General features: G+C 55.9%; 1 protein-coding gene and 1 long non-coding RNA gene across 2 annotated transcripts; one reads left to right on the top strand and one right to left on the bottom strand.

Moving 5' to 3' along the window:
* Positions 1-22,452: 22,452 nt before the first annotated feature.
* Positions 22,453-40,973, bottom strand: LOC137447895 (uncharacterized). Its single transcript, XR_010988943.1, has 2 exons — positions 40,784-40,973; positions 22,453-22,955 (listed from the first exon to the last, which is right to left on the bottom strand). It is a non-coding gene; the product is annotated as an uncharacterized lncRNA (long non-coding RNA).
* Positions 40,974-47,272: 6,299 nt separating this feature from the next.
* MID2 (midline 2) lies at positions 47,273-121,512 on the top strand. The gene is made up of 10 exons (XM_068151867.1): positions 47,273-47,376; positions 66,960-67,681; positions 105,662-105,757; positions 107,598-107,705; positions 112,133-112,281; positions 112,733-112,860; positions 114,122-114,265; positions 117,801-117,962; positions 118,225-118,432; positions 120,865-121,512. The coding sequence occupies exons 2-10, from the start codon at positions 67,016-67,018 to the stop codon at positions 121,265-121,267; spliced, it is 2,064 nt and encodes a 687-aa protein (XP_068007968.1). The 5' UTR covers positions 47,273-47,376; positions 66,960-67,015; the 3' UTR covers positions 121,268-121,512.
* Positions 121,513-121,896: the final 384 nt, after the last annotated feature.

Genomic DNA, 121,896 nt, shown 5'->3' on the forward strand with positions numbered 1-121,896 from the left:
TCATGGTGAAACAAGCTCCAGTGCAACATTCAGGAGCTGTTGGCTCTTTCCCAGCTGGCAGATGGGCACAGGGCATTGCTGGGGTCGGGGAAGTGGTGGGCACACCAGGGCATGGGATATGTGTGCTGCCAGATCATCCCTGGATTGCCTGAAGTGAGCATGGGCCAGGGGGCAGCTGAGGTGGTGGGAACCATCCCAGCCTGGCAGCAGAAGTCAGGAGGGGAACAGAGATGCCACACAGCCCAAGCTTCTCCCAGGCACATACATGCCTGCACACAGGCACCCACTCGTGTCTGCTTCCCCTCCTCACCCTCTCCTCTCCGTGGGGCTCCTCTGTTCTCCAGTCAGTGTTGGCAGTCACGGCAAGTACCAGAGATGTCTCATTTTTGGTGGCATAGGAAAGAACAAACATTGTACAAGGCGTTTATGTCTTTCCCTTGGGACTTGCTCACTGTTTCCCCATGGCAAAACACTCCAGTCTGGCACATTCTGTGTTATAAGCAATGCTTTTGACTGTGAGTCCATGTTTCCAGCCCTTTTGGAGGCAAATTCCTTGTCTAGGTAGAAAGGTCCCAGCAGAAAGAGGCTTCTGTATGCCAAGAGCCAGCTTTGCAAGAGCAACAATGTGCCCTTGTGGCCCAGAGGGCAAATGGGATCCTGGGGTGCATTAAGAATGTGTCCAGCAGATCTGGGGAGGTTCTCCTCCCCCTCTACTCTGCCCTGCTGAGACCACACCTGGAGTATTGTGTCCTGTTTTAGGCTCCCCACTTCAAGAGGGACAGGGGTCTGCTGGAGGGGGTCCAATGGAGAGCTGCCAGGATGGTTGAGGGACAGGAGCACTGCCCTATGAGGAGAGGCTGAGAGCCCTGGGGCTGTTCAGTCTGGAGAAGAGAAGACTGAGAGGGGATTTAATCAGTGCTTACAAATATCTGAGGGCTGGGGGTCAGGAGGGAGGGGCCAGGCTCTGCTCAGCTGCACCCTGTGAGAGGACAAGGTGTAATGGATATCAACTCCAGCACAGGAGGTTCCACCTCAACATGAGGAGGAACTTCTTCACTGGGAGGGTCCCAGAGCTCTGGAACAGGCTGCCCAGAGAGGTTGTGGAGTCTCCTCCTCTGGAGACTTTCAAGACCCATCTGGATGTGTTCCTGTGTGACCTGTGCTGGATTCTGTGGTCCTGCTTTGGCGGGGGGGTTGGACTCGATGATCTCTGGAGGTCCCTTCCAGCCCCTAACATCCTGTGAGCCTGTGAACCCATGGGACAGACTGCTGTTTCTCCTCCTGTCTGCTGGCAGAGGATGAATCAGGTACACAGAGTCCAGCCTGACTTTGCTGTTCAGTGCAACATCTTGATGTAGATCAGGAGATGGCTGAAGACTTCATTTTACAGCCTTGACTTGACAGCACCTGCTCACCGACAGGGCAGCAGGTCCCAGCACTCAGACATGGATGGTGCAGACCCTACATGGATGATGCAGGCATGGAGTGTGTCTGGATATCCCCTTTGGTGTCTGTGGTTGTTGTGAGCTTGCTGTTTGGAGATCCATCCCTTGGGAGCATCAGGGGAGAAAATATCTAGCACACAGCTGAGGGAAGCAGACAGGTGTCCTGACCTTGGCTGCTGAGGACATGCCAGGTTGTGGCTTCCCTTCAAAGGGAAATCCTCTCAGAAAAGCCTCTGGGGCTGAAGGAAGGCACCACACTTGCTGCTCCTTGGCAAGGGCATGTGGGGGATGCCAGCACACCCACCCTGCCAGCTCCTGCTCCAGCTCTGAGCAGCAGTGGTGGCACTAGCCTGATGCTATTGCTTAGCAACTGCTGGTGCTGCAGAGACACCCTAGCTGGTGTCACCTCAGAGCCAATGCCCATGTCCCAGGCCTCTGGCAGGGCCCTCTGGGGTGCTGCTCAAGGGACAGGTGGATCCCCCTCCAGACTCACCTCTGAGGATTGAATAGAATAGAATAGAATTAACCAGGTTGGAAAAGACCTTTGAGATCATTGAGTCCAATCTATCACCCAGCACCATCTAATCAACTAAACCATGGCACCAAGCACCCCATCCAGTCTCCTCTTAAACACCTCCAGCGATGGTGACTCCACCACCTCCCTGGGCAGCACATTCCAATGGCCAATCTCTCTTTCTGTGAAGAACTTCTTCCTAATATCCAGTCTAAACCTCCCCTGGCACAGCTTGAGGCTGTGTCCTCTTGTTCTGGTGCTGCTTGCCTGGGAGAAGAGACCAACCCCCTCCTGGCTGCAACCTCCCTTCAGGTAGCTGTAGTTGTCCCATGGTGGGAGCATGGGGGCCTGTGGATATGCTATCTCTGGAGTGGCCCAAGAGCACATTGGGGTTCTCCTGACTCATCCTGGATGGGTACCAAGCAGGTCCTCATTCTCTGAGCCTCATCTGGAGAGGTTTTTTGGGGGTATTAACTTACTCAGGCAGCTTCCTCAGTGCATATCCTTCCTCTATGCTCCTGATGTCCCTCATCTTCCCTTTTCCTAACCAGGAGGGAGGTGCCAGTGCTGGTGCAAGTCTGATCAGGGCTGAGTGACTTCAGTCTGATGAAGAGGCCAAGTGCCAGGGTGATTGAGTGGGCACAAAGGTACCTGAGGTGATCCCTGCCTGCTCTACAGATCCAGGGCTGGGGGAGGGGGCACAGGCAGAAAAGCTGCCCAGAGCAACAGCCTTTGGGCCTGAGGAGGGGACAAGATGCAGAAGCCAATAGTCTCTGTTTCCAAAGCTCAGGAATTTTCTGCAGGGTGAGTTGTAGGTGACTGCACCCAGTGCCAGCTTCAGCAGACACCACCTCCTGCAGCAAGGAGAACCCTCCCCAGGGAGGCTCTGGAAGGGCTGCTTGGCCTCACTGGGACTGTGTGAGAGAAGAGGGCTCTGCATGCTCATGTGAGGGAGGTCATTGTTAGGAGGAAATTCTACACAGAGTGATTGCCCATCAGAATATGCTGCCCAGGGAGGTGGTGGAGTCACCATCCCTGGAGGTGTTTAGGAAGAGGCTGGATGGGGTGCTTGGTGCCATGGTTTAGTTGATTAGATGGTGTTGGGTGATAGGTTGGACTTGATGATCTTGAAGGTCTCTTCCAACCCAGTCTATCCTATCCTATCCTATCCTATCCTATCCTATCCTATCCTATCCTATCCTATCCTATCCTATCCTATCCTATCCTATCCTATCCTATCCTATCCTATCCTGCCCAGGGACCTGCCCAGGGACTTGCCCAGCACATGGCACAGCTGGGCAGCGACCTGTGTATCCCTGTCCCTTCCTGATGTCTCCCATGAAGGTGGAAGAGCCACTGGTGTCTGTAGTCACTGGTGGAGGAGATGTGGCACAGAAAGATATGAAAACAAATCATCCCTGCCAGGAAATTCCCTTCCCTGGGAGGCCCCTGCAGTGAGGGATCATTCCTTCCCTCCCCTTGTTAATTTATGGGAAATGTTATAACTAATCAGGATGACAGAGGTAGCACAGCCATGGATATAACTCCTAATTCTGCCTTTAAGCAGTGCTGGTGATGGGCACTGCCAGCAGCTGCCACACACTAACTCCCTACCCAGGACACTCACTTGGGTGGCCATGGGAGGTTAGGGCTTTATTAATGGGGAAGAAGTTGCATTGCTCTCAGCTGAGCATGCAAACTCATCTCATTGTGCTCAACACTTGTCCAATCACTGCCAAAATTGATGGACAAAGTCTTCTTCTTCCAAAGCTTTCCCTTGGCCAGAGGATGAAGATGGAGCCTGGCTAAACCATGGGCATCTCTGAAGTGAGCCAAGCCTGTGCTGGGTGCAGGGCATCAGAGACCTGTGGCTCCCCTGCCCGCACAAACATCCCTAGGTGATGAAAGTCCATGAGGACCTTTAGCACTGAGCTGAGGCTATCAGGATGGGGCAGGACGTCCTGGAGAGCACCCAGTCTAGCAGCAGCTTACAGAGAAGCTCAGGGAGAGCTGTCTGGAGCAGCTGGAGTGGTTCTGTGCCCCAGGAGGAGTGCTGGTCAGGAGAGACCTCCGAGTTCCACAGCTGGTGTCTCTGCAGCTGGGTGGCAGACGCCAAACAGTGAAGGTTCAGCTCTACCATGGGTTACTCGAAGCCTCGGAAGTGGGAGAAGATTTACCAGTGCCTCTGGGCAGCCCAGAGCAGGGCTGGCACCCCGGGGTGGCACTCAACGCTGGGCCATAGCGCTGGTCTCCATCACTGCAGCAGCCACTGGATGGCAGCAAGTCCCCGGTACTGAGCCACCACCAGTGCCACCAGCGGCGGGGAGCTGGGCCAGGCTGGGGGGCAGAGGCTTGGGGAGCCTGTGAGGAGCAGCCCTGGGTCGGGTGGGAAGTGGGGATGGAGGACTCCGGGGCTGGAAGATGCCCCGGGGCAGGACGGGTTTCCCTGGGGCACAGGGTGGCTGGAGCCAGAGCTCCCTTTGCTGAGCTGGGTGAGATCTTAAGGTGCAGGATGGCTCCTTAGGGAGCAGATAAAGGGGCAGAGAGAGAGGGGAGCTGTGAGGGCAGGTCTGCAGGGCATGGGGCTGATCCTGCTGCAGGCAGCCCAGCAGAACTGGAGGATCCCTATGAGTCTGGGTACAGCAGGAGGCTGCACGGATGCAAGTGGCAAAGACACCATAGAGCAAATGGTGCTCCTGTTTGGCCCATAAAGCATCCTCCTGAGCCGGTGGTGCTGAGCACTGTAGGCTAATGGCAACTTGCTGGCTGGGGTCCCTGTGGTGGCCACTTGCACAAACACAGAGGAGAGAAAACCCCTTAACCCAGAGAGTATTTCACGAGGTTCCACAGCAAATGGCTTCTGATCACAGAGGTGCCCCTTACACAGAAGAGTGTGCTTGCAGAGCTGGAAGCACCACGCCGTGACCTGATCTCAGCTCTCTGGGTTTCCTTCACTCCTCTCACCACTTCTGGACTTTGAAAGAGGAGAGCAGGTCTCAGCCCATCGGCTGCAGAGCTCCAGATGAACACAGAGCTCCTCTGGACATGTTTTCAGTGGGTGCAGGATGCTGCTGCTGCACAAGACAGCTGCAGCACAAGACAGAGGGCTTTGGCCTGAGCATATGCAAACATCTTTGCACCCAGTGAAATGTCCCTGGGCCACTCCTGAGGATGAGCACAGGAAGAGGGGCAAGGGCAGAGCAGGCTCCTGAGCACACACAGGCAGAGGGAGATTTGAAATCTCCAGCACTGGTAACTTACCCTGAGCCAGCAGAGAAAGAGGGGCTGGGATGCCACATAGGGCAATCAGAGCCAGGACTAGGAGGATCTAGGGCAGCACGAGGTGGATGGTTCTGCTGGGAGCCAGGACTACTGGTTTCCATGTTTCTGAGGTCACAAAACCAGCCCCAGGGCTATGCAGGGCAGAAAGCTCAGGAGAAGAAGCTGTCAGCCCTGGGAGCCTGACTCCAGGGCACCTTTGTGAGGAGCCTCACGATCCCACCAGGATTTCCCATCCTGCCTGGGTTCAGGTGAGTGCTTTGGTGGCATCCCCGGGGGATGTCTCTGAGCCTCAGACAGAAATCAGCAGGCTCCCATGAGTGGGATGTGAGTCTGAAGGGGCTGGGGAAGCCGGGAAGAACATCACCTTTGGCACCTCACTTGCAAACCAGGCACATGGGTGGCAGAGGGAAGGTGGGCAGGTGAGAGAACTGGCGTGGCCCAGCCTGGCTGCAGCTGTGCAGGATGCACAAGGGTCCCCAAAAGGTCTCCAAAAGGTCCCCCAAACGCTGATGAGGTAACTGAGGCACCACCAGTATTGTCACAGGAGTCGTAGTGTGAGGATTACAGTTCCAGTGCAAAACAAGCTGGGAGCAGCAGGCTGAGCTGGGAACAGGGCACTGCTCGCACTGCTCCCCAGCACTGGGGCAGAGATGAAGCAGAAGTTTGTTAGGGGTTGAACACAATTAAGGTAAATTAAGGGTTGCATAACGCGAGACGCGCAGTTACCAACGCCCTGTGGGGCTGCCTCCTGTGTGGCCTCTGTGAGCAAGAGCTGCTGGGACCACATCTGTGGGGGCAGGATGGGGAGAGGGGGGAGCACCCACACCGTGACCCACTGGGCTCCTGTTCCTGAGCGTGGCACCCCTTGCTCTGCTTCTCCCTCCTCCGGCAGCGTGGCTGGCCCTGCCCGCTCCGCAGGGAAGGAGCAGTCGCCAGCACGAGGCCAGGGAGCAAGGCAGGATGCTCTCCTGTCACAGCCTCATTATTCAGACTTGAGTTCCTCTTCCCTCTCCAGAAAAGAGCGAGTCAAGGAACAGCAGGACTCCAGCACCAGAGCTCTCCTGGGAGGAACATGAAAAGCAGCATCTTCAAGCATCCAGTTTATGTAACACAGCAGAGCCTCACGGTCGCCTCTGCTCTGGCTGGGCTCCCCAGGCAGACATCAAAGGGGCCTTGCCCCCACCCCCACCCCCAAGCCCAAATCTCTTCACCCAGTGTGGGGTTTTGTCTAAGGAGCCAAAGCCCAGGTGGCAGAAGGAGCCCCTTGGAAAGAAGTGGGGGGCCTTGGAGGGTGGTTTGTTGTCAACAGTGTGTGGCTAAGGAGATCAACCCTTGGTGTTTGGGAGCTGGCACAAGGAGCTCCCTTGCTTCTGTGCCACTCTGCCAGGGCTGCTGGCGTGATGTATGCTTGGACAGGGCAGTGCACCCTCAGGGTGCTACCAGCACCCACCTGGGCAGCGTTGGGAAGCTGGGAAGGGGTCCTTTCTTATCCCAAAGGGTTGCTTTCCTTGGGCACTGCTTTAGGAGACAAGTGAGCCAGTGGTGCTCAGCAAGACCTGGGAAGGGCAAACAGCCTGGTCCTGCTGAAAACAGCCCTGGATGCCTGCTGCAGCATGGAGCTGGCTCAGGAACTCACAAGGCTTCAGTTTAAAGAGAGAGGGACCTTGGCTCAGAACATGAGACCAAAGCAAAGCAGCTAGCACTGCTGTCACCCGCAGGAGCAAGGCCCTGCCCTGGGGGCTGCCAGGCCATAGTGATGGTGGCAGAGCTGGTGAGGTTTCAAGAGGTGACTTCCAAGAGGGAACCTCTGCTCTCTTGCTTCAGAGCTGCTGGATTTAAAAACCTGTTCATTCTCCAGTGGAAGGAAATCCTTTGGTGCCCCATCCCTCAGCACACCTGTGAGTGATGGGTGGTGGTGCCTGGGGAGAGCTGTGCCTGGCTGGGAATTGAAGGTGGTTTTTCTGCAGCATGTCCCTGTTGCTGTGTGCTCCCAGGATGCTGTCCTGAACTGACTGGTGATCTAGAGGCAGAAGTGGTGGAGAAGGGCAGAAGTCAGCTCTATAATCAGGAAGGGGTGTTGCTTGGATACACTGCTAAGCAACCTCAGGGCTCCTCAGGGATGGAAATAGCTTCTTTTCCTTCTTCAGTTCCTCCTCTTCATTAGCATCAAGCTTGAGCATGCTGCTGCCACGGATGTGGGGCTGGTGTCCAGCCCTGTGCCTCCACTTCATCCTCTCCAGCTCATCTCCAGCCATTGCTTAAAGTAGAGCTCTCAGGCTTTTAATTAAATCTCCATGAAACACCCATTTGAGATGCTTAATTTAAAGTGAGAGCTAATTAATTTTATGGGCCTTTGCCACGTCTGTTTTATTTCAGAATTGATGCCTGGGATGGGCTGTGACAGCAGGGAGTGAGGAGCCACTGACTCTGGGAGGCTGGCTAGGCAGGTGTGGCTGCTGCTGGCCATGTGCAAGGCTGGCAGATCACTTCACATCCTCACCAGGCTTGCTTACTTCTTCAGCAAGGTGTCATGTTCAGCTGGGGAGCAGAGGAAGGTGTTGGGTTGTGCCCCTCTCCTGGCTGGGCTGTGTCTTGGAAGGTGCTGGGTTGTGCCCCTCTCCTGGCTGGGCTGTGTCTTGGAAGGTGCTGGGTTGTGCTCCTGTCCTGGCTGGGCTGTGTCTTGGAAGGTGCTGGGTTGTGCCCCTCTCCTGGCTGGGCTGTGTCTTGGAAGGTGCTGGGTTGTGCTCCTGTCCTGGCTGGGCTGTGTCTTGGAAGGTGCTGGGTTGTGCTCCTGTCCTGGCTGGGCTGTGTCTTGGAAGGTGCTGGGTTGTGCTCCTGTCCTGGCTGGACTGTGTCTTGGAAGGTGCTGGGTTGTGCTCCTCTCCTGGCTGGGCTGTGTCTTGGAAGGTGCTGGGTTGTGCTCCTGTCCTGGCTGGGCTGTGTCTTGGAAGGTGCTGGGTTGTGCTCCTGTCCTGGCTGGGCTGTGTCTTGGAAGGTGCTGGGTTGTGCTCCTGTCCTGGCTGGCCTGTGTCTTGGTCCTGCAGCTGCTAAACCTGAGTCTAAGCACCACATGCTAGGAACAATCTCTGCTCCACAGACATGTCCCTGTTCTCAGGGTGGTCCCTGAGCATGGCATTGCCTCATCATGAGTTTGCCTCTCTTGCAAGGACCTTTTCCCCCACTTTGGAGCAGAATTAGGGCCAAAGCATTCCTGGCCTCCACAAGATCATAGTATCAGAGTATCAGTCTGGGTTGGAAGGGACCACAAGGATCATCTAGTTCCAAACCCCTGCCATGGGCAGGGACACCCCACACTAGATCAGGCAGGACAGAGCCTCATCCAGCATGCCCAGATGCCCAGCTTCACTGCAGAGACCTCCATGCCCATGGCAGTTTAGTATAGGGTTTTGTTGGCAGCATCTGCTCATCCTGGGGATGCCCAAACCAGTTTACTCCAGCCTTCCCATCCTCAGGGTGTTGATAATGCTGGTCCCAGACAGGAGAGCCCTAGTGTGGGAGCCAAATGCCACTCACTCCCCAGTCTACTGAGCCCTATGGCCATGGGACATGGGACAGTGGTGGCCCATAGCACAGCCCCTTGCTGCTTTCTGTGGGGATGCTGGGGGCACAGTGCAGGACTTGGAGAGCAAAGCTCTTCCCTGGAGCAGCCCAGGAGTGGGATGTGTCAGCCAGATTGTGGAAAGGGGAGATCTCCCTGCTGGAGTCATTGTCCTTGGGGCATGGGGGTGTCCATGTCTCCCCTCCAGGGGTGAAGGTCTGCAGGTGCTGGGGTCTAGCTGAAAGTCTGCAAGTGCTGGGGTCCAGCTGAGGCCCTGGGCACGGTGAGTCCATCCCTGCAGAGCACGGTGCTGATGTGCCTCCATCAGAGGGAAGCAGGATGGGCTTGTTTTCAAGGGCCTGGCAGACCTGCAGTCTCCTGCTTTACTGCTGACTGTAAAGGGCCGGGTATTAAACTGTGATTGAAAACATGAATCATCTCTCTAATTAAACAGAGTTGCTCTGTGCCAGGAAATCTGTCTCTTTGTCAAGATCTTTGTTTTTAAAGGGGAATAAATCTCAGGCAGGGCTAAAGATTGTCTCCTGCACCCTTTATCACGGAGCAGCAGTGATTTATCCTGTGCACTCTGGCACCAGGGAAGGAATACAATTAATAATAAATATTTATTTATAAGCCTGGAGGTGCCTAAACAGCTGCACAAGCAGCATTTGAATTCTGCACACTGAGCTTGCTTTGGCTCTGAGGAGGTCTTGCCACAGTCAGCCTTCGGCGCAGGGGTAGGGGATGAGGCCACTTTGGGGTCTCCCACCTCCCACCCCCCACCCCACTTTCCCTGGGGACTTTGCACTCCCCTACGATGCCAGCAAACACAGAGGCCACAGAGGAGCTGTGTGTGCTTCAGGCTGTGCACAACAAAACATCAATAGATGCAATTCACAGCTCTGCAGGGCACCGGTTCCTGCTGCCACCGCTTTGGGCAAGAGGTAGATGAATGTTTGTGTCCACAGCCGGAGCCACGGTGGGTCAGGGGTCCTCTGGATAGCAGAGGCTTCAGGAGGGGGAGGCAGGCGCCCCCATCCCTGTTTGTGGTGACCAGGAGCCATCTCACCTGCTCCCATGCTTCTGGGCAACAAGGGAGGGTTGGGGCTGGTGCTATCCTCGTCAGGTTGCTGTGGTGGCAACCTGCTGCGTGCAGAGCCTGGGCACATATGCACGATGGAAAATCCCTGCAAATGCCACTTGAAGATTTCCTCTCAGAGTGTTGGGAGGGATGGAGGAGCATGCCAGGATGCTAATGTCATCACAGCTGCTTGCTGGTGCTGTTCTTTGCCACATTGGCAGTGAGAGTTCAAAGCTGTGCTGGGTGTTCTGTTCCTGCCCTGGCTGGGGAGGAACTGAGTTCCTGCCCCCCACACTGAAGCTTTGCCTTGCTCAGGGCTCTGGCTGCCCTGCCCAGCTCCTGGGAGCAGCCTCATCCCTGATATTTGTGCCATTTCCTCCTAACCCCTAGCTGGTATTTACAGAGGGTTCCCAGGGGGTTACCTCACATCCACCAACCCTTGGGTCAACATTGACAGAGCCTGCAAGGAAGGAGTGGGCAGGACCTGGAAGCAGCACGATGTGTTCACGTAGAGATCTTCTGAGCTGCCATTAGCAGTATCTGAGTGCTGCAAGGAGGGGGGGGTGGAGCAGATCAGAGCAGTAGTCGCTGCAGCTGGAGCCAGATGTTAATGTTCCTAGCATGAGGGTGAAGAAAACCCAGCTCTGAACCTCCTGCCCCTCAGCCTGCTCTCTGAGCGGATTTATTTGTGTGCATGCCCTCAGAAGGGCTCAGCAGAGCAGTGCTCCAGCAATGGATGCAGCAACACCAGCAGAAACCCCCCCTGAAGATGGTTTGTACCCCTCTGAAGGTCTGTGCTGTTGCACAGCTACTGCAGGAGATGTCCCCAGCTCAGCTCTTCCTCCTGCAGGTGTAGCTGCAGGGTCCCTGTCTGGGCTTTCAGAGGGACTTCACTGCCTCACAACCTGGCCGTATCAGCCCGATGCTGGACAAGGGAGGGATGTGTAATCCACCAGGATTTGTGTTGTGACCCACTGTGCCTGGTGCCAGGGGACAAGGCTGGGCACAAGAAGGAGCATGGCCAGTAGTGGAGCACAGCTGGGGCTCCACAAACCATCCCAGCCATGCCCAGCCCACCAGGGTTCTACTGAGGGGACAAGGAGAGCTGAGTCAGGACCTGCAGCTGGGACCAGAGAGCTCCCCTGCCCTCCCCTGGGGCTGGGGTGGCTTTGGAGCCTTTCTTCCTACTGCTCCAGGAAGATTTCCTGGGCAGACACTGCTGTGAAACCCACCAGCTCCTCTGGGAGGTCTGGAGTGAGTGACAAGGAGCAAACAGCTTCATTGCCTTCACATCTCACCAACCCTCCAGAGCCTGGCGCCGGGCACGCAGGGAGAGAGAGCCAGGAAGCCAACCCCTGCGTGGGGACCCATGGCCTGCTCCTGCCAGGAGCAGGAAGTGATGGAACTGTGCCTGAGCTTCCCAAAGAAGCCTCCCAAAACCTCTTCCTTCCCTCCAGCTGAGCTTCCTCCCAGCCTCTGCCCACAGCCAATGCTGCTGAGCTGACAAACCACAGGATGTTTTCTTCCACTTTAAACAAGGGGGCTTCAAAGAAGATGGGCTTCAAAACCCACTTGAGAAGTGAAGAAAACCAGACAGGGATATCAGTGGCAGCATGAAATGGCTGGGGGAGGCTGAGAATGCTGCTGGGAAGGACTTTGAAAAGAGCAAACACTGGATTGCTCTGGCTGCTTTTTCAAGGCAGCTCCAGCCTGGCTGGGGGATGCTCTGGGTCAGCTGTAAAGCTCTGAACATCTGATCTTCTGCCCAGACTCCCCTGACAAGCTGGGGCAGCTATAAGAGAGGCTTCTAATAAACTGGTTTGAACAAATGTTTGCTCTCTGGGATACCCAGCACAGGCAGCACACCAGCCCCTGACCTGGCCTGAGCAGATTCAAGTGACGTGACCCTCACTTTTTGCTGGTCACATAACAAACAGAGAGACAGCTCCAGGTGTTGTATTCACACAGGGGTCACCTGCAGCCCTCTGATCTGGAGCTGCAGTGAGAAGTGAGATCTGAAACTGAGTGTGTCCCAGCATGCCAGGGACAGCTGCACAGGGCTGGGGGATATGTGTGGCACTGGGGGATGTGGCCTGGGTCTGGGGTCCCAGGGCCTGGCCATGCTGTCCTGAAGTGTGTTTTGAGGACCTCCACAGCTTCACACCCACTTATCCCCCTGCCTCCCCCAGCACCCCATCCCATCACTGCTCCCATTCCATCAGTCTGGGTGTGTTTGAAGCTGCTTTGCCAGGCTGGGCTGTCAGACTGCCGTGGTTTGAAGCAGAAGCTCCTGACACCCCATTAGTGCGTGGAGATAAGAGAAGCTTGCAGGAGCTATGTGAGCTGTGGAGTGCTGCTATGAGGAGCAGCTTCTGAGGGCAGCAGGGTGGGAATGCTCCAAGGAGAAGGCTCCCTGTGAGCCCCCCACCCCCCAACCCTGCTTGGGCATCCCAGAGAATGAGCTGAGTGCTGAGGGTGCAGAGGGGCTGGGGCATGTGAAGGAGCATCCAACATTCCCCAACACCTTCCTCTCTGCAGAAGCCACACTCTGGGTCCCACCTGCAGTGTGGGGCTGGTGGCATGGGGCAGGAAGTGGAGGGGGATTAGGGGCCAGCTCTGCTGTAGGATCAGCCCCACTTGGAGGCAAAGCTTTTCCTGCTGTGGCTCTGGGAATGTTTGCTGCTGCATTTCTGTGCTCCCGCCGTGCACCGCGGCCTCCCCCGGATGGAGCTCACAATTCTTGTCATGTTCCTTCTGCAAAGCAGCCTGGCTCTGGGAAAAGTGGGTCAGGGACAGGGTCTGGATGTGTGGGACCTCTACTCCTGGGTTGCAGCCCACAGCAGCCAGCCCAGCCCAGCCCAGCCCAGCATGCTCTGGCAGCCAGAGACAGCTCCCGGCTCCTCCCGGGGTGGGGGAGAGAAGAAGTGCTGCAAGTTTCAGATTAATTGCAAGTTCAATGACTGTGTGCATGAATATTTAATTACCCACATCTTCCATGAATATGCATGGTATGCAAATGCAGGAGGGAGCAGGCAGGGAGACGGAGCAGGCACAAACACAGGGGGAAGGCAGACAGTGGGAGGCAGAGAGGGAACTTTCGCAGCTCTGAAGTGCGGAGACCAGGAGGGTCCTTGCAGGACTGCATCTGCCAGGCTTCAGGCCCAGGGGAGTCCATCCCTCCATCCTGCTCTCAGCAAAGCCACCACTGGCCATGAGTCCACCATTCAGCCAGGCATGCTGCTGCTGCTTCTGTGCTGGGAGCAGAAGTAAAGCAGGAGAGTGGGGGCGATGCAAACCCCCACCCCGTGGGGAGGGTGCTCCAAGCTGCTGAGGTGTCTGCACCAGCACGGGGTTGGGGTGAAGGCTGCCGAGCTGTGAAGGTGCTGGAGGGGCACACAGACAACCAAGCTGGGGTGGGGCTGTGGTGGGACAGGTGTGGGGCAAGGCTCATCACTAATTGCTGCTGGGGCTGGTTATTGTGATTAGCACTGGCGGCCTGGCTGCCAGAGGCAGGCAGGGGCTGTTATAGATCTGTCAGCACAGCTCTTTTTATCACTTGTAATTACAGCATGAAATAGCTTTTTTAAAAGGAAAAAAAAATTCTCCTGGCATTAGGAAGAGCTATTAGGATGTGGGGACAGGGCTGCTGCTCTACTTAATGTTCTCATAAAGAACAGTCGGTGGCTCCTGGGGCACAGGGGCCACGGGAGGAAGCCAGGAAGCTGCCCATCAGCTGGGCTTTGCCTCCCACCAAGACCCATCACAGCCCACGCTGGGGTGTGCACAGCACTCCAGAGGGGTGGCCCCAGGCAGGCCAGGTTCTCAGCTCTGCACCATGGGTGATGCTCCTTCTCCTAAGCTTTCATGAGAGCAGCTCCAGATGGACAAAACAGCCTGCCTCAAAGGTTATGGGAGGGTGACAGTGGTGCAGACCAGCGTATCATCTCCTATGAGGACAGACTGAAAGAGTTGGGGTTATTCAGTCTGGAGAAGAGAAGGCTCTGAGGTGACCTTATTGTGGCCTTCCAGTATCTGAAGGGGGCCTACAGGAAGGCTGGGGAAGGACTTCCCAGGATCTCAGGTAGTGATAGGACTAGGGGGAATGGAATTTAGCTGGAGGTGGGGAGATTCAGGCTGGATGTGAGGAGGAAGTTCTTCACTGTGAGAGTGGTAGAGCCCTGGAATGGGTTGTCCAGGGAGGGGATTGAGGTCCCATCCCTGGAGGTGTTTAAGCCCAGGCTGGATGAGGCTCTGGCCAGCCTGATCTAGTGTGAGGTGTCCCTGCCCATGTCAGGGGGGTTGGAGCTAGATGATCCTTGTGGTCTCTTCCAACCCTGGCTGATACTGTGATTCTATGATCAGGTCAAACCACACAGAATGTGTACTCTGGATTCACCTGAGGAAGAAACAAATCTCTCACCTCAGGCTCTGCCCTGGCAGAAGATCACCAGCCTGGGCTTTGGTGTAAATGTGGTGGTTGAAGAGTCTGTCTCACTTCCAAGTCCTCTGAAGATGGGGCCAGACTGCTCTGGCTGCCCTCCCTCTGCAAGAGTGGTGAGCAGATGTTCTCCATTTGCCTTGTCTGTCACCCTGGTGTCTTGCAAACCTTGGTCTGGTTGTCCATCAGCCTTCTCTCCAATTGACAGAGCCCTGGCCTTCTCCTCTAGATCCTCACCATCTCCTTCTGGGGATGAGTGTCCAGAACCATGCACAGCTCTCTGTGCACACAGGCTAAGTGACAGCATCCCAGCTGCTCCCAGCTGCTCCCAGCTGCTCCCAGCACCCCCTCAGGTGATACTGGAGTCTGAGGCAGTGGTACTGCTGAGCACTGCTTTTAGAGGTAAGTCCAGAACAACACCTTTCCTTGGGGCTTTGGACATTGTGATGGGGGATCATTATTTGTGTCCAAAGGGGTTATCTCTGCACCCTGACAAGAGAGCAGTCAGATCTGGACAGGGCAGCTGGAGTCCCCAGCTGTCAGCTCCCACTCAAAAGGTGCCATTAGAAAAGGTCCCAGTTTCCCAGTTAGCTCTCCCCCATCAGCCCTGTCACTGCTGGGATTTCCCTGAGGCAGCCCCATCTGCCTTGCTCATGGACTGTGGTGGCTTGTCACCCTCCAGGCTTCCCAGAGGCTTACTGAGCTTTGCCTGTATTCACTGGACCCAGCTAGACCACATGTCCTTCTTGCTGCCTTCCCACGACCCCTGGTTTAACCCCTGCTCCCCAGGACTTCTCTGGCTCCAGCTGAGCTTTCCTCTATCTCCTGCCAAAAGAGTCCCCAGAATCTAAGCTGCTAAATCCCTTCTCCTTTGCTGGGGCTTCTCCCAGGCATGGGATGTATTTCAGGGAATGCCACCAGCTTCACCATCTGCTTCTCACTCCTGGGAGACCCCCAGAAGCCCTCAGCTCTGCAGTTCTGCCATGAGCCCAGCACAAGAGGAGAGCCAGAGAAGATCTGGCATCACAGAGGGTCCAGTCTGGATCATTCCTTGCCTGCTCTGCACCCTGTCCATCCAGCCATGGCCAACTTGGGACACCCCTGCCCAAGTGTCCCAGAGCCTGAGCACTCCTCAGGGCAGAAGATCAAGCCCTTGGGGGCACAAGCACCGCAGCATGGCTGGAGTTCAGAACCTTGCAAAAGCAGCTCAGCTGCCAGGAGTGCCCTTGTCAGGGCACAGTCAAAGGGGATCAGCAGGCTCTGAGCAGTGTTAACCAGGACAGGCCCTTTTTTAGGGACTGGAGGGTGTGAATTATTAATTCTCTGTCTGTCCTACTTTCTCAGCCTGAGAGAGGCAGTTTTACCCAGCGGTGGAGGATTCACTGCCTCTGAGTATCCCTGGCTTTACAGCCCAAAGCGATTCCAAACTCTCTCTCAAATGCCCAGGATGAGGCAGCGTGGGCTGGGGGTTGTCTTTGGTGTGGGGCAATTGGGTGTCATCACTTGGGACTGGCAGCATCATGTCCTGAAGGTTCCCATCCCACCTGGCTGCTGCTGATGGCCAGTGGCCCAGGGCTCTATGGGGCTGTGCTCTGCCGTGCTGGTACAAGGCTCCCAAAGAACAAACTCTGCCATAGACACTTGTTGGATGAGCCCACCTCTGCCTGGTGAGGCTGAAGAACACATAGCTGTGTGCTCCATGCTAGCATCCCTGTCCTTGGCATCCCAGTCCACCCTGGGAGGACAGTGAGTGATGGGAACCTGCCCAGGGCCTGAAGGTAGCAGACAGGACGGGGAGCATGTGCCACTCTGAGTCCAGCAGCCTTGCAGAGGGCAGTCCAAGGAAGAGGGCCTCCTGCATCTGCTTAGGAGTCTTTAACACCTCTGAAGTCATTCTTGGGGGGCAGGGAGAGGGCTCACCTGCTGGCAGCTGTGCTGCTTTCCCCACTCCAGTGTCTGAAGGCTCAGTGTAAAACATCAAAAGCTCTTGCTGTAAGCCAGCACTTGGTGTTCTCTCAGGCTGTCTTGGTTGGAGCTTACAAAGGAGCAAACATTCCTGCAGACCAGCCCTTGGCAGCTGGGTCTCCTGCCCCATGCTCCTGTTGGGCAGTGTCCTCTCAAGGGGAAGATTTCAGCCATATCAGCTCCTGGATCCACAAGAGACTCATCTGCAGCCATCCCCAGGGTGGCTGCCCTGCTGTGTGTGGCCAGCCCGTGGCTCCAGCATGCCTGCAGACCTACTGTGGCCCTTCACAGCATCCCTCAAGCCCTGTTGCAGGGGGTTCTGCTGGATCCCTGTCAAACAGGCTCCTGGGTTAGGTTTCAGCATCTCTGTTGCCTTTGTCAATGGGCAGTGCTGGTGTCAAAGGTGGTTCCTGGGTTCTCTCAGAGCTTTATTCTCCCAGCACTGCATGGCTCCCAGCATCAATCCTGCTGTCTGAGAAGTGTGCTCAGCACTTCTGAACCCACTGTCCCCAGCACCTGGCCCCAGGTCCCTCCTCCTGCTGATGCCATGTCACACAATTCCTAGAGAGCAGAGGGGGCTTTGAGGAAGGAAATGCCCTCCTCACAGTTCCTCAAAGAGCAGGAGCTGCTCCATAGCTGATGGGATTGTATCTGCTCCTGGTTTGAACCAGGCTCGAGATGCTGTCACCGAGGGGCAGAAATGAAGGGACACAGACATTTACCCACAGGGCAAGAGCAGCCACACCAGGTCTGAGTCCCACAGAGCCCCTAGTGCTGCAAAGCTCAGCTGCCAAAGGATGTGGTGCCACCTTCCCCCTAACCCCATGGAAATGCTTGTGTGGCCTTGCAAGGAGCCTCTGCCAGCAGATATTGGCATTAGAACTTGCTCTTCTGCTTTGCCTGCTTAGATTTAACCCAAACCTTGCCAGCTCTGGTTTGTGACATGGCTGCACACCCATCTCACATCACAGGGGAGCTGGGGAGGGGATGAGGCAGGAGATCACTTTTTTCTCTGTCAGTGATGATGCCCTAAAAAGAAATCTCTGGCCAGAAGCAGCAGGGCCTTGGGATTTGTTTTAGCATTCCAGCCTCACCCCAGGAAGGCTGGGAGGAAAGGCAAGGCGTTGCAGCTTCTCCTACTTTTGCAGATCCTGGGCTAATGAATAAATCAGTGGAGCTGAAGGCTTGCTTGCAAGTCACCACAGCAGATCTAAACCCAATTTAGCTACACCACAGCCCTGCCAAACAGAACCGACCCGAGATCATTGCAATGGGGTGAGGAGCTAACTTAACAAATGCCCTCGTGTCCGCTCACCTCCTGTGAGGGTCTGGCTCGGTGTTCACAGCTGATGCAGAAATCACCTCTCTGTGAATCACAGAGCAGGTCAAACAGAGCTTTCCTGGCTGGTGGAGCTCACCCATGAGCTCTGGATCACTGCACTGTGGGGATATGGATGCTGCAGGTCTCCCTCCTTGACTTGTTGCTCCCCAGTTGCCCCATCGGTGAGCTGGAGGAGAAGCAGCAGCATTTTCTGGGGTGATTTCAGCCTGCCAGAGTTTTAAATATCAATAGAACAAACCAGGCTCCCAGCAGGGAGGGCCTAGAGGGTATCATCTCAGCTGGAGGAGCACAAACCCACGGTCAAGGACTGCAGGACCTTCTGGAAACCCGTCCTGGGCCACTGTGTGTGGGGCAGAGCTGCTCCCCGCTCCGAGAAATCAGGCCTGGGAGGAAGGAGCAAGCAGCCTACACAGCCTGGGCGTGGGGAAAAAGGTCCTGCCAGGTCCGTGCAGGGGCTGCTGCATGAAAAGAGCACCTCTAGCCCTCAGCCATGCCACAAAGGTCTTTAAGACCTTTTATGCAGAGATACAGAGCTGGGCAGCTTGCCCTGCTGACAGGGCAGCAGCCTGGGGTGTCCTTGGCAGGACTGGTGCCATTGATGCCAGGGCAGCAATGTGGGTGAAGCTGGCTGCCCCCCCCCCGAGAATCTTCTGCAGGATAGGGGCTGAAGGTGTGAGGCTCCAAATGTATTTCTGGGTGCAGGCAGCAGCAGGGGTGCTTGGCAGCACAGATGGTCTCCTGCTGCTCTCTCAAAGCATATTCCTGTCACCAGAGCCACTGGCACTGATAGAATGGAAAGGTTTGGGCAGACTGCTGGTGGGAAGGTTGGGGATGTCGTGCCACACAGCCTCTGCTGCCCACATCTGCTCCCTGCATCCTCCAGCACTGTCTGCCCAACTTAGGAAGCAATAAGCAGCTGCAATTGCCAGGTGAAGGCCAGAGCAGAGGGCACAGGATGAAGCAAAGTCTCACACTGGCCTCTTGTAGGTTAAATCGCACCACGAGTCTTCAGCAAACCTCTGCCCTCGCTCAACATGATAGCCCTGGACCTCAATGGATGAAGCGTTGCCCTGGTTCACAGGGAGAGGAGCAGGCATCTTGATGAGGGCCAGTGAGTGTCTGTCTCTCCCTGCAGACACAGACAAGTGCCATCGTTTGCAGCTGGCACACCGGACTCCCTGGGTGACAAGGGACATGGTGGAAAGAGGGTGACAAACGCCCAGGACAAAGGCAGCCACAAACTGCCCTGCTAACAGAATTGTCCTCAGGGCTGCCTCCTGCCGAGAGCAGTGACAGACGTAGCCCTTTGCTCGGGGCTGGTGACTGAGGCCGGCCCTGGCTTGGCTCCCTCCCTCGGGCAGCTCCAGACTCAGGGCTGCCCATGGTCCCAGGGCAGGGCAGAGGACAGGGTCAGCCCAGCAGTGAGTCTTGGTCGCAGGCCTCATCTCCTGTGCCTGGGCTCAGCCTGCCCTTGCACTGAGTCAGCACTGAATGAGCCAGGCTAAGAAATGAGACAGCTCAGAAATAAAAATAATCCCTCTTGCTCTTTATAAAGGGATTTTCTGGGTTATTTCTTGGTTGGATTTCTTCCCTGCCCTGGTTCACAATGCTTGTCCCTGCAGCGGGGGGATGACGATCAAGGACAGAAGAACAAACTCCCCAAACTGTCCCTGAGGCCACAGGAAGCCTGTGCCAAGCCATGCCAGGAGGGACAGGGCACTGGCTGGTGACCAGCACGATTGTCCCCCGGCGGTTCCCAGTCCAGCATGTCCTTCAGCTAGCGTGGGAGCTCAGCGGGAAGGGACAGAGCAGAGCCAGCGCTGTGTCGCAGCAGATGGGCACAGTGCCGTGTCCCAGGCAATGGGCACAGCCCCGTGTCCTGCCAGAGGGCACAGTGCTGTGTCCCAGCTAGAGGGCACTGTGCTGTGTCCCATCCAACGGGCACAGCCTGGCCAGCACCGGGCCCTGGGGTGTTGGTATCTGAGCTACATGCAGACTACATCCAGAATTAACCAGGTTGGAAAACACCTTGGAGATCATCGAGTCCAACCTATCACCCAGCACCATCTGATCAACTAAACCATGGCACCAAGCACCCCATCCAGTCTCTTTTTAAACACTTCCAGGGATGGTGACTCCACCACCTCCCTGGGCAGCACATTCCAATGGCCAATCTCTCTTTCTGGGAAGAACTTCTTCCTAACATCCAGCCTAAACCTCCCCTGGTGCAGCTTGAGACTGTGTCCTCTTGTTCTGGTGCTGGCTGCCTGGGAGAAGAGACCACCAGCTGGCTGCAACCTCCCTTCAGGGAGTTGTAGAGAGCAATAAGATCTCCCCTGAGCCTCCTCTTCTCCAGGCTAAGCAACCCCAGCTCCCTCAGCCTCTCCTCACAGGGCTGTGTTCCAAACCCCTCCCCAGCTTTGTTGCCCTTCTCTGGACACCTTCCAGCAACTCAACATCTTCCCTAAACTGAGGGGCCCAGAACTGGACACAGGACTCAAGGTGTGGTCTAACCACTGCTGAGTACAGGGGCACAATGACCTCCCTGCCCCTGCTGACCACACTACTCCTGATCCAGGCCAGGATGCCATTGGCCTTCTTGGCCACCTAAGCACACTGCTGGCTCATGCTCAGCCTACTGTCAGCCAGTACCCCCTGTTTAAAGCCAGCCTGCAAATGGGGACATTCAGGTGTGCCCAGTCTGTTAATGGCAGCCCTTGGCTTGTGCTGGTCACCAGCTCAGCACCTCAGGGAGACTCTAGCCAAGTATTTTGTTCATTAAATGCTGTTGCATTTTCTGGGCTGAAATAACCCATGTGAAGTTTGATCCTCCATCAGCTTTTGCAGCTCCAAAGACTCAGTCAAAGCTGGTGAAGGTTCAGAGTCAGCATTGCTCCTTCCCTCCCCAGAACCAGCTCTGCCCAGAGTTAGTGCAGCAGGATGAGCCTGGGGCTGGACAAGGCTGACCTCAAGCAGTCAAATGGCAACAAGTTATGTTGTCAGCAGCACAAAATGTGCTGTTCAGCTGGGCATCAGCAGGGCTTGTTACCAGACAAGGGTCTGTCTCTGCCTGTGGGAGCTGAGCACAAGCCCTACGAGGAGAGGCTGAGGGAGCTAGGATTGTTTAGCCTGGAGAAGAGGAGGCTCAGGGGAGACCTTATTGCTCTCAACTACCTGAAGGGAGGTTGTAGCCAGGAGGGGGTTGATCTCTTCTCCCAGGCAACCAGCACCAGAACAAGAGGACACAGTCTCAAGCTGCACCAGGGGAGGTTTAGGCTGGAGGTTAGGAAGAAGGTCTTCATAGAAAGAGTGACTGGCCATTGGAATGTGCTGCCCAGGGAGGTGGTAGAGTCACCATCACTGGAGGTGTTCAAGAGGGGACTGGACGTGGCACTTGGTGCCATGGTATAGTAGTCATGAGGTCTTGGGTGACAGGTTGGACTTGATGATCTTTGAGGTCTTTTCCAACCTTGTTGATTCTATGATTCTATGTTTCCAAGCTTCAGAGGGACCTTGATCTCTAGCTGTGACAGTTCTCCCCCAGGAGGGGGTCCTCACCCTGGGAACCTCCTTCCCAGCCCTGAAGCTGGGAGATTTCTGGCATGTTTCCAATGTTTTTGTTTAGGTAGAGAACTGGAGGAGAGGGGTAGGTGTGAACAACTGGCCCCCTGGGAAATGTGATCTGGTGGTGACTTCAAAGGGGTCAGCAGAAACATCGCCATAAACAAACCAGAGTTCAACCCAAATATTTTTGCTTTTTTAACCCCAAGGTTTGGCAAAATGTTACAAAGCAGCTGCTGTGAAATACAAAACCTGAGCAGAGGAGGAAAGCTTTGCCATCAGCGGCTCTGCTCCTCTCTGGGGCCACAGGCACTAGAAGAAAGCTGAGTTTTTCTCTCCAGCTGCCTTTTGAATTGGAGCTCTGGTGTCCCCGAAGTGCAGCGGCTCTGCAGGCTGTTGACTATGCAGAGACACTGTGCCAGGAGCTGGTGCCAGGCTCTGTTGGTGCCTCCAGTGGAGACAAACACCCTCCTGCAGGGCCTCCCCTCACAGGCAGTGGGAAATGTTCCTTCTTCTCTACATCCTTCCCCCCACAGGAGCTCCCTGCTTGGGTGGATGCTGCTCTGGTTCCCAGGACAAGTTGCCAGCCCAGCTCCATGTTTAGTCATGGCAAGGGGAGCTCTCCTCGGGCTGAGAGCTCTCAGCTCTGGGCGGCATTACCTCCCCCTTCCTCCTGCTTGCAAATGTTCTTGTCTTTTCCCCTCCCCTGGGGCTGGCCTCCTGCCTGTCCCTGCTCCTGAGAAGGCTTCCAAGTACTTCACGTTTGCAGCCCACTGAGGAGGACTTCTCCCCAGTGCAATTTAAAATGAGATCTTTCTCCATGACAGCAGAGAGAGGAGATGCAGTCTTGGTCTGCCCTGGAGCTGATGCTGCTCAAGGCCTTCCCTGCAGCACCAAGAGAGCAGGAGGGAGTTGGGGGTGTTGGGGACCCCCTTGTCTCCCTGCACCCCTCTCCATTCACCACTGCTGGGAGGGGGAGGCCACAGATGGGCACTGCAGCTCTGCCTCCTGCCAGTCTTGGCACCGTCCCCTCCCCGGGCTCGTAAATCCAGGCCGCTTAGCGATGGGCAGGGACTCCTGGACTGCATCAATTAAAAACCTCACTGCATTTTAGTTAAGAGAATAAAACAACAGCAGTGATGGAAAGGTCCTTTAATGGCACCTCATGGCTGCAGCTCTTGCAGCCCCAAATGAAGCACGCTGTGTTTGAGTCAATTAGGCACCATAAACCTCCTCCCGTTTATCCCCTTCAGATGGTAATAAACTCACAAACTCAAACTCACTTTATTTGTAGCTCTCCCAACACCAAACTGCTGTTATTTATACATTTCTAAGCTGTTTCTAAACAGAGCAGATTTTTATTACTTTCTGGCCATGTGCCCAGAATGGGTAAAGTTGGGGGGGGGGGGAGAAGACAAGCCAGCAAAGGGGAATTTGTCTGATTTCTCTCCTCTGACTCCATAAGCTGTGAGGAGAGGAACAGGGGGTTAACCACTGTAGGGGTCACACCAAGCACCATGGGGGGTGCAGAAGTCCAGCAGCCATGCAGTCACAGAATCTCCCCCTTGCCCCATAGCTCCCTCGATGGTTCCTGCTTCCTGAGGATTCCTCCTGCTTCTGGAGGCTTCTTCCTGTTTTTGGAGGCTCCTTCCTGCTTTTGGAGACTCCTTCCTACTTCTGGAGGCTCCTTCCAGCTCCTGGAGGCTTCTTCCTGCTTCTGGAGGCTCCTTCCCAAAGCAGGTTTTCTCTGACCCCTCTGGGAGCTATGCTGTGGGAAGAGTGTTGGGGTCATGGTGGAGAGTGGAATCAATAAGGTTGGAAAAGACCTCAGAGATCATCAAGTCCAACTTATCACCCAACACATCATGACTAACTAAACCATGGCTTCAAGTGCCACTTCCAGCCCCTTTTGAACACCTCCAGGGATGCATGTTCAGCTCTCCTCTGCCTGAGCTTTCCTGCCTAGAGGGCAACTTATCTGCCTCCAGAAAAAAAATGCAGAAGTCAAACCCTGAGTCTGTGGACAGTCAAGGAGCTCAGGTGGGGCTGCAGGACCATTGAAGGCAGTAGTGAATTCATCTGGCCCTGGAGTGGAGCTGGTGATGCTCACAGAGGCTCCTGTGATAGAGACACGGGCAGAGGAAGCACCAAACCTGCTGGGCTGAGAGGCAAGGGGGCACAGGAGCCTTTTCACTGCCAGTGGGAGATAGCACAGTTGGATGGATGCACAGATGGGTGAAGCCTGGAATGAAACTTCCATGAACTCAGTGCTTTTGAACCCACCTGGTCACCAGGACCACGTGTTTCTGCCAGCAGATGAGCTCAGGGTTGGTATTTGCAGCCATGCCTGCGTGGCACAGACCTGGCAGTGGTGGTGCAGCTCCATGGTGTAGGACCTGGCATGGCTGCAGCACAGGAAAGGTTTTACCCAACTCAGGCTGATGCTCGCTGGGAAGGACATGCACAGCCAGCACCTTGAAGCGGTGGAGTGGTGAAGCTCCATCCATCTGTGGTGGCTTGAAATTTCCACACCCCTCCTCAACATTAAATTTGCTAGACCAGCTCAGCTGGAAGCAAATGAAAGCTGTATTTCCAAGCAAAGCTACAATCTACAATGGAATGCAATGAATAGGTACAAAATATACAGCATTGACAACATTTACAGGGATTTACAACTGATAAACAGCACAAGGACCCCCCTGGTCAAAGACTTAGGGGAAGCTACTAGCTTCTCCCTCCCTCCCCCTTGCCCTGCTGTACAAAATGGAGAAGAGAAAGGAGCAGAGGAGTTAGACTTAGCCAAAACAATGCAGCCAAGGTCAAGCAGAAGCAAGTTAGTCTCTCTCCTAGAGCAAAGAAGTGAGAAGAGAGAGAAAAATTGCTTTGGGACCAAAATCTTCTGGTAGATATCTCTCTGGTGGGATTGCTTAGAATGATCTTTATCTTCCTTTTGCTGCCCAAGAGTGACTTATTTATGCCCAAGAGTGATTTATTTCCTACTTTCTGTCCAAGATCTGTGAAAAAATTTTAAAGGCATAGCCTAGAACTACCACACAGTCATGCAGAAAGCACAGCCTGATGATGCCTTCTCCTCCTTCAGCCTCCAGCCTCTTGGCCCTGCTGTAACACAGCACACCAGGAGCAGCAGCCTGTTATCCATGGTCCATCGAGCCCAGAACCTCCAGGAGACTCAGCTGCCACTGGAGTGGGTGTTGAAGGTGTCACTGCCTGCAGCACATGTCACAGAGATGAGGAGATGCCACCGAGCAGCTGCCTGCTGGAAACGGCTCTCCTTGTTAGGAGCTCTGCGGAGAGCCACCAGCACTGTCACCTGCAGCTCTGCACCCCAGCCTGTGGCCTTCTGCCCTGACTGTCCCTCTCCTGATGCAGGGATGAGGAAGAAGATGATCTTCACAGCTCTGCTCCCTAGTCTGGGTGTAGATGAGTTAGAAAAGGAGAGGGGAAATGCCACCAAACCCTGCTCCTGAGCAATTGCTCTTGGGCTAACCTCGGAGCGGGTCAGTCATAAGGGCAGGTTTGGCACTGGACGTCCCAGCTGCTGAAGCACTGAGATCACACAGCGCAGGCATCTGGGGCATCTGGCTACCACGTCCTGTGAGGGGGTCAGGTTCCCTCCTGAGGTGGCCTGGGGAGGTCTGTGTCCCTCTGGGCACCACTCTGAGCAGATGGCATGGGGCAGGCAGGCTCAAAGGCTCACAGGCTGGTGTGGTGTGCAGGGACCTCGAGGTGGTATCCATGAGGACACCTGATGGTTCTCCATCTCGGCTGCTCCTCGGTTATTAACTTGTGGCTGAGCTGCAGAGGGACTCATGCTCAGCTCCCTAATTAACAAGAGGGGAGTTTTCTCAGCTAGTTAAGTCCTAGCTGTAATGAGCAGCTTCATGCTGGTGTTGCTGGCGTCTCACTCACCCCATGGAGTGCTGGCAGGTCCCCACAAGGCAGGGCTGGCATGTCCCCAAGGATCCTGCAGGTCCCCACAGACTTCCCAGTGCTTTCTTCTCCCTTCCCCTCTCTCCCCAATGCTCCTTCCTCTCCCTGCAGGTCTGGAGGCTGTGTGAGGCTCCCACCCTAGCTGAAGCTGCTGAGGGGCTGCTCATGCCAGGTACCCCCTGCCCTCTCTGGAGACTGTGCACCGTGGAGAGATGTTTGGGACATGAAGCACAGGCATGGTGGCACTAACATGGGGTTCAGGGCCCAGAGTTGAACAGAGAAGTAGAAACTAACTGGGCTGGCATCACTGAAATTAAAGAGAGAGAGAGAGAAGTTTCCACTTTTCTTCATGCAAAACTCAGCTCCAGCTGAACAACAGATCTCATGGGTGGAAAAGTGACAAGGGGGGGATGTCACCAGCATCCACCTGCATGCACATTTGTGGCTGCTTTGATTCTGATCAGCAGCAGCTTTTGCCCTCTTAGCAGAGTCTGCTGCACAGCTGGAGCCAGCACAGCCAGGCCGAGGGCAGCGTGGGGCCAGGCAGAGACACAGCTCCTCAGGGCTTGTGTCCCTCACTGGCACGGTGCCCAGCCCATGCAGCTTCTTTGCCAGAGCCTTCTCCTTCCACAGGCAGCAGCTCAGGGACTAATCCTGCTCTAAATGTCACAGATCTGCAGCAAGAGCTCCTGCTGATTTGTCTCCCTTGACTTTTTCCCTCTGGTGACGCTGGGTTGTGTGAAGTTTTGTTCAGAAGGAGCCATTCGAGTCACTCACTGTCACCACTGCCCACTGCAGACCTTGCAGCCCCAGCTGACCATGCCTCTGCTCTCACTCTGCTCTGTCCTTACCTCCTCCCTGCTGCCCAGGGCCCATAGAGACACCAGCCATGGTGTGACATGCCAAACACTTGCAGCACTCCATCATCCCCAGGAGGCTGCAGTGCCACCAGCACTGGGGCTGGCCAGCCTCTTCCCCTTCCCTCTCTTTGTCATTCATGCAGAGAATCACAGAATCACCAAGGTTGGAAGAGACCTCAAAGATCATCAAGTCCAACCCATCACCACAGACCCCATGACTAAACCATGGCACCAAGTGCCACATCCAACCTTTTTTTGAACACCTCCAGGGACAGGGACTCTACTACCTCCCTGGGCAGCACATTCCAAGGGCCAATTACTCTCTCTGTGAAGAACTTTCTCCTTACCTCCAGCCTAAACTTCCCCTGGAGCAGCTTGAGACTGTGTCCTCTTGTTCTGGTGCTGGTTGCTTTTTTTGTTTTGTCACATCTAACCTGCCTGCAGACACACTTAGTGCAGCTGTGTTGGAGCAAAGGGAGATGGGATGAGCCCACAATTCAGTCACACTACCCACAGCCCAGGTTCAAGTGAGAAATGACCCATTTCTCCCTCTTCCCACTCAGAAATCCTAGGTGGGATTTTTGCTCCTCACCACACTTTCAGTGCTTGAGAGCTCACATCTTGGTGTCTGTGTTGGCCTAAGTCAAACTTTGCCTTGCCAGCCCAGGGTTCCCACTGCTAGGAGGTAACAGGGACCCTCACACGGATCAGTGCAGCTAGGCAAAGCTGCCAGACACCCAGGGATGTCCCAGCCCTACCAACACATTCACTGAAGCACGATTGCAAAGCTCAGCAAGCATGATTGCCAAAGCAAATGTGTTGTTCACACTGTCTGGAGATGTTGGCTCGGTGACCAGATCCCACAAGGATTTTTTTTCCCAGGGCTGGGACAAGATCCTAGATGACCTTAGGATGATCTCTGGTGTGACTCAGAGCAGGCTTGGCCAAGTCCAGACAGCCATGCCCAGCTGAACTGTTGCTTTCACAGGATACAGTCCTTGAGGTCATGCTCCTGACTTTTACTTATGGGAAATCGAGGCAAGGAAGGGATCTAGGCTGGGAAGCAGATGATGAGGCCTTTGGAAGGCTCCCTGCCATGTTCCCTCTGGTTCCTGGTTCATGGCTCCTGGCTGTGTCTAGTGCTGGTAAGCACACAGGGGCAGCAGACTGGCATGGCAGGTCCCCCCTGTCCCTCCCCAGGGTGCCTTGTTCCCTGGAGACATGAGAAGCCAAGGACTTGAGATCTTTGGCCTCAGACCCTTAACCCACACCTGCCAGCCAGGATTCAGCAGCAGTGTCTGGTTTGGTCTGAGCTTCAGAGCAGAGCCAAGCTGAGGCACACGTCCTGGGATTGCCATGACCGGGAGCAGGTGACAGGGACCTGGGGTAGCTCACAGCAGTGTCCCCACAGACAGAGGCAACCTGAGCAGCCCAGCTCCTCCTGCACCTCAAGCAGGCACCTGGCAGTGCCAAGCAGAGAGCGTTTCATAACCCAGCAACAGAGGAGGAGATGCTGAGCTGGACACTACTGCAGACACATCTCTGATGATGCTTTCACTCCAAACTCTTTCAGCTTTGGAATGAGAGCTGTCAGGCTGTTAGTGCCTGGTGCAGAACAGAGTTGCCTGGAGACTCTGGGGCTGGAGGGAGATGATGTGCAAGTCAGAGGATGATTCCGTATGCATGTTCTTTTCTTTTGTCTCTTTTCCTAATTCCCCTGAGGCTTCTCAACTTATGAGTCTGTGCACTTGTGTGGCAGCTACGTTGAGCAGCTCTGTCATGTCAATAACCCATGTCAGGCAGCGTCCCTGGGAGCTCGTGACACAGGAGAGCGCAGAAGCTCATCCCAGCCTTCGGTCCCTCCTCCATCCACTTCCAGGGACATCTCATCAATAGAAGCTGACTTGAGCACATGGGATGGGAGCAGCAGGGACTGCTGGAGAGTGCAGAGAAAGCTCAGGGCAAGCTGGAGATCCAGGACTGAAATAATCTGGTAAAGGGCACCAGGCAAAGTAAGCAGAAGCAGCAAACAGGAGCCTGGGGAAGAAGCAGAGATGAGCTGGTTCCAGGACCTGGGAAGCCACATCTGGCGCCAGATCAGGTCCAAAGAAGTAAAAAGGGACCATAGCAGTGGTGGGCACCATGTGGAAAGGAAAGCCCAGCACAGCTGCTGGAAGCTGTCTTTCTTCTAGCCTTGGCAGCAAACCCCTGTCCAAGGTGAAGCACCACGCTGTGGGAGCCTGCCAGTGGCCCCCAGCACGTCATTGCTGAACAGGAGAGGTTCCAAAGCACCTCTCTGCTCTTCCAGGAGGAAGCTGCCTCCCCTCACCAGCTGCATTCTCCCCAGCAATTACCTGCTGAACACACTAGTGCTTGAATGAATTCTCCTCGTTAAGGAGCAAGGGCCTCAGTGCTGGGGGCCAGCAGAGCCCCTGCCCACCCACCACCTGCCTGGACACACAGCCTCTCAGCCTGCTGCTGGGATGGGCTTTGTCACCCAAGCCCTGACCCCATCTGATCTGCCTCAAAGGTGGGCTGCAGACCCCCCCACACACCAGAAACAGTCCTGAGGGAGGCTGCTTGTGTTTGTGCTGAAGAAGCACATTAGTGGCCCCCACGTTTGCCTTTGCCTCAGATGCCAATCCAGGATGGCTTTCTGAGGTGAGGAAACCTGCTGGGACAAACAAATTCACACCTCCTGAAGGACATCAGCTCACAGGGCTACCTGGGAGGGATGTTCTTCTCCCCAGCCCCACTGGTTTCTCTGACACCAGCTGCTGGCTGCAGACCCAGCCTGTGTGGATTAAGGGATTTGTAAGGAAACAGAAGAAAATATTCCAGGTGATCCTCACTATTCCCAAAACACAGATCAGCAGTGTGACTTTGACTCACAACTACCTCTGCCATTCTCCATTGCTGGATGGACCCAGGCTTGGCACCATAGCACCCACCTCTGCCTCCCACCCAGGCACCCATCTCCACAGAGTTCAAGGCCCTGCATCACTTTCACTTTGCTTGGCAGAGATTTGACTGAGCAGCTCCTTGAAGCCAAGGGCATTGCTGTGAGGGGCAGCTCAGGGGCACTGATGTTGACGTGGCCAGGCTGAGCCACCAGCCCCACACAGGCATCAAGCCTGCCCCACTTGCCTCGTGCACCTCTCCCGATGGTCAAAGCCTTCCTTTGAAGCCCAGAGCCTGCTTTTTTTTGCCAGAGACACAAGACACTTGGAAAAGCTCCTCCACAAAAGTAAACCCCCAGGTTTTCCTTTAATTTCCCTGTGCAAAACAAAAGCAGCTCCCCCACTCTATTTTTAGCCTCCCCCTAACAAGCTGCCTGAGCAGGCGAGAGGAGCAGCATGTTGATGAGAAGGTTCTTGTGCTCCCATCGCTCCTCAGACAAGTTGTGCTCAGCAAGGGTCACCAGCAGCCCGTGCCAAGGTCTCTCCCAGCTGGAGAGAAGGAGCAGAGCAATGCCCCAGGCAGCAGCGACAAGCAGCAGGGTTAGGAAGCTGTTGGGCTGCTCCTTGCTATGAGTGAGAAGTTCAAGCCTTCCCAAGAGGCTGGGGGTGAGACTGAGATCTGTTGGTCCTCAACAGCATCATCCTGCTGGGACAGAGCAGCCCAGCTGTGGCTGAGCTCACCGTGCTAGGGATTCCTGGATGTGTTTGGAGTCTCTGCTTCAAGTTGAGATTTGAGCTTTGTGTGCTGGGCAAAATCCCTGTTGTGGGAGCGAAGAACAGCCCCTGCTCGGGGAGGAGAAGCTCCGCAGGCACTTCCGGCCCAATGAAACCTCTCACAAGGCAATGACAGAGCTGAAGCATGGCTAGATGGCAGGGAAGGGCAGCACTTCAAGCTCCCTGAAACATTCTACAAAAGAAGGAATGAGCTTGACCTAGATACATGAAATAACGTGGTCCTGGCAAGCAGCTGTGGTGGGAGCAAGGATTTCACACTCATTACCAACCCAACTCACTCGCTGCCCGCAGATCCAGCAGCCTGGCTTCCACACGCAGGGGATGGAAAGGCTTCAGCTGGATCCTGATCCCCAGTCCTGGGCTGGCTCTGAATGGCAGCCCCCAGGAAAGCTGTGTGCCCCACCTGCTCTGCTCCAGGCTGCTGTGCCTGGAGCCACTGTGCTAGGAGCCACTGCCCTTACCCATCCTCCAGGGACTTCCCTTGGGGCAGGCTGGTCCATAGCTTGCTCTCCAAAGGCTGGAGGCCTTCAGGAATCTCATTTGTCCCCAGCATGCTCCAGCCACAGCAGATGGTGGTGGTCAGGGGAGTTTATGTCACACCAAGGTGCCCCAGCAGTGAAGTTACAGCACTGGTAAGGGTGTATGGCATCCTGCTGTCAGCCAGGACCAATGGTGACGTCGGAGCCTTCTTCTGGCCAGACCTGGCCACTGTGGCTGGTTTTGCCCTGTATGCATTTGTGTCCTGCCACATATGATGGGGATGCTGTACTCCAAAATAGGTGGCCCACAGGTCTCTACAGGTAGTCCATGCTGTGTGAGAGGCTGGGAGGCACTGATGGACTCCTTCCCTGGGGCTGCTGGTTGGCATCATTGCTTGTGTGTTCCCAGCATGGTGTGAGGCTGCTCCTGCTGCTTCCATCGCCCTGGGGCCATTCTTGGTTTTTCCCTCTAGAATGCTTGACTTCCTGAGCTGAAATGAGACTGCTCAGGCCTTCTCCTCATGCTGTGGAGCAGGGAACATAGAGAAAGGAACATGGACCAAGGATCATGGAGGTCTCTAATCCTCATACTGTGTGCAGAACATGCTGGGACTGGCAGAGCCTGTCTGGCAGGAGCTCGTTAGCAGGAGCAGCTCCTCTTTGGCACTCTGGGTTCCTTTTGGAGCTTGGGCACAGCCTCAGCTCCCCACCCAGGAGTGTGGGAATCACAACTGGCACTGCAAAGCCAGAGCAGGGTGCTGAACATGGGCAATCAGAGCCAGGGAAGCGAGAGGGAACTCAGGCCAACTTTAATTTGGGAAGCAAGGAATTTGTGAAAGAATCCCCACCCACAGCCCACAGGCATGTTGCAGCAGTGCTGGCCCAGGTTCCCTCCCACTGGGAATGCCAGCACAGGGGGTTGATCCCAGCCACACAGACTCATCCCATGGCAACGAGTGGGCACTGACCCTGATCCTGGGCTGCTTGTCCCCTGCCCTTCTCAGTGACCAAGAAGAAAGGTGGCAGCACCTGGTCTGTGTCAGAGTCAGGAACAGGTAGAAGGCAGAGGCAACGAAAGCCTGGCAATAGTTACAAGGAGGGAAAAAGCCAAGTCTGGGCTCTGTGAGGGGCTGGTGTTTGCTCTCTGCATAGAAGGAAAGTGCTCAAGAAAGTCAGTTTTATTTGGGCTCAGTGTCACTCAGGGCTTGTGCACTGTTGGGAAGCTCTGTAGTGCCACAGGCCCAGGAGGTTGTCCCCAGTTTTGGTCCCTCTAGGGCTGCTGGTTTGGTGAAGCCATAGACCTCTGCTGAACACACAACCAGCACAGCCACAGCCGGCTGCACTCGGACACCCAGCCCTCAAGGGCACGTTGCATTAATCTGAAGTGAAAAGGTTGAGGGCTTGGTGTGCTTGGCTTTGCCTGCTTTGATGGCTGCTTTTCACCCTGTCCTCTCCTGGCCTTGTGGGAACCTTATTAAGAGGCAGCCCTGTGCGTGCAGCACAAAGCACACCCCCTGATGCTCAAGGGAAATCATTTGTTGGAGGTAAAAATCTTGTTTCCCCTCTTCTGGTGAAGGGAGAAGTTCCTCCCAAAAGTGATGGAGTTTCCATTGCTCAGAGTGGGAGTATGCCATCCCTTCTGCCCCTGCCCAGCTCACACAGCAAGAGCTCAGCTATGGTCAGCCACAGCAGGAGCAGCTCTAACTCAGAGCCCATCAAAGGCAGTGAGAGTTTCTCCCCTGGCATCAAGGTGGCTTTCGATCAGGGCTGCACCAACCTGAGTCCTCTCCCTTGATTCCATCCCACAGCTGCTGTGCCCTTTCCCCCCAGCCCACAGACATGAGGACAGTCTGTTGATGTCTTCAGTGACTTTGAGTGCCAGAACCTCTCTTTGAGCTCTTTCTTCTCCATCACCTTCGCAGCGTGGCCCATCCCAGGCAGGGACACTGCGGCTGTCTGGTGTCTGCTGTGCCATTGATCAGTGTGGGAGCAGCAGGCACCCTGCAAGGGGAAGCAGGGGTTACAGCCTGGATGGCTGGTTTCAAGCAGAAGAGTTGAAAGCCTGCTAAACCTCAGCTGTCAGCAGTTCTGAGCTCCTGTACTGAGAACTCCAGTGCTGGGTGGATGAGGGAGCTGACAAGTTCTATCCGGGATCCAATGCTGCTCAGGGTGGCAGTGATGGCCTCAGGGCTGTTCCCACTGCCTGCCATCAGCAGAGTGTGAGGGGAGCCAGGACACCAGGAGCAAGGCTGGAAGAGAACAGCTTTCCTCTGCAAGAACCTTCTGGGAAACACTTTTCTCTCCGAAGGCAGGGTGCACCATTCCATCAGCTCTCCATCATTGATTGCCCAGGAAGAACTCAGCCAGAGCCACTTACAGCTTACCTGCCTGACAAATTCCACCTTCATTTGGAGCCATTTTAAACTTTTCACTACATGTTCCTCCAATATCAGCTGACATGTGCTAGCCTCGCTTTCTACTCAGTGCAGAGCCTGCAGCTCTGATGGGGTTGAGACCATGCCCAAGCCTCTGCTTGTGAGCATTGGCTCCCAAAATGAGGAGCAGATGCTGCTGCCTCCCTTCTTGCCCAGATCCTTTCCTGCAAACGCCTGCAAGATCTGGGCTGGGAAGGCAAGAGCCTCATGTGAGTGGCTGCAGCTTGGGCCAGCCACGCTGGAGGTGGAAAGCACAACCCTTTCATATCAAACAGAAAGATAGCTGGGGGGGCAAAATTGTGCCCATGGGAAATTTTCTGGGACCTGTGTGTCTAAAAGAGAAGTAAACAAGGTCTGGAGTTATGCTTCTGAGGTATCATTTGGGAATCCAAGCAGAGACAACGAGCTAACAGGAGTCGTAAAGGAGAAATATCTGCAGCCATTAAGAAGGGGCTGGAGCAATGCTGCCTCCTCAGCTCTCATCCCCATGGATGAGGGGTTTTACAAGGTACATAAACGTTATTGTCGCTGCTTTGCAGCAGGGGAATTGAAGTGTTTGCAAGTGACATGATTTGCTGAAAGTCACCAAGCAGCATCCAAGCCTCCTGCCCCCAGCCACAGGAGCTGTCTGCGGAGTGCACCCTGCCACGCTCACCCCCGGTGCGCAGGGTCGGCAGGTCCAGCTCCAAGTGCCTTAACCGATGGTTAGTCTGGTGCTAAAGCACGAGTGTGGGGGATGTGGCATGCCTGAATCCTGCTTTCCACCTCTGCCACAGGCTCCTCACACTCCCCTTTCTGCTGCCACATGGGGCAGGGGACAGGCAGCTGCTTCCCTGCATGGGGAAGAGCAGCAGGAGAGAAAAGCAGTGAGACGGCACCAGACCAAGTCCCTCCAGATTTCACTCATGATGGGAACCAGGGCATGTGCTTTGCCTGGGGTCAAAGGGACTAAAACACTCTGGGTGGGAAGCTCCTTCACCAGCTTCTTCTGCTCCTGAGCCCTGCAGCTGCTGCAGTGTTAAGGGCAAAGAGCACACTGGGTTTGCCTAATGCCAGCAGACATGTCTGCTCCAGGGACACTCCTCCCTGGGAAGAGAAGCCTGGCCCTTTACACAGCCTGGGGTATCTACTCGTGGTTGGAGGAAAGCAGTGCAGTTGTCCCCAGTAACCCTCTGAGGTGACACTCCTCTTTAAGAAGGAGGCAGATTTATTCTTTGAGCCTTTTCTGCAGGGACAAAGGCTAAACAGAAGGGACCTTTCTTCAGCAGAGAGGTCATGGAGAGGGGGATGCAGCCCTGATAACATCTTCCATGTCAAAGCACTAGAGGCCCCAGCCCCACCCCAATGCTGCTCTGCTGGCTCCCCGTTTGTGCTCAGCAGATAACGTGATTGCAGCCACCTCCTGCCCTGCCATGGAGGAGCCTGCCCCTGGCACTGCCACCACGTGTGCTCCTCCTGGGACCACACAGCCCTTAAGAACCAGGGATCCAGAAGCACGTGGATGGTTCTGAGAGCTGTAGCTGAACACTGGGAGGAAGGGAAGCCACAGCTCAGCTTTACAAGGCAATGCCCCGTGCCAAGAAAACCAAGGAGTGTTATTATTTAATCTCTCCCATGCTGCAAACCTGAAGGGGGTTGCATGAGGGCAGAAATAAAATGAAATATTCATTTAATTACAGACTGGAGGTCAGGCAGTGGTTTCTTCCAGGAGAGAGGAACTGGAAAGCAATAGGCAGTGGCAGTTCCGTGCCCACCACTTCAGGGCCATCTGAGATCCTACTGCAGACCAGCCTGGGATGACATGGGTGTGGGAGAGCTCAGTGGGGGCCAGGATCCACAGACTAGTTATTTTAGGAGTCAAATCAGTGAGAACAAACCCTGCTCATCCAGGCTTCTGGAGCCTGTATCTTCCCATCCCTCAGACCCACCAGGACACAGCACCAGAAGCTCTATCCCAGGCAGTGCTCCTGTCCAAGCATCCCTTCAGAGCCAGGGCATCTGCTCTCATCATGCTTTGCAAGCTTCACAGTGGAAACAAAATCTTCTGCCTTTGAGCTGTTGCCCTGCAGCTAACCCCAAGCCAGGGACCCCCAATTCAACAGCCCCAAAGGTGTTCTGAGAGTGCTGGCCTGAGGGAATGACAGCACCCTGGGTGTTCCCACAGTTGGCCAGAAGAAGAGCTGAACATTCCATGGAGGGCTGGAGATAGACTCCTGGCCCACGGGCTCTGGGGCCAGCACACAGCCAGCTCTGTGAGTGTCATGAGGAAGGTCATGGTGTGCAGCCTTCACAGAGCAGAAGTGGCTCTGGGGACTGCCAGCTCTCCATGCCCCTCGGGGGTTCAGCAAGGTCTTGCTCCCAGCATTACATCTTCTCTTTTCTTAAGCCCAGTCTGCACACGGGTGGCCTGGGCTCCTCTGGGGACACGGTGTGCCAGAGCTGCAGACAAAAAGCTCCTCAATGAACTTTTCAAAGTGAAAATGCTGCATTTGCAGAGCCAGACTGGCAATGATGAGGGCTTGAAGGAGCACTCCGGCGCGGGGAGCGGGAGGGCTCCCCAGTGCCCATGGTACAAAGGATTCCTGAGAGCTTCACCCCGGGGCACTCCTGTCTAATGAATGCACCCCGTGCACAGCCCCAGGACACCAACTTTCCTTGGGAAGGATCTGGGTTTTTTTCCTTCTTCTCTGCAACCACTCTTCCCCTCATTAGGAAACCATAACTACGGTTCTGAAAAACCAGGCTAGGCTCAATGTGTGGTGCTGGGAGGAACTGGAACAGGCAGAAAAGCTTTAAAGCTGAGGAGTGGGAAGAGCTCTTTGCAGGACCCAGGGAAGGTTTCAGTTCTTTCCAAAAGAGAAGAGAGAAAACCAGAGGCAGGGACAGACAGAAGAAGCGACACGTGTCTTTTACAGCTGCTAATGGAAGATTCCCCGAGGCGACCCATCAAGCTGGCAGCCCTCCTGTGTCACTTCTTGACAGGTTCCTCTCTTCCACGGAGCTGTCAGCCCAGACGTCTCTCTGCTTTGGCACTGGAGGGCTGACAGCCACCAGCGGGAGGAGACAGCAGGACAGAGCCCGGGCTCCAGCGAGACCCAGCACAGCCTAGCTCAGGGACCACGCACACCTCCTGCTGTTCCACCCTCCCCCAGCTCTGCACTCAGACAGGTAAACATCTTCTCTCTTTCGTGGTGGTGACTCTGACTTGGGTAATTGTTTGTGGTTAGGGATGGACTCAGCCAGCCTGAGGTCTGCCTGCCTTGGTGCTCCATGCAGCGCAGCCAACAGAGGCCAGGGGCAGCTGTGCTCCTGGGTTTGGTGTGTGGTGTTTGAGCTGGTGGGGCTTTGCCATCCTGGCACATCAGCCATGCCCCTGCATGGCCCAGCACAGGGATGCCCAGGGAGCGCTGACAGCTCCCCAGGCTGTGAGTGGGCTCGTCCCAGTGCTCCTTCTGCATCCCTTGGGAGGGTTGTGGTGGCCTGAAAGCGTGTTTGGATCAAAAGGCAACTGAAAAGCTTTCTGCAAAACTTGCAGGACCTCAGCCTGGAGCCTTCTGCATCATGGGACGTTGGTGTGGGGACAGACCTGGCTGTCTCACCTCACACCGTGGGTCCCAGCAGAGCAGTGAGCAGTGTACTGGGGACAGACGGGTCCAACAGCACCCAGCGTCCTAACGAGCAAATTAATTAGCAATCAGGGTCTATTGTTAATAGCCCTTTAGTCTCTGGTTCTACAGTGGGAGGTCCCATTGCTCCCAACAGTGTCTGCTGCAGGATGGTTTGTTTAAGCACTGGAAGTGAGGAGTAAAGACTTGTGGCTGCTGGTTCTGGGCACTGCCAACCCTGCCCAGGCAGCTGGGGAAGGTGCAAGTGTGAGTGCCTGCGGCTGCCACCTCCTGCAGCCTGTTGGTTCATGTTTAGAACCAGGGATCTGGATGAAAAGCTGAAAGTGAAATGCCTCAACTTTGTGCAGAGTGTCCAGAGGAGAGCTCCCCCTCCAAGGCAGCAGCCACTTGGCAACAGGGATGCTCAGTGAAAAATGGAAGATGTATCTAAAAAACACAGGAATAAAAGAGGCTGGTTGGGGTTCCTTTGCCAAACTGAGCCTGCCCTGAGCTCACATCACACACCTGGACTGGAAAACTCAGAACAAAGTTTGCTGTGGCTGGCCCTCAGCAAAGCAGGAGCAGAATTGCCTCTAAAGCCTCATCCACACCGTGCCCAAATTCCCCTTCTCTGCCTCTGCGTTCCCAGCAATGTGCTGGGACAACGCAGCAGAGTTTGGGGATGCACTGCAGGCTTTCCTGGGAAAACACACCTGAAAAATCCCAGTTGTGAGCCTTGTACTCATCTGGGACACTCAGCACCACGTGATCCACACAGCAAATCATCTGGATACGGAATAATTACAGCCTAGTGCTAATAAATGAGCAACAAGCTCATAATTATCTGCAGAAGTAATTTGATGAACGATTTAAAAACCCTACCACAAATCTCACTAAATTTGGAAGGGCTCAGAAGCTGTCTGCAGCCAGGGGCATGAGTCAGTGGAGAAGAGGAGCCCTGGCCCTTTGCTCATCACACAGAGCAGGGGGAAGTTGGCGCCAGTTTCCACCGGCAGGTGTTGGGGGTGGATTTTTCTCACACCCCACTGGGGCTCCAGAAAGTTTCAGTTCCCAGGTCCTGCAGAGCAGTGCCTGCCACTGTGTCCCAGGTGTGAATGCTGGCAGCAGGTCTGCTGTCTCCAGAGATGATTTTGCTTTCCATCTGTCCTGCTTCTACCGGGGCAGGCCCATGGGCTGTGGGCTGCAGGCTGTTAAGCAATTCGGAGCCACAGCAGCTGACCTGAGTTGGTGTCTCCCAGGTGTATCCTATCCCATAAACATCACCCTCGGTATAAAGGGGGAAGTTTGGCAAGGAGGGGGTTTCTTTGGCTCTTGCTTGAGCTCCTGCTGGTTCTATTCCTCTTCTGCTGCTGAGGACTGCCTTCCTGTTTGGTGTGAGTGCTGCATCTTCACTAGGCTGAGTAGAACTTTAAGTACTTTTGATTGGTGTTAGTTTGGCTCTGCCATTAACTGTGATTTGATGTCACCCTAAGGGCCTTCTTTCCCTGATGCCCCTTCTCTGCTGGACAGTGGTCACCAGATGAGAGACCAACTGCTCCAGTTGAGCCCCGGATACAAGCTGAGCCTAGACAACATTGTGGGGGGGGTGGGCGGGGGAAGGGACAAATACCCTGGGCTGTTTCTGCTCCTCTGTGGCTTCCCAAACTGATGCTTAGGCTTTGAAGAAGACAGGTCTTTGGAGCTGACTTGTCAAAGGGAAATGATGTTTGGGGCATACTTGAGACACTCTCCCAGTGATGTGCAGTGATGCTGGTGGTTGCCTGAGACCTGGAGCTACCAGTACTAGCCCTCCTGGTGTGGCCCAGTTGCCATCTCCATCACTTGTCTGTAATGTGTGCATGGGAGGGAGCCTCTGCTCGAGTGCAGGGCAAGACAAAGCCTGTGGAGGGGCTGGTGGTGGATGTTCCTGCCTGTGGGTGGTTTGGATGGCATCAATGAGATCCTCTTGGAGCAGGCTTGCTGTGTGCAGCTGCCTGATGCCCTGGCGAGGGCTGACAAGGAGCTGTGCCCATGTGCTGCACCTCTGCTCTCCAGCCAGGAGCTGCCAGAACCTCAGCTGGTTCACAGCTCCTGCTTATAGGGCAGGGCCAGGGGAGCCTCCCCTTCCAAGAAAGGGCTTGGCATGACCTGATCCCACCCTGAGATAGCAGGAGGCTGGAGTAGGGGGTAACAAGGGCTGTGGAGCCCTGCTCTGTGTGCCCATGCATGTCCCTGCCTCAGCACTGCTACCTTCAGAGGGGAGCTGCTGGTAGTGCAGATTCCGCCAGAGACCTGGATGGAGGCAGCGGAGGCCAGCTTCAGCCTCTCCTCTTCTACACACCTTGCAAGAGCTCATTGTGCAGGAAGAGGCTTGAAGGTTCTTCCACCCCATCCCTGCTGCCATCAGCACGGGACTGGTGTTTCTGCTTGCCCATGGCTCCTGTAGAGGTGACTCCTGTGCTCTGTCCCCACGTATGGCTAGGGGGGGAACACTGGAGATGAAGCACATGCTCCTCAGCTCAGCTGCTTCCATCTCTGTTGCACTCCACTGCCCTGTGCTGTGATTTGAGCTCCCTTCCAGCTGAGCTAGGGGAAATATTTTTTTCCAAGCTTGTGAAGCTCTGCAAGTGGCTGTAAAAGTGACAAACTCACCCCAGCCACTGCATCAACTGCCAGGGCTGAGGGCAGGAGCTCCCACGGCAGCTGCCTGCTGGTGGAGGCTGTTAGGCTCTGCTGTTGGGGGAGCATTGAAAATAAATTGGAAACAAAGATTTTATTGTCCTCCCCTTGCTCTGGTAAGCCACACGCTCGCGGAATGGGAACTCCTGGCTGGCTCACGGGTATCCAGGAGCATTCTGTCACTGACAGAAAGAAATCCCTGAACCAGAAGGGCTCTCCAATGGTCCTTGTAGGCTGTGATTTGTGACTGTTTACTCTCAGCAGCAGAGCAGGATCCATTTCATGGATGTGCCTCTTAAGGAGCACATTTCCCTTCTCCCTGGGAAGTGCAATTACAATAATAAGCTGCAGGAGAGCAAGACCAGCTTCTCAAACAGCAGGTCTTGTGAGCGGCACAGCTCCTCCATAAACCCTGGGACCTGACCAGCATGACAGTGGAAATGTCTCCTCCATCAAGCCAGCACCACCAGCTTCCCTCCTCTGGTGTTCTGTGGTCAGCAGAGCTCATGTCCAAGAATGACCCTGCAGGCAGTGACTGCCTCTATCCTCCCCATCATGGACTATGCCTGCAAGAGCTGGAGGCTGCCAGTCTGGCCTCAGTCCTCCACCCAGAAGAGCTGCTGCCACCAGAGCACCACAGCAGGAATTTGGTGCTGCCTCAGAGCCTTGGATGGCTGCACATTGGTTTAGTCTAGCAGGAGCCTCTTGGGGAAACAAGGAGATAAACCACCTCAATAACAATACTTCAGAGCTCTTAGTTGTGAAGTTTTTACCTTTTATCTCCATCCAAGTTGAAAATATTTTTGTTTTGCTGTCAGCTGAAGGGACCATCAGCCCTTCCCAGGGCTGGGTTTCAGATCTCTGATGCTGGAGATGCCACCACATCCCTCAGTGAATTGTGTGAGATGCTAACCACCCTCACAACAAGCTGTATGGGGTGTGCTTCTGGCTGAAACTTCCACCTCTGATCTCCTCTGGACCAGTGTTAGATGAAAGAGGCTTTCCCCATCCCATGTCAGCTCCCCACACAGGTTTTCATGGGCAGGACTGGAGTGACCCAAAGCCTCTGAGGCTTCAGAGTTTTGTGATGGCTGTGAAGCCTCTGTGTGGTTTCTGCTCTTGTCCAGGGTGCTCCTTTGCTCTCCAGCCTCCCTTTGGAGGCCAGGCAGCAGCAGCAAGGTCCCAGGCCTGCCTCCCAGTTCTTCTCCCCCTGCCTGGGGTGGCAGTAGCCCTTTCAGCATGGCATGGCATGAGCTCAGGTTCATCAACATGCCAAACTCATCTCTGCTGTGAATGTCCTCTGGGACTTCTGCAGAAGTGTCTGCCAAAGCAGTTTCCTAAAATGTCTGTGGATGAACATTTCTTGGGCTGTGTGATTCAGAGGAGGATGCACAGAGAACCTTGGAGGAAACCTGAACTTGTCTAGAGCTGCTTTTAATCCCTCCCCAGTACTGTGCTGACTGCATCTGGGAGTATTGCTGATGAGGCCTGAAGCGGTGCTTAAGAAGAAAGGTTGCCCAGGTTCATTCTCTAAGCATGGTGGCTGTCATTATTTCATTTCTCTTTATCAGCTTACTCATTATCCTGTATTACCTCATCTACCTGTAAAAAATGACCTCTCTAGAGTGTCCTGGCAGAGCCTTGTCCCCATCATCTGAGAAGCCTCTGGCGTTACAGGGTGTCTGGAGAAGCAGCTGCCAGTGACTACTGAGTCCTTCAGCTCCTCCAGAGATCCTGCATTCAATTAACTTGAACTTGTCACTGAAACGAGCTGCTGAGCAGCCTCATTGCATGCAGGGCAAAGCGGTGGATGGCTGCACACTGTCACACTGTGTTGGTGCCTGCTCCAGTGCTCATCAAAGGAGAAGGACCAGACAGTCAATGCATCATACCTGTGCATGGCTTTGTGTGGCTCCTCATCCTGACTCCCACTTCCTGCTGGGACGGAGCATTGCTGTGGTGTGAGAAACCGGCAGGCAGCTACTCCAAGCACCCAGTTCCCCTGCAAAGGGAGGAGCAGCAGCTGTGCTCCCAGCTGGTCCTGCTGGGTAAGGGAGTGCATTGGGCAGGGTGTTCCTGTCCCAGCACAGAGGAGCTGTGCAGTGCCCTGGGGAGAAGGTCAGGGAGAAGCTGACACGGGGCTGACACCCTGCTATAAGGTGGCAGCAATAGTCACTGGGAGGGTCTGTCAGCTCCTCCTTCTGCAACCTGGCCCAGTGCACACCCAGTGCAAGGGCAGTGCAAGGAGTGAGGAGTTGCCTGCGGGATGGCTGCGCTCCTCCACCAGGCACGTCCTCCTGCACTGTTTAGTGACCCTCCCTGCTTAAAACCTCCACTCTGGAGCAATGCCTGCTCCTCCCCTGCTCTTGCTCGGCTTGTCCTTGGCCTCTTTCCAACCTCATTGTCCTCCCTGTTGCAGATTTGTGCAGGCACAGCTGCCCCATGGGCAAGGGGACTGTCGCCACCTCATGCTCTTGCCCACTGCTGGGTGAGCAGTCCCAGCTGTAGCCATCCTCTTCTGGGGCACCCTGTGCTGCAGACCCTGCTGCTGTGCTTCCACTGCCTCAGCTTTGCTGCCTGTCCAGTTCTGCTCTTGCTGAGCACCAGCAGATCACACCTGAGATGAGCTTTGCTGGCTCTGGTCCAATTGTTGTTTTTCCACTCCCCGTGGTGGGACCAGCAGGCTGGTTTCACTCCCTCTGGGCTTGGCATGGGCTGCTGGCCAGTCTCCTGCTGGAGAAGGACCAACCACCAATTCCATGTCCAGCTTTCCTCCGGGTTTCAGCCACAGGAGACACACAGCTCCTCAGGCTGCCTGCCTGCTGGGCAGGCTGCTTCCCAGCACCTTCCCCCTCCCTAACACCTTTGCCTGATGCAGGCTCTGCTCAGCCTCATGCCTGCACCCCCCAGGGACTCTGCCTAGTCCAACCTATGGGAAGTAACCCCATGATAAGCCCCCCAGTGACTCCTGAGCCAACACTGCCTTTTGTGACAGTCTCTTCTCTCATGTCCTCATTCAGTACATGGCCTCAGCCTGCCTTTCTGTCTCTTCTGCCTTGCCAGTGCAGATAGAGTTGGTTTGGAACATGGCTGGTGGGCAGCAGTTCAGGATGGCACTGTGTGCAGGCTTGAGCACCTCCTCAGCTCAGGGGTTTTGCCTTGGCAAACCTCAGCCCCATCCCAGCCCCAGCAGTTCTGCTACCATTTGGTTCTCCCTAAAGATTAGCACTGGTCCCTCCATCACTTTCCAGCTGAGGAGGTGTGAACAAGGAGGAAAAGCCCCTTGCCAGTGCTGATGACTCCAGGTGGACCTTCCAGGAGGATTTATACACTCCATGGAGCAATGAGGAGAGCCCTACAGGGGCAGAAAGAGTGGTGGAAGGTGGCTGCCATACCCAGGCAGGAGGGATGAGCAGAGATGGCCCTTTTGGAGTTGTGACTTCATCCCCTGAGGGCTCCCATATTTTATTCCTCTGCCATTTTCTAGGCTTAAAAAAGCCTGAACAGGGAAAATCAGATTGTCACGTGAAGCTGCTCTGTGCCCTGTGTGGATAATCAGCAGATCTATCCTCTGGATGCATGGCACCAGTGCCTGGCTGTGGCAGCAGAGGCTCCTCCAGCCCTGGGTGTTCCTGGGGTGGTTGCTGCCCTTCTCTGTGTGCCCCCAGCAGACCCTGGGGGTGCTGTTGGGTTTGCTGCTCAGTCTGGGAGCTCCTGGGCACTGGCCCGTAGCTGGAAGGGAAAATAGCTGCATTCTCTACTCCCTGCAGTGCTGCCTGCAGAGCTGGACCTGTGCAGCTGGCTGAGGAGCTGCTCCATCCTGGAGTCACTGTGGGGGGAAGTGGCTGTTGAGCAACAGGACTCTGGCTTGGTGAAAGTTTGATGGAACAAGGGATGCAGACCAGAGTACTTGTGCTGTATTTTGGTGGTGAAGGCCCTGGCTGCTGCAGTGACTCTCCAGGGATCTGTGGGAGTCTGCCCCTCTGTCTTTAAAATCCAGCCAAAGGCTTTTCCCTGTGAATGTTGCTTCAGGTCTCTCTGCCAGCCTGGAGCAGACAGCATTTTGGCTCCATGCTGTGACCCTGGAAAGGTGGAGGAGACCTGGCTGGGGCATGTTGTGCAATGTGCCTGCCCAGCCCAGTCTGGGAACAAGGGAGGATTGGGGCTTGTCATGGCATGGGAAGGGTTTGGAGACGCCCACCAACCCCTTCCCAAGAGCTTCCAAAACACAAAGCAGTTCTTTCAGACATTTCTGTAGGGAGTTCTCTTCTTCCCTTCAGATCCCAGTTCCATGTCTCACCTTCTCTCTGCTCATTCCCAGGCAATGGGTGTCTTGTATCACACAATTGTGAGGGTTGGAAGGGACCTCAAGGATCACCCAGTTCCAACCCCCCTGCCATGGGCAGGGACTCCTCACAGTACATCAGGCTGCTCAGAGCCACATCCAGCCTGGCCTTAAAACCTTCCAGGGATGAGGCTTCTACCACCTCCCTGGGCAACCTGTGCCAGTGTCTCACTACCCTCATGGTGAAGAACTTCTCCCTAATATCCAATCTGAATCTACCCACTTCTCATTTTGCTGCATTCCCCTTAGTCCTATTACTGCCCAACATCCTAAGAAGTCACTCATCTCCCTGCCTCATCCCACCTCACTGCTGCTCCCTAGCAAAACTGGGGCCTGCTTCTGCTGGGAATGGTCTAAGCTCTCCCCTGCAGTGCCTCACCTTCCTCAGGGAGGCCTCTTCTTCCTCATGAGGAGAGAGAAGGGCTCTGTCTGGGTAGGACTGTGTCTGCTAATGCTTGTATTAGCCTTCAGCAGAACCACCTTCCCTGCAGCTCCCAGGGTGGCTGAGCTCTGGCACGAGGGAAAGCAAACATGCAGCTGAAATATGGAGGTGGTCAGAAGATGGTCTGAATCCTGGCTAGGCAGTCCTGGCCTATCCAACCCTGACTCCTTCTCCAAGTGAGAACTTTGCTCCCAGGGGAAGCAAAATGATTGATTACTCACAAATGTGGTGCAAGATCCTGCCCTATAGACACTCCTTAAAGAGCTGGACTGGGTTGGGAGCGTGCTTAGGACTGATTTGTGTGCAGAGATGAGATGCACCATGCACTGGAGAGGACAGCTCTTGCTCTCTGGGGCAGCTCAGCTCTGCTGCAGGTGCATCTGCAGGAGGTTGTTGAACAATAAAGCCTTAACAGAGACATCACAGCTGATTCCTTGTGAGATGAAGAGGCATTAGGCAAGTGGCTGCTGAGCCAGAAGAGCTTGTTTGGGGGCAGGTGAGGCCTCTGGTTTCCTCCCCATGGGAGAGAGAGCAGGAGCTTGGAGCAGGGTCTGAAATTCCAGGCCTCAACATCAGGTGGTGCAAAGCATCCACATCCCATCCATGAGCCGGAGCTGTGCTCCTTGTGCAGCAGCAAGGAGAGGAGCTTGAATGCCTTTGGGGAAGAGCTGGAGATAAAGGAGGTGCTAATGAAAGCGACATGAATGAAGTCATCAAAATACAAAAAGGAAACGAAAGAGCTGCTTCTGGGGGAATTTAGCCATCCCTGCTCATCTCCAGACTGCCTGCTCTTTAGAAGCAGCAGGACAAGGGGGTGCAGAAGTTAAAGGCATTTTTCTCCCCCCCTGTGCATTCCACCTAAGAACACATTTGGAGGGGGAATCCTGCTCTGTCCCTGGTGGTGTTTATCCAGTGGCATCCCAGGCACGTGGCGCGACCCGAGCGTCTCCATTCCTCCTGCGAACGGCGGAAGCTGACGCGTTCCAGCCTTGGGCAGGATCACCTCTGTTCCCTGCATCCAGCAGCGTGCTCACAGCTGCCTGCTGCAAAACCTGAGACGTGCACAGGTCCTGCTGGAAAGGGCTGCTGAGCCTCAGACCAGCTCTGTTGGCAGGAGCTCTCCCCAGCCCTGAGGAACCTGCCTCGCCCTGGAGTGGTTAGCACATTAGCATGCAGAGCTCGGCCCCGCCGCTGCCCTGCTCGCTCCATTAGCGTGCCATTTGGACCTGATCCACACAGCACCCCTGTAATTGTCAATATTTGCCCAAGGTCACCCCTGGCACCTCCAGCTTTCAGCGAAGAGGCCAGACTCATTCCAGTGCTCATCATGTGGTGAGCTGGGCTGCAGCTGTAGGTCATCCCTTATGAAAACAGTTTGGGGCACTTAAAACTCGCGTCCTTCCGTCACTCAGCTGTGCTCTGGTGAGTCTCAGCCCACTTGGATCTGTTCTGCAGGCAGAGCCTCATCTCTGTGTTCCTATGGCTGTTCCTTGGCCTGTGAGAGCAGCAGCTCTGGGGCAGGCCTCCATGGCTCACCCAACAGCTACTGCAGCTCCTGCCATGCTCTCCAGCCCTGCTAGCTTCCACCAGTGCTGGGAGCCGCTGTGACATTGTGGTGCTCCTCAGCTGTCCCCCACTGCAGGATACTGTCTGGGGTTTGCTGCTCCCAGGAATGATGTGGGAGGAAGCCTGAAGGTCTTGGAGCTTGGGTAAGAGCTGAGCTGCCAGCCTCTGCTCCCTGCCAGAGACCAAGCAGGCAGGCTGCAGCTGGGAGTCCTTGGGAGTGGGGCCGTGCTGTGACCTCCTGCCATCTGCTCCCTGCTAGCAGCCTTCCTTCTCTCACAGCCTGTGCCTTGTCTGGGGGCTGCACATCTGTGCTGTCATCCTCACTGGTTTCTCTGGCCGCCAGCACGAGGGGTGCTGAGCAGCCCAAACTGATCCCCGTGTGCCTGCAGTGGCTGTGGCAGCCCTGGGGTCAGTCTTGCCCATCCAGCCAGAGAAGGACATAGCTGTTCCAGGTTTTGCTCCAGCTGTTTGGATGCTCCAGTTGCATAGATGCAAGCAGTGAGTAGTCCCAGGATGGCAATGGATGATGTGACTTGGTCATGGCTGCCCAGACTGTGCCTGTGCTGCCAGAGAAGCAGAGGGAGGGTCTCATGCAGTGTCATCACCCAGCTGGCATAGCCTCCAAGGGAAGAGGGTTGGTGGGTTCTCCACAGAGTGCAGCAGAGGTGGACTTGGCTGTGGTGTTTACCTCCACTGCTTGGCTCCGTGCAGCCGCCTTGTCCCACCAGGAGGTCCTAGCGTGACAGCTACAGTGTGTGCAAGGTGGCTGTGCAGGTACAGTGTCTGTCTCTTTGTCTGTCTGTGCAGTGATGATGGCATCAAAGTGTGGTAAGGGCAGGGAACAGCTGCAGGTCCCTGCACACCAAACCCTTTTCCAGCACCTCCCTGTCTCACCTCAAGGAACTCCAGGAGCCAGGCTGCGTGTCCCTCATGTTTATTTTAAGCAGAGGGCTCATGGAGCACGTGGGCAGGCCTCAAACACAAATAACCCATAAGGTGCAGACCCACCTCACCGGGGGTGAATGCACACGGGCTCCCCACCCTCGTTTGCCTTTGATGTCCCTGCTGTGCACGCACACACACACCTATACATGCATGCCTGTACACACACACCCCATACATGCCTATACACCCCCCCCTACACACACCCCCTCCCGCCTACTCTTCATGCACAGCAAGGCAGCCTCACCCAGCACTGCTTCACCCTGGGGACAGAACCAGGACACCCTCTGCCTTGCCAACTAGGAAGCAAACCCCTGCTGTAACCAATCTTTCAGCACTATCTACCCAGGGGAACACAAACACATTGCAGGTTTTGCTGCTGGGGAGCCAGGGCTCAGCGTGAGCTGGAGAATACATGTGGTGCTCTGGGACTTAAGTGCATTCATGATCCTCTATGACATGTTCCTTTGTGGCTTAAGAACATATGTGGCTCTCCATGACACAAGAACGTATACAGTGTTCCATGACAGGAGAACATATGTTGCTCTCCATGATGTAAGAACATACATGGTCCTCCAAGATGTAAGAACATATGTGGTCCTTTGTGACATGAGAATTTATATAGTCTTCCATGACATAAGAACATAGATTGTTCTCCATAAGCACACATTGTTGTCCGTGACATAAGCACATGTGTGGGGCTCATGGCACAGGAACATGCATCACATGACGCAAGAACGTGTATCACCTTCCATGCATGGTCTCTGTGCCATCAGAACGTGCGCGGTCCCGTGTAAGCACTCACGGGATTCTCTCCGACACAAGAACATCTGTGCACAGCGCCCGGTGCCACAGGCACACACACGGCTCTCCATGACGTAAGAGCGCACCGTACTGACACGGGAACCGCTCCCCGCCCGACGGTCCCGGCCGCGCCTCTCCTCTCCGCCGGTTCTTCCCGCAGCGGGGCGGGTCGGGTCCGCTCCTCCCCGGCGTAAACGGCGCTGCCCGGGACCCCGCGGCCAAACCTGGGGTGTGGCGTGGCCGAGGCTAGGGCGTGGTCGGAGGCGTGGCCAGGGGCGGGGCGGAAGCGGAGCGCTGTCCCGCCCACCAGCCCCGCGCGCCGCCGCCGCCGTCTCGCTCGCGCCTGCAAGATGCCCGGGCCGCGGCGGGGCTGCCGCAGCCCGCGGGTAGGTACCGGCGGCACCGGGGCGGGCACCGGGCAGCAGCACCGGCGGGGTGGGAGCAGGGCACTGGCACTGTCGGCCGAGCGCGGGGCCCCGCCGTGTCCCTTCCTGGGGCTCTGCAGCAAGTGGCGCGGGTGGGGGGGGAAGGTTTCCTGGCCTTCCTGGGAGCCGACGCCGGTTGGTGGGTGCCCTGCGCCTCCACTCGGCACTCCCGACTCCGGAGTGTCTTGGCGATTCTGCCCCGGCGGGGATAACCGAGGGGCTGCCCAGCGCCTTGCCCCGCGGTGGGCAGCGGGAGCCCCGCGTCCTTCCCGGCCCTTTCCGTTCCCGGGAGCCGTCCTGCCAGGAGCGGGCGATGGTCCCGCCGGCGTGAGCGGCGCTTCCTCGGTTCCCCCCCCACCCCCCCACGCCATGCCAGCCCCCTGCTCTCGCGGGGCTAACGGCCCGACACCTTCCTTATCCCCCGGGTTACACCTCCGGTATACCCGGTCCCGTCCCTTCGGCCTCCGAGCCCGCCAGCCGCGCTTGAGAGGTTGGCATGTTTCGGTTCCCGGCTCCCGCTGCTGTCGGAGAGAAGCTCGGTGCGGAGCCGCTGCCTTCCGCTGTTTCCCGTTCCCCTTCCCAGCGGCGTGTCACGATTTCAGTCGCGATAAAGTTTGGCGAAATGGAGGCGAGGAGGTAACGGGTCCTCACGGGACTGGCACCAGGAGTGGCACAGGAGGAACTGGTTTGAGCGCCGCTTGTACCGGTGCGGCCCCCCTGTGGCACCGGGATCCGGGCGGTGTTAGGTGGGACACTGCCTGGGCATCGCAGCCCAGTGTGTGCGGAGGTGGTGCGGCTGGCTGGCAGCGGCACTGGGAACCTGCTGTGGAAAGGTGCCCGGGAGTTGTATGTTCTTTTCCCGCTTCATTTATGTGTTTTGCCCCCAAAATGCACTGCCCCTTGTGCCCTCGTGGGGATGTGCAGTTGGAGGTGTCTGTGACTACGCTGGGGTGGCACAGGGTAGCTCGGCCAAGCGGGTGCTGGAGTTTGAGGGGAGGGCAGATGGTTCATGTTGCTCCATCGCCTCCTCGAGTCCCGACACGCCAGGTGCTGATGGCTCCGGCGCTGCCTGCCTGGCTTGGCACCGGCCCAGGCTTCGGCGTGCTCCCGAGCAAGCCCCTGAACCTCTGCCGAGCCCTTCTGGTCGGGAGGAGGCTTAGGGCAATCGGCTGTGCTTGAGGAGCTGCTGAGGCCAGACCAAAGCTGACAGCGCCGTGGTGCCAGCCGGAGCATGCCCGTTGCACTGGGGCACTGGTGGCTCCTGGGTGGCATCGGCTGAACATCTGGGTCACTGACGGGCAATGCTGCCAGCTCCTCACCCTGCATGCATGGAGTCCAGTGGGGCTTGAGCTGCTCCTTGACCCATGTAACACGATCAGCTATGCCCTTCCGTCTATCTGTCCTTCCATTCTGAGCTCCTCTGCTCAGTGAGGCATGGTGTGTGTGCCATGGTGGGCTGCCTGCACAGGGCTGGGTGTGGGCAGAGTCCCCCAGCTTCTAGGGGTGCTGTGGGCTCTGTGCTCTGCTTATTGTGGCTGTGTTTCGCTGCTGGGAGCAGGCTCCAAACTCTTTGCTGGGCTTTTCCCCGCAGTGAAGGGGTGAGTCCAGCCATGACACAGAGGGAAGGGTTGTGGTGGTCTCAGCAGGGGAACGCTCCTGTAGCCAAGGGTGCCATTCCTTGAGGATGCTCCTGGGAAAAGGCAGTGGCGTAGGGCAGAGGTGTGAGGAGGAAGAGCCAGCGCTGGCAGCAGGAGCAGTTGCATCAGTTCAGGCAGGTGCTGTGGTTGCTACAGAGCCCTGCCTGTGCCAGCTCCTCTCCACCAGCATTACAGGCAGGTCTGTGCCCTGCGGAGTCTTTTGTGGCACCGGGTGAAAGCAGAGAGTGCGTGCAGGGTCCCGGGGCTGGCACTGCCTGTGCTGGGAATGGTGCTGTGGGGAAAGGAAGGAAGCTGTCGTGGGGGGTGAGTTCCCGCCCAGGCAGAGTATGTCTGCAGGCAGGTGGCATAGGTACAGCTTGGTGACATGCTGATGGTTTGTGTATCGTACACATACATGTGTGTGAGCAGGGTGGGATCAGCCCTGACCCCATGTGAGGCTGGTAAATTACTTATTGTTAAAATCGGGATTGTTTTGTCCTTTGATCATCTCCTGGAGGGGATGGGGGTTCCAAAGCTGTGCTTGGGTTTCCTCTCCTGAGCCTGATAGGCCGTGCTCTGAGTGGGTTTGGGGCCATGAGACTGGCTAGAGGAGAGGTGGGGGTTTGAGCTTGGTTAGGTCGGCTCCTAGGGGTCCTCACATCTTGGAGGCTGGTGGCAGGAGGGACCATAGCGCACAGCTGTCTCAAGGGCAATGCTGGAACCAGAACGTTCTCTGCAGGCTACACAGCTGGTTCTGTAACCGAAGCTAACGACCCCTGTGATTATTTTGTACCCTTGGAGCGAGTTTCTGCTTCTGATAACCTGCCTACCGTTGTTCCCTGGAAACCTCCCATGGGCTGGTGCCCCCTGCTTTGGGGTGAGCCAGCAGTGCCTCAGGAGGGGTTTTGGCGAGGGAGGGGGGGAGAAACAGCTTGGGGAGGTTTGGGGTCAGGGCTTGAACCTGTGCTTGCTGCTTGTCCTTGCTTTCAGTGCTCTTCCTCTGGCAAGCGAGTGCGTGTCACAGCCCAGCAAGTGCCAGCCTTACCCTCAGCTCTGCCAGCCTCTGCCATTAGTGAGGGGACGTGGTGGGGCAGCTGATGGCACCGGGAGAGGCTGCGAGCGCCATCGCCTGCTGCTGTGGAGCCCGGGGTGCCGAGGATGCCAGGGCAGGGGGTCAGCGGTGGGGAGAATGGGGCATCTGTGTGCGGCTGAAAGCTGCCTTGTGCGGTGCGAGGGCGCCGGGGCCGCGGCTGCCGGCGGCTGTGGCAGCATCGCGTCTCGCCCTGCGGATCCTCTGCCGCCTTCCTGTTTTCTTACACCCTGCTGCCAGGAACCAGCCCCTTGGCTCTTTTTGCCAGCGGCCCAGGACCTGCTTCTGGTCTGCTGGGAGTGGAGAGGGGCACGGTGCCCAGCCCGGAGCCCATGGTTTCTGTGGTTTTTGGGGGTGCCGTGAGGCAGAACTGGGGCCCTGCCACCGCCACTGAAATGTGTAGCGCTTGTTTGCCCTCCCCCTGCTCCTCACCCCAGCCCTGAGCAAGCTGGGGAGTGAGGCCAGCGGCAGAATAGCTCCTTTTGTGCCTCTGGACACGCTGGCCTTGCTCAGGAAACCGCTCATTGTGTTCTCTGGCAGCGCCAGCCTCCCCATCGCCTCCGCTCCTGCTCCTGCCCCCACTCCATTCCTGCCCCAGGCTGCTCTCAGCCCTGGCTCCCAGCTTGTCTTGTGCCTGGGGGCACTGGCTGGGATGAGGACCTTCTCCTTGCTCAGCTGGAACACATAAAGCTCCTACCCACCAAGCAATACCCACAAGTACAGTGGGGAGAAGCCTGGGATATTACCCCTCAGGACTGTCCTGGTGTGGGGACAGGGCTTGGTGACAAAGAGCTCACCGTGCCCAGCTGCCCCTTGCCATGCCCAGTACAGCCATGCTGTGCCCCTTTGCTCTGTGCTGGGTGACAGCAAATCCCATGAGGCTGGGATGCACGCAGTCTTGGTGTGGGGTCTCAGGGTGGGGGTCAGGCATGTCTGTGTGGGAGTTTGAACTTCTTTTTGCCCTCTCTCCATGCCCCATTTCATCTGCTTGGTGCTGGCAGCACAGTTGCCCTCACATCACCAGCTGGGTTTGGCTTCCTCCTTGAGCAGACCAACCCACCATGCCTCTGGGCACAGAAGGGCAGGGGACATTCTTTTGCCACCCCTTCCCCTACTCCCCTCTCCCCTTTGGTCTCTTCTTTGCAGCCAGGCTCAAGATGTTGTCCCTCTCTAGTTCCCTCAAGCATTGCAACACCCCCTTTAGTTCCTCTGTGATGTTCCCTTCTGCACAGTGGCATTTGTAGGGGATATGTCCCAGTGTCACACCAGCATCGCAGCAGTCATCACTCCCCCATCACAAGTGTGCCTTGGAAGAGCTTTGAGGCTGCTCCTGGCCTCAGCCAGGGGTAACCTGGGACAGTCTGGTCATGTTTGGGGCTGTGCTGAGCCAGGGGAGTCTGGAATTGAAGAGGAAATGGCTCGTGGCATTCAGGGAGTTTCTGGTGTGACCAGTGCTGGCTGGGCTGTGTCCAGGGAGCTGCTTGGGAGCCTGCAGTGGGCAGCCTGCTCTTTCCTGGCTGCCTCTCAGCTGGTTTCCTTTTTGGGGCATTTCCTGTGGGATTTCCTCACCTCGGGAGGAAGGGTGGGGTCTGGTTGGAAGGGGATCTTCAGCCAGAGTCCCTGTGATGAGCTGGGACCCCGGGTGGACTGAAAGTGATGCTGGATGTGTTTTGCTCTCAAAATTAGGGAGCAGAGAGACTCGATAGAAGGAGGAGTGGCTCTGGAAGGGGTTTTGATTGTTTGGGGTTTTCTGGGTGGTTTGGTTATTTTACAGCAGTTGCAGAGTTGGATGCTGTGAGCTCTGGGGTCCCAAAGCTGGGTAGTTTATGTATCTCACTGCCTGGATTCTGCTCGACAGGGAAAAGGGAAACCCAGCAGCTTGTGCAAAGCCAACGTGAGAAATAGCAGGAATCCTGCTACGTCACTGAGCAGCTGGGGGCAGATCTAGGAGAAGCTTCCTGCAGGCCGTGCAGGCAGACAGCTACAGGTCCCTGTGCCAGCGCTGCGTGCGAGGGGCTCGGTGTCCACCGGGAGCGCCGGGGCTCTGCCGGCTCTCGGTGGCACGGCTTGGGCTGCTGCTCTGAAAAGGGGCTCTGTGCTCTGCAGAGCACTGTCACTGTTGTGACTGGAAGCTGCGTCTGGAGACGTGAATTGCTGGCTCTGTTTGTTTACTCCTCGTCTTGCAGACGCAGGAACTTGACCACAAGCCGGCTAATGGCCCGGGAATTACATTTCGGTTTAATACACAAACCCAATTTTGTGCTGGTTTGACCAAAGGGAGGAAAATTAACTTCAGAGAGCGGGCAGAGACCTTCCTGAAGTAGGGCTGAAGCTCAGCGTGATGAATGTGAGCTGGCTGAAGATCTGCTTGGGAGCGAAGAGCAGATGCATGCATATACACTCCTCTGAAGCGCAGCAGGGCAGGGAGCTCTGCTGCCTTTCCCTGTTCCTCCTGTCTGTCTGGGATGCTGTGATGCTCCAGGCACAGGGGTGGGATGCTCCAGGTGCAGAACATATCCAGAAGCTCTGAGCTGTTGCAGAAATACATTGGCTCAGGCCACTTGAAGGCATTTTGTTTATCTCAAAGCGTCCAACGTGTTCCTGGGGCTGGCGCTGGGGAGCTGCTGGAGCTCTGGCAGCACGTCCTGGGAGCAGCCTGCTTATGGCCCCTGAGGCCTGTCCATGAACACGGCCACCATCATTCTTCTGAGGGCTTCTCCACAGTTTTACTGCCTGGAGCTGAGCAGGGCTCCCCAGCACCCAGCAGGGCTCCCCAGCACCCAGCTCACCGCACTGGTTGAGCAGCCTCACCCCAGTGTCCCTGGGCTTGCTGTGCATTGAGGTGCAGCTGCAACTCTCTGAGGCCTGGCCCCAGCTCCCCAACCATGCCTCTCTTTGCTGCTTTGCTTTTGTTCCCTTCCAGGAATGGGCTCTGATTTTTATTTCCTTCTGCTCAGGGGTTTCCCCTGGCTCCGTGTAGCTCTGGCTCTTGCTCCTTGCTGCTGGAAGTGCTTGCATGCTGCAGGAAGGAGAGGCTGCTGGGCTTTGTCTTGCAGGAGGGTGGTAGGTTCCCAGCTACACGACTTGGGGTCTTTTCCATGGCTGGCAAGCCTGGCCATAATCATCTTGCTTGGTATGTTGTTCCTTCTCCATGACTGGTGGGTGGGAGAAGTCCTTTGGGATCTCTGCTGGCCCCACAGCCATGCCTGAAGTTCTCCCCAGCCCATGCTCTTCTCTGCTTTGCCTCTCAGGCTTGCTTTCCTCCTGGGAAATGTCCTGTTTCTTCATCCACGAGGGACAGGCTCCTCTACTTCATCCTCTCTGGGATTTTTCTTCTTAGCTCCCTTGAAAGGAGGGAGTCTAGCTTCTGGTTGTCATTGGAGGATGCTTTTTTGGGTGCTGGCTGCTGTCACCTTCCTGCCCCCTTGTCTCCATGTGTGACACATGAGCACTTTTTGGCATGAGATACATCAGCCTTTTTTCATCCCTTTTAGCTGGCTCCTGAAGTCCTTTACCAATGCTTCATCTGGGTAATCATCGAGCAGTGTTGTGGCCCTGCTTGTCAGGAGGTGATTTGGGCTGGCCTGGGGGGTCGTTAGTGCAGGGTGATGTCTGTCACTGATGGAGATGCTCCAGGGCTGGCGTATCCTCAGAGTGTGGGGTGGTGATGCTCTCTGCCATGCCAGGGCTGCCACATGAGCCCCAGCCTCGTCCCAGGGCGCCTCTCCAGGGTCTGTGATCGTTACAGATGCCAAGTGCAGAGTTTCCCTCTTCCCTCAGATCCTGACAAGAGCCTTTTGGTGGCACAGAGCAGGAGCTGTCTGTGCCCTGCCTCTTGCTGCTGCCTCCCTCGGGCAGCCCGCAGGCAGGGGGGAGCAGGATGGTAGGAGGAATTAATCCCCTTTGTAGTTCCCTGCTTCATCTCATCAGCTGCATCTGAGGAGAGCTGGAGGGGAGCCCTCCTGGGTGCCCCTTAGAGCAGGGAGAGGTGCTGGGTTTGGTTGAGCCTTTATAACTAGGAGTGTGGGATACTATGCCAGGGACCAGGGGCAGTGGGTCAGCCTGGATGTCTCCAGGAGACAGGGTGGGATTGTGTGGGTGTTCACTGTGCTGGGGATGAGCTTGTGCTGGGCTCTCGAGCAGCGGGTCGAGGGCTGTGCTGTGGTCTTCAGCTGCATTCTGAGCTGCTGGTCCTCACCCAGCTGTGTGCTCAGGACCTGCTTTACTTGGTGTTTAATTCTCTTCCTGTTATGAGCTGTGGGACTGCTGGTGGACCTTGCTGCTCCTGCTGAGGGACCTTACTGATCCTGCTGATAGCCTGGCTTTGATAGAAAACTGATTGAGAGCCCAGGGCTGCTCCAGAGGATGCTGAGTGGGGCATCACTGGTGGAGCATCCTGTGATTTGCCACACAAAGCCTGAGGGACTGGGTGCTGTGTGGCACCCAGAGCAGAGGGTGGGACATGGGGCAGGTGACAGCTCTGCCATACTGGTCCTCTGTGTGCTGGAGTCTCCTTGCTCACACTATAGAGCCTGAGCTGCATTGCATGCCCAGGGTGTTGTGTTAGCAGCTGGAACCTGGAGCTGGCCCTGCTGTGCCACGCACCTTCCTTCCTCTATCCCTGAGCCTGTGCCAGATCTGGGCTGCAGATCTTTCCAGCCTGGCATTGTGGGGTGGGTGACAAAACCAGCCAAGCTGGAGCTGCAGAAAGCAGAGCTTGGTGCCTGCTGGTGGGTGGGCATCACACAGTGGTGGCAGCACCAACAAGCAGAAAACATCCAGCTCTGAAAAAAACCAGCACCACCTGCTCTGCTCTGTGCTGATCCTGGTGAGGGAGTCTGAGGAGCTATGGACCTGCCAGCAGCTCCGTGTTACTGCAGCAGGGTGGCTATCAGGGGCAGGTTGCCGGGGACAGGGGCTGGCTGCTGGGCTCTCCAAGCATCTTGCTTTGAGCCCAGGGCTCCCAGCGCGGTGGGGAAGAGTTGCAAATACAACTGCAAAATAATCCCTGTGCTGGCTGGCACACGGCTGGGGAAGAGCTGAGCTGGCTGAATTGGTGCTTTCTGGGCTGGGTGGTGTGTTTTTTTTCTTGTGAGATGAAGGCTAAAAATGCTTATGTGCAGAAGTGATTGAGGGTTGGAGAGCCCTCTCCAAAGGGATGCTAATGGCTGTGAGTCACCTCGGAGTGAAGGAGCATTTCTTGAAAGGCTTCAAATGACTTGTTTAATGTGCTGGCAAAACACCCAGGGAGCTCTGACGTCCCTGTCCCTCTATCACCCTGCAGTGCTGGGAGGAGGACTGGGAGATCTAGCTCGCAGAGCACTCCTCAGGGGCCAGTGTAGGAAAATGCTTAAAAATATTGCAATGACTTGAGGACAAGCCTTGGTTTGTCCCTCTCCCAAATGAAGAGGTGGGCACTGTAGCAGCAGAGGCTCTCTGACATCCTCTGGCTCGGTGCTGGAGGGAGTACAATCTGGAGCTGGGCTTCACCCTCCATTCTGGAGCCTTGCAGCAGTGTGGGAGCTTCCTCAAGGGTTTGCCCATGGCTGGTATGGTGTATCACTAAAAAGAGACTGGATAAGGCACTTAGTGCCATGGTTTAGTTGATTAGATGGTGTTGGGTGATAGGTTGCACTTGATGATATCGAAGGTCTTTTCCAACCTGGTTAATTCTGTATTCTCACCGTGCCATGCTGGAAGTGGAGCAGGGCTGGGACGTGAGTGCAAACTCTGTCCCCAAACCTTCTGCACTGGGACCCTTGGCATGTGGGTGCCTGCAACCAGGGTGGTGCCTGGAGCTGCTTACACTGGGAAAAATGTGTCCCCAGAACGTGTGCCTGGTGCCCCAGCCTCCTTTGCTCCAGGATTCCCCTTGCAGGGAAGTCCTGGGCTGATCCCTCGGTCCCTGGTATATTGCTTCATAGAGCAGACTCATAGAACCATTAAGATTGGAAAAAGACCTCCAAGATCATCAAGTCCAGCCTTCTACCCAACACCTCCATGGCCACTAGACCATGTCCCCAGGTGCCATGTCCACACATTTCTCAAACACTTCCAGGGATGGTGACTCCACCACCTCCTTGGGCAGCCTGTTCCAAAGCCTAGCCACTCTTTCAGGGAAGAAATTTTTCCTAGCATCCAACCTAAACCTCCCGTGGTACAGCTTGAGCCCTGGTAAGTGATTAGTGTCTCTCAGCTGTGACCCGTGGGCCACGCTGCACCAATCTGGGTGTCTCTTCCTGAGCGTGGCAGGGGGGAGGGTGTGAAAGTCCAAAATATCTGCTACCTGCATTGTTTGTGCCCTGAGGTCAGCACTAATTATTCCCCCATTGTCTCCAGTTCCTGCAGGAAGCTTTGTTTGTCCTTGTTTATTGTTGGTTATCCTGCCTGCCCTGCCAGGAACCCTATCCCGGGAGCTGATGGATTCAAACCCGCGTGGGGCAGCACCACAGCCTGGGAGTTCCCTGCTCCCTGGCAGCCCTGCAGCCACCTCGGAGGGGTTGTGGTTGGGGGCTGGAGGCTGGAAGAACCTTTGAGCTATAAGATGGCACCAAAGCAACATCCTCTGCAGCTTTTCCATGGGCTGGGGGCTGGCACAGCACCAGGCACATGTGCTCTGCGGATCACTGGCTGGGGGCATACCGCAGCCCTTTGCAGGCTGAGAGTGGATGGAAACCTTGGTCCAGGTAGCCACTCCTGGCCCTTACGGAGCCATGTCTTCCTTGCAGTTAGAGTTTTCTCCCAGGGCCACTTTGGAGCATGGTGGGGGGATGCCAAGCACCAGGCTGGCACACCCAGGCTCTGCACCTGTGCTGGGATGGGGCTGTACCCTGCTTGAGGAACCACTTTTTGGCTGTGGATTTGTGCCTCGAGGCTCTCTGGGCAGCACCACTGATGGCCCAGCTCCTTGCTGTGCCATGCTCTTGTTGCAGCAGCACTGGCACCTTCTCAGGTTTGGCTCTGTGTCTTGGTCTTCTCCTGACCCTTTCCTGCAGTGGACTTTGCCATGAACCCTAACTCATTGGTCATTTCTCAGCACCTCTTTAAAGCCTGCCTGCCTGTGGGTGAGCGGTGCTGGTGTCCTGCCTTGAGACTTAGTGGCCCAGTAGGAAATACTGGAGTAGGGGTAACTCATGGGGTGCTGTCCCTAGGGGTGCTCATCCCCTGGGATGGTGCTGGGGCTGCAAGCACTGGAGTAGGCTGCTGCTTCTCCAGCCTCTGCAGAGACCAAGGGTTTCAGCCCTGAAATGCAGTGCTCCTCAGCCCCCCTGCTGCTCGAAGCTCAGAGGAGGTTACGTGGTGCCTCAGCTCGCTCTGCCCTGGAGAAGGAGCTGAGCTTCCATGGTTGGTGCAGGGGGAAAAGGTGGTGGTGCTGTGGGGTATCTGCAGGCAGTGGCTGTGGGCTGGCCATGGGGCTGTGTGGGTCAGGCCTTTGTCTTTGCCAGGCTGCATGTTTCTGGGCAGTATCCATCTGGGGGATGAGAGCCAGGCTTGCTCCTGCGCCCAAGAGGTGGTTCTGAGGCAGCAGCTGCTGCTGTGCTGGGTTGGCAGCTGTGCCCTCCCTTGTCCTTGCAGGGCCAGGGGCCGGTGCTGGGCTGGAGCTGCAGCTGCATTGCAGGCTGAGGCAGGGGCAGGACTCAGAGCTGCAGGGTGCTCTTGGAGCAAGAAGCTGCTGCCATGTGTGGCCTGGCAGGAGCCAGCCAGGCACAGGTCTGTCCTCGGGAGCTGATGTGAGTGCTGTGCTTGCTCTCTGCCGGGCAGCAGCCACCCACCCTGCTGGGCAGTGGAGGAGAAGACCTGGACCTGGGTGACAGGACAGCAGGAGAGGTGGTGAGACCTGGGGCAGGGCAGAGGGTCAGCAGGTGGGGCAGGGAGGATGGCAGGAGATGGCAGGGCTGCTGGTGCCAAGGCCACGGGAGCCCTGAACGTGCCGGTTTGGTGGCATGCCAGGTCCCCAGCTGCTGCTCTCAGTGACCGGGCTGTGAGTGGCTCGCTCGCAGCTGCTCCGGCTGGGGAAGGTGGGGCTTGCTCCCGGCGCCGCTGCAGCCCCTGGAGCTGGCTGTCTGCGGATGTCCCTGGCTCTGGCATCGCTGTGACCTTCCGGCCATTGCCGTGACGACCTGGCTGCGGGGCCCCAGCCCCTGAGCTGCGGTGGCAGGTGCTGGCAGAGGGGCTGGGGAGGCTGTGGTGGAAGGATGGACGTGGCATGGTGCATGGAGAGGTCTGTGAAAGTCATTACCCCCAAGGCTCCTGGGGTGTGATGGGCACCGTTGCTGTGTGGGGCTGAAGCACTGCAGCTGCTGAGCAGTCTGCACGGTAAGGGACTCGTGTGCCTGGCTGCAACAGCTGCAAGCAAATTGCAGAGATCTCTCTCTGCCTTGCATGCTATGAACTCCCAGTGCCAGCCCCCTCGGGAGCGTGTGGGGGACACGTGGTGTGCCAAGGTCCCCCGGGAGCACTCAGGAGCTGTCACCTCGCTGGGCAGGGTAGGGCAGAGTGCCTTGTTTACCTGCTGCTGAGCCTGGCACTGCTTGTAGGAAAGAGGTAGAATCTTCCCTTCCACCAGGATGTTCCTGGAGAAAAACCAGATGAGCTCTGTTTGATCCTTGCCCCTTTGATGTCTTGGAGGTGAATGAAGGTTTGGTCTGGTGGAGACCTCATGGGGCTTTGGCCAGAGCATCTGTGTGCTGTGCAGGTACCTGAAGACAAGCTCCTCGTCTCTGCTTCTGCTTCCTGGTGAGCTCTAAATGTGAGCATGTAAGGATCTGCCTCTACAGGTGGAGCATTCAGCTCCATCTGTGGAGGCTGTTGTGGATGCTGGTGGGTTTGGGGATGCTTTAAAGGTCCCAATAAATCCAAGTGATGTGCTACAAGGCTGGCCCCTGATGACAGTGCTGGGGAGCACAGCGTGGTGATGGCTTGAGTTCCTGTGTGGGCTTAAAAAAACACCCCAGCCTTTTGCTTCATCCTGCCTTGCAACCCAGCCAGACTGGACAAACAGGACATCAGCAGCTGATGGTTTCACAGCAGGCCAAAACTCCCCCTGTTGTCATGAGCCCTCCCTAAATCCTGCTGCCCGGGTGCACCGGTGGTGGCTGCAGGTGGCGAGTTTCACAGCATTGCCAGGACAAATGGTGCCATCAGTTGATTGCCCAGCTGTTGAAGTCATCAGCCTTTGGAACCCGTGGGGAAAGTTCAGCCCCATGCTGGCAGGAGGGAGCGGACAGCAGAGCAGGCTGGGCAGGGGAGGTGCTGAGCTGAGGCAGCTGTTTTGGGGGAGCACTGGGGAGAGCTGGGTTGAAGGCTTCTCGTTTGTGTAGAAAGTGCAGCAGCCCTAGGGTGGTGATGGGTGGTGGAGGCTCATGGAGCTGCTTGACAAGCAGAGATGGTTTGGGTGGGAAGGGACCTTTAAAGGTCATCTAGTCCAACCCTCCTGCAGGGCCATCTGGACTAGAGCAGGTTGTTCAGAGCCCCAGACAACCTGACCTGGGATGGTTCCAGCGATGGGGCATCTCCCACCACTCTGGGCAACTTGAGCCAGGCTCTCACCACCCTCTTATTCAGAAGAGACAGAAAAGGGGATGACAAATGGAGCACCCTAAAGCAGGGCAGCTGGAGGGACTGCAGTAGGGATGCTGATGGCTGCTGGGGGTGCTGGACCCGTGGTGCATGGGTTGGAGCATCCTAGCTTAGGGCAGTGCCGGCATGGTGGCTGCTGAGGTTGTGCAGAGCTTGCAGGGAGAGTAATCCCATTTGGGGGGAAACCCAACCAAATCTGTTTGTGCAAGCTGTCCGAGGGGCAACCCACCAGCTGGGCATGGAACCCTCCCAGCCCCACGAACTCCACATGGGCATGGAGCCTGGCAGGAGCAGTTGAGGAGAAATGTGAGGAAGCGGAACGGTTCCGTGCCATCAGTCAGGAGAGTGTGGGCAGCGATGAGGGTGGAATTCCCCAGGGCAATGAGGTGCTGTGCTCAGGGAGAAATTAAAGAGCAGCAGAGGGCCATGGCTGGCGAGCTGCAGGCAGCAGCTCTGGAGGAGTTTAACAGCAAGCAGAGAGTAAGCTCTCATTAAATAACTGCAGCGAGGGAGTGCAGCTTCTTCTGCCCCGTCCTTCATTTGGAGAGGCACAGGAAGGAGTGGGAATTGTGGAGCTGCCGGCTTTATGGTGGCAAATTGGCTGAGAAAACAATTAAAGCTGGTGTGGAAGTGCCTGTGCCTTGGTGTGATGGATTAAGGACAGCAACGCAGGGCTTTCATACGGGAAATCCAGTTTAATCAGGGCTTTTTCCTCCTCCTTCCAGTACTGCAGAAAGTGGCTGGGAGAGCAGCTGGAGGATGAGCTGTTTGTCTTTGCAGGCTTTGGACAGGTAGCTGAGCTCCTGAAGGGACTGTCAGGGCAGGAGCTGTGGGAAGGAAAGGCCAAATTCAGTGCCATGCTTTCAGGTTTATGGGAAGGAAGGAGCAGGTGAAAGGGCAGTGCTGCAGTGATGGCCTGGCTAGGGGGATCCTCGTAGACAGAGGGGTGTTGCTGAGCCAGAGGGGATGCTCAAGGTCAGAGGGATACTGTTCAACCAGAGGGACACTCGTGGTCAGAGGAATGCTGGTGAACCAGGTGGGGATGATCATGGTTGAGGGGGGATACTCCTGGTCAAGAGGGATGCTGGTGGACCAGGAGAGGTGCTCATAGTCAGAGGGATGCCAGGGGACCAGGAGGGATGCTCATGGGCTGGGGGGAACCTCAAGGTCAAGAGGGATGCTGGTGAACCAGGTGGGGATGCTTGTGGTCAGGGGGGATGCTGTGGGACCAGGAGAGATACTCATGGTCAAGAGGGATGCTGGTGGACCAGGAGAGGTGCTCATGGACCAGGGGGGATACTCATGGTCAAGAGAGGTGCTGGGGGACCAGGGGTGATGTTCATGGTCAGAGGGATGCCGGGGGACCAGGGGGATGCTCAAGGACTTGGGGGAACCTCATGGTCAAGAGGGATGCTGGGGGACCAGGGGGTTGCTCAAGGTCAGAAGGATGCTGGTAAACCGGGGGAATGCTCATGGACCAGCAGGGATGCTTATGGATCGGGCAGGATACTCCTGGTTGGAGGGATGCTCATGGACCAAGGGGGATGCTCAGTGGGCTAGGGCCATGCTCATGTCCAGGAGCTACTCCTCAGCAGTAAGAGCTTTAAGCCTGCAATCCCCTGTTAAACATGCACAGCAGCTCCACACGCAGCAGCCTGTCGAGGTTGCAAGCCAAGCACAGAAAAAATGAGGAACTGCTCGGCCTGAACTGGCTGACTGAGCCCAACTGCCTCGCTCTGTCCCCTGAGGATCTTGCTTAGGCAGGAGCTGCTGCTAATTGCACGGCCAGGGGCTGGTTTTCCTCCTAGGACCCTTGCTTCTCCTGGGACAGACCTGTCCCAAGGGCAGATGTAGGGCAGCTGATGTTTGGGTAGCGGGGGGGGGGGTTTGGCAGGGTTGGGGTGTAGCATGGGGGGAGCCCGTGCCCCCCTCAAACTCCTGCTGCTGCCAGAGGGTCCCACTGAGCGTGGCAGGGCTGCGTGGGAGCTGGAGCTCCTCGGGGCCGGGCTGTGGCTGCTGGATGGGTTTTTATTTCTCCCTGAAGGGTGATCCAATTTCGAGCTAATTTTCACGAGGACAACAAAAAGCACACAGACAACTGCTGCCTGGGTTTCATATCCTGCTGTCGTGCAGCCAATTAAAGGAAGGGTTCCATATTTTATTTTCTTATTTAAGGGGTTTTTTTTTAAGCACTGGGGTGGAGCAGCGTGGCTGTTCCTGAGCCTCTTTCTTGGAAGTGGCTGAGCAGTTTTGGGCTGCAGCCTTTCTGGGAGGGGGGTGAAAAAAAGGGAGGGGAGAAAGAACGGGGGAAGGAAGAAGAACAATAAATGACAGTTGGTGTGGAAGAGAGCAGCCTGAAGAGTTAACACGAAGGGGAGAGGTGGTTTGCAGTGTGGGGCTCTGAAAGGCTGGCAGAGCCCTGCCCAGTTTCGGTGCTGGGGGGAGGGGGGGACCAGGAGGAATTTCAAGTGGGCTCAGCAAACACTGGGGCAAGTGAGGCTGGTAGAGAAGATCAGAGGTGTGCTGGAGGGGAAGCCTCACTGCAGGCAGCTGTTGGTGGGTGTAAATGCTCTGCAGTGGTTTGGGGAGGGGGGTACTGCTGTGTCCAGCTTGGCAGAGGCTGGTGCTCACCGTGCGCAAGGCACGTGGCCCTGTGCCACCAAACAGCAGTGACCCCAAATGCCAGGTGGGATGAGATGTTGTAGCCTCATCAGCCATCACCAGTTCTACAGGAAGGATGTGCTGGTACCTGGGGAGCACTGAGAACTGCACCCTAAATCAATCTGACCCACTGCTTGCAGGGTTTGGGAAGGGCTGTGGCATCCCTGGGCCATGGAGATGGCCCTGGGCAGGGGCAGGGGGACTGACCCAAGATGCAGTTGTGGCCAGGGAGTGAGCAGAGACTGCAGCTGTTGGGTTTGAACACAGACATAAGGCTCTGTCTGGATTTTTGGTATTCAAACTCCACGACTTGTGTGGTGTGGATATGTGAGCAAGAGCTGCCCTTCAGCAGGGGCAAGGGGAAACTACAAGCAGGAGGAGCAGGGGCAATGTTGGGCTGCCTGGAGATGGTCAGTGGGACCAAGGGGAATTTTGGGGTGGTCTGGCATGGCCTGAGGTGATGTACAGCAGGATGTCCCCTCCCAGGTGTATAGATGGGGTGATGTGAGCAGTATCCCCTGCTGATGCTTGGCTCTCCCCTCCTCCCTTCTTTCCTTGGTGACAAACCTCTGCATTGTTCAGGAGGAGCCTCTGAGCTGGAGGTAGCAATGAAGGGTGTTTGTCTTTGATCTTGTGAAATAACTATTTGTGAGAGGGAACCTTTGTGTCAAACCACCCTGCTGTGATTTGCTGAGGACACCCCACGCACCCCTGGGGCTCACCACGCTTGTGCTGCTCCCAGTCAGAACCTGGGTTGTGGAGCCCATCAAAAAGCCAGGCTTGCAGTACAAATACCAGTCACCCTGTGTCCTGGCAGAGCTGGCAGCTGGCTTTGCCACCGCGGTGGGTGCTGTAGTCTTGGCTGCTGTGCTGGTGTGGATGTAGGCCAAGGGTGCCTGAGGATGCTGGAGGGCTGCAGGGGCTGGAGGTGTTGATACCAAGGGCTGCCGACAGGTGGAGGAGAGCTGGAGTGCAGGTGCCACTGCCTGCTGCTGGGCTGGCACAGGAGCTCTGGGTGGTACCTGGCAGGTTCCTACCACCCTGAGATATGAGCCTGGTAAGGAAGCAAGGACTGTGGCTACACCATCTGTCCTGTGTTTGTCCCCTCTGGCAGTTGTGTCTTGCCCTGCCAATAACCCAGGAAGCAGGGAGGTGTGGAGCGTGACACCTGTGGAAGATTTTACATTGAGGCTGCTGAGAGCCTGGCCCAGGCTGCCCAGAGAGGTGGTAGCTGCCCCATCCCTGGCACCATTGCAGGTCAGGTTGGTTGTGGCTCTGAGGAACCTGCTGTAGTTGCAGGTGTCCCTGCTGCCTGCAGGCAGTTGGACTGGATGACCTTTAAAGGTCCCTTCCCACCCAAACCAGTCTGGGATTCCATGATTCCATCTCACCTGCTGCACAGGCTGGCCTCCAGCAGTGCAGGTGCCTGTGGGCTGGTTGGCACCCACCTAAAGCCACTCCTGGCTGCCCTAGCACTGAGCAGAGGACGCTGCATGCCTCCAAGGGTTATGCAATGGGACAAATCCCACCCACAGCAGGACTGTTTGGGTTTATGTTCCTACCCTGCGGAGCCGCTGCTGCCTGTGTCCGCAGCCCTGCCCAGCCTCCAGGAGTGTCCCCAGTGCCAGCTGACCCCTGGGCACAGGTGACACGTCTCTGTTTGTAAACAGCATTAATATGTTATAACCTTTATATTTAGGGAGTTAATGACTCCAAATAAAGCAGATTTTAATCTAATCAGCCATTCCTCGTGCCACATCAATCCTGGACATCAAAGGGAACATCAAAGGCAGAGGCATAAAAGGCTTTGGAGGCAGCACCAACAGCTTCGCCCAGGTGTGTTGGAGCTGCTGGTCCCTGCTCCTGCCCTGGATGGGTTCTGAGGCCCCTCCCGGAGCTGGGGGATGTTGTCCCGGGAAGAAAAACAAGATTAGCCTGAGAACAACCACAGGAACAAACCAAGAGGCTGTTTACACCCTTTTTCCTCTCCGATGGCAGCGAAGCCATCAGGATGCGATGCTGACTTCATGGGGGATTGTGCTGGCTTTGAGCAGCTCCTGCCATGCCCTGCAGAGGCTGTGGGGATCTTCTCCCACCAGTCCTTGTTTCTAAATTCTTTCCCTTGATGTTGCTCAGACTGGACCAAATCCCATTCTTATCCTTCTTTTTCCTTGTGTTCTGCTGGCTGGAGAGTACCATGGCTGCGGCAGGGAGGTGAGGGCTGTGCCCCTGCTGGGGGTGCCCAGGCAGCTGGCAGCATTGGGTCCTGCAGTGAGGCAGCTGCTCCAGCATGGACCATCCTGGCACAGGAAGGGACCAGCCTGGCTCAGGGGCAGTTTGTAGGGGTCTGGACTGGGAGTGCTGGGAGCTGGCAGGGATGGCAGTGTGGGGATTGTGGCCATGCAGCAATCCCTCTCCCTGCCCGGCCAGGAGGCCGGTGGATCCGGCTGGATCGGGGCCGGTGCTGCGGAGCTCTGCTGCCCAGAGCCTGGGCAGGCGGCCAGGAGCGTTTCCTCCTGCTGCTTTCCCATGGCCCAGACAGGCTCAGAGGCCCGAGACGCAGGGAGGACGCTGCAGGGAGCCTTGGTGCTCCTTGGCTCCTCTGGTTGCAGCTGCTGCTCCACTGCCTCTCTGGGGGGAAAAGAACCTTTATTTCAAAACCTCTGTGACTATATCTGCCCCAGCCTTGGGTCTGGCCAGGCCTGGGGAGGTGACTGCAGCATTGATGCATCTCAGTACCCAGCTGCTCCATTTCATCAACCCTGGAGCCGTGCAGGAAGAGCTGAAGGTCTCCTCCAGGTACTTGCAGATCCTCTTTCAGGAAGAGCTGGGGCAATGGGCAGGGATGGGCACGGGCAGGTCCCAGCAGGACGCTGGGTGGTTTGCCGTTGGCAGGGCTGGCTGGAAGCAGTTGTCCCCCCAGGGGTGTTTGGTTGCCGCTGTGTTGGGGACAGCTGCCAGCACTGCTCGCTGGTGAGGCTGGAGCTGGCCCCAGAGCACGCCATGGGCTTGGCATTGCTCAAGGCTCTGTACCTGCATGGCAGGAGAAGGTGGGTTGGAAAATGCCTGCAGCAGGTGGGACCAATCCTGGCCTACTGGCCCCTGGGCTGCTCAGCCACAAGTTCTGGCTCACCCCTTGCCACCTCCCCTGCATGCTCCAGGGGATTTTGGGGCTTTCTCAGGTGGGCATCACTCAGCCTGACTCACGGAGGCTGAAGAGCCCCAGATGCACCTTGTGTCCTGCATGTGGGGAACAATCCAGAGCACAGGTGAGAAGGCAGAGGCTGAGTCCACTGCCTGATGCTCTTAGTGGGGTGTGCTGAAAGGGCATGGGCGTGGGCAGAGGCTCTGCCTAGGCTTTGGGTGGCTGTTTGGTGTCTGGAGGCAGCAGAGCCATGCCCAGGTCTCAAGCTTGGCCTTGTGTCTATCACACAAAGGCTGAACCCTTTGGTTAATGGGAGCGGGATCAGTAGTGCCCAGTGTGGTGTCGCCTGTGAGCAACCAGGTGACAAGCACCTGTGAGGGGTGGCTGGCACTGTAGCTTGAATTGGGGATCCAGGAGCTGTGGCTGGTGGCTTTTGGTCTGTGATGGGACAGGCAATGACATGCAAGGGAATGAAACCAGGAGAAGCCAGGGTGGCTGTCCCCAGGGGATGATGGCATGTTCCCTGAGTAATTCCTGTGGCTGCTTGTCCCCTCCTGGCTTTCACTGAATGAGGAAGTAAAGTTCTGCTGCTGGGGAAGGCTGCTGGGATGTGGGCTGATGAGAGAAACATGCTTTGAGACCTGAGGCTTGATCTTGAGAAGGTGACTGGTGGTGCACCTTGGTGCTCTGCAAAGCCAGAGCTTGGAGACTGTGTGGGAGGAGGTTTGGTGACCCGCAGAGAGCCTTCTGCAGGGGAGGAGATCTGAAAACACGAGGTGGTTGTTGCTGGAGAGCAGCAGAGGACAGCTGAGCTGGAGTTTGCAGGCTGTAATTTTGCTGCTTGTCCTTCCTTGCCATGCTCCCAAAAGGCTGGAGAAGCACAGAGCAGGGCACGGTGTGCTAGAGCTCCTGGCTGGCTTTGCTCAGTTTCCAGGAGATGATTCACCTTTTCCCCCTCACCGCAGGGACAGGACCGTGCGGCTGCTCGAGGAGATCTTCAGGGGTTTATCTCTGCTGAGCCTTTGTGCGTGGAAAGCAGCACAGCCTCTGCTCCTGTCTTGAGCAGCACTGGCCAAAAGAAACATGAAATCATGTGGTCTCTCCTGGGTTTATCTTTAGTCCTGCTGTTCAAGTCCTCTTTCTTGACTGCACTAGGAGCAGATGGAGAGGAGCTGGCTGTTTTCTCTTCTCCTTTCCCTTCCAAAGGGCTCTCCTGCCTCACAGCATCCCTGGGTGCTGACCCCAGCCAGATCCTCGGCTCAGGTGGTTGGCATGGTGAGGAGCAGTGCTCTGGCAGGACCTTGGCTGGGCTGTAGAAGCAGGGTAGGGGTGTTGCAGATGTGACGTGTCTGACTCCCCTGGGTGTCTTTCTGGTGGAGAGGAGCTGCCCTGGAGTGCTACTGCCTCACATCCCCACTCTGCTCTCCCTCAGGTACCAAACCACCTTCCCTGGATTTTGATGCTGAATCAGAATTGTTTTCACTAAAGATGGAAACACTGGAGTCAGAACTGACCTGCCCAATCTGCCTGGAGTTGTTTGAGGACCCCCTCCTGCTGCCCTGCGCCCACAGCCTCTGCTTCAGCTGTGCCCACCGCATCCTGGTGTCCAGCTGCTCCTCCAGCGAGTCCATCGAGCCCATCACCGCCTTCCAGTGCCCCACCTGCCGCTATGTCATCTCCCTCAACCACCGGGGCCTGGAGGGCCTCAAGAGGAATGTGACCCTGCAGAACATCATCGACCGCTTCCAGAAGGCATCCCTGAGCGGCCCCAACTCCCCCAGCGAGAGCCGCCGCGAGAGGACCTTCCGCCACAGCCCGACCATGTCGGGGGCCGGCGAGAGGATCGCCTGCCAGTTCTGCGAGCAGGACCCGCCGCGGGACGCCGTCAAGACCTGCATCACCTGCGAGGTGTCCTACTGCGACCGCTGCCTGCGGGCCACCCACCCCAACAAGAAGCCCTTCACCAGCCACCGGCTGGTGGAGCCCGTGCCCGACGCCCACTTCCGCGGCCTGACGTGCCTGGAGCACGAGAACGAGAAGGTGAACATGTACTGTGTTGCTGACGACCAGCTCATCTGTGCCTTATGTAAGCTGGTGGGCCGCCACCGCGACCACCAAGTGGCGTCCCTCAGCGACCGCTTCGAGAAGCTGAAGGTAAGCCCCGACCCCCTGCCGGGGAGGGTCCCTGCTGGGATGGTGTCACAGTATAGAATAGAATAGAACTAACCAGGTTGGAAAAGACCTTGGAGATCATCGAGTCCAACCTATCGCCCAACACCATCTGATCAACTAAACCATGGCACCAAGCACCCCATCCAGTCTCCTCCTAAACACCTCCAGGGATGGTGACTCCACCACCTCCCTGGGCAGCACATTCCAATGACCAATCTCTCTTTCTGTGAAGAACTTCTTCCTAACATCCAGCCTAAACCTCCCCTGGCACAGCTTGAGACTGTGTCCTCTTGTTCTGGTGCTGGTTGCCTGGGAGAAGAGACCAACCACTGCCTGGCTACAACCTCCCTTCAGGTAGTTGTAGACAGCAAGGTCTCCCCTGAGCCTCCTCTTCTCCAGGCTAAGCAACCCCAGCTCCCTCAGCCTCTCCTCACGGGGCTGTGCTCCAAACCCCTCCCCAGCTTTGTTGCCCTTCTCTGGACACCTTCCAGCAGCTCAACATCTTTCCTAAACTGAGGTGCCCAGAACTGGACACAGGACTCAAGGTGTGGTCTAACCACTGCTGAGTACAGGGCACAATGACCTCCCTGCTCCTTCTGGCCACACTATTCCTAATCCAGACCAGGATGCCATTGGCCTTCTTGGCCACCTGGGCACACTGCTGGCTCATGCTCAGCCTGCTATCAACCAGTACCCCCAGGTCCCTTCCTGCCTGTCCGCTCTCCAGCCACCCTGACCCCAGCCTGAGGCACTGCATGGGGTTAGTATCACAGTATATCAGAGGTTGGAAGGGACCTCAAGAGATCATCGGGTTCAACCCCCCACCTAAAGCAGGATCACTTAGGGTAGTCTGCACAGGAATTCATCCAGGTGGGGTTTGAAAGTCTCCAGAGAAGGAGGCTCCACAACCTCCCTGGGCAGCCTGCTCCAGGGCTCTGTCACCTTCACTGTAAAGAAGTTTCTCCTCATGTTGAGGTGAAATCTCTGTTCAGGTTTGACCCCATTGTTTCTTGTCTTATTACTGTGCACCACCCAAATGAGCTTGGCCCCCTCCACTTGACACCCACCCCTCAGATATTTATACACATTGATGAGATCCCCTCTCAGTCTTCTCAAGACTAAACAGCCCCAGGGCTCTCAGCCTCTCTTCACAGGGGAGATGCTCAAATCCCTTAATCATCCTTTTGGCTCTCCATTGGATTCTCTCCAGCAGTTCTCTGTCTGTCTTGAACTGGGGAGCCCAAAACTGGATGCAGTATTCCAGGTGTGGTCCCACCAGGGCAGAGTAGAGAGGTAGAGGAACTTCCCTGCTGAAGGGTGGTTGTCAGAGCAGAATCTGGTTCTGGATGCCCCAAGCAGCACCTCTTGGTTAAGCCAAACACCTCCTGGAAGATGTGTGTGCTGAAGGATGTGGCTTGTGGGCTCCTCCAGGATGCTGGTCCTAGGGGGCTGAGCTGGGTCACTGATAGTTTATTTTTCTCCTGTTGGTGTGTGTGTACCAAACCCAGGAGCTGAAGCTCCTTGGTGGTCTTTGCAGCTTCTCTCCAAACACCTGGACAACCAAGCATCTTTGGGTACTGAGGGACCCTGTGGCTATTGCCACAGGAGTGTGGCTTTTCCCTGGGGTTTTTCCTGTCCTGTGGGAGCTGGGGTGGCAGAGAGTGGCCCAGGGGACTGTGAGCATGATCCACCAAGGCTTCTGTGCTCAGGCTGTGCCTGTTCATCCCTCTTGGGACAGTACAGGTCAGACTGTGGGCAGTTCCTTCTGGAAAGCTGCAATGTGTTTAGTTTACACTAGAAGAGGGAGATTCAGACTGGAAGGAGGAGATTTGTTATGCTGAGGGTGGTGAGAGCCTAGCCCAGGTTGCTCAGATAGGTGAGAGATGCCCCATTCCTGCAGGTCAGAATGTTTGGGGCTCTGAGCAACCTGCTCTAGTTGCAGATGTCCCTGCTGACTGCAGGGGGTTGCACTGGATGACCTTGAAAGGTCTCTTCCAAGCAAAACCCTTCTGTGGTTGTATGAGACAGTGATGGAGATCCCCTCTGCTTCCCAAGCACCCCGAACTCCTTTGTCCTTCACCCTCCCACAGGATCTCAGGGATCTCTTGGCAGGTGCCATTCCTGCAGGGACTGGTCTGAGGAGTCCTCTGTGTCTCCCAGAAGGACCATGCCAGGGCTGGTGCTGTCTGGCAGAGAAAGCGGCTGAAGCCTGACCAGGATTTTGATTTTGGGGTCTCCCTTCCACCCTCTTGTGCTGAGACCAGTGTTCCAGCAGCAGGGAGCTTCTCCTCTGGACAGCCCATGTTTTCCATCCTCATTTCCCCTAGCTGGAGCAGCAGAGACAGGCGCTGCAGCCCCTTCCTTTCAGTCCGTATCGATCTGAGCAGCTGTGGTTCTGTTGGAGAAGGCAGGAGAGAGCCAGGCTCCTGGGATCTCCCCGGGGCACTTTGAAGCTGAATACTGCTGCGGTGGCACAGTGTTGTGTGAACCCAAACGGATGATGTTTGACCTGTGTCAAGTCAGAAATCCCTCTGTCCCTCGTGCACTCTGCATGAGTCTGCAGAACTCTTTCAGTCCACCCCCTTGAACAGTGAAGAAGCCAGGGCTGGTCCCCTCTGAGGTGACACCGGTGTGGCTGTGGCTGCAGGCATCCTACCCACATTAGCACCCATCTCATGTTTCCAGCTGCCTCATCCTTGGGCCTTTCTGCCTTAATGTTCTGGGCTGCTTCTGACCCTAAAGTGCTTTGGTTTTGGCTCTTTGTCTTGTTAATGTTTTGAACCAAATCGATCCCTCCGCTCTGGTGTCTTTATAAGGGCAGCAGAAACGCTTCCATCGCTCCAGCAGAAATGCAGAGGACTTCCTGTGTGTGTCTGTGTGTGTGCTGGGCAGGTCATCTTCTGCTCTTTTTTGGAAACAAACTGATGCCTGGGAAGAAATCCCTCAGGCTGTCCAGGTTCTTGGGCTGGTTGCCCACCTGTCCTTCTCCAGAAGCTTCTAACCCTGCTGCGACGTGCCCAGGGATGTGAGCTTCACAGCACAGGATGATTGAGCTGTAGGATGTCCTGCACTCTATCTCAGTCTCCCACCACGTTCCTGCCCCAGGGTCTGTCTCTGGTAGGTGTTGCCAGGTGGTCTCGGTGCCAACAGGTGCCTGTGAGGCACCGTGGGTGCGTGGTGGCTGGATTTGCCTCCAGACCCTGATGTGCCTGTCTCATCTTCACAGCCCACCTCACCTAAGCTTCCGCTGTGCGCAGAGCAGCGCCAGCAGCCCGGTCCTCAGTCCAGGACATTCTTTTTCCATGAGGAAATGTCTCAATTAGCAAATTGGAAGCCTAAGGAAGAAACGACCATGTATGTTTGCACGCAGTAACACCCGGGGATAGACATTAAACCTCCTTGAATATTCCCCCCCCCAACCCAGCCCACGTTGGCCAAGCAGGCAAATCCGTCCTGAGACAAAACCCTTGACAACCTGAATTGCTGCTTCAACCAGCCAGAGTCTGCAGGTTGCCAGAACACCATTTTTTTCCCCCCTCTTAAATAGCAGGCTGAAGTGATTTTGGACGAGGAGGGAGCTCTCCTCTGCTAGGAACATTCTTTCTGTGCTATTCATCAGCCCTGATGATCGGCAGGACCCGGAGCGGGGAGCGGGTGGCTGTGGGGTCAGAAGTGGCTTTTTCCCTGAGGCACAGCTCCTGCCTGTCGTCCCTGCCTCTGGCTGTGCATGGGTCAGGCTGTTTTTGGATGGCTTTGTACCTCCACTGCGGGGATTACACGGGATCAGTGCCCAGTTCTGCCAGCCGAGTCAATATTTGCATTAGGATTCGGTGTCGTTTTTTCCCCTTGCAGCCTCACTCTGTAGCTCTGACCATGGCGTGCTCACTGGCAAGACCCCAAACCCTGCCCAGCATCAGACGTGCCCCAAGCCATCAAAACTGGTAGTGCTGGGGATGCTGCTGCCCAGGAGCCTGTGGCTGATGGAGCTTCTCTCTCCACAGCCACTCCATTCATAGAATGATAGGTTGGAAGCCATCCAGCTCAAAGCTATTGCCCCTCATCCCAGCACTACAAGTCCATGTAAAAAGTCCCTCCCCAGCTCTTCTGTAGCTCCCTTCAGGTACTGGAAGGCTGCTCCATGGTCTCCCCAGAGCCTTTTCTTCTCCAGGCTGAACAGCCCCAGCTCTCTCAGCTTGTCCCCATAAAGGGGATTGCTCCAGCCTTCTGATCATCTTCGTGGTTTCCTCTGGACCTGCTCCAGCAGCTCCATGTCCTTCTTGTGCTGGGGGCACCAGAACTGGGTGCAGTGCTCCGGTGGCAGTAGAGGGTCCTGTCCGATCTCCTTGTGCTCTGCAGCAGGGCTGCCTGTGTACTCCCCGTGGGGCTGTGTGTGTCCCCAGTACCTCACAGCAGAGCTCTGTCCCCTCCTTTCTCCCTGTGGGTTGCTAATCCCCGAGCCCGGGTGCCTGCAGCCGGTAGATCGGTGCTCGCCTGGGTGTCGAGCAGTTGCTGCTAATCTCTGGCTTTGATCCCGCAGCTCGAGCAGAGCTGGAAGCGCCTTTCAAGTTGTTTTTCTGATGGGAAGTGGGGCTTTGAAGCGAGCAGCTCGGCTCTGTCAGCAGGGCTGTTGCTTTCTGCAGAGATCTTTGGCAGGAATTAATTTTTTTCCTCCTTGCAGAACAGAAAGCCTGGAAACCACTGCATGCTCTGACCCCTAAAGCATTGCCCAGTACTCCTCGTCCCCTTTGAGCTGCTTTCACACCAAGGTGTCCCTGCCTATGGCAGGGGGGTTGGACCTAGATGGTCTTTAAGGTCCCTTCCAACCCAACCCATTCTATGAATCTATAACTGTCCAGTGTGTGCTGGCAGCGTGGCTTTCCCATGAGCACTCCGCAGTGACCTGCTCATACTGTGCTGCACACCTCAAGGTGCTTCAGGGACCAGCTTTAATCCCTTCATGGCTCTTATTTTGTGCATCTCCAGCTCCTGTAGCTGCTGTTATAAAGGATCTGGGGAGTGTGAGCAGTTTTCTGGGCTGTGGTTAATCCAAGTCGTGAGTGTCCCTGGGCTGGGGTGTGGGACCCGCCCTGTGGTTGCTCACATCGTGCTCGCTGTTTGGGACGAAGGAGTGCCTGCTCTGATCGTGCTGCTGTCTGCCAGAGCACCATTCTGTGCCTGCTTCTTCCAGTCCCACTCATTGGCTCATCCATTAATGCATCTCTGTTTGCTGTGGGCTTCACCTTGGACATCACTGTTGCCTGCTCGGTGATGGTGCAAGCACCAGGGATGCTGACCAGGCAGGAGAAGTTGTGGGATTTTCCACCCCTGGCTGTCTGATGATGTTGAATTTTCCATGGAGGAAGCATCCACATGTTTTTAGGATGGACGGGGAGGGTTCTCCCAGCTCCCCTCCTCATGCTGGAATTCACAGGCTGGCCCTGGTTGTGAGATGGGAGCCTGGATTGGGAGCATCCAGATTTCAGAGGGGACCTCACGGGATGCTGAGCAGGATGGAGTAGAGGTTGAAGCATAGCCAGGAACTTCCTGAAGTGATGCCTGGGCTGGATGCATCCTGCTTCCCTTGGAAGGCTGCACATCAGGGGATTGTCAGCTGCAGAGAACACAGAGGAAGGGAAGAGCAGGTCTTTGGATGGAGAAGTGGAAAAGTGCTTTGCAGAGAGCAGCTTTTGCCAGTGCTGGGCTTACAGGGTTTGGAGAGCTGTGGAGATGCAATGCTTAGTGTGGTATCCTGCCAGGGATGGGGTGGGTGAGTGGATGATGTAGGATGGACCTAGAGAGGGCAGGCAGGAGGCCTGATGCTCTGTAGGGCTGGGTTTCTGCCCCTGGTTTCTGCTGGCTTTGAGGGTTCAGCATTTGCCAGTCATGAGCTCTTTGAGTGAGTCCTGCCATGGTGTGACCTCCAGTGCCAAGGACTCTGCACCAACAGACGCTGCTCCTCAGCCAGCAGAAGGGCTCACAGAGTCATCTTCTGTTGCCTTCTGTTCACTCAGCTGCCATGGCAGGGAGAGGAGACAGAGCTCCTTTCCTTCTCCCTGTCCAGGCAAGGTGGCATTTGCATCACCACTTACCCTGGTCAGAGGGCATGGGCATCTGTCTCTGCTTCCAGCTGCTTGGCTCAGCCAGAGCCCTGGCTGGGGGTACTGCTGGATTCCTCAGGTAGAGTCTGGGCAGGATCCTGGATGAGAAGTCATTTGGTGACATAATTACACCTGTGTAGGGCAGGTGGCTCTCATTCATGCTTGGCTTTGAGGTGGGACCCATTCAGATGGGAGGAGGAGCACAGAATCCCAGTATGGTGAGGTTGAAAGAGACCTCAGGAGATCGTCCAGTCCAAGCCCCTGCTAAAGCAGGGTCACCCACAGCAGGTGGTCCAGGTTCACAATGTCCAGGTGGGTTTGGAATCTCTCCAGAGAAGGAGATTCCACCATCTCTCTGAGCAGCCTGCTGCAGGGCTCCAGCACCCTCACAGCTAAGTTTCTCCTCCATTTCATATGGAATGAGGTGGTACCTTTTGAAAGTGAACCTAAGTTGTTGTTGCACATTTGAAGGTGTGCAACACTCTTGCATCTCACCTCTCATGCCTCTGGCTGTCCAAACCCCCTCAGTGTGAGCTCTCAGAGGTCCTGGGGTCCCACCTAAATGTGTTTTTTGAGGGGCGTACTGCTCGACATGTCCTTGCTCAGCCTCAGACTACCTGTCCTGCTGCCTTGTGCAGCCCTTGTGGTGGTGGTGAAGCACCTGCTAGCAGCATGGACCAGGCTCACTTCTCCAAGCTGATGGGAAGCAGGGGCTTGTATGTGGGCATTTTTGGGGCCCTCAACTCAAGAAAGATTTTGAGTTGCTTGAAAGTATCCAGAGAAGGTCCACAAAGCTGGCGAGGGATCTGGAGCACAAGCTCTATGAGGAGCAGCTGAGGAAGATGGGGTTGGTTAGCCTGGAGAAGAGGAGGCTCAGGGGAGACCTTATTGCTGTCTACAACTACCTGAAAGGAGGTTGTAGCCAGGTGGGGGTTGGTCTCTTCTCCCAGGCAAGCAGCACCAGAACAAGAGGGGACAGTCTCAAGCTGCACCAGGGGAGATTTAGGCTGGGTGTTAGGAAGAAGTTCTTCACAGAAAGAGATTGGCCATTGGAATGGGCTGCCCAGGGAGTCACCATCCCTGGAAGTGTTTAAGAAGAGCCTGGATGAGGCACTTGGTGCCATGGCTTGGCTGATTAGATGGTGTTGGGTGATGGACTTGATGATCTCAATGATCTTTCCCAACCTGCTTAATTCTGTGATTCAGTCCAAGTGCATCAGGACTTGCTGCTTGCTTTCCCTCTGTGTCTGCTCAGGAAGGGTCAAGATGTCAGGCTGATGTCCGTGGGCTTGGCTCGCTGGCTGGAAATCAAAGTGAAAATGGGTACAGACTGAGAGCACAGCTAACGGCTTGACCTAGATAAGGCGAGCGCCTGGGACAGCAGCACACTATCTGCTGTGTGGAATCTCAGCCAATTATAAACCCTGATTGCTGGGAACTGCTAATTAGGAGCCTCTCTGTGGAGTCTGCCCTGGGTCCTGCCCGCGCCGGGCACGGCTGCAGGGTCACGCCGCGCGGTGGGGAGGTCTCTGACTGAGGAGGAAGGAATCACAGAATCAGCATCAAGGGTGGAAAAGACCTCGAAGATCATCGAGTCGTGGCCATTAAATCTTGTCTCCAAGTGCCGTAGCCACACATTCCTTGAGCACCTCCAGGGATGGTGACTCCATCACCTCCCTGGGCAGCCTGTTCCAGTGCCTGACCCCCCTTGCAGGAAAGGATTTTTCCTAATGTCCAACCCAAACCTCCCCTGGTACAGCTTGAGGCCATTTCTTCTTGTCCTGTTGCTAGGAGTGTGTGGAGAAAGTGTTTTGCCTTAATTATTCGCTGCTGTCCTTTGCTTCTCCATCTGCTCCGTTCCCTTCGCAGGAACCAAAGAAGGGCCAGCTTGGAGGAGGCTTCTCCTTTGCTGTTGCTGAGGCTTCTCCTGACTGACAGGCTGGAAATACCCAAAAGAAGGGAAAGCTGTGTTTTGTAATGCTTTTCTATCTGCTCTTTGCTAAGGGAAGAGCAGCAAGCCAGGTGGAAGCCTGTTGTCTGTTACGTTTTGGAGGTGCCTCCAGGGGATTTGGGTGGGTGGGACTCGGTTAAAGGCACCGAGGAGCTGCCCGTGCCAGACAAATTGTGTGCAGGGAGCTGGTGGTGATCACGAGGCTCTTAAGAGAGTGGTAGGGTAGAAAAATGAGGAAAAAGCCTTCTTTCATGCTTCAATGTAGGACTTCTTCGCCTTGGGACTGGTGAGCGTGTTCTCGCTTGTGCTGTGAGTCACCGAGATTGCTGCTCAATGCATAATTTACTGCAGAGCCATGGGGCTGAGCTGGGCTTCAGATGCACGCTGGTGTTTCCCACCACAAAGAGGAGGCAGCTGAGAGCCAGGGCTGTGGTCACGACTCCCACACAGCACGTGGGGGGCTGTCACCAGCAGAAGCTCCCAAAGCTCTGGCTGCGGTGTTGCTGTTGGCTCTTTCACCCCCAAGCCTGCTCCAGACACCCTTTTGCTGCTTCTCATAAAAGAAGGAGATGCAGACCCAGCTTAGACTTGCTCCAGACTGTAAAAGTCTTCCCCAACACCAGACCTGGTTTATGGTGGTGGGAGCTGGAGCAGACCTGCCGCTCTGGGCATCTGGTGACACACAGTCACAGGCAGTGCTGCAGGACCAGCCCTGTGGGGAGAGGGGCTCTGAGCTCTTCCATGGCTTAGAGTCATAGAATCATCACAGAGTGTTTTGCAAGGGACCTTTAAAGCTCATCTAGTCCTGCTGCCCATTGCCTGGAGTTCATTGTAGTTCTGCTTGTATGGCATGGGGTTGCTCCCTGCCCAGTGCAAGGCATCAGCTCCTGGGGTGCTGGGTTGCTGCGGGGAGGCCTCATACCTTCTACAGCTCCCTGAAAGGAGGTTGGAGCCAGGTGGGAGTCAGCCTTTTCTCTCAAGAAACAAGTGATGGGACAGGAGGAAACAGCCTCAAGTTGCCCAGGGGAGGTTTAGATTGGACATGAGGAACGATTTCTTTTCCTTGAGAATTGGCAAGGCCTGGCCCAGGCTGCCCAGGGCAGTGGCACAGTCCCCATCCCTGCAGGGGTTTCAAAGGCATGGAGATGCGGTGCTGAGGGACATGGGTTGGTGGTGACCGGGCAGGGCTGGGTTAACAGTTGGACTCTATGAGCTGAAAGGTCTCTTCCAACCAAAACAATTCCATGGGAAGCCAGCAGTCCAGCTTGCTGAGCTCCCATCTCCAAGCTCTGGTCCTCTCCCTCCTGCCTGGTTCCCACAACCCTCCGGTTGCCGAAACCACCGCTGGCTTTGCCCAGAGATTGCTATTCCTGCCCTGAGCTGCTGCTGTTTGATATTCAGGAACTGCTGCAGGATGGGCACAATGAATATTCATGGTAGTGATTAGCATAGCTCCATTAATTGCACCCTGCATGCCACCGGGCCCTGCTGGCTCTCCTTGGACCCTGCTCAGCCATTCACGGCGTGGACCCTGCCTGGAGATGTCCCAGGGAATTGGGAGTCATTGGCGTGCGCTGGGGCTGGCCTCATCTGAATTCCTCAGCAGCCTTGAAGTCATGCTTGGAAGTGCTGAATGTTGCTGTCATTGTCACATCAGACCCTTCAATAGGCTCTTCAGGTGCTGTCAAGTGACTTTGCCACCGCAGCTCACGAGCTGCTCTAAACCCCACCCTGAAGATCCCATGGGGTGGGGGATGTGCCCTTTTACAGCCATGAATGCACTGCAGCAGCGCTTCTGCTGCTGCTGAGACACTGCAACAGGTTGCCCTGGGAGGTTGTGGATGCCCACTCCTTGGAGGTGTTCAAGGCCAGGCTGGACAAAGCCTTGAGCAACGTGGGCTAGTGGAAGGTGTTCCTGCCCACGGCATGGGGGTTGGAAGTGGCTGCTCTTTTAAGGTCCCTTCCAAGCCAAACCATGCTATGAACCTGTGAATCTGCTGATGGAACCCCTCCTGTGCTGGGTGTGGAAGTGGATCCTGGGACCTTCAGCTGAGGGATGTGTGGGACTACCTGCTCTGTCCATCCATCCAGCTGCTTCTGGATTGGCTTGGCTCTTGCTTGGGGCTTTTTTTCTTCTCAGCATGCTGGCTCTAGGGCGGCTGCCCCATTGCTGGAAGGTGCATGGTCTCCTCTGCAGAGCTGAGCATGCCCCATGGAGCTAGACACATCCAGCTTATGATGGACAAATTGACCATCTGCTTGACCTTAAAGCTCTTTTCTAACCTAAATTCCAACCTAAATGATTCTGTGAACAACTGGTAGATCAGCCCCCCTCAGCCTGATCTTTATCTACAAGCAGGTATGTTTGTGGTGAGGAAAGCTGAGGTGTGTCCCCAAAATCTCCTGAGCTGGCTTCTGGATGAACAAGTTTGTGCACCTCTGATATTTTTTTAATTTTTTTTCCAAAGCTCCTGGCTGGGTGGTCCATATGAGGCCACATCTGTAACAGCTGGAGAGCCCTGTCCTTGCAGGATCTTGTGGCTGCACCACGCTATGGGATGTGCAGCATCAGCACCTTCTCCGCTCCGCGGGTAACGTGTGGTGTCTGTGTCAGAAGATGGAAGCACCACCGTGGGTTGTGCAGCCGAGCTGGGTGACAGCACTGGGCTAGCACAGAGTGAATTCCTGATTGCTAATTAAGCTAACAAAGAGGTCAGTCCTCCTGACCTGCCTTTCCCCTGTGGTGGGGCTCTGGCCGCGTGCTGTGGGATTAGGGCTGAGCCGCGTGACTTCAGGAGCTGATGTGATGGGTTTGGGGCCCAGATTGGTGTCCTTGTCTCTGCTGCTTGGAGCAAAAGGTGTCCTAAAAGAGCAGGGATATTTCTGATCATCTCTCCCTCCAAGGCATGGATTTAGGTGTTTCTTCTGTTCCTGCCTGTTGCCTGCCTTTTATTTGGTTGGTTTGGGAGTGTGTTTTGCTCTGATGGGAACCTGCCCACAAGATGTTCTTGGGAGGGACATCTTGCCCTGTCCCACATCTGCTGCTCCATACAGCTATGGTCTGTGGGTCATGGTGCCCAATCCTGTCGTCCTTGTGTAAGCAGAACTTCACTAAGTGTGCTGCAGAGACTAGAGCCCAGGCTGCTGCAGGGAGACCTGAGCAGCTGAGGGCAGGACACGCTCCTCTCTGGCCATGTTGGTGACCATGGTGGCCAGGGACCTTCCAGCACAAAGTGAATTAATCATAGCCTAGTTTGGGTTGGAAGACACCTGTCAGATCATGGAATCCAACCCTTAACCCAGCACTGCCCAGCCACCACTAAATCATGTCCCTCAGCACCACATTTCCACAGCTTTGAAACCTCTCCAGGGATGGGGACTCCACCACTTCCCTGGGTAGCCTGTTCGAGGCCTTGACAACCCTTTTGTGGAATAAACTGTTCCTCATGTCCAACCTAAACCTCCCCTAGGGCAACTTGAGCCTTTTTCCTCTTGTCCTATCTCTAATCCTGCCATTCCCTCCATTCATAGCCCTTTGGGAGCCCTATCCTGTGGAAGAAGCTGACCGCAGAGCAGCTTTAGCAGGTGGAGGGATGCTCTGAAGCCTCACCCTTGTTGGGATGTGAAAAGCGACCAGCCCAGCTTCCTGCTTGTCCTCCACGTGCCAATACCCTCCCATTGGGGACAGCAGATGTCTGCTCAGAGGAAGCACGTGTGGTGGTGTCCATGGCCAGCTGGCCACAGGACAAGGAAGGAGGTTTTGCCGTGTCCCCTGGCTCTGCACCCAGCGCTGTGACTTCCAAGGTGGATCATCTGGGTGTGAGGGGCCAGGATTTAGACATTTAGTGTTCAAAGGCAGCCTGATGAGCAGCCAAGTCCTTGAGAGCCTGCTGAACCCATTCCTGCTCCTAGGGGCATCTCAGATGGATGGGGTGAGCTCAGCAGACAAGGCACAGAGGCACAGCTTGTGCCAAAGCAATAAATCCGGATTCCTTCCATGTTCCTCTGAAGGCCTTTGGGAGCCAAACATCCGGCTCCAGGAGAAACGTGCATGGGTTGTCCTTCAGTGTGTGCTCTTTGGCTCTATTTATTTATTTATTTTGATGGTGATGGTTGGAAAATAAAGGTCAGGAGGCGAAAAGAGCCTGGTGGAGACACCCGCTGCAGCTCTGCGTCCTGGCAGCCGTCTGACGTTTGTGGTGGAGTGATCCATAAAACCCCTGCCTCTCGTGGTCAAACATCAGACAAAGCCCAAATACCCCCTCTTTGGCCTCCCAAAGAAGGAATTCTGGCCTGCTTGGAGCTCTCCCAGAGCTTTGAAGGAGGAGATGGTTCCAGGAGCATTGCTTCAGGAGTAGTGGGGTCTGCAGTGTTGATAGGACACAACTAAATGCTCTTGCTGGAGTGCCTTTGTAAAGGTTCATCTCAAAATAACTTCCCCTGAGTGCTTCCATATTGCTTGGAAGCGTGTTCTTCGCAGCTAACTGGCGTGGGGAACCAGTTTAGTGAATGCTGGATGGAGCTTTGTGGATTTATTGGGTGCAAAAGTTTCGAACTGGATGTTGTCCGATGGTGTCTGCAGGCGCAGAAGTGGGCAAGGCTCTTGGGGAAGCCGTGAGCCCTGCTGTGGTGTCCAGGGAATGCTCGTGTTTTATGAGACCAATCAGCGGATTAAAGCCATGAGAGAGTTGCAAGTCTCAATTTCTTTCCAGCTCCACCTAGCTCCTGCCTTTCTTGCCAGGAACTGCTGACCCTTGGATCCTGGTTGGGAAGCTGGGCAAGGCTGGAAAACTAAAAGATGTGTAGAGATGATGTCATGGAGGAAGAGGCTTGGACCAAGGGGTCCTGTTTAAGGAGTGCTGTTGCAACGCAGGCATTCTGAGTCTGTTTAGGGTGTGCAAGGTGAGGACCATGCAGAAGGTTATTTGTGCTTCTGAGCGGTAGAGACAGGAGGTAGGAGATACCGATGGCTTTCATTGAGTTCTCTTCCCAGATGCTCTTGGGTAGTGGTGTAGAGACTGTGATGGTGTCCTGCAGAGGTAGAACCAATGAATGAAGTGCAGCTGTGGTTGCTGGTAACTGCTGAGCCATGAGCTGGAGCCTGCCCCATCTCAGTCTCCAGAGAAGTGGTTTACCTTTCCCAGCTCCATAAGGCTTGGCTGCTAGAACTTGCACCTTGGACAGTGGCCTCTCTCCATGCTTTGCAGATGTTGCTGGCTCATCCATCAGTAAGGTCAAGACCTGCAAAAGCTGCAGGAAATGATACCTTTCCTAAGAGGCCTGCCTCTGTGAGCACATTGGATCATCCCAGCTCCAGCCATCCCTCTCCATATGGAGCTCAGAGGTCCTGGCTGAAGCTCCACCATGGAACGAATCACAAAGGCCACTTGCCTGTTTGCAGAGCACATGACCTGCATGAGCAGAGGACTTACAAAGAGGTGGTGCTGGGTTTGCAGGTGTGGTTGGTGCTGCCTGGGCAAAGGAGGATCTCCTGGCCCGTGTCTGTTCATTTCCACCTGAAGAGCAGCCATGCAGAGGTGTCAGCAGGAGTCACTGGAGCAGCTCAGATTTGCTCTCACAGAGCAGGAGCTGGCTCAGCATCTTGCTCTGGCTGCACTTTGATCTGTCAGGCATTTGCTAGGAAGATGAGCTGTGGAGGTTTTGCTTCTCTAGAACCCAGGTGGTTTGGAGCATGGAGTGTGAGCTGTGAGGACCTGCTGCCCAGGCCTGCTGTGCAGAGGGTGCTGCACCACCTCCCACTATGGCTTTACCCACCCATGGCCTGGTCTGTTTCTTGTACGGGACTTTGATTCCCCCTTGATGCGCAGAGCTTCTGCTGGGAGCAGGGATGGGTGATGGGGATCCTTCCTGAGCAAGGGCTCCTGGAGATGACCTGAATCTCCTGGGACTACAGCCTGCAGAAGTTCCTTATTGCCCTGAAGAGGCTTTTGAGTTGGAGGAAGAACTTAATCTCTCTAAGTGTCGGTTTGATTAACTTCACCAGATGGTAGGTGCAGATGCTGTCCTAGTCCTTCACCCCTGGCCATGAGCCTGCTCTTATGGCCATGTGGTGGCCCTCATGCTAGCTGGACAGGCTGTCCTCTGCCAGCTGTTCTTAAGATAGCTGAACATCCCACTCCTTGCTTGCTCAGGGCAAGTTCTAATTGCCCTGCCTCAGTTTCCCATCTTTGAAACAGCGCAGCACAAGGGTGGCATTTGAAAGGCAGAAGGTGGCCCAGAGGAGCTCCTTTGGAAGGAGCTGGTGGAGGGAAGAGCTATTGATTTTTCCTCACCTTGCTTTCAAATGGAGTTGTCAGTTTTCCAGCTGACTTTCCATGCCATTAATGATTTGCTGTTTCCACTTCAGGTTTAAGTCTCTCTGTTCACCTTCTGAGAGGTGAAGCATGTGAGAGTCAGCACCCAGGAGGCAAGCTGGGGAGCAAGACACCTTCCTCCTCCTGGGTCATGTGTTGTCAGCTCAAAACAAAAGAGCAGGGTTGTGCAGGAAGGCAAAGAGGGGCTTCGTTTGCTCGTTGGGCATGAAGACCTTTGGGGTTCTTGCTGTACTGGAGGGACTCCACCTGAACCAGAGCACATGGATGGATGTGTCCTCACCCTTGGTGATGCTCCATCTGCTCTTCTTGGGTTGAGGAAAGTTCAGCTAGTTCATTGCTCATCAAACAGAGGGAGAGTCTTGCCTTCTGCTTCCTTTTGATGCATCCTCGACTCCAGCTCCTGTGTCTCAGGTCCAGCCCTATAAATCAAGGCTGAGTCAGACCTGTCTGGAAGCAGTAAGTGGTGGTTTGGGTCAGATGGGGTGTGGCCAGATTTGGCCACATGCTCACAGCTTGGTCTGGGAGAGTCTGTGCTGGTCACTCCTGCCAGCCTGTGGCTTTGCTTCTGGAGCACAAGAGGGAGGAAAGCGGAGACACCCAGTGCCTGCTTGGCAGGTGTTGGAAGTGCCTCTTTGGGCCCTCTGTGGGTTTCTGCATGCCTGAAGAAGTGTTGACTTTTCCAGAGCAGCTGGTGCTGCTGCCAGGAGGAGAGGAGAGCACTGTGTCCCTTCCTGTGTGCGTGAGGATGCTGTCAGCATCAGCTTGGACTCTGCCTGTGCCAGGATTCCTGCATGGGTGGACGCTTGCCCTGGCCCCTGCATTCACTGGGTCTCAGGAAGCTTCTATCTGCAGACAGAAGCCCAAGGAGTGGGCTGTCCTCAACCACTCCCTCTGTGTTTGGAGGCTCTGGAAGTTGCAGGATGCAGGTGAGCCAGGACACCCAAGATGTGGCCAGCTTTCCAGGGACCACAGGGTGGCACATCCCTATGTGAGATGCTGGTGTCTGAGACTCTGAGCTGCTCCTGCGTGAGCATCATGCTGGTGTGATGCTTGGCAAGGTGCCACTTTGATGTGATCCTAGTGACAAATGACTCCTCAGATGCTCCCAGGCTTCCCACAGCTTCTAAATGTCAGCTCTTTCCAGCACATGAGAAGGTTCCCATCTGATCTGATTAGCTTTGCTGGGCGTGAGGGGCTGCAGCTGTTCCCTCGTTGCTGGGGCACTGGGGGGTGCTTGGGCTTTGTGCTTTCATCTGAAAAGCCCATTAAAAAGGCTGAATGTTGGGATTTTGACAGCAGGGCTTGGCTGATGTGTGTCATCTCCCTAGTATCAGGTGATGGAACGAGGGGAAATGGCCTGAAATTGTGGCAGGGGAGGTTTAGGTTAGAGGTTAGGGACAATTTCTTTCCTGCAAGAGTGGTCAGGCACTGGAACAGGCTGCCCAGGGAGGTGGTGAAGTCACCAGCCCTGGAGGTCTTCAAGAAACCTGTGGATATGTCACCTGGGGACATGGTTTAGTGGCCATGGTGCTGTTAGGTCGATGGTTGGAATGGTCTTAGTGGTCTTTTCCAACCCAAACAACTCTGATTCTATGACTCGAGCATCCCAAAGGTATCTCAACCCCAACCATGGACTCCAAGGTGCTGGCCTGGCCACCACTGCAGGGGGAGCTTTTCCCATAGGAAATATCCATGTCTTTCCCATAGGGAGACAGCAGGCACCGTTGCCAAGGCCTGCTGGGAGCTGCTCACACAAACCAGTGCTGGTTGCTGGGGGCTGGAGCAGCTTGTGGGGAGGAATCTCCTTGTCTGGCCTGGGGCTTCTGCTGCAGATGGAGTGTTGTTATTGACTCCTTGGCCTTCACCTCCTGCTTTGGCTGTTCTTAGTTGTGTTCCCATGATGTGCACAGGGGCTGCTCCTCTCAGGGGGACCCCAGCCCTGTGGTGCAGCGTTTCCCACCAGCACATTTCCACAGGGTACAACCAGGATGTGCTGGCTGTTCTGTGGGGGGTGGATGCTCCCAGTATCCCCACTTTGGGGATCCTGGCTCCTTCTCCATCTCCTCACCATCTCCTTGAGCCCCCAGACCTCAGCAGCTGCAGCCTAGCTGGAAGCTCCTGGGAGCAGAGGAGCAAATCATTGCTATGAGCCCACTTGTGTGTCCTTTGGGATGGAACAAGGCATCCAGCTCTGCTGCTGCCAGCTCGTGCTGCTGGAGCTGCTCCTGCCTTCTGAGGGCACTAAATCAGGGTCTTGATTTTGCTATGCTTCCAAGGTAGGCCAAGGCACTGTCATCTCCAGTGGCTGGTTTGGCACTGATGTTGTGGGAAGCTCCCATGCCCTTGGTTGCATGTTGCTGCAGCCGGGGGCTGGCATGGTGGTGCCATGAGCTGGCACAGCATGGATATGGCACGGGTGCTGGCAGTGTCCCACTGACACCTCCAGACACTCATGGGGGCTGTCCAGGGGTTGAAGGGCAGCTGGAAAAAAAAATTCCTAATTTAGGATTGGGAGGAAGACCTTGGAGTCCTAGTGGACAGTAAGGTACCCATGGGACTCCAATGTGCCCTCGTGGACAAGGGTCAATTGCATCCTGGAGTGCATCAAGGAAAGTGTCTCCAGCAGGTGCAGAGAGGTTCTTCTCCCTCTCTACTCTGTCCTGCTGAGACCACACCTGAAATACTGTGTCCAGTTTGGGGCTTCCCAGTTCAAGAGAGACAGGAATCTACTGGAGATAGTCACAACAGAGGCTACAAGGATGATGAAGGGAGTTGAACATCTCTGCTATGAAGAAAGACTGAGACACCTGGGGCTGTTCAGTCTGGAGAGGAGAAGGCTCAGAGGGGATCTTACCAATGTCCCTCAATACCTGAGGAATGGGTGTCAAGGTGAAGGTTTCAGGCTCTTCTCAATGGTGCCCAGTAAGAGAACAAGGAACAATGGGTACAGGCTGGAACACAGCGAATTCCACCTCAACATGAGGAGGCACAGGCTGCCCAGAGATGTTGTGGAGTCTCCTTCTCTAGACTTTCAAGACCCATCTGCATGTGTTCCCATGCAGCCTGCCCTAGGTGATCCTGCTCTGGTCAGGGGGGGTTTGGACTGGATGATCTGTAGACGTCCCTTCCAGCCCCTAACATTCTATGACTCTATGAAGGCGAGAGAGGGTGGCACAGCCCTGGGACAGGTCCTCAGCACCTTCGCAGCCATGCTGCTCCGCCAGGACACCCCTGCATCCCCGCAGCGGGAATGGCTCCAACCCTTCCACATCATACCTGGCTTTAAAAAGAGCTTTTCCCTTTTCATCCTTAAAGCTGTGATTCTGCAATGGAATAGACCAGACCAGGTTGGAAGAGACCTTTCGAGATCATTAAGTCCAACCCATCATCCAACACTATCTAACCAACTAAGCCATGGCACCAAGCACCCCATCCAGTCTTCTCCTAAACACCTCCAGTGATGGTGACTCCACCACCTCCCTGGGCAGCCCATTCCAGTGGCCAATCACTCTCTCTATGAATAATTTCTTCCTAACATCTAGTCTAAACCTCCCCTGGTGCAGCTTGAGACTGTGTCCTCTTGTTCTGGTGCTGCTTGCCTGGGAGAAGAGACCAACCCCCACCTGGCTACAGCCTCCCTTCAGGTAGTTGTAGACAGCAAGAAGGTCTCCTCTGTGCCTCCTCTTCTCCAGGCTAAGCAACCCCAGCTCCCTCAGCCTCTCCTCACAGGGCTGTGCTCCAGACCCCTCCCCAGCTTTGTTGCCCTTCTCTGGGCACCTTCAAGAGTCTCAATACCCTTCTTCAATTGAAAGGCCCAGACAATTCACAGACAAGGTCATTTCCTGAGCTGCTCTAAATGAAGACACCTTTCACTCCACACCTTCTGAGCCTCTCAACCCAGAAACTTCATCAGGCAGAAGCTCACTTGCATTTCCCCTCTGGGATGTGGAAGATGCAGGCAGAAGCATGGTCAGGAGAGCTGCACCGACCACATGACCAGATGACCAACAGTGCCCACAGCAGAAGACCGCAATAAGGTCTTTCCTGAGCCTCCTCTTCTCCAGGCTAAGCAACCCCAGCTCCCTCAGCCTCTCCTCACAGGGCTGTGCTCCAATCCATCAATGCTCCTTGCCAGCCCCAGCAGGACAAAGTGTTTGGGACCAGTTGGGAAACAGAGTGCGAGGTGGGGGTTGGGGGGGGAAACAACCCGAAAATTAGCAGAAGGTTTTTTCCACTTCTCTGATCTGCCTTCCTTTATTTATTTATTTGAACAGAAATAAGCTCAGCCAGGGGACAAGCGATCCCCTGCAATCTGTCAGCTCTTGTCAGGCTGCTGGAGGATGGCACCAGCTGGGCTGCTAAAAGAGTCTTTAAAAAGAATAATGCCAGGCGTGCGTTGGCAGCGAGACACCGGCGCTCGCCGAGCGCGGGGGTTCAGGGTTCCCCTTCTCTCTCTCTCTCTTTTTCTCTTTCTTTTTTTGTTTGTTTTGGGTTGTTTTGGGTTTGGTTTCTCTTTCTTTTTTTTTTTTCCTCTTTTGTTGCTGCATCCTGGTCAGGGGCTGGGGGTTGTGGTCAGGCAGGAGCTGGGTGGGTTCGTGTTCCGCTCGGGCCGATGGGATCCTGAGGTGAGTTAAGAGGAGTGTGTCCTGAAGATCGAGGGAGGTTCTTGCCCCCCTCTACTCTGCCCTGGGGAGGCCACACCTGGAATATTTCATCCAGTTTTGGGTTCCCCAGTTCAGGAGGGACAGGGATCTGCTGGGGAGAGTCCAGTGGAGAGTTACCAGGATGACTGAGGGACTGAGCACTGCCCTGTGTGAGGAGAAGCTGAGAGACTTGGGGCTGTTCAGTCTGGGGAAGACTGAGAAGGGATTTAATCAATGTCTATAAATATCTGAGGGCTGGGGGTCAAGAGGGAGGGGACAGACTCTGCTTAGTTGTACCCTGGGATAGGACAAGGGGCAGTGGATATAAACTCCAGCACAGGAGGTTCCACCTCAACATGAGGAGGAACTTCACTGTGAGGGTTACAGAGCACTGGAGCAGCCTGCCCAGAGAGGTTGTGGAGACTCCTCCTCTGGAGACTTTCAAGACCCATCTGGATGTGTTCCTGTGTGACCTGTGCTGGATTCTATAGTCCTGCTCTGGCAAGGGGTTTGAACTCAGTGATATCTGGAGGTCCCTTCCAGCCCCTAACTTTGGTGCAGGCTTTTCCTGCACCATCTCAGATGTAAGTGGAAATCCATTGCACTGCTCCTACAACCTGGGTACCACTGGAGCAAGCATCTCCACCAGCATGGAGTGCTTTGAACCTCCCCAAAACAGGGTCTGAGGAAACATGGGCAGCTCTGTTCTCTATGTGGCTGACCAGGTCGCTGATTGCACTGCTGGGAGATGGTTCCAGGTTGGATTTTCACCTGGGTCCTTGCCAGGTGCCTGGCTCTGCCTCTCCTTCACATGCCAGGCTGCCCCAGTGCTGCTCTGGGTGCATTGCTGGATGTGTGATGGCCGAAAGCCAGGAGGTCCCACATGTGTGGCTGTGCGGGCTGGTTTGTGCCCAGGCTCTCCCTCTGGGCTCTTTTGGGCTTCAGAGAGGAGGAGCATCCTTGAACAGAAGGCATCCTTTGACAGATGGAAGTAAAAACGGTTATTTTTGCTCACAGAGCTGCTGGCCCAGCTCTCCCTTGGGTCAGGGCTTCTGAGGTGATGGCAAACATTGGCTTGATGACACTGCTCCAATGGAGGGCAGGGAGGGAGGGCAATGCCTTTGGGTCAAAACTGAGTGCAGGGTTTTGATGTGCTGAATTTGTACTGCTTGCCAAGAAGGATCTTCAGTCAGAGCATCTCTGTGTGTCCCAGGAGGGGTTTTCTGGAGGACACACATGCTTGGGGATTGGTCTGCTCCTCGCATGGGAACCTGGAAAGTCAGTGTGGGCAAAATGGAAATGGCCCATTTTGGTGTGTCAAAGCTGCCTGTGCTGCCTTCCTCTTCAATCCCTGCTGCTTTGCAGCCTTTGTTTCCATGTTTTCTCCTTTGTTGAAGGGCTTGAATGAGTCCTGGAGCTTCTTGAATGAGTCCTGGAGCTTCTTGAATGAGTCCTGGAGCTTCCTGAATGAGTCCTGGACCAACCCCCGGTGAGGTGTTGCACTCAAACTTCATTGAAATAATTGTCTCATAAATTACTGATGGAAGCAGCTCCTTGGCTCTAGTGTTGCCTGCTGGTGTCCCAGCAAAGGAGCTGGGTGGCTTCAACACAGCAGTGTGGACAAAACCCCTTTTATGTCAGACCAGAGCCCTGGGAAAGGAGGATGGAAAGCCGGTGTGGGAACCACCCCCTTTCCCATCCATCTTCCCTTCCATCCCTTTTGGAAGGCACTTGGCAGCATGAGGTAGGAGTGAGCATTCTGCAACCTCTCCTGACCCCAGCTCTATTGGCATGGACCAGGATGGGGTTTTCTTCCTGCTCCATTTCATCAAAACTCAGGTTTGAGCAGAGCAGAAAGGTGCTCTGCGGAGCTGCTGCGCTGTGGGGTGGCCAAGGCCTGGCAGCAGCCAGGACAGCGTAGGGTTGTGATGAACATGCAGACAGGAAAACATCCCATGTGGGGAGGCCAGCCCCAGTCACTGCTGGGCTGAGGCATGTGGGAAGTGGAGAAAAGTGGGGAGCATGGAGAGGAATAAAAGTGATGGCTTTGGAAATAACCCAGAAGTGAGGCTTACCCAAGCAGGGAGCTCATCCTGTGCCTCACCCAAGCTGGGCTTTGTCTGACCTGTGGCCATCCATCACGCTTGGGCAAGGAGATCTCTCACCTCAGCAGGACATGTTGGTGAGTGATTTGTGTTCAGCATCAGCTCCTCAGACCCTGGGAAGCACCCCTGTGGAAAGACAGGATGGAGGTCGTCGCTGGGCTGGTGCCAGAGGCGGTGTCAAAGCCTCTGGCAGGAGATGGATGTGCCTGGGCACGCTGTGAGCGGGGGGCAGAAAGTTCCCCTTGGCACGGATGAGCTGCTAAAGGGGAGTGAGGGGGGCTGGGGGGAAGAAAGGGAAGGAAAGAAAAGCGGGGAGGTGTTTTCTGAGTGCTCCTCTTTATGCAGGGCTATGCTGGGAAGGTCCTTGGGCTCCTTCCTGAGCCTTGGCAGGGCACAGTCTGGATGAGTCCTCTGGCACTGGGGAACAGGCAGGAAGGGAGCTGCTGGGGGGGGGGGGAGTGGGCAGGGATGCAGGCAGGGATCAGGGATGCAGGCAGGGATCAGATGGTCACTGTGCCAGAGTTTCTGTACCATAATGCAGGGATTTGGCACAGGCAGTCTCTGGGCTGTCTCAGCTCAGCTCCTATGACAGTGGCAAAGCTGTGGAGAGGGGACACTGCAATTCTGCTGGATGTGGGGACACCTCTTACTCCCTGGAGTCCTTGGACTGTCTTTGTGAAAGTCTTCCCAAGCCATGGCTCTGGTGCTGCCAGGGCTCTCTGTGCCCTCTCTCTGTGCCCACTGTGGTTTGGCAGCGATCCTGAGAGCTGAGGGTGCTCTGTGGCAGCTCCTGGTCCCATTAGCACCAGGCTGCTTCCCACCAAAGCCAGGTAAAGCTCCAACCTTCCCAGTCCCCAGTGAACTGCCACAGGGGCAAACGATGCCACTGGTGCCAGTTAGCCCAGTGATCAGGATGTTTGGAGAGCCCACCCCTGGGGAGGGGATGTGAGACACTGAGCTTTCAAACCACAGAAAGCATCCCAGGGCTGGTTTGAGCATCGTTCTGAGATGCTGGAGAGAAGCTCAGAAGCTGGCTCAGCTCCACTCCAGAGGTTTGCAGGAGGATCTGGGAGGCACTTGAAGAGTGCCCACGAGGTGTTTGTTTGTTTTCTGAAACTCTTGGGATTTTCCAGCCCCAGCTCATGACTCACTGGGCTCTGACTCACCCAGGCTGAGTGCCTGGGCTTGGCAGCCTGGGATTGCTGCTGGGGCTGGGAGCTGCTGCCGGGGATGCCGCCCGCCGCACCGACAGCTGGCGTCTCCCTGCTGTGCCCAGGGGATGCTCTGGTTGAACGCTGCTGCGCCTTGCCAGTCCCCAGGTGTTGGACCTGTGGCTCTCACGAGGTGACAAGCTGCCTGTCCAAGGCTTGAAGCACCACTTGATTCAACCTGGAAAATCTTGGGTGTGGGGAGGGGGTCTGAGGGGGTGGTGGTGCTGGCACTGTGCCCCTTGGCAGACCCCAGAAGGGTAAGGGGTGGCCAAGGACTGGTTTGGGTTGAAGGGACCTTTAGAGTTCATCCAGTCCAACCCCCTGCAGTCAGCAGGGACATCTGCAACTACAGCTGTCTACTGTTGCTGTCTGCAACTACCTGAAGGGAGGTTGTAGCCAGCTGGGGGTTCATCTCTTCTCCCAGGCAACCAGCACCAGAACAAGAGGACACAGTCTCAAGCTGTGCCAAGGGAGGTTTAGGCTGGAGGTTAGGGAGAAGTTCTTCACAGAAGGAGATTGGCCATTGGAATGTGCTGTCCAGGGAGGTGGTGGAGTCACCATCACTGGAGGTGTTCAGGAAGAGACTGGATGGGTTGCTTGGTGCCATGGTTTAGTTGATCAGATGGTGTTGGGTGATAGGTTGGGCTCAATGATCTCAAAGGTCTCTTCCAACCTGGTCTGGTCTGGTCTAGTCTAGTCTAGCCTAGTCTAGTCTATTCTACAGCAGGTTGCTCAGAGCCACATCCAACCTGACCTGTAATGGTGCTAGGGATGGGACATCTCCCTCCTCTCCAGGCCCAGGCTGAACTATCACCCCTTGTCCTGTCACAGCAGGCCCCACTCAAAAGTCTGACCCCAGCTTCCTAATCAGCCCCTTGATGTACTGCAAGGCCACCAGAAGGTCTCCCTGGTGCCACCTCTCCTTCAGCCACGCCAGAGAGCAGGTCTGGGTGATGGTTACCAAGGTTTCGGAGTGGGGGGGGGGGAATGGACGCAGCTCTTGCATCCACGTCAGTCATGGATTCCATCAGAGCCACCTCAGCCACACCTGGATTTGGGCAGATTCTTCCATTTGGAAGTGGTCAAGATTTTGTGCTTCCCAAAGCTGGTGCCCCCCATGGCAGTGAGGAGCTTCCAGAGGGCTCTGTGGTGCAGTGTAGGATCTGCTGGGTGTGTGGGGTGCGAGCGCCGCCGGTCACTCGCTCTGCTTCCTCCTCTCTCAAGTGGGGCTTGTGGTGCCTTTGCCAAACTCTTGCTCTTCAAGGGTGAAGTTTTCCAGCTGAAATTGGGTGTGGGCTTTGTGATGCCTGGGTTTTTTTCCTGTGCTTTTGGAACGTGATTTGGTTGTGTCAGAGCCCAGGGCTGGAGGAAGCAGAGGCTGTCACAGCGGTTATGAAATAAACCCAGACACCTCTTCTCCAGACATCCCCTGCTTTGCAGACACCCCTTCCCCTTTGTCCTGTGTCTTGTGGGCCTTCTGTTGCTGTCCTGCTCCATCCTTGGGCTTTTGTGATGGCTGAAGTGACAGGTGCTTGGGGAATGCTGTGGTCCCAGCAGCCAACATTTGCCTAAGTCCTTTATTGGGGCACTGGTGGTGCTGGGTGGGTGCTCCCTGCCCTGGCAGGCTGGGCAATGCAGGGGGTGTTTGCACCCTCCCATGCCAGCCCTCCCCATCCTGGTGTGGGCAGAGGCAGGCAGGAGCTGAGCTGGGAAGGAGAAAAATGGAGAGCTGGGAGTGACTGGGGCAAGGACAGCGGTGGCACTGGGCTGGCAGAGCCCAGGCTGCTTCACCTTGAGAGGTGAAGACTCCGTGGCAGCTTGCCAGAAGTCCCTGAGGGATGCCCCAAAGCCTGGTGGTAGCTCATGGCTTTGGGTGTTTTCCAGCCAGCCCTGCCCTCCAGACTCCAGCCTGGGCTGGGAGTGCTGTCCTTAGAGTTTTCTAGGGAACAATGGAAATTTCAGGGCTTTCCCTCCTAGTCTGGAGGAGGAAGGACAGTTGTTCCTTTTCTCATTACCAGAAATGGATGGGTTTTTTTCTGGAGGAAGGAACAAGGTCTGACAGGAGATCTGCATTTCACTGAGGGAGGTTTTAGCCAAGCTCAAGAGCTGCTGGAGCAGGTTCTGGCACCAGCAGCTCTCCACTCTTAGCTCGCTGGCTCCAGCAGTCCCTCCCCTCATGCTTTCCAGATGCTGCAGCTTGCTGAGAAGTCCATCTTTGGCTTAGTTTTGGCCTTTCTCCCCAAGGTGGCCTTCAGAGAGGCTTCTGCAGGGTCTGCTCAGCAGCGTGGGGAGCTCCTGGGGTGCCTGGTGCTGCCCAGATGTGCCAGCTGGCACAGGCCATGGTTTGGGAGCAGTCAGAGGGCTCCTGGTGCTGGGCACATGGTCACACTATCCAGACTGCCCCAGCTTGCTGTCTGCAGGTGTTTGGACGCATCTGCCAGCACCACACCGTGTCCCCAGCCCTCGGGAGGGCAGCTGGCAGTGGGCAGGGCTGGCTCCTCCAGGAGGCAAAACTTGTCCAGACCTTTTGTCTCATGCCTGTTGCTGTGAGACCTTGGAGCTTGTGCAACCGTGGGGCTGGTGCCCGAGATCTGGTGGATAAGCTGAAGAGACAATGGTGTTTAGCCAGCACAGCTCAGGGAGGCTGCAGGGACACAGCAGGAAGCTGCCAGCTCAGCCCCATGAGCCTCAAACCCTCAGAGCCCCCCTAACTGATGGGAGCCTGCTGGTCTGACAGGACTCTTGGGTTTATGAGCTTTGCAAGTGTGATGTCCCTGTGCATCTCTGCCAAAGCCTGCTGTGGCCTCTCACCCATGGCAGGGGTCAAGGAGGTCCCCAGGCAGTGGTAAGGCTGGTAGCTTTGGTGGCCTTTTGATGAGTTTAGGCATTTTGTTTGCTTTTCCAGCAGCGAAACTGCAGCAAAGGGAAGAATCAGGCAGGAGGAGTGGATCTCCCTGCACAAGGAGTTAAAGTCTTCTCACAGCTGCAGTTGGTGTTCACCCCAGGCTGGGTTTGTGCTGGTGTCTATCTCAGCATCTCCAGCTCTGGCTTTTGCAGTCTCACTGTGGCTTAGTGTAAGCAACAGAGCAGCCAAAGCAAGCCCCATCCTGGGCAGTTGCTTGGTGCTTGGAGCTGCTTCCAAGAGAAACCTGAGGCTTTGCATCCTCCTCAGCACTCTGGCAGCTCTCCCAGGTGCCCTGCTGGGAGCAGCTCAGCTGACGTGGCTGGGAGAAGGGAGTGAGCCTGGTACCTGGCATTGCCAGGGCCCCAGCTTTGCCACACAGCCAGGTGCTGGGCTGGGATGAGCCTGAGCATCGCCTGAGCCACGCAGCTCCGAGGCTCCTGCTCCCCGAGGCTCCTGCTCCCCACGGCTTGCCTCAAGGTGAAACAGGGAGAAAACTGGGGCAAGTTCCCCATGGAATGTGGGATGTCCCTGACTGAACATGGAGTCTGGAATGTGTCCCTGGAGGCTCTTGTGTGCTAGTGCCAGGAAGGGGGAAAGGTTTTTTTGTGCAGGCAGGTCCGGCACGAAGCAGGAATTCGGAGTTATTTAGGGAGCACTCTCCATGGGCTTTGCTTCTGTGCCCCTTCTGCCCATCTCACCCTAGATTTTCCATCCAAATTTCTTGCACAGAGAGGTGAGGAGCAGAGCCCTTAGGCTGCCATGATGGCCCTCCAGCCTGTCCTTGGCTGGCTGCCCACCAGCCCTTCCACTTAAGGAAGCAGCCTCACCGCGGGAGACAACTGCAGACAGAGCAAAGTCCCTTGGTGGTTAGGTCTCCCAGAGGGCAGGCTGGGCTTAATGGTTCCCATTTGTCACTGTCCTGCCTTTGCAGGGCTGGGATGTGGGCTTCTGTGTCAGCCTCAGGGACTCTTCTTGCTCTCATGAACAGGAACATGGCAAATGTCCTGGTGCAAAAACGTTTTCCTGCCACAGCTCACACCTCACTTCTCAGGGTGTCAGAGGCACAGCAGCTGGGTTCATCTCCTCCCCATGCAGCAGAGTGAGGTCAATCCAGAGCAAAGGAGGCTTGCAGAGGCTGGACAGGGACAGGGGCTCCAGAACATCCTGGTTGTCTTCAGGGTCTTCCAGGATATTCTTAACTAGAGAGGTCTCTGCCTGGCTCAGCACTGGGCTTTGCCCTCCAGCTGCTGTTTCTGGCTTCCTCCAGAGCCCATCTGGGTGCAGGCCTGGGGCAACCACCTCACTGGGGTCCCCATCCTGCTGAGTGCCACAGGGCATGGAGAGGTCAGGATGGGACAGCAGCTGTCTGGTAGCCTTTTCACAAGCAGCTCCAGGAGGGACAATGTAGGGGATTCACTCCCCAAATGCCATCTCTGTGCTGTGTAGGGTGGGCAGACCTGCCCCCCTCCTTTGGCACATGGGCCCAAGGGGTGCCAAGGGGGAGCTGTTGCCATGTGAGGTGGGAAGAAGCCTTGGGGAGGGGTGAATCCAGCCCTTGGGGAGGAGTAGATCTAGCCCTGATGGCAGGGTAAATCCAGCACCTGATGAGGGGCAGATCCACCTCTCATGGCAGGCTAGATCGACCCTTCAGGATCATTTTGCTTCTGTCCTTTCCAGCCCTGCTGCCCAGTCACTGACAAACAGTGGCAGGGTTAGGGAAGCCTTTCCAAGCCTGATGTTTTGTGACAATTAATCTTGCTATTTATCTGAGTGTAATTAGCCAGGTTATTAACATTATCAAGGCGCCAGAGCGCTAATTACACGTCTGCATAAGGCCTGCTGCACATCCAGGCTGCTGCTGCCTGACACTGTGCCCACCAGCACTGCTGTTTGTTGTGTGCTGGGGAGGGTAATTTGATGTCTCTAATTGCTCTGATGCCCATCAGGCACCGTCCCCACCGCCCCAGGTCCAGGCAGTGATGCCACCAAGTGGTGCAGCTTTCCTGGGAACGTTTCCCCCTGAGATCTTCCCCATCTTGGGGGTCCCCACTCTGTCAGGTTCTCCCTTGGGGCTAAGGGAACCCTTGCAATGTCCAAGAGTGAGTGACTGGATCTTTGCTCTGGGATGTGGAGGAGCTTCTCTGGTTGGTTGTCTCCCCTTCTGCTCCTGCCAAGAGCTGAAATGTTTCAGGTTTAAGGTTCATCCCTTAAAGATCCTCTGCCTGTGCTGGAAATGTGGCATTGCAGGTCTCAGTGTGGAACAGGGTGCCTGCACATCTCCTTCAGCACTGAAGTGATGGGCTGAGCACCAGGGTGGGCTTCCAGCCTTTTTCTCTGTGGCTTCTCCAGTGCTGGTGTGCCATGGGAGTGATGCTCAGCTGCAGTGGGCACAGACACTTGAGGTCCCTGCAAGACTGTGACCTTCCCAGTCTTTTTTCTTGCCCTGTACATGCTCCATGGGGCTTTATGTCTTGGGCAGCCACATGTCTTGGGCCCTTGGGTTTCCTCTGCCTAGCATGCAGGCATCCTCACCTGGATGGTGAGGGCCTAGTTCCCCAAGCATCTCCATCCACCCCCAGGGTGATCCCATCCCTGCTGTCCACCTGTCCACCTGCCTAACCCCTGGGGAAGGTTCTGAGATGAGATTAGTCCTTCAGTGCAGGGCAGGCAGAGATGTTGGGAGTGTTGATCTGCTTGAGAGTAGGAAGGCTCTGCAAAGAGATCTGGCCCGGCTGGATCGCTGGGCTGAGGTCAGTTGCATGAGGTTCAATAAAGCTAAGTGCTGGGTGCTGCACCTGGCTCACAACAACCCCATGAAAGCTCCAGGCTTGGGGCAGAGTGGCTGGAAACTGCCCAGCAGAGAAAGACCTGGGCTAGGGGATTGGTTGACAGGCAGCTGAACAAGCCAAGAAGGCCACCAGCATCCTGGCTTGGATCAGCAAGTGTGGCCAGCTGGGCCAGGGCAGGGATTGTCCTCCTGTACTGGGCACTGGTGAGGCCACATCTCAAAGACTGGGTTCAGTTTTGGGCCCCTCACTCCAAGAAGGACATTGAGGGGCTGGAGTGGGTCCAGAGAAGGGCAACAAAGCTGGTGAAGGGTCTGCAGAACAGGGCTGGTGAGGAGCAGCTGAGGGACCTTAGGTTGTTTAGTCTGGAGAAGAGGAGGCTGTGGAGAGACTACATTGCTCTCTACAACTACCTGAAAGGAAGTTGGGAGTGAGGTGGGGGTTAGTCTCTTCTCCCTAGGTCATAGGAGGAGAGGAAATAGCCTGAAATTGTGCCAAGGGAAGTTTAGGTTGGAGATTTCAAAACACTTTATTCCAGCCAGAGTGGTCAGACATTGGAACAGGCTGCCCCAGGGAGGTGGGGGAGTCACCACCCCTGGAGGTGCTCAAGCAAAGTGTGGCTGTGGTGCTCTGGGACAAGGTCTGTTGGCCACGGTGGTGTTGGGTTGATGGTTGAACTTGATCGTCTTTGAGGTCCTTTCCAACCAAAACAATTCTGTGGTTGTGTGTTGGGTTCCTGCTGCTGCTTCAGCCCCTTCCCCTCCCACTGCTCATCCCCCTGCTCCTGCTGCAGGGATGGGGGAAGGAGAAACCCAGGCAGCTGCTGCGTGTGTGCAGGAGTTGGGTCGATGGGGAATCACAAACCAGATGCTGGAACGTTTGATGGGCTCCTTTGATCCTCCAGGCTGGGAGCTGAGCTTCCAGCCCATGCTGGCAGCGGGAAGGCAGCAAACAGCAGCTCTGTGCCCCCTTACAGCCTCCTGCAGCCACCTCGGTGCCCCCACCAGCGTCAGACCCTGAAAGAAGGAGCGGGGGCGGCGAGGAAGGCAGGCAGGAGGAGTAAATATTTAAAGAGCTCTGGTGATGTCTGGGACCTGCCAGCAGTGCTGGGAGAGTGCTGCCTTGGACAGGTTGTTCTGGTGCTTTAGGGATGCTGAGCCCTGCTGCCCATTGGTGCGATGCACTTGAGGTGAGAGGTGAGTGTGGCAGTTCTGTGGCATCCCATCTCTCGCTGCGGGGTCTGGGGTGAGCTTTGTGATGGACAGAGGTTTCCAGGGATGTAGTTTGGTTCGTCCCTATCCCCAGCTGGGGGTGGCTGTGTGTGGCTCTGCAGCATGGGGATTGAAGTGGAGTCCGAACGTGGCCTTTTCTCATCACTCAGCCCCTTGCCACCACTGGGTTGATGCTGGTGGAGCAATGCAATGAGGGACCTCAAGCAGGCCGTCACTATCCACTTTGGTCTGCCTGGGAATGGGCTGTGGCAGAAGAGGGGTGGCTGGATGAAAAGCTGGGAGCTTTCCTGGGCTGCTCTTGCACTGAAGCAGGCAGGGAGGTTTCCTGCCTTCTGGAGCACTTCCCTTTGGTATGAACCTGCTGCTCTCCCTATCCTTGCTCATGGGCACCAAGTGCTTATGACCTTTCCCAACACTGTTCTCTTCCTAAACTCTCATCCCACTGTCTGGGACTCACTCCACTCAGCATGGACCCATCTGATATCCTGTGCAGCTCGCCTGTGTCAGGCTGTGCCTGCAATCAGCTCCTGGCCAGAGGAACCAGCAGAGAGAAGCTGTGGAGAGCAAAGTTGAACCGTGCCATGGTGAGTGGAAGTGAAGCAGAGATAAAGACAGTAAAAGCCATCAGTGCAAAGAGGATGAGACCAAGCCTGTGCACGAGGTGGGACTGAGGGGCAGGCTGGAGGAGGAGCTGTTTGCAGACACAGTTTGTGCATCTTGGATTAAAATCAGGTTCTGCAGCCTTTTGGCTCAGGTGTGCATCCTGGTCAGGAGCCAAGTCAAGCTGCCCCCCACACTGATTCCTCCCCACCTCTGCCATTGACCCCTGGTGCTGCCTCGTCCCCAGCTCGGCAGAATTCAGCACATTTGCTGCCATAATTGGAAATGCAGCAGCTCAGGCCTCACTCTGGAGCTGATTTTGTGTTTGTAATTCAAGACACCTCCCCAGTGCTCAGCTCGGAATTCTTCTTCGTCTCATCCTTTCCTCAGCCCGTGCTGGAACAGCTGGGTCCAACCACTGCCGTGCAGCGTGGGGAGGTGGGACCACAGGTGCCTTCCTTGCAGGTTTTCCTTGCTTTTTTGCTTGGATTTTGCTAATTTGGGTGTGGGAGGTGCAATAGACATGGAGTGAAGTAATTAGTGAAGCTTTGATGAAGCTGCTTCTCTCTGCTGAACGTCGCAGAGTGTCTCTCTTGTTGTTGAAGGGAAGCCAGATGCTCCTCAGAGACGTTAGCAGCTTCCACCAGTGTGTCTCCAGCACTGCCCTGAGCTTCCCATTGGCTGAGGGCTCGCCAGGTCCCATCTCCCCCCTCTTGCAGCAGAACCTGGCTGTTGGTCGTTAAGTGCAGCCATGGGCTTGCATAAATCAGGTGCCAGGTTCCACTGTTCCTGCCCACAGCCTCAGGCTGCGTGTCCAAGATGATGTCGTTCATCAGAGAGGCTCTCAGAGCTCAGGCTGAGCTCCACTTGAGTTCACAGGCTGACAAGGTGTTAGGGGCTGGAAGGGACCTCCAGAGATCATCAAATCCAACCCCTCTTGCCAGAGCAGAATCCAGCACAGGTCACACAGGAACACATCCAGATGGGTCTTGAAAGTCTCCAGAGGAGGAGACTCCACAGCCTCTCTGGGCAGCCTGCTCCAGTGCTCTGTGACCCTCACAGTGAGGAAGTTCCTCCTCATGCTGAGGTGGAACCTCCTGTGCTGGAGTTTATATCCATTACCCCTTTTCCTATCCCAGGGTGCAGCTGATCAGAGTCTGTCCCCTCCCTCTTGACCCCCAGCCCTCAGATATTTGTAAACATGAATTCAATCCCCTCTCAGTCTTCTCCAGACTGAACAGCCCCAGGGCTCTCAGCCTCTCTTCATAGGGCAGTGCTCCATTCCCTCAACCATCCTGGTAGCTCTTCATTGGACTCTCTCCAGCAGATCCCTGTCCCTCCTGGACTGGGGAGCCCAAAACTGGATGGAGTATTCCAGTTGTGTCCCCCTGGATGCTCCCACAGCTCTGGGGGATGTACCCTGCTCTCGCTTGGCTGGCACCTGTGTAGTCCATGGTGATGTCATTTGCTGACTTATTGCACCTTCTGCTGTGGGCACTGTTGGTCATGTGGTCGGTGCAGCTCTCCTGACCATGCTTCCGCCTGCATCTTCCATGTCCCAGAGGGGAAATGCAAGTGAGCTTCTGCCTGATGAAGTTTCTTGGTTGAGAGGCTCAGAAGGTGTGGAGTGAAAGGTGTCTTCATTTAGAGCAGCTCAGGAAATGACCAGTGAATTGTCTGGGCCTTTCAATTGAAGAAGGGTATTGAGACTCTTGAAGGTGCCCAGAGAAGGGCAAGGAGGCTGGGGAGGGGTCTGGAGCACAGCCCTGTGAGGAGAGGCTGAGGGAGCTGGGGTTGCTTAGCCTGGAGAAGAGGAGGCTCAGGGCAGACCTTCTTGCTCTCTACAACTACCTGAAGGGAGGTTGTAGCCAGGTGGGGGTTGGGCTCTTCTCCCAGGCAAGCAGCACCAGAACAAGAGGACACAGTCTCAAGCTGCCCCAGGGAAGGTTTAGGCTGGAGGTGAGGAGAAAGTTCTTCACAGAGAGAGTTGTTTGCCACTGGAATGTGCTGCCCAGGGAGGTTGTGGAGTCACCATCCCTGGAGGTGTTCAAGAAGGGATTGGACATGGCACTTGGAACCATGGTTTAGTAGTCATGAGGTGCTGGGTGACAGGTTGGACTTGATGATCTTTGAGGTCTTTTCCAGCCTTATTGATTCTATGGTGGAATCCAAATGGTTCATTGACACCAAGACACCCCTGGGGGAGCTGCCAGTGGGAGGGCTGAGCCACTGCAGTGGGGGACAGGGAGGAGGGAACCTCACAAGAGTAAGCAGCACGAGAAGTGGACCTGTGTCTCTCTCTGATTTGGAGCTTCAAGTCCCCAGGTGTGTTATGAAACTCTTCACTTCTCACCTGGTAGCTGCTCTCACAACTTGCACTGCTCCTTTCTTTTTCTTTCTGTCCAAGGCACTTTTTTTCCTCATTGCTCCTAGTTCTTGTTAGGACCTCCTGCAACTTCTGCTGAAGCTTCCACATTTTCCATGGTTATGACAGACTTCCTGGAGTTCCTCCTTAGAATAGAGTAGAATTAACCAGGTTGGAAGAGGTCTTCGAGATCATCAAGTCCAACCTATCATTCAGCACCATCTAATCAACTAAACCATGGCACCAAGCACCCCATCCAGTCTCTTCCTAAACACCACCAGTGATGGTGACTCCACCACCTCCCTGGGCAGCACATTCCAATGGCCAATCTCTCTGGGAAGAACTTCTTAGAATCATAGTACCAGTCAGGGTTGGAAGGGACCACAAGGATCATCTGGTTCCAACCCCCCTGCCATGGGCAGGGACACCCCACACTAGATCAGGCTGCCCAGAGCCTCATCCAGCCTGGGCTTAAACACCTCCGGGGACGGGGCCTCGACCGCCTCCCTGGACAACCCATTCCAGGGCTTCACCACTCTCATGGGGAAGAACTTCCTCCTCACCTCCATCCTGAATCTCCCCTCCTCCAGCTTCATTCCATTCCCCCTAGTCCTATCACTCCCTGATATCCTGAGCAGTCCCTCCCCAGCCTTCCTGTAGGCCCCCTTCAGATACTGGAGGGCCACAATTAGGTCACCTCGGAGCCTTCTCTTCTCCAGACTGAACAGCCCCAACTCCTTCAGTCTGTCCTCATAGGAGAGGTGCTCCAGCCCTCTGCTCATCCTCATGGCCCTTCTCTGGACACCTTCCAGCACCTCCATATCCCTCTTGTAATAGGGACTCCAGAACTGGACACAGTACTCCAGGTGGGGTCTCACCAGGGCTGAGTAGAGGGGGAGGATCACCTCCCTTGCCCTGCTGGCCACACTTCTCCTGATGCAGCCCAGGATCTGATTGGCTTTGCGGGCTGCAAGTGCACACTGAGAGCTCCTGGTGAGCTTCTCCTCACCCAGCACCCCCAAGTCTCTCTCCTCAGGGCTGCTTTCCAGCCAGTCCCTGCCCAGCCTGGATTTGTGCCTGGGATTGCCTCAACCCAGCTGCAGGACCCTGCACTTGCTCTTGTTGAACCTCATGAGGTTGGCTTGTACTCACCTCTCCAGCCTGTCAAGGTCGTCTTAACATCCAGCCTAAACCTCCCCTGGTGCAGCTTCAGACTGTGTCCTCTTGTTCTGGTGCTGCTTGCCTGGGAGGAGACCAACCCCCACCTGGCTACAACCTCCCTTCAGGTAGTTGTAAACAGCAAGGTCTCCCCTGAGCCTCCTCTCTCCCCATGTTGTTCTTCCTCACAGTTCAGATTCACACTGGTGGCTCACATGCAAGGATATTTATGGTCTTTATCTTTTTTCCTTAGGGAGCTTTAATGCCAAAAATGTCCTCTTCTGCCTTTAATGATTGATCCCAAACATTACCAGGGCCATGGAGCCTCCTGCTGCTCTGTGTGCCTCAGATCAGCATCTGCTGTGTTGTGGGCTTTTTTCCCCAGTGGAAATCCATCCCTGTGTGACTCTCACATATCCATAAGGATATTCCTGAGTGCTCTCCCAGCCTGAGCAGTTAACATCAGCACACTGTCAGTGAACCCAGGAAGCCTCCTGTTTGCTGGAGCTGCTCTGTACCTTCCCTTCTTCTTCAGGGCAGGATCCAGGGGTGACTTTTCTCTTGGTCTTTGTCTGTGCCTACCATGTATTCACATCAGACCTTCAAAGGAGGCTCCTGCCGTTGCACCAGCGATCCTGCCACCACGAGGACATACATATTCATGGCCACAAAGCTGTGGTGTCTTTTACACCTTGAAAGGAGTTTTGCTCATTTTGGCTTCAAAGCCCAACAGAAGTGAGGTCCTGCCAGCTTCAGTCCCATCCCTGATGGGTGTCTGAGAGCCCTTCCTCAGCTGCAGGCCAGGGTGACTTTGCAGGCTGTGCTCTCTCCTGGGCTGATCGATTGTCGAGCTGTAGTCATTAGCTTTGTTCTCTAGTCACTCTTCTGTGCTCAGAAGAGGTCCACCAGGTGCTCAGTGTGTTCTGGTTTCTCCTCCTGTCTCCATGTCTGAGGCTGTTAACCCACATTATAGGCTGTGATTTGTGGCAAGTCCTCAGAAGTCTCTGCCTCCCAAGGGTGGTGTGTGCAACTTCTGCCTGGCCACACCAGGGCAAGTGCCAGGGCATGGTGTGGACATGGCTGCAGGGCTGGTTCCCACCAGCCCCCTCATCCTCCTGCACTCAAAGTGGTTTGGGTTGAAAGGGACCTTGGCTGGGACTGCTGCTGGGGCTGCTAGATCCTTCAGCATGATCTGTCCCTGTGTATGGACTCAGGGCTGGGGAACACAGGAGGGTTTGTTCCCTAGCAGCCCTTCCTCCCTTGGGAATTGGAGCTGCTGGTGGTACCTTCCATAAGGCAACAGAACAGGACCTCTACGACCTCCTGGTGCTGGCTGAGTAGAAACTAGAAAATCCCTCACTAGGGGAAAATTCCTGGAAGTGGGCATTGCTTGGGGCAGTGGGAATCTTTTACTTCCACTGCCTTTTGAAAGGATTGCAGACAAGTGGTGGAAAAGGCAGACTCTAGGCAGTCTGCCATAACCCTGCTCAGGACTCACGGTGGCTTGGCCACTTTTGCGTCCCATGTGGCCACTTTAATGAGGTGTCTGAAAAGCACATTTTTCTGAGCAGCCTGAGCTGGGGAGCAAGAGCTGAGAGCGCTGCAAGAGGACGGCTCAAAGCAGCAGATAGTGGCGAGGTGGCTCCAGGAATGGAAACCAGCTTTGGATTTAATGAAATATTGAAAGAGTTTCCAGCAGCGCTGCGGCGATGCTGAAAACCTGCAGCAGCATCCAGCGGGAGCAGAGCTGCTCGGGAGAGATGAAAGGAGGCAAACACCCAGGGACCGCCAGCAGCTGCCTGGATTTCACAGCATCCCAGCCTGGTGGGGCTGGAAGGGACCTCTGGACATCATCCAGCCTAAAGCAGGGTCCCCCTCAGGCGCCGTTCCCCAGCGTGGTGCTGGCGGTGGGCAGCTGGGGACCTGTTCCGCTGCAGCGCCGAGGGTCGTGGCAGGCACTGGGTGTGTGGGGGGGTGTTGGCAGCTGGCTTGGCTTTGGGACGTGGTTCTGGGTGCACATCTGGTTTGTGTTTGTGGAACGTGGAGGCAGCAGGGCTGGCTCGTGCCTGCTGTTGGCAGCAATGACAAATGAGCAGGGGCGCTGAGAAAGCCCTGAATCCATCACCGGGAGCAGACGTGAGCCAGCTCCACTGCCTCTGTGTGGAGATAAGCATGGAGAACTGCTCCTGCACTAAGGCAGAGCCAGATGACCTCTCCCAAGCCCTCTCTCCCGTGGAGCAGCCCTGGGGCTGGTTCCAAGTCAATGCTGGCCCAGACCTGCAGCAGCCAAAGCTCCCCTGTGCTGCCAGCAGCCTTTGCACACCCGTGTCTGAGGCGACAGGGCGCTCCAGGTCCTCCTGTCCCACTCACAGGGGGTCCCACTGGTGGAGAAAACCTGGGACTTGCATGACTCAAAGCCCATGGGAGTTAGACCCCCATCACCAAGAGCAGGTCTGTGTGATGCTCCTGAGTGGCTTGGTCTTGGTGGGGACCAAGGAGTCCCTCAGCCTGCCCAGGGCCCAAAGGCTGCTCTGCTCCCCTCCCTGCCCTCCATCCACAGCCTGGCAGCATGAGAGCACATCAGCTGCAGCATCAAAGTTCCCAGTGTGACTTGGAGATCTCATCAGTACTTCAGGGGTGGGTGTCAGGGGGGTGGGACCAGTCTCTTGTCAGTGGAGGCCATTGACGAGGGGTAGCAGGCACAAAGCTGAATGTCAGAAGTTCCATCTACACATCAGGAGGAGCATCTGTAAGGGAAGTGGTGCCATGGTTTAGTAGTCATGAGATCTTGGGTGACAGGTTGGACTTGATGATCTTTGAGGTCTCTTCCAACCTTATTGATTCTATGATAAGTGATGGAGCACTGGAGCAGGCTGCCCAGAGAAGTGGTGGAGTCTCCATCTCTGGAGACACTGAAAACCCACCTGGGTGTGTGACCTTCTCTAGGTGACCCTGCCTTGGCAGAGGGGTTGGGTTTGATGACCTCCAGACATCCCTTCCAACCCCTCCCACTCTGTGATTGTGTGAGCTGGCAAGGAGGGGGGTGGTGAGCAAGTGAGGTGGTGTTGGGTGCTGTGGTCAGGTGGTGTTTGATGCTGTGGGGCTGTGAGGAAGGAGGGCAGCAGGAGCCATCAATACTGAGTTGTTGTGCAGAGCACTTCCCACTTACAGAGGACACCCTGGGTCTGGTTCCATCTCTCCAGCCTCTCATGGCTGCAGTGCACAGGCTGGCAAATGAGCTGGAGAACTTTAGGCTGGGTGGTTTTTCAGGAGTGGATGGGGCTGGGGCTTCCTGCCCACGGGTCAAGTCCTCTTGGCTAGCAGCCCCGTGTTGCCCAAGTGTGGAGCCAGGACCATGGCCATTGACCTGCTGAGCCTTGATGAAAGCCTTGGGCTGCAGATCCTGGCTGAGGAGGAGCAAACATGCCACAGGGATCTTCTTCCAGCCCTGGAGTTTAAAATATTGATGAGGTGTCACTTTCCCAACCCGTGGGGCAACAGGCAGCAAGCACTTTGCCATCAAACTCTTCCTTCTAGTGTGGTTAATGGAGCTGCAGCATCACCTGAATTATTGATACCCCAAACCATGAGTCCACCAAGTGTCCACAGACACCACAGCTCTTCAGAGGGCTCTTCCTACCCACTCCCTGGATTCCCTTCTGCTCCAGGAACTTGTCATCCTCTGGTGCCAAACCAGCTAGGGATCCCTGCACCAGGATCTGCTCCCACAGCAAAAGCTGGGAGCTGGGAAGGGAAGCACAGGCAGCTTGTGGTGGTGACCACAACCTTCTCCTAGGGCCTTTCATCTCCAGGACTGGTGGAGGGTAAGGAAAGGAGAGTAAGGAAAGGAGAGGTGGGAAGTGGCAGAGGTTCACTTGGCATGGACAGGCTTCCCACTGGCTGCTGGAGCAGGACAGCTCCTTGTCCTCATCAGGAGGTGGAGGGAAGGAAGGGCTGATCTTGGGTGGGAAGGGCAGATTTCACCCAGGTTTCAGCAGCTGTGGGCAGGCCCATGGCAGCTGGGAGGGTTTCCCAGAGGCTGCCCATTCCTGGCTGCTCATGCCAGGCCAGGTGTCCCCACAGCTTGGTCTGGAGCCTGGCCTTTGTCTCTCCTGCTCTGGCAGGGGTGGGTTGGCAAGGAGAGAAGTCCCTCTGTGGTTCAGTAGGCTCTTGTTTGGCTCTCTTACCATGTGTGAAACAAAAGTGATGATGAAGATACACATGCTGGCTTCCTTCCTGGTGGGAACACAGGGAGCAGCATGCTTAGGCTCTTCCACCTTGTCAGAGGCTCCCAGCAGCAGCGAGTGCTTTGAGAAACAGAGATGCTCCTGGGTTTTTCTGTGGGATGCAGGAGGGTCTCTGTTTTGCTACAGGAGCACAGCCCACCCCAGCTTCTCAAACCATCTCCACAGGAACAGCAAAGGGCAAACACCAATGCTGTAGTCGCCAACTGGTGACCTCCTAGTGCTGAGCTCAGTGGTTCCCTGTCCTGGGCCAAGCACTCCCACAACCTGCCAGCTTTGCTGATGATCTTCTTTCCTCTCTTTCTCCTCTGCCCTGTCTGGACTCCCAGCAAACCCTGGAGACCAATCTCACCAACCTGGTTAAACGCAACAGTGAACTGGAGAACCAGATGGCCAAGCTGATACAGATCTGCCAGCAAGTGGAGGTTGGTGAGAGCACCCAGGGGACCTGGTGGGTGATGGGGGGATGTTGCACTGGGAAGCTTCCAGCAGGAGCAGTGGGATTGCCCCAGTGTCCTTTTTCTGGGGGCTGCCCTGGGAGCAGAGGTGGATGTGTGGTGGGAAGCATCACTGATGCTGAGGGGTTCCCCCCAACTGAGTTGTTTCAGAGTTTAGTCCCAAATGAAGGAGGACACAAGGATGATTCTTGGAGGTCTGTAGGGTCTGAGGGGGACGTGGCTGGGAGCCACTGGGAAGAGGCTCCAGCTGCTGGGCTGGCTGAGGAAGGGAGGACTCAACAGTTGTTCTCTGTGTGTTGGGCCAGCAGCTGTGTTTGGGGGAAGCCTGGGTGATGCTGAGGATGCAAACACAGCTCTTGGGGAGGGGGAGTAGAGGTGCCCCTCTCCTCACTACCTCCTGCTGTTGGGCATGGTTTTGCCAGCAGTTGCTGTTCCCTCTGGAGCTTTCTGCTCTGGGGGCTGTTGAAGCAAACTGATGAGTCCCTGCAAAGCTCTTGGGCATCCAAGTGTTGAGTGCTCCAGGAGAGCCCAGAAGGGATTCGCTGGTGGTGTCTGTGGAGCAGCACTGGAGCAGTGGCCATGGTGGCAGGACCAGCTGTCCTCACCCTGGCACAGGGAAGCAGTGATGGTCACTACCTGCAACTTGTAACACAGCCACATGTGCTGGGGGAGTTGTGGAGCTGCCCCATGGTCCTTCAGGGCTTCATGCTGCTCATGCTGTGCTGAAGAACCTTCCTGCTTGTTAGGGCTGGTTTTGTCACCTCCAGTTCATCCCCAAGCCAGGACCAGCCTCACCCTGTGGCAGTGTGGATACAGACTCTTCCCCAGCCCCTCGGTGCAGACAGGGACATTGTCCTTATCCCTGCCATGAGAGCAGCTTGCCCTCACAGGGTATGGCTGGTTCCAGCAGCTCATCTTCATCCCCACCTTCTCCTCTTCCCAAATGTGCTCACTTTGTCCCCCTGCACTCTTCTGCTGCCAAGCCCTGCAGCAGGATCCTGGAGCAGAGCAGCAACACTTGGGCTGCAGCAGCAGCGGGTGGGAAAGGCTTTGCAGGGGGATTAAGGAAGAGTGCTGGAGGAGGACAGGACATCACCCCTAATCCTGCTGGAGAAAGGCAGTGCCTGACCCTGCTGCTGTGACCACTTGACCTGTGAAACTGTGCAGTCAGCCATCTCCTGCTTGCATCAGCAGCCAGGGAAGGGTTTCATAGAGGCACAGGCTGGTTTTGGTTGGAAGGGACCTTAAAGATCATCTAGTTCCAGCCCCTCCCTGCCATGGGCAGGGACACCTTCCACTAGACCAGGTTGCTCAAGGCCTCATCCAAGCTGGCCTTGAACACCAAGGTGGGCTGAGGAGCAGGAGCCTGTGCCTGCAGCTCCTGAGCCACGTGGTGCCATGGGAAGCACCGGGAGGAGGAGGGTTAGTGCCATGCTGCCGTTCCAAGGTGCATGTTCCAATTCATAGCAAATTAATCTGCAGCTTTGTTTACTGGAGTGCTACATGGAGAGGGGCTGTCCAATTAGCTTCCTTTTAATGGGCTAGTGATGTTTTTTTGGTTGCTGACTTAAGCAGCAGCTCCAGGAGCCAGCACCAGAGGAACAAATGCGCCAGGCTGCTGGCCAGCGTGGCTGGTGTGGGTTTGGGAGGAGTTTGCTGGTTCCTGAGCAAACACAACAGGCAGCTGCTTCACCCTTGGGGCACCCCAGCCCTTGCTGGCAGGGGGTGGGGAGGGCTCTGCAAGCTGCTGGGCTCAGGGCCCAGTGCCCCTGTCCTAATGCCCTGTGCCTGTGCTGTTGGTGGCCAGGTGAACACAGCCATGCACGAGGCCAAGCTGATGGAGGAGTGCGACGAGCTGATGGAGATCATCCGCCAGCGCAAGCAGGTCATCGCCGTCAAGATCAAGGAGACAAAGGTAAGGAGTCACAGGATCACAGGATGTTAGGGGCTGGAAGGGACCTCGAGAGATCATCCAGGCCAACCCCCCTGCCAGAGCAGGGTCACCTGGAGCAGGTCACCCAGGAGCACAGCCAGGTGGGTCTTGAGTATCTCCAGAGAGGGAGGCTCCACAACCCCCCCGGGCAGCCTGCTGCAGGCTTCTGTCACCCTCACGGGGAAATAATTCTTCCTCCTGTTTCCATGGAATTTCTTAGGCCTCAGCTTCCACCATTGCCCCTTGTGCTGTCATTGGACATCCCCCAGCAGAGCCTGGCTCCATCCTCTTGGCACTCACCCTGCACATCTTTATAAACATGAATGAGGTCACCCTCAGGCTCCTCCTCTCCAAGCTGAATAGCCCTCAGCTCCCTCAGGCTCTCCTCATAAGGAAGATGTTCCACTCCCTGAATCATTTTTGTAGCTCTGCACTGGACTCTCTCAAGCAGTTCCCTGAGGTCCTTCTTGAACTGAGTGGCCCAGAACTGGACACAATATTCCAGATGTGGCCTCACCAGGCCAGCGTAGAGAGGGAGGAGAACCTTTCTTGACCTCCTGACCACAGCCCTTCTAATACAACCCAGGACACCATTGGCCTTCTTGGCCCCAAGAGCACATTACTGGCTCATGGTCAACCTTCCATCCACTAGGAAGCCCTTGGGTTGGAAGAGACCTTCCAGATCATGGAGTCCAACCATTCAGAGAAACAGAGAATCATTAAGGTTGGAAAAGACCTCTAAGATCATCAGGTCGAACCTTCTACCTCCATGGCCACTAAGCCATGGCCCAGAGTGCCACAGCTGCTTGTTTTTTGAACACTTCCAGGTACCCCAGCACTGAACCATGTCCCTCAGCACCACAGGAGGAGGCTGAGCACCAAAGAAGGGACCAGGGCTGGTGCATTCACGGTTCAAGGGTCCCCTCCTGCACCCATGGGGTGGCCACTGCAGGGTCTGCCCCTGCTCTGGGGGCACAGCCCAGCAGCTGGGCAACCTGTGGTGCAGGGATGTCCCAGCCACACTCTGAGGGCTGCTGGTAGCCTGTGTGGCTTTGCCCATGGAGGAATTTCTCTGGGCAGCTGGTGGTATATGCGACTTCACCTCCCCACCACCCCATTCAGTGTGGGGGTCTGGGTGTCCCTTGCTGTGCTGTCCCTAGAGCTTCTCCACCAAGGACAAGGTGTGTGCTGGGCCTGGCTGGAGGAGGGACAGCATGTTGATTTTGATGGCAGTTGGCTGGGGTTGCTTGGACACCCTCCTTGGGGCTCTAACACTGTGGTGCTAACCTGGGATGAAAACTGAAGGTCCACCTGAGCCCTGAGCTGCAGGCAGAGGAGAGGCCACATGCTCTGCAGCATAGCTGTGGGTGAGCTGGGTCCTCAGTCTTCTCTTTGGGGGTGGTTGGATCCTTTCTCCAGTGGTGCCAAGCATTTTCCTGCCAGTTTTGTGTGCTGGGGAGAGGCTGGAGGGATCTGCTGTAGCTTTGAGTGGTGCCCACTCTGGTGTCTAGTGCCTGTAGACCAGCCCTTTGCCTTTCTTACCGAGCCTGAAGGTGCTTTCTGGTGCGGCTCTGCCCCCACCCTGGTGCTGATGGCTGAGCAGGGCAGCAGCATCACCAGGGATGCAGGTTTTTTGCAGGCAGAGGTTTGGCAGCAGGTTCTGCTGGGTGCTTCCACAGGACAGCCAGCTCTGCCCTGGGACACCCTGGGGGAGCTGGAACCTTCCTGGGTTTCTCCCAGCCGCTTCAGGGAACATACTTTCTGTAGTGGTGCCTTCTGCTGGTCCATCTGTCTGTCTGCCTCTCACTTCCCACCCCCTCCCCTGGCATCTTCTGACCACGCTGTCCAGTTCCAGCCCTATCTGGCAGGGAGCTGGAAGGCTCAAAGATGTTATTTTCCTCCAGCTTGGCAGCTGGGTGAGGAGAGAGCCCTGAGTAGCGCCCAGAACCCTCAGCACAAGCAACGCGTGGCTGCTGATAAAGTGCCAGGGCAGGAGCAGCTAAGGTTGTGCCTTTGGAGCTGCAAACCCAGCACTGCACCAATGGGAGGTGGATGTGGGGATGGTGGTACTGGCAGTACTGGGCTTGGGTTCCAGAGGAGCCTGAGGGCTGGAGTTAGCCTCTTTGCTGGTGAAATCAGGCTGGAGATGGCAGCGTGTGGGTTGGCAGCAGCGTAGTGCCCCTCCGTGCCCCCTGGTGCTGACTGTGGGGTCTGGGCATGCTTCCTCTGTTGCTTTCACACCTCTGAGCAATGGTTTCCAGGTGTAAGGGAAAGCAGCTTCTCTGAAGAGCTGCAGACACAAGCACTAGGGAGCTTGAGAAGCTTGAGAGGGGGAAGTGCCAAGCTCTGTGACTGCCACGTGAGCAGCTCTGCTTTGCTGCCAGGCCACCCAGTGGCTTCCTGCGTGTTCCTGCTGCTGGTCCTGACACATGGCCTGGCAGATGCATGGCAGCCTGATCCCAGTGGCACAGAGTGCCAGCCCTGGGCCTGAGAAGGGAAGTCTGTGGAGGCAAAATGCCAAGGCAGTAGTTTGTCCCCAGCCATAGCATGGTACTGGGAGGACTGGGCTGCCCCATCCCAAGGTGCTGTGGTAGCTATGGGATGGAGCTCCTCTGCCCCACAAGGCAGTGAGAGAGCTGGAAGGAGCAGAGCAGCAGCCTGAATGTTGTGTTGCTGTGGCTGGGAGTGAGGAGTGCCCAGTCAGGGTGCCCTCAAGGTGATGTGTGCCGTGCTCCTGAATAGTCCACCCTTGATGTAAGGAAGCTGTGACTGTCCTGTAGCTGTCTTTGATTCCAGAAACCCTAACAAAGAGCTCCTAGGTGCATCACATAGGTGTCTTTGGAAACCCACCAGAGATCAGATGCTGAGGAGCCCACATGCAGCTCTGGGCTGGGCTCACACCTTGCAGGGGTCAGCTTTGTGCTCTGCCAGGGCTCATGTACCACCACCCATGAGGCTGGGCAGCACCCTGTGACCAGCATGGCACTGGGGGGCCGGGGAAATCACCCAGCAGGCAGAGGAGAGGAGGAGGGAAGCAGCAGCTGGGCTGCCCTGAAGAGCTCTCTGCTGGTGTGGATCCAGCGGGTGGATGCCAGGGCCCACGTCACCTGCCCAGGGCACCACAGGTGCCAGTGTCACAGCCCAGCCCAGCTGGCCTCAGGCCAGGCCATCTGCACCTCCTTCCCATTGCCTGGGACTGCTGCTGCATGCAGGGCACCACAGCTCCTGGGAGCGACCGGGGCAGGGGCTCTGCTGCCCTCCCTGCCCCAGACCCACCGACTCTCCGGAGCTCCCCAGCCCTCCTAGGGTCAAACTTTGCCTCCTGTTCCTTGTTCTCCTGTTGATGTTTGTTCTCTGCCAAGCCTGGCCATAGTCTGCTCCATCCCTTCCTGTGTGACACCCTTTGGGCTGGTTCCTGCTGGCCAAGCCAAGCCCCTGTTCCCCCTGGCAGGTGCTCAGGGTCTTGTTGAATTCAGGGTCCCAGGGCAGCCACGTTTGAGCCTGACCCTGCTGGGAGGAGGCCAGGAGAGTTTGGGTTTGGGGGTGATTGCTGCATCTCAGGAGGGGTAAACACCCCCCAGGGCTCCTTGGCTCTCTGAAGGGTGCAGAGGTGCCAGCTCTGCTGCCCCAACAGAGGGGTAGAATAAGGCTGTGGCTTTAGGGTTGGTTTTGGGGCAGTAAATCTCCCAGGATGGGTGATGGAGTCTGGCAGGTGTTTCTGCTGGATGGGTGGGTGGATGGATGAAGCAGGGAGGTGCTGAGGGCATCCTCACCACTGATGCTGACCCTTCAGTGGGTGCTTCACCCTGGGTGTCCTTTGGAGAGCTCACAGTGCTGGCTGGAGAATGCTCAGGTGTCCTCACCTTGTTGCAGTTTCTCCCCAAGGCCCCCTCCTGCTTCATGGCTGGGTGTAGCCAGGTGGGTGCCATGCTGGTCCCATGGGGCTCTGCAGCTGACACCCATCCATGCTGCAGGGTGGGATGGAAGCCCTGAGGTGTTTGCATCAGGAAAATGTCACCGCTTTTTGTTTGACACTGAGGGTGGTGAGACCCTGGCCCAGGCTGCCCAGAGAGGTGGGAGAAGCCCCATCCCTGGAATCATTCCAAGTCAGGTTGTTTGGGGCTCTGAGCAACCTGCTGTAGTTGCAGATGTCCCTGTTGTCTGCAGCAGGGTTGGTCTGGATGAGCTTTGAAGGTCCCTTCAACCCAAACCATTCCACGGTTCCCAGTTGCAACCAAAACTTAACACCGAGGCGCATTGCAGCCGCCCTTCCCTAGAGTCTTCAGGGACGTTTCTGTGCCATTCCACCACTCCTTGCTTCCCCTGAGCAGCCCCTGGCTCAGGGTGGGGCTTCCTCTGTGCTTGCCAAGCCGTGTGGTGGTTTCTGAGCAGCTTTGCCCCTCTGGCAGGTGATGAAGCTGCGGAAGCTGGCCCAGCAGGTGGCTAACTGCCGGCAGTGTCTGGAGCGCTCCACGGTGCTCATCAACCAGGCCGAGCACATCCTGAAGGAGAACGACCATGCACGCTTCCTGCAGACAGCCAGGAACGTGGCAGAGAGGTGGGTGCCACGCTTGGCTGGGACACCAAGCCAGGGGGACGCTTTGGGCATCCACACTTGGATGTGACTGGAGTTGTCCCCTGGCCGCAGGTCCCTGCCAGGGATGCCCTGTCCTCCCCGCTGCACGCTTCCAGTGTCCTGCCCTCAAATAACTCCAGGGCTGGGGATGCCACCAGTTAGCTCCCTCACAGGGCTGGAGGTCCATGGCAGGTCCTGACAGAGCTGAATATCTGCTGTGGGAGCAGACCTTGTCCCCTGGGGCATGGATTGGTGCAAAGGCTGCTCCAAAGAGAGTTCTGTGGGCAGTCAGGGCTGGGACCCCCAAGGATGGAGCTCCTCCACCTCTCTGGGGACCTGTCCTGGGGGCAGGAGCAAGGGCTGGTTGGTGTGGACCCGTGTCCCAGTGGTGTGTGATGTCTCCACGTGCTGATGGCCTCCTCTTCCCTTCCAGGGTCGCCATGGCAACTGCATCCTCCCAGGTTCTGATCCCAGATATCAATTTTAACGATGCCTTCGAGAACTTCGCTTTGGATTTCTCCAGAGAGAAGAAGCTGCTGGAGGGTCTGGATTATCTAACTGGTGAGTGCCCCCCCAGGGTTATCCAGATGGTGAGTGCCCCCCCAGGGTTATCCAGCTGGTGAGTGTCCCCCAGGGCTGCCCCCTCCCCTGCACCCCACTGGCAAAAATGGGGGTCTGCAGGACCTGAGGAGGAGGCTGATGGCCAGAAGAATCTAAGGGGTGGGTGACAGGGAGGGGAGAATGAATTCACCACTTGTTGCACTGCTGATGTGCTGCCAAAGCTGCTGGAAGTGGCAGTGGAACCCCTCATACAGCACACCCAACCACACTGCCTCTGGGCATTTTGTCATCAAAACAAAGTGTTTAATCACAGATTGCATCTGGTTGGAAGGGACCCTCAGAAGCCATCTTGTCCACCCCCCCTACAGTGAGCAGGGACACCTCCAACTAGCTCAGGCTGCCTAGGGCCACACCAAGTCTGATCCTGAATGGCTCCAGAGATGGAGCCTTAACCCCATCCCTGGGCAGCCTGTTCCAGTGTTCCAGCACTCTAATGGTGCAGAACTTCCTCCTAATGTCTGACCAAAATCTCCCCTGCTCCAGCTTCAAACCATTGCCCCTAGTCCTATCATCACAGGCTCCTTGTAATGGTGGCAAACAGGGAAAATGACATGTAGTCATTCCAACCAGGTTGGAAAAGACCTCAGAGATCATGAAGTCCAACCCATTACCTAATATTTAACACCTCCTGACAACTGAACCATGGCTTCAAGTGCCACATCCAAGCCTTTTTTGAACTCCTCCAGGGACAGGGACTCCACCACCTCCCTGGGCAGCACATTCCAATGGCCAATTACTCTCTCTGTGAAGAACTTTCTCCTCACCTCCAGCCTAAACTTCCCCTGGCACAGCTTGAGACTGTGTCTTCTTGTTCTGGTGCTGCTTGCCTGGGAGAAGAGACCAACCCCCAGCTGGCTACAACCTCCTTTCAGGAAGCTGTAGGCAGCAGTAAGTTCTCCCCTGAGCTTCCTCTTCTCCAGGCTAACCACCCCCAGCTCCCTCAGCCTCTCCTCACAGGGCTGTGCTTGAGGCCTCTCCGCAGCCTCGCTGCCCTTCTCTGGACACGTTCAGGTGTCTCAGTGTCCTTCTTAAACTGAGGAGCCCAGAACTGGACAATGAGGGAGTAGTTTGGGGGGGGGGGACACGACTCTGCTCCCCCAGGGAGTCCCATCCCCATCCCTGAGGGAGCCAAGCAGCCCTAGGTGTGCCAAGAAAAAGCCAGGCCAGGGCGACTGAAAGGTGTTCTCCGCGGTGTCCGCAGCGCCCAACCCGCCGTCGGTGCGCGAGGAGCTGTGCACGGCCTCCCACGACACCATCACCGTCCACTGGCTGTCGGAGGACGAGTTCAGCGTCAGCTCCTACGAGCTGCAGTACACCATCTTCACTGGCCAGGCCAACTTCATCAGTAAGTCACCCCCACGGCTCCTGGGGCCACCACGGTTGGGCTTGGGGAGGGGCTGGGAGCAAGGGGAGGAAGCCGCAACAAAGGTCCTCCGAGGACGCCTGCTTGGGGCTGTAACCAAAGCCACCACGCTGGGGGGCCATAACTGAGTTGGTTTTGCCCCACACTTGGTGTCTGCAGCCTCCAGCTTGGTGAAGCATCACAGGTTTGTCATCCATCTCACGGCTCAGAGCTGGATCTCTGGCAAGGTGGCCGGGCAGGTGGCTGCTGTGGGCTGGTGGTGAAGTGTGATCCACAGCCCCCATAACCATACTGGAGCATGGCTCCAGGGCGTTGTGGCAGGCTCAGGCTGTGCCTGGAAAATTTTCCAGGCCTGTGGTGGTACTTAGTCACCTGGGACACTGTGGTCAGACAGTGCAGAGCAGGTCACAGCAGCCAGCTCCAGGTCGTTGTGGCAGTCTCAGGCTGTGCCTGGAAAAGTTTTCCCCAGATCTTGACCAGACAGTAGTAGAATGTAAATAAATCACCACTGGATGTAACTTAACCATTATTTTCCTTCTCACATCCAGTGGTGATTTATTTACATTCTACTACTGTCTGGTCAAGATCTGGGGAAAACTTTTCCAGGCACAGCCTGAGACTGCCACAGCCATTTCCCCTGAAATTAACTGCCCTGGCTAATTAATTGTCCACCCTGCCACAGAAGGGATGTGAGGACTGAGGTGGGCTCCCACTGCTGGTCTGTGGTGGTACTTAGTCACCTGGGACGCTGCGGTCAGACACTGCAGCCCAAGTCACAGCAGCCAGCTCCTTTAGGAAAGCCTGGACTGTGTGGTGTTGTTTTCCATGCTGTGGGATCTTCTGTCTCTGCCTTTTCCCCAAAACTAAGGGGGGTTCATGTCCTGGAGGAGAGTTAATCTGTGGGCTGTGTCACAGGAGAGAATCCAGGGGCACTGCTGGTTTCACAGGAGGAAACAATCTAGGACAACCAAGGCTGAGCTTGCAGTTTGTCCAGCCTGAGGTTGTGCACTGGAAGAGTGCAGCATCTCCTGGCATAGCTCCTGCAAGGAAGGTTTATTCCTGGGTTTTCCCCGTGTCACCGTGGTGGGAAGTGCTGATAAAAAGGTTCAGGGTGGAGCTCTTGGGCTGCTGTGGGTTTATCTCCCTGGTCAGGAGGTGTCAGTGCTGGAAGCTCAGTGTCATGGCACAGGAAGGCTGGGGAGTGCACTTTAAAGCCTGCAGGAAGCTGCTGGAGAAAGTTTGTGCTGGTGACTTTCCTCCCCCAGGCATGGCCCTGCCTTGGAAAACAAGGTGATTTATTTCCCCTGGGTCAGGGGTCAGTCACGGGTGCTAGAGCAGCCAAATGTCCCCTGCTCAGCGTTCCTCTCCACCTCCAGCCTGCAGTGTGTTGGCTCCAGCATTCTGTTTGACAGCCTGGGAGAGCTCAGCAACCAAAGTGGCTCTGTTCTTAGGTAGCCAGCATCCTTCATCTACCCTGCCAGCTGCAGAAAGAAACATGGACCATGCCAGCACTGAGTTCTTAAGGTTGAGAGGGACCTGAAGGTCTCTCCACCAACTCTGTATAAGCTGAGCTGGCTTAGAGCTCAGTCAGTGTTGCTCAGGGCTTGCTTCTTGAACATCAACCTTCTCCAAGGATGGAGGGTCCCCAGCTCTCAGGGCCCTCCTTCACAGTGCTAGCTCTCCCTCAGCCAGACGAAGCATTTCCTTATCTAACCAGGGTTTCCCCTGCTTCAACTTGTGCCCTTGCCCTGGGGCTGCCCTTGGGGAAGGGTCTGACTCCCAGCCTGCCCCCACAACCACTCTGGGCACATGGCTTCACCTTGGATCCATCAAGGGGCTTGGGAATTGGTCACCTACCCTTCTTTGGGGGCTGTAGGGATTTGGCACAGGTGTTGAGAAGGTGGAGGGTATGGAAGCCATGGGGGTGATGGACAGCAGGAGCAGCCCTGGAGGAAAGCCCCAAGGGGCACACATCTGGAGTGTCCTGATGTCTCTGGTAGCTGTTCCATAGGAGGAGGAAAAGGAGATCAGTTAAGGTCTCCAAGAAGAAAATGAATCATGGGTTGTCCCCTGGAACAGCATAGCCTGCTCTGGGCAGTGAGAGCACTTGAACCCTGCCAAACTCATGCGTGAGGAGACCCTGGGAAGAGTGCACCAGAGCTCACCCAGCTGAGTTTGAGGAGGCCTCCCATGTCAGGAAACACCTTGTCAGCCAGCACACAGCTGCCTGGTGGAAACTATCCCTTCATGCTGCCTGGATTTAAATCCAGGAGCTTGGCAGGAGCTGGACAAAAGCTGCAACAAAAAGGAGCTTTGAAGCTTTGGCAAAGAGAGAAGCCCTCAGTCTTCAAGAACAACAGCCCCTTCTTGGTTGTTTTGGGAAAGAAAACTGCTTGGGAGGCCAAGTCCTTCCCTTCTGAGGAAGGACCCAAAGCTGGTCCCTGTCTGCAGGGAGATGACACCTCCCAGTGCTCAGCTGAGAGCTATGTGCTGCACTGGAGGTAGCTCTGCATGAGGACACCACTGGGTCACATCTGGTTTGGTTTCCACTTCAGAGAGCATTGCCCTGCTCCCCTGGGCCACCTCCACCTGCGCTTCAGACTAAATCCAGGCTGACAGCGACTGCAGCCTGCCCTTGTCCTGCAGCTGAGCGAGCCACCTGAGATGCAGAGCCACCCCAGTGGCAGCCCAGGAGCTCTGGGGTGTTTCCCAGCCATGCACACACGTGCTGGTGGCAGGCTGGACATCCCCCTCCAGTCACCCTGAAGTCACAACCTGCTCCTCACATCTCATCTCACCCTTCTCCCCACTGGCTGGATCCAAGCAGCCTCCAGCTGCTATTTCTGGATCACAGGCTCACAGGATGTTAGTGGTTGAAAGGGACCTCTGGAGATCATTGAGTCCAACCCCTCTGCCAGAACAGGACCATAGAATCCAGCAGAGGTCACACAGGAATGCATCCAGATGGGTCTTGAAAGTGTCCAGAGAAGGAGACTCCACCACCTCCCTGGGCAGCACATTCCCCTGGCCAGTAACTCTCTCTTTGAAGAACTTTCTCCTCACCTTGAGTCTAAACTTCCCCTGGCACAGCTTGAGACTGTGTCCTCTTGTTCTGGTGCTGCTTGCCTGGGAGAAGAGACTAAGCCCCACCTAGCTACAACCTCCCTTCACGTAGCTGTAGAGAGCAAGAAGGTCTCCCCTGAGCCTCCTCTTCTCCAGGCTAAGCAACCCTAGCCCCCTCAGCCTCTCCTCACAGGGCTGTGCTCCAGACCTCTCCCCAGTCTTGTTGTCCTTCTCTGGACATGTTCAAGCATCTCAATGTTCTTCTTGAGATACTATAATAATTTAATTTCATAATTTAATCTTGGGGGGGATATTTCAACCCCCCACAATCACCTCTGGGCATCTTCCTGCAGGCACCCTCACTCTCAGCTGCTAGTAGGTCAGCCTGAGAGTCAGCGAGCTCCGCGTGGTTGCTGGGTGAGTCAGTCCTTCCCCCCTCTCTGCCATCCCACAGGTCTGTACAACTCCATGGACAGCTGGATGATCGTCCCCAACATCAAGCAGAACCACTACACGGTGCATGGGCTGCAGAGTGGCACCCGCTACATCTTCCTGGTGAAGGCCATCAACCAGGCGGGCAGCAGGAACAGCGAGCCCGCCCGCCTCAAGACCAACAGTAGGTGCTGGGTGCTTGCTGGCTGCTGGCACGGCAGCTCCATGGCTGCTCAGGCCCTTAGGGCAGGGGTGGGGGCATGGCTGTTGTAGTTTAAGCTTTTCCCAGAGTCCACAAAAGCCCAGTGGAACAATGCATGTGAACTACAGCACCTCCTTCCTCCCTCCGTTTCTGAGCTGCGCCTCCGGGCAGACGCCTGCTGAGTTCTGCCCGCACAGCGATGCTGGCAAACACCTACCCTGCCCCTTGTGCCTCCTCCTAACAGGTCAGCCCTTTAAGCTGGACCCCAAGATGGCTCACAAGAAGCTGAAGATCTCCAATGATGGGCTGCAGATGGAGAAGGACGAGAGCTCCCTGAAGAAGAGCCACACGCCCGAGCGCTTCAGTGGCACAGGCTGCTACGGCGCCGCGGGCAACGTCTTCATCGACAGCGGCTGCCACTACTGGGAGGTGGTGGTGGGATCCTCCACCTGGTAGGCAGCACCCTGGCCTTCCCTCTCCCTCTCCTAGATTCCCTCAGATGACCCTCCCAAGGGCAAGGGTTGCTCTGCTGCCACTCCTGAGAGGTGGTGGTGGGATCCTCAACCTAGCAGGCAGCACTGTGGTATTCCCTCTCCCTCTCCTCAGGTCCTCAGGCAACCCTCCCAAGGGCAAGGGTTGCTCTGCTCCCACTCCTGGGAGGTGGTGGTGGGATCCTTGACCTGGTAGACAGCACCCTGGCCTCCCCTCTCCCTCTCCTACAGGCCCTCAGGTTTCCCCAGAGATGAAGGCAACCCTCCTAAGGGCAGAGGTTGCTCTATTTCCTCTCACCCCAGCACCCCCTGCCTTCTCCCCAGCACACTTCTTGGCGATGCTTGCACAGAAGCACAGTCCCAAGTGCAGCTTCTTGGCCCCAAGTACAGCTTCTTGCCCCCAGCAGCAGCCAGGAGTGTTCTTGACCCCCTTAGCACCTCAGCAGCTGCCCCCAGCCTGGGCTTGCCCTCAGGTCCAAGTTGCTGCCCACAAGATTAGCAGAAGGGATGGGTCAGGAGCCCAAACATGTGCACCTGTGATTACAAAGCAGTTTCTGGCTTCAACAGCTTGGTCTGTGAGGTGTTGCTCAAGCAGCAGTTGTAGCTGGAGCTGTGCCCTAGAACTGGAGCTGTTCCAGGCGTTGTTTTGCTGGTGGCTGAACGCTGCAAGAGCTTCACAGGAGAGCTTTCAGATCTTCAGCAGCTCCTCAGGCTGGGCAGAAGGCTGCTCATTGAGTCAGCTGGGGCTGGGGCTCAGGGCCAGCCCAGAGCTGTGTCCTGGTGAGGCTCATACCAGCATGCTTTGATCAAAGCTGAGTGGGACCTGCAGCTCTTGGCAGCTTCCAGTGCCACCTCCCATGTCCCCATGCCTCAGCCCCACACCCACAGCCATTTCCTGATGGCTTTGAGAGCAGAGGGACAGTGGTCAGAAGCCAAAGGTGTACAACACTCATTTTCTTCATACAGTTGTGGAGTGGGGTGGGTTGAAGGGACCTTCAAAGCTCATCCAGTTCTACCCTCTGCAGTCAGCAGGGACATCTGCAACTAGAGCAGGTTGCTCAGAGCACCAGACAACCTAACCTGCAACCAGAGCCATCAAAATCCCTGTCCCTGACCCCAAAGCCTAGCTCAAGCTGTGCCTGCCTCCCCTCTCTGGTGGGGAACTGGGGCTTGGGGGGCAAAGACAGCAGCAGTCCAGCTCAGAACCCTTTCCTAGTGCTCCCTGCCATTGGGCTCAGCCTCCCACCTACGCCAGGCTGAAGAGCACCTTCACCCAAAGCATGTTTTGAAGTGAGGCAATGGTCTTTGTGATGAGAAAGTCCCCACCAGGCAGGTGCCCTTTGCTCCCCAGCTGAGCCTGGAGACCTTCCATCAGTGCTGTAGAGCTGCTGCCTCGTTAAAGCTGCTTCTGCCACACAGCAGGGCTGAGATGGAGGGGTCCTGCTGAGAGCATCCAGCTGGGCCACCTCTGCCTGGCAGCAGGAGGTTGCCTTGGGAAGGAGGGAGGGAGGAAGGAATGGAGGGATACCATTCCCAGTCAAGCCTCTGGAAGCAGCTCTTCAGCTGCATAAAAAAAGCTGTCTAGAAGAGAGGGACCTGGGGGTCCTAATTGAAGGTCAGCTGAACATGAGCCTGCAGTGTGCCCAGGTGGCCAAGAAAGCCAATGGCCTCCTGGCTTCTATCAGAAGTGCTGTGTCCAGCAGGAGCAGGGAGGTGATTGTCCCCTGGTACTCAGCTCTGATTGAGGCCACACCTTGAGTATGGTGTTCACTTTTGAGCATCTCAACACAAGAGAGATGTGGAGGTGCTGGAGCAGTGCAGAGGAGGGCAAGGAAGCTGTGAAGGGCCTGGAGAATAAATCTGATGAAGAGCAACTGAAGGAGCTGGGGATGGTTGGTTTGGAAAAGAGGAGGCTGAGGAGAGGCCTCATTGCTGCCTACAACTACCTGAAAGGAAGTTGTGGAGAGGCTGGTCTCTTCTCCCAGGTAATTAGTGATAGAACAAGAGGGAACAGCCTCCAGCTATGTCTGGGTAGGTTTAGACTGGACAGTAGGAAAGAAAAAGTCACAGTAAAAGTGCTCAGGCCCTGGAATGTGCTGCCCAGGGAGGTGATCTTTGAGGTCTTTCCCAACCTTATTGATTCTATGTGTTTAAAGGTGGTTGGGATGTGGTGCTTGAGGGTATGGTTTAGGGGTGAACCTTGTAGAGTAGGGTTCTGGGCTGGACTTGGTGATCCTGAGGGTCTGTTCCAACCTGAATGTTTCTGTGGTAAAGCTGTGGTGCTGCTCCCGGAGTCAGGAGGAGGCTTAGAGCAGGGGTGGCAGCAGCTGCAGGGGAGGGCTGCGTCGTGCCCCGGGGCTGGCGGGCTCTGAGCGCAGGGGCTGCCGTTGCAGGTACGCCATCGGCGTGGCTTACAAGTCGGCCCCCAAGAACGAGTGGATCGGGAAGAACTCCTCGTCCTGGGTCTTCTCCCGCTGCAACAACAACTTCGTGGTGAGGCACAACAACAAGGAGATGCTGGTGGAGGTGCACCCGCAGATGAAGCGCCTGGGCGTCCTCCTGGATTACGACAACAACGCCCTCTCCTTCTACGACCCGGCCAACTCCCTGCACCTCCACACCTTCGAGGTCTCCTTCATCCTGCCCGTCTGCCCCACCTTCACTATCTGGAACAAGTCCTTGATGATCCTCTCGGGGCTGCCCGCCCCAGACTTCATCGACTACCCGGAGCAGCAGGAGTGTAACTGCCGGCCCCAGGAGTCCCCGTACGTGTCAGGGATGAAAGCCTGTCACTAGGCTGCCCTCGCCCTGCCCGTGCCCCGCGCCGGCGCTGCCCGCGCCCGGCGGGTGCCGGTGGCCGGAGCGCGCCGCCGAGACGCTCCGGCAGGAGAGAGCCTCCCGACCCAGCCCCATCCCTCTCCGGGGGGAAGGGGAAGATCCTCTTCCCGTGGCTGCAAATAAACTCCCGTTGGCGAGCTGCGCCTGTGGCCGGCGCGGCTCCCGCAGCTCCTCGGTGCTGTGCTCCCCGAGCCAGCTGGGCACCTGGGATGGTTTTTGTCTTCCCGTGGCGGGGCTGGAGAGGCTGGGGCAGCTTTTGGGGCGCCCTCCCGAGGCGCTGGTGTGGTCAAGGGACATCTTGTGCATCCAGGCAAGGCGCAGGGTGGAACAGGAGCAAGGATTGGGATTCTGGAGCCAAGTGTTGGTGGCTTGTCCGGAGGGCTAGGTGGGACCTGAGCAGCTTTATTCTGGGGAGGAACTTCTGCTTGGCTGTAGCCAGGGAGGGTTTTGGTGGTGGCAGTGGCTGTGTGGTGGGTGGTGGTGATGTGGCAGGCAGTGATTTCCTGGTGGGGGGCAGTGGTGGTGATGTGGCAGGCAGTGGTTTCCTGGTGGGGGGCAGTGGTGGTGATGTGGCAGGCAGTGGTTTC

Source organism: Melanerpes formicivorus, unplaced genomic scaffold (genome assembly GCF_026170545.1).
Source record: "Melanerpes formicivorus ecotype bairdi unplaced genomic scaffold, bMelFor1.0.p_v2 SCAF_22, whole genome shotgun sequence".
In the NCBI taxonomy this organism is placed as follows: Eukaryota; Metazoa; Chordata; class Aves; order Piciformes; family Picidae; genus Melanerpes; species Melanerpes formicivorus.

Bases quoted from the DNA above. Each gene is read 5' to 3' on its own strand.
- MID2 (XM_068151867.1), top strand. From the start codon at position 67,016: ATGGAAACACTGGAGTCAGAACTGACCTGCCCAATCTGCCTGGAGTTG. The intron at 112,282-112,732 runs GTGGGTGCCACG...CTTCCCTTCCAG, and splicing joins GCCAGGAACGTGGCAGAGAG to GGTCGCCATGGCAACTGCAT. The intron at 118,433-120,864 runs GTAGGCAGCACC...CTGCCGTTGCAG, and splicing joins GTGGTGGGATCCTCCACCTG to GTACGCCATCGGCGTGGCTT.